We start from the raw sequence: 144,179 nt of genomic DNA on the forward strand, positions 1-144,179 counted from the left end.
GGACGTACAGATTCATGGTCACAAATCAACAGAATTTACATTTTGTGATAATAATAATAATAATAATAATTACAGTGCTTATATAGTGCCTAACACTTACTTTGTCAGAAGTCTCTAAGCGCTCTACAATAATGCAGCATAATTACACTGGCTTTAGCAGTGCAGCTGTTACGTGATAATTCATTATTGAAGGAAAAGATCATAATGGTGAAAGCAAATATTGGCATGAACGGCCTGCCATAGTTCAGTCCAACTTAAAGTCGATCTTGGTCTATATGAAACACTTCCCATGAATGATACATATCAAATGAACAAAAAGTTGTTTAAAATAAATTTTGAGAAGATCAAAGATACAAGCATTCATACATGCAGCAATCCACCATGATCTATTGAGTGCATTATTTGGCCGCCAGAGGAGAAAAGAACAAACTTGTTTATGGCAGTTCTTCCTGACGAAGGTAAAAATATAGAATGTAAGTAAAATAATGTATTGAAGATGTATATAACGATTCGACGTTTATAACGGATGATAGTGAAATAGTTATTACAAAAACAATCCTTCTTATAAAGTATAGTGATACTGTACATGAAGACCTCCCAACACAATGGAGACTATATTATGTAGTCTAATTAGGCAGATTTTCCTTATTTAAGACGGCCTACAATTTTGCAGGTTTCAATAGGAAATAATTTTTAATGGCAAAAATATATATTGTGTCAAATATAAAAATATATATTTATATATAAATAAACATATAAATATCCTTATATCATACCTCTTGAAAGCTATTGCAGGTGGAAGCTTGGTGACCATCCTTTTCATCTTAGTGGTAATCGTTGTTACCCTCATCCTATTCAGAAGGTATATATATGTATATATTTTTTTTCTTAGTTTATTATTAGTTATTATTATTAGTACACATTAACGCCACTTTACTTTCTTTTGCCCCAAATTCATCATCATTCAATATTTCTAAATTTAAGAGGAGATCAATAAAATACAGTGAACCCCTTTATCCAGGGACCAGAGTTATCTAATATAGATAAAATGTATTTCAACACAGGCACCTCTAATGATTCTTACCAGACACAAACACTTTCAATAAAAATAATTATGAAGATTCCATGCTTCGGCGGTATTTTGTTCTTCTGTAGAAATTCTTCAAATTAAATCAAGTCTACGCTCTTTATCCAAGACTTTTGAGTAAATAAAACAAACCTTTGTGCCAGTTGTCATGGATTTAACGAATCATTCCCAACTCCTTTTATATTATCCAGCAGTCTACTGGATGACTCCCCCCCCCCCCCTCCCCCCTGTAACCAAGAGTAATTAATAAAACATAACAATGTAAGAGCTGGATCAAACATGTTAAAAGTATTAATCCACCCTTTTGAAAAGTTCACTCCTATAGATCGGAGCTTCCGAATGTTGATTTAATTAACCTTGAAGTATTTACTGTGTACACTTTGTTAATGATTTTCCTACAGGCGTCGTGCGGCTAAACCTGTCCTACCCGATAATGAAAATGAAATGGATAACTATGCCACGGTTGCAAACTGCTACGAAGATAGCAAACCAGCAGACAGTTCTCCTGGCGAACCATATTATCTAACAGTTGAAGCAGACAGTACTCCTGGCGAACCATGTTGTCTAACACTTGAAGCAGACATCGATCAAAATGACGGATTTGGGATTTTTGTCATCAAAGATTCAAATGGTTGGAATGAAACTGATACCGGGGTTGGTTTCGTGGATAATGTTTTATATGGAACAAGTGATGAACAAATTCCAAAACTTGGTAATCCCACGAGCGGTGCTCCCGAAACTGATGAGGACGGTTATGAAGGTTATGAAGATAAAGAGATTGTGGTTGACAACGAGCTTTATAATGCACCATCCCGGACAACTCCAGGTTACAAGCTCGAAACGTTGGATGATAAAGGGAATGACGTTTATGAAAACCCTGATGAAAACGTATATACAGAGTTTACAGATGACGAAATATTGATCGACAACGAGCTTTACGGTGCTCCATCCCCGATAGCTCCTCGTGTTCACAAGCTCGGTGCGGTGGTTGATGAAGGAAAGGACCCCGTTTATGAAAACCCAGACGGGAACGTCTATGAAACTTATGTGGAAGAAGACGCAATGATCGACAACGAACTCTACGGTGCAGCGACCCCGCCTACTTCCCGTGCTGATAATACGAACGATCCGGTGGTTGGCGATGGGGGTGGTGAGATGTATCAAAACACCGAATTCCATTCAGTGCCAACTAACTTGATAGCGAATGAACTTTACAAAAGCGTAGATGAAATTTAATTGACTTCAGTAATTTACATTGTACATATTTTATCATTCGAACCACGATGTATTATAGGCAATATTATAATAACATAGTCCTTAATCTGTAGGCCTAGAGTGCATCAATCTTTCTAAAACAGTTTGAAAGAAAACATTGGGAAATGTTCCAAACTTCACTAATGCTAAATTATACAGATTTCAAGGGTTTGATATAATTTCCCATGAATTTGAATCTAGTAATTGAAGCGATTATATATCATTCGTTGAACAAGTGTAATTTGTAAAAAGTGTAAAAAGTGTAATTCGAAGAAGGGTCAACAATTTTTGTTTTCTGGTCCCACTATTTGGAATAGTCTACCATTAAGCATTCGTTCCTCCACCTCAGTCGCATCATTTAAGAGAAATCTAAAAACTCATTTGTTTTCTTTGTAATTGTTTTTTTAGAGTGTTATGCACTTGGAGAGCATATAATTATTCTGTTTTTATTTTAAAATGTAAAGCGCTTTGAGCATGTTTTTGTAAAGGCGCTATATAAATATTAATATGTATGTATGTATGTAATTTGAGCTGTGTACATGCACACAGTCGCCTTGCATATCATAATTATGTAAAAATCCTTCAAAGATGACATAAATTATCATTGTAGCGGTATTCATTATCATCTTATTCTATGAACCAGGGTACATGTGGTATTCTACTGTTAACTATTTATGAAATACTCGGATCAAACAGAAGGATTTCGTAATATCATTCAACTTTTAAACTCTATTTTGTACTTCAGGCATTGGGGAGGGGTTTTATGGACAGAGGAAGCAATATCAGTAAAGTATCTGGTAATGGAGGCTAACGACGCCTCTCTCTTTCTCTCTCTCTCTCTCTCTCTCTCCCTCTCTCGCACTTTCTTTCTACCTTTCTTTGAATGTAAATATTAAACAATCAAGTTATGACAACAGTCAAGTCATCTTATAGTGCTGTGATGCTGTATTTATTTAACATCATCACTTTACATTTCATTTTGTACGAAATAACAAATTGAGTCAGCGACAGTACTATTAACGATATCTTTTTTTTTATGTACAAGTTCATTTACAATATTAAAAGAGGAAAACTGGCATTTAAAAATAAATTCTGCAACAGTCAACCATGCTATAACAAAGGTAACATAATTTGACTTGAGCTCTTATCATATAAATGTAATAAAATGCAAGTAGAAACATAACCGTACGATGTTCGATGGGAATTTCATTAAGAAAAGTTGTTGTGTACATGTATATGTGACGCATAAAGAAAAGTTGTTGCAGAACATTTTACAATTCATACAAAAGATAGCAAAAAAGATTGAGAAAAGAATATATCCGACATGGCTCCATTTTCGTTCAAGTGAAATTTTCCCTGATAATTACGTTTTCTTTCTTTTTTATCAGGAGGAGAAGGAGAATAGAAGGGTCTAAAAGAAGAAATATTTTCCCTACAATGTGTTCTTTTTTTCTACATATCAATACACCATATTTTCTCACTTAATGTTTTTGTGCACAAATAAAAATTGTTAAGCTAACAAACTGACTATCATGACTGTATTATTGGCAATGCTTTCTTCATCCACTCTTTTTGTAAATGTTCAAGTACTGCATATAAGATATGAATGAGAAAGAAAAAAAAACCTAATAACTGCTCCCTTCATTTGTGACACAATTAAATAATACAGGATAACTACAAATAAATAATAAAAAGATGGATATACTGATGACAAAAATGTTCTGAACCTACTTGACACATCTGCAAGAAAAATTACAGCTTTTTGCAGTAGCCGAGAATAGGCTAAAAACTAGCGTGAGACAAAAAAATTGAAAGTACCCTGTAAAATGAATTTGGCACAATAAATATTTTATCAAATAAACCCCAGTCAAATCAACAAAACTGAAATCAGGTTGACAAAAGAAAAAGCATTCCAAGGTACTCTGTCAAAACAGGAGCCTGTATATCATAAATAAATGTATTGTTATATAGCTAAGGAGTACTGTTAAATACATGGATTGTGATTTGTCTTTCTAAGGTATGGTTTTGAGACGACCTCGTTTGTGTTGTTGGAGTTTTGGTCCCCTATTATGCACCTGGAGAATTCAATACAATGTGTCACATATGACATGTGACCTTTGACCTTTATCGATATCTTTCATCCATGAATGAAGTATCTTGCTTCGACTATGACCAATGAATATTTGGAGGAAGTATGTGATAAAGTGCATTTGACATACAAAACATATTACACAGAATGGATTAATATTATGATAGGAAAATGAAAAGTAAAAATAGACTGCAATCCTTTAGTTATTTGGTCCATTATTCATTTACATAATCAAATTTTTATTTCAAAGCCCCTCTAAAGTGTTGAGAGCCCAAACATTTGGTGGCAAAATTTCACTTAAATTGTATCATAATGTGAAAGAGAATATCATTTAAAACACATTTCTACAAGGATTTACAAAACAAATGTGTTTGAAGTCGAATATTGATGAAAGAATAAAAAATTGTTTTTTTCTGTGTACAACAGTATTTTTATGTATTCTTTTATCAATATTTGTCATAACTTTTTCTTTTTTTGGGGGGGGGGATCTTTGCAGAAGTGTGTCTTAAAGGTAATACAAAGTTTTAGTATGGGGTCATGAATTTGGTTCGAATGAACATATTGGAAGCATATGCGACCCTACAATATTCAGTGATCATTGTCGCGGTTGAAATCGAGTCTAAAGTTATGAAATTGTAAATAATAAACTCTATAATAAAAGCTATAAAACAATGTCTCTTGACTAAAATCGACCGATTAGCTATTCCTGTTTGGCAATTATATATCACAACTACATATTATGAGATTTTCATGGTCGCAGCTACCATCGTACGGCCGTAGACGTTAATTGAAATGTATATCAAAATTTAACGGGAGCACCGGTAAATTTTTATATTCAATTTTTCTCGAAAGCAGAAGTGTTCTAGGGGCTTAATTTTCTATTGCTTATATTACATCCACATGGGTATACAAATACATCAAAATTGTAAAGAATCACTATCCACCCATTTTCAAAATTTCCCAAAACTTTGTATTACCTTTAAATAACATCTTCTTTCACATTATGATACAATTTAAGTGAAATTTTGCCTTCAAATTTGTGGTCAATTTTGGACTTCCAACACTTCAGAGGGGCTATAACACTTCTCTATGGAATTCATGCACAGGATTTGGAATGAGAAAAATATACCTTCCACATCTACAAAACTAACATACTTTCTGCTGCAAAATTCACTTTAGAAAAAGACAAAAACTCCACAACTCTTTCTTTATGGCAAGGACTAGACAATAGAAATGTACCCTGCAGTACGTACCGAGAATAAAGAATTAAACCATGTTCAAGCATGACGGCTAACAACTGCCTACAAAACACTGCAGCGAATATGGAGTGTATGTCACTAATTTGGATATCATAACACACAGAAAGATCACATGCTACACAAAAGCCCTTTTGCCATGTCAAGCTCCTGTTTTTATCCCCCTCCCCTTGTAATTCATTGATAGGTTGAAGAATACCAATGAATACATTAAAGGTATTACAAAGTTTTGGTATGGGGTCATGAATTGGGTTCAAATGAACATATTGGAAGCATATACGTTCCTACAATATTCAGTGATTGTTGTCGCGGTTGAAATCGAGTCTAAAGTTAAGCAATTATAAATAATGAACTCTTTATGTTGTATAGCTCCCTCTCAAGGTCAAGATATTAATTTAGCTATGAAACAATGTTTCTTGACTAAAATCGACCGATTAGCTATTCTCGTTCGGAAATTATATACCACAACTACATACTCTGAGATTTTCATGGTCGCAGCTACCATTGTACGGCCGTAGGAGCTATTTGAAATTTATCAAAATTTACCGGGAGCACCGGTAAATATTTATATTCAATTTTTCTCGAAAGCAGAAGTGTTTTAGGGGCTAAAATTTCTGGTGTTTTTAATACATCCACAGGGGCATCCAAATTTATCAAATTGGTAAAGAATCACATTCACCCATTTTTCAAAATTTCCCAAAACTTTGTAATACCTTTAACAGATCTTTTTTGTTTTGCTGCAGATTTTTTCAAAGGCAGTTAATTGCCTCATTTGTGAGAGTGGCCACCTTAGACGGAGAGCCTTTGTAGACAGGTTCTACAACATGTATTTTGCTTAAAAAAGGAAAAACAAGGAAAGTAGAAACTGTAGACGGATGGTCTTTATAGACAGGTTCTACAACACATACTCTGCCCTACACAGAGACAATAGAGGTGACCATTATAGACAGGTAGCCTTTATAGACAGGTTGCCACTAAGACAGATTTGACTGTATTTACACTATATAGGAAAGGATTAAAATATCTCTCTCTTGTGGTCTATGAAATTCTTTGGTCACTTTCATGGCAATTTTTCTGATTTCATAATTATATGAAAAATAATAAATAAAGGGGCTGACTCTTTTAAGGGCATCGTTAAAAAACAATATGCTTTAACAAGTACAGGTAAGAACAGAATGGCTGCTTACATACACAAATATTGCATGAAGCTACAAATGATCACGTGTCTGATTTCTTTTCAACATATAATCAGGGATACAAAGCTGCTGGACGTAGTAAAGCGATAAAAATAACAAAGTGGCAGATTTATTTAGAAAAAGTGCTTTAAAAAACATAGTGCTAAGTTCTTGTAAAGAATCACATTTATCCTCAAGTACTAATAGTCATAAATTAAGGGCAATTCATTATAAATATTACTTGGAACTATGCAAGATCCTTTTGAAACTAATCAAAACTACACTGAATATGATTTGCATATGTATAAATAAAATGATGCTTATCATCCGGCAGCAAATGAAAACACAAGCTTCCTAATACAGAATTCAAAACTACATCTGATTGGCTAATGACAAGTCATGTGACCTGCCAGTGGTGCTAGAGTATATATTCTGACTATTGTAATACCGGTTATTTTCACTGGCATGGATTTGGTAGCGACCATTTTTTTCTATTAGTTAAAGGAAACCAAAACCTTCATACTAAGTTACTTTTATTGTAAAGTTTAAGATTTTTGAAAAATATCAGTGAAAATTTGATAATCGGGCAAGGAATAAGGAAATAAGAGCTTTTTGAAATTACTAGTCACTAGAGGGCGGTATTCAATTTGATGACATCATCTGTGGACAACTCTCCATGCCTTTTGTACATCGAATTTCATGTTTTTCCTTCTTTCTTGTGATTGAGATAATGTACTCCCCTGAAAGCAAGATATAGAATGCAAAATGATATTCTACTTCACATGTTATGAAGTCGGATCTAGAGCACAAATAAATACGAAGAAAACAACAAAATTGTGAAATTTTATGTACAAAAGGCATGGAGAGTTGTTCACAGATGATGTCATCAAATTGAATACCGCCCTCTAGTGACGAGTCATTTCAAAAACCTCTAACTTTCTTATTCCTTGCCCGATTTTGTTCAAATTTTCACTGATTTTATTCAAATCTTTTAAACATTACAATAAAAGTAACTTAGTATGAAGGTTTTGGTTTCCTTTAAGAATTGGATTAAAGAAAAATTTAATGCCACAAAATTTGGTATTCCAATAGACACATAACTGAAAGTGTGATTTGCCAAAGTTTCTTACCACACATTCTCATTAAAACTACATGTGCATAATAACCTGCAATGTTGACGGTTGATAAACCTTTACCAATAAGTATCCTCATCTCCATGAGTCTATTAGGGTTCAAAGGTTAATCAATCAATTTGAAGACAGGCCCAGACATGACATGGGAAACCACCTAAAACAAAAATCGCTTTGGCAAAAATTAAGTGACATGAGCATAGCGCACTTTGCATTTCTATCTCTGATAATGAACAGATGAGTAATCATTTTAGCATTGATGGATGCAACTACTCTTTCTTTCATTCTACTTGCTTGTAAAATGAGTTTCAGTTTGCTTTGGCTTATTTGAGCTGGGTTTTTGTGGCAAATTTAGAACGAGCTTTGGTAAGACCATATAGAGGTGTCAAAATGGACGTAAGATGCAAAGTTAGTGGGTGTGACCCCTGACACAGCACTAATATCCTGTGGCAAGGTTTTAATCTACATTTGCCACTCTAACCCAGGGGAGGAAAGGGGATCTGGTAGATTGACAAAAGCCTTTGCGTCAGTAATAGTCATATACCATGACGAAGACCATGTGGTAGGAATACTTCCCAAAAAGTGGAGATGGTGCACATCGCTTAGAGACGGTATTTCGTATTAAATGCTTTATAAATCCAGATAATTATTACTTACATACCCCCTTGTAAATTTTATGGTTTTTGTGCTTTTTGTAAGTCAACAATGAGAGGTGGACTGGTTGAATAAGGGCCCTTCTTGAATACTTTTAGATGTGTTATGTCTATCCTCAGTCACCATTATCTAACACACTTAACCATCAGTCAACCATCCTGGCAGACCTTAGCATGATCCACTGCATGCATGTCATGACTTTCCGGGATACGTTGGTCAAGCATTGGTCAAAACCTAAACAATTAGGCTTCTTGCATGTCTTTCCATGTCTCTGATTCCTGCAACGATATGCCAAATCCAGCCAGCTCCAACAATACTACCCAACACTGTATCAGTCCGTAATCCAGATAGAATCATCATGGTGCACTTCCGACACAAAAGGTCAGAATGTGTTGGTCAAACCCCAAACAATTTGGCTTCTTGGTCGTCTTTCCATGTCTTTAATCCCTGCTACAGAGTCCAGCTAGCTCCGACAATGCAATTCAAGACGCTGTCAGTCAACCATCCCAGAATCACTACCAAGTTCTAAATTGGTTGAGAGATCATCATCATCGTCATCATTGTCGTGGAGACTGTCTGCACCACTTGCTCCGAGGTTATCGAGAGAGGAGACTGACGATGGAGATCGTTGCCTAACACCGAGCATCGGTGACATGCTGTCCGAGGAGAGGTGTCTTACACTGTCCAAAGCAGCAGAGGCCTCGTCGTCCACTGTAGAGGTGAGAATGATAGATAAGAAATGTATTTTGAAATGTCGCCTGTCTCTTATCTAAAGTAGCATGATTTATATGAGACTTGCTCGTAGAATGAAATACCTTGGATACAGAAAACTTTCATCAGTTCGGGATAATAATAACATGTAGTTTTTATTAAGCTTCTACCAACCTTAAATTTGTTATGCAAGCATTCATCCACTCCTGTGGACTTTCTCAAGCTAAGTGATCAAAAACATTATGAAGGATCAAAAACATTATGAATCAAAAACAAATTAGACTTTTACATGGAAATGTTGCATTTTAGGTAACTGTTTTTTTCACAAGTGGATACCCGCATCCTGTTGGAGATAATTTTTTGACTTACTATTTCTCCTGTCGAGTGAGCTAGTCCCACCTGCTGTAGCCTGTGTAATGGTCGTCGTCTGACCAAGCTGAGCTAGAGACTGAGGCCAGAATCTCTGTGTAGATGGTCTGTTCTGACTCTTGGGTTTCTTGTTCTTAGTAGCTGCCTCAGGGTTACTTGCATCCAACATGGGTTGTAAGATCCGCCGCCTTGCATTGATAAACCTGAGCAGATAAATTAATTTCAAAGTACATGAAATATGCTTTCTGTGAATTAGCTGTCATGTCTTATAGATAAAGTTGAGTTCTGGTCATGCGATTGTATTGTGAAAGAAACATTGTGGAATCGATCAGAAAAGGTTGATCATCTAGCATATAAGAATTGGTGTGTACTGCAAGGTTCAGGAATCATCAAAATAATAAGAAATTTGGCCCAGTCTAGGTAAAGTTACAAGCCCTGTATACAGAAAGATGTATATGGGACTATACGAACATGTGGCATAAAAATCTGTCCCGATTTGTATGATGTTACATGCCATATTTAGAATATTAAGGCATTTGAAGAGCCATGCTTTTCAGAGAACATATTTTTTCTCTGATGTTCTTCTACACTTGCATAATACAATGATAACACTCTCAAATTATTGTTCACCTCTTCCCAGAACTCAACCTTCTCTTTAAGTATTATCATGATATCAAATATATCAGTTTCAACTGTTGGTTGTAAGAATGGAAAACTGCAGCAATACACCAGTTTACGGTTAGGGGCGCCATTTCAATTGACGAGTAAACAAGGATTTATGTGTAAATTAAGATTGCACCCATGCAAATTATGATGACATCACTGCCTGCGCACTGCGTTGTGCGCGCACATCATCATTTGCATTGGTGCAATCTTAATTTACGCATAAATACCACTGACCTCAGGTCATTGGCTTTGTTTCAAAGCCAATGACCCGGGGTCAGCCTGTCTGTGCATGCGCACTGATGTAACCGTAAACTGGTGTATTAATGTATTCATTAACTGCTAACCCCTTCTTCACTCCTAGATTACATATTCATTCATTTCCTTCAATTGTAAAGTAGATGCTACATACATAATTGTTTACTATGTATCTGATAAATAGTAACAAACTTCTTGTTCTGCTTACTAACTGATTAATAGTTATTGAGTTCCTGTCCACTCTTTATTATTGTATCGTTAACCACTTACTGACTAACTGTTCATTAATTATTGACTAACTACTTACCAGTTATTGACTTTTTACATTGTGAGATTGGTCTGAGCTGCTATCATTCTCTGCACACACACACTTACTGTTAATAACTTAGTGACTAACTGTTCATTAGTTATTGACTAAATACTTACCAGTTATTGACTTTTTACATTGTGAGATTGGTCTGAGCTGCTATCATTCTCTACAAACAGGCTTACTGCTAAGAACTTACTGACTAACTGCTCACTAGTTATTGACTAACTACTTACCAGTTATTGACTTGTAACATTGTGAGATTGGTCTGAGCTGCTATCATTCTCTTCAAACAGGCTTACTGCTAAGAACTTACTAACTGTTTATTAGTCATTGACTAACTACTTACCAGTTATTGATTTGTAACATTGTGAGATTGGTCTGAGCTGCTATCATTCTCTTCAAACAGGCTTACTGCTAAGAACTTACTAACTGTTTATTAGTCATTGACTAACTACTTACCAGTTATTGACTTGTAACATTGTGAGATTGGTCTGAGCTGCTATCATTCTCTTCAAACAGGCTTACTGCTAAGAACTTACTAACTGTTTATTAGTCATTGACTAACTACTTACCAGTTATTGACTTGTAACATTGTGAGATTGGTCTGAGCTGCTATCATTCTCTTCTCATCTTCACTAGGGTACGGATGCTGAAAGACACAAAATATCACAAGTTATTCACACTGCAATATCACAGAGATGTACATGTACACGCACCAATATCTCAGGACTTAGTCCACACATATTTGACAAATCTAACGACAATTCAACCCACTAATGTGGCAAACTGCTGCTGATCTCCGACTCCAACAGTGGAAGAAGAAAATGGACATTTGGGTCAGAATGAATTCAATATTATTTTTTTTTTTTTTTTTTTTTTTGAGGGGGGAGCATTTAATCAGAATTTGGATTACATAAAATAATGGTACTTAGTTGAGTTGACAAAGTATTCTATCCAAAGTTTAGGGAATCTTGTTACCAAACTAATGAAAGTATTTTTCCCATTCCCATACAGGTCATTGAGCTAAGCCTGGATTACTTACATGTAAGTGCACAATGCAACATGCCCAATACCCATTTTTATTGGTATAGCTAGTGGGAAGGTTGGCATCCTAAAGTAGAATACTTTAAAATGTGATCTAAATAAGAATTAAACCCTTAAAGATAAAGACCAGTTATGGTCATGCGATTGCATTGTGAAAGAAACGTTGTGGAATGGATAAGAAAGCTTGATCATCTAGCATATCAGTATTGGTGTGTACTGCAAGGTTCTGGAATCATCAAAATGATAAGAAATTTGGCCCAGTCTTGGTAAATTTACAAGCACTGTACAAAGAAAGATGTACATGGGACTACGCGACATGTGCGCGACACGTGCGTTATATCTATTAGGTCCAAATAGATATAATAATCTACCAAATATATCAATTAGTAGGCGGTTTTCTCAGCAAAATGTGTATGATCACATATTAGTCAAAACATATTCTTTCACATGATTGGTAATAAGAGTTTCCATTTCATTTTTTGAGAGGGGGGCATTTCCAAAACTAGTCTTTACCTTTAAGCTCAATGCTAAGTAAAATATTGATTTCACTCAAGTGTTAAAAATAAACACTGACCCTGGGTTGGCTAACAATCTACAATGTGATTTTTATGTTTTTTCTTGAACTATACTTTCTAGTGGCAGCGGTGGGATCTCTTAGGGTGGTTCTCTCGAAAGCAGACTAACTATAGTCCATGGTTTAATCCACCGACTAAGCATGGAATGCCAAGTGTCTATATGAATATGTTTTTTGAATAATTTAATCTGTCACTAAATTAAAATAAAATGCAATAACATAATAAATATAAAACAATAAAACTATGATATAATTATGTTATCATGGTAATTTAGGGACATATCAAATTATTCAAAAATATATTCATATGGTCACTTGGCATTCCATACTTAGTCAGTGGATTAAACCATGGACTAGAGTTAGTCCAATTTCGAGAAAGGCACCCTTATTCTTTATTTTGCTGCAAAGCTTTGTTTTGGAGGGGAGGTGGTTTTTCTTGTTTTTATTGAGGCGAGGGGCTTATCAAATAATGTGCAAGTGAGATTGAAAATGAATGAACATGGGCTTACCACTATGTGTTGAAAGAGCCACGACCTCATGACAGTAGTTGCATGCTTGGGTAGAACCCCTCGTTTTGGTTTCCTCTTGTTAAGCAGGTCATTGACCTCCGCTGCGTCTGCCATGGCAACCCTGAGATCCCCCTGGTTGAGAGAGGAGAGCATGTTATGAGCTTGCTGCTGACCTGCTGAACTTTGACCCTGGTGGGAGATACCAATCTGTGAGAGGGGGGTAGAACCATGAATGATGGGAACCACGTGTTGTTGCAGCTGATGTGGTGGAGGAGGGTCAGACTTCTTCTTGTGGTGGTGGTGGTGGTGGTGGTGGGCATTGTTGCCTGGAATGGACTACAAGAAGAAAAACACCAGGGGGGCGTTTCACAAAACTTGTCATCAGTGCCAAATAACAGTTTATGTTATAAGCTACTGAAATCCTAACTTCTGATTGGTTATCAGCAGATTTGTCACTGATTTTTGTCATTTGTCATTGAAAAAAGGCTTTGTGAAACGCCCTCCAGGGTTGCCTTAACGCTTGTTCAGATAAAGTGCGGTCAACCGCCGCAAAAGAGCCCCAGCATTTTTTCTTCCCATGTTTAAAATTGAATGGCAACTGCGGGCAACAAAGGACTTGCAAGTAGTCACTGAGCTCTCTCTGTCTTATAACATTCACAAATGTGAAGTCTACTGCACTTTGTCTCATCATGAAAACGTCCCGGTGTTGCCGCATCCTATCTGAACAAGCCTTTAGTGGTATTGGATAGCCGCTACTAGCCCAGGGAAGGGTATAGGGGATCCCCCTAATCTACTTAAGGATGCATGATGCTAATACTACAATGGACATCTCACCCAAATTATCGGGCCATTGCAGTATCCATGCTTTACATGATACTAAATTACTTTATCACTTTAAATTTCTAGAATCTACATCATTCGTCAATGATCCATGAAATACACAAACATCGTGGTTATTTTAATACTTTGATACCTGTAATGGTTCTGGTATACAGGGAACATGTTAATGGAAAAGCTACACCTCTGTAGGTTTTCTCTTTCTTCTTAGTCAAAGATCACTAGTTAGTAGTAATGCTAAATAGCTGGATATCAAAATTACTAGGAGAATACCATCACCTAGAATAATATGTCAAAGTCCCATGACATAAAGGGAAAATGTTTTCCATTGTCATACATCTGCTGCTACTACACCCGAACCTGTCTATAGTGACCGCCCAAGGGAAACACAAAATGTGGTCTTTGTAGACAGGTTCCTTTAGTACATGTTTCAATGAGAAAATATTTTCAAGGGAAACAAAAAATGTGGTCTTTGTAGACAGGTGGTCTTTATATACAAGTGGTCACTGAAGCAGGTTTGACTGCACTACTGTAAACTTACTTGAGTTAAGATTCCCTGTGGTGTGACCACACCCTGTGGTAAGACCGGTGTGTAGACGACCTGACCTGCAGAGTTGACTACTGTTGCTGCCTGATACTGGGTCATAGACAAACATAAATAATATAGAAATATTAAGCATATAATTACCGTTGGTAAAGGTGATGGGACAAACTATCACTTCCGAGGAGATCTGGAGGTAGCTATCATTCCAAAGCAAAGCTGAGGAAAGATAGTGTTTACATTCAGATCGCCGAGGAAGTGATAGTTTGTCATCGCCTGAAACCAAAAGGTGATTATATGCTTTATGTTTCACATCGGAAACATTTCACTTCTTCCATCATTTTAGAGCAACAAGTCATAAATTAACAGCTAGCAAACGGTGTACGATACGTACAGTGCATGCAGTACTTACATACGTGCATATACACAAAGTATAAAATCTTCAATGAAGTGCGTTGCACACTTGCACTGTGTAAATAGTACTACTATCTACACATGATTGCTACAAACTTTTCTTCTCCCATCAAACTATCTTTCATCACATGATTTACTTTTGACGAATCGTAGAGCAAGATTCTTAGTACCGGTATGTGGAATATAACATATTATTCTTCTGCTGATATGGTTCCACATCGCTGCACAAAAATAATGATTTTCAACAGTTATTTATTTTGAATTCTTCAAAAGAGTAGAGGCATTTTAATTTACTACATGTAGATCTATGTAGAGGAGTTGCGGTCTAGTGGATAAGTCACTTGACTTGTGGATCACTAGGTACGAGGTTCAAATCCCAGCCCTGCGCTAACATCCCTTGGCAAGACAATCTAAATTTACAAGCCCCTATTCAGATGTAAATGAATAAGTTATATGCTTCAGCACTAGATGCTTTGGTGGCTCAGCAATAAACAGGGAAATAATGTCTAAGAGCCCCTGAGTGCTATAAGAAGCAATTGTTATTGTTCTTCTTTTGGTGGGCAAGATAAGCTATTGTTATTATTCTCTCTTCTAATGATATGGTTCCACATCTGTGCACAAAAATAATGATTATCAACAGTTATTTATTTTGAATTCTTGATGCATCTTTACCACTTCATTTTGTTATGGTATATTAAAGCCCCACTGCACTACTAATAGCTACTTGCGCCCTCTATAGAGCAAACAATGCCTAATCGTGACCATTGGTCCCCCATGGTCCCCTTTTGCTTATGTTAATTAAAGCTGATTTGATGGATGAGATAACTTACTTGGTTTGCTTGTGAATGTGCTCCATGTTGTAGTATCACAGCTTGACTGTTTGGTGTTGAGGTGGGATGGTTTTGGCTGATCTAAAAAGAAGAAGAAGAAAAAAAGGTCAACATGGCAGTGCATATGATAATTGTAAATGACATATAACTGATATTTCCACGACAGGTTATTATAAGGTAGATCACTGCAGGTATAGACGATGCTAAATGCCATCACCTTTAAAGGTAATACAAAGTTTTGGTATGGTGTCATGAATTTGGTTCAAATGAACATATCACAAACATTGGAAGCGATTATTAAATATGAACGTTGTCGCGGTTGAAATTGAGTCTAAAGTGATGAAATAGTAAAAGTTGTATAGCTCCCTCTAGAGACTGATACTAATTTAGCTTTAAAACAATGTTTCTCGACTACAATCGACCACTTTGATATTCCTGTTTGAAAAATTATATATCAGAATTGCATATTCTGATTGAAATATTTGAAATTGACCGGGAGCACCGGTAAATGTTTGATTATTCAATTTCTCGAAAGCAGAAGTGTTTTAGGGACTAATACATCCTCAGGGGCAACCAAATATATATAAATCGTAAAGAATTACTATCAATCCAATGTTCAAAATTTCCCAAAACTTTGCATCACCTTTAAAATGGTGTATGATGGAATGTATACATACCTGATTATGTTCGCTAGGTGGTGGTTCTAGATCTAGAAGATCTCCATTGGTTAAGTACTGACTGTCAATGAATGTATACATACCTGATTATGTTCAATGGGTGGTGGTTCTAGATCTAGAAGATCTCCATTGGTTAAGTACTGACTGTCAATGAATGTATACATACCTGATTATGTTCGCTAGGTGGTGGTTCTAGATCTAGAAGATCTCCATTGGTTAAGTACTGACTGTCAATGAATGTATACATACCTGATTATGTTCACTGGGTGGTGGTTCTAGATCTAGAAGATCTCCATTGGTTAAGTACTGACTGTCAATGAATGTATACATACCTGATTATGTTCGCTAGGTGGTGGTTCTAGATCTAGAAGATCTCCATTGGTTAAGTACTGACTGTCGAACTGAGCGGACTCTCCCCTACAGAATCAAAGACATATAATATAGGATACATGTTAGTCTTCATTTACAGTATGCTCATGAACACAATATTTGTTTCATTTTATTTCCAACAAAATAAAATAAATTACATGGGATTACATTGTACATAGTAAAACAATGAAACTTGAAACTTGGTCAAGTGTACAACAGGCATATAAAACAGGTTGAACATGGAGGGGATTGCTGAAAAGCTAGGCTTGTAGATTGCAGCCCCCTATAACTTATAGTTGTATAACAACAATAACAATATGACTACAAGATGCACACGTTTCCTTATTCAGAAGTGTATTAAATGATTGAGTCATCTCCACTATGCAAACTATCTCTGTACTTGTTTTTCTGGCTAAAATCGATTGATTAGATTTTCTCTCTGACCATGTACCATTTTAAAATTCTGTCTCCCTTTCCTTATCTCCACCCTCTCCCCCCCCCCACCTCTCTCTGTCTCTCTTCTCTCTTCTACTTTTTTCTCTCTATTCCCTCTCCTTTCTCCTTCTTATCTGTTTTGATCTCCACCCTAGCTCTATCTTCTTTTTTCTCATACCTCTTTCTTTACTCTCTCTTTTCCCTCTTCCATTTCTCTTTCCTTTCCCTCTTCCATTTTTCTTCTTAAATTTCTTTTCATTCCCTTCTTCCTCCCATCCTTCTCTTTTTTCCTCTCTCAATCTCACCATCTCTCTCTGTCTCTCCCTTTCTTTCACTCTCTCCTTTATCACTCCACTTTACCACTTTGTCTTGATTTAGTTACCTTTCATGTCATAATAGATTCTTAGTGTGCATCTTCCTCTCTGTCTCTCTCCTCTCTCATCCACCATGAATTAACGCTGAATAAACTCTGAATGAACTTACCTTTCATCTCCCAAAAGATTTTCACTGTGCATCTCTGTCTCTCTCTCTCTCTCTCTCTAAATCTCATTCACCATAAATATACGCTAAATAATCTCTCAATAGATTGCATCTTGCTCTACCTCTCTCCTCTCCTCTCTTCTCCCCTCTCTCTCTCTCTCTCTAACTCTTATCCACCCTGAATAAACTCTGAATGAACTTACTGTTCATCTCTCAATATATTTTCACTGTGCACCTTGCTCTCCCCCCCCCCCCCCCCTCTCTCTCTCTTTCTTTCTCTTTCTCTGTCTCTCTCCTCTCTCTCTCTCTATAACTCTCTCTCTCTATAACTCTTATCCACCATGAATAAACTCTGAATGAACTTACCGTTCATCTCTCAATAGATTTTCACTGTGCACCTTGCTCTCCCCCCCCCCCCTCTCTCTCTCTCTCTCTCTTTCTTTCTCTTCCTCTGTCTCTCTCCTCTCTCTCTCTATAACTCTCTCACTCTATAACTCTTATCCACCATGAAAAAACTCTAAATGAACTTACTGTTCATCTCTCAATAGATTTTCACTGTGCATCTTGCTCTCTCCCTCTCCTCTCTCTCTCTCCCTCCCCCCCCCCCTTCCTCTCTCTCTCTCTCTCTCTCTCTCTCTCTCTCGCCCTCCCCCTCCATCTCCCCCTCCATCTCTCTCTGTGTCTCTCTCTCTGTCTCTCTCTCACTCTTATCCACCATGAATAAACATTAAATAAACACTGAATGAACTTACCGTTCATCTCTCAATAGATTTTCACTATGCATCTTGCTCCCCCTCTCTCCTCTCCCTCCCCCCCCCCCCCCCCCTCCCCCTCCCTTTCTCTCTCTCTCTCTCTCTCTCCCTCTCTCTTCTCTCCTCTCTCTTTTTCTCTCTCTCTCTGTCTGTCTCTCTCTCTCTCTATAAGAACTTACCGTTCATCTCTCAATAGATTGCATCTTGCTCTCCCCCCCCCCCCCCCCCACCCCTCTCTCTCTCTCTCTCCTCTCTCTCCCTCTCCCTCTCCCTCCCTCTCTCTCTTTCTCTCTCTGTCTCTCTCTCTCTCTCTCTCTCTCTCTCACTCTTATCCACTATGAATAAACATTGAATAAACTCTGAATGAACTTACCGTTCATCTCTCAATAGATTTTCACTGTGCATCTTGCTCTTGAGGCAAGTGATATATCTATGGCAGAAATCTTTACAAAGTTCATTGACCTTCTCTAGTTCCAAAAGGTGTATTCGTAGTACTTGGATTGCTTTGATCATCTGTATATGTTTTAAAAAGAAGAAAAGAAACAGAGATAAGAAAATAAATACATGACTGAACTCCTTGCATGCATTCTTCTATTCATGTCCTGGCATACAAGCAGAACACACGTCTTTAACTGTAAAAAAAGATTATTTAAAAGTGCACACATAACCTGGCCACACACTCAAGAAAGAAAGCATTTAAGATTACCAAGAGTCCTTTTCAGGACTCCCCAATTCTCCCCCCCCCCCCTCTCACATGGTGCAACCACAAGCCTGCTGTATAACCTGACCATCTCACAAATTAATCTATCTCTTCACACATAAAAAATTGCAGGTGATAAAAGGGCTATACCATATAGCCCCCTATGAGCAGAACTTGATTATACACTGTAATAGCTTTCTTTTTACTATACAATGTACATGTAGTTAAATAATGCCTAAGGTTTGTATTTGTGGTATTTATGGTATTTATGGCATACCAGAATATGTGCCAATGGCCAATCACGACCAACAAAAGTTTCATCCGGGCCCTGTTTCATAAAACTTGATGTCAAAAACAAGTTACAAGCTACTGTTATAAGCTACTGAAATGCATGCATCTGATTCCCTGAGAGCAGATTTGTCATAGAAATTAAGTATTTGTTATTGATAACCAGTTTTATGAAACAGGCCCCAGATCAACACGCATACTCACTAATGTATCAATCTCTGTATCTTCAATGAAGAATGTACTGCCCTCTCTCTTCAGTCTGTTGACAAACTCCTCAATGTCGACATCGAAGCTTGCTGATGTGGGTGGGTCAGGTGACTGAGTGGCCTGTTCACACTTCTCAAATAACAACGCCATCAGTGGGAACAGTGGGTGTCTAGGGGGAACGAGAAATGATTTTGTTAAAGTGACTTGATCGGTAACATTGCCTCAGATTCTGAAACAAAATCTTTGATTTAGCTCATGATGCAATCATAATTATAAACCTTTAGGTCCGTCAGGAATCCCATGACTTTTACAAGCCGATCGCCTGTCTCATTATCAAGATATTTATGGATGGAAATTAAAATTTCATTTTTCATTTTCCTAACGGTTTTTATAACACTACAGTCTATTTTGGGGGGAAATGTGTACCGTAAATCTCCATGTATAAGGCGCACTTTTTTGCCACCGAAAAAATTTGAAAGTCGGGGGTGCATCTTATACACAGGTACAGAATTTTTTTTTTTTTTTTTTTTTAGTTTTGATTTATGGCACTATGGCTGGCAATGTCTCCCAGCTCAGTAATCAGTGTGTTGACTCACCACTCGGAAACTACAACAACACTCAAATTTGTCTGTCATCTTGGTTTGAAAGTAATTTTTGTAATAGATCTCAATATGTAGTTTATAATAATAATTCCTCAATTTTTTTTTTCTATAACAATTTTTTTTTTTTTTTTTTTTTTTAGTTTCGATTTATGGCGCTATGGCTGGCAATGTCTCCCAGCTCAGTAATCAGTGTGTTGACTCACCACTCGGAAACTACAACAACACTCAAATTTGTCTGTCATCCTTGGTTTGAAAGTAATCTTTCTAATAGATCTCAATATGTAGTTTATAATAATAATTCCTCAATTTTTTTTTCTATAACAATTTTTTTTTTTCCCCCAAAAAAAATAGGGGTGCGCCTTATACATGGAGATTTACGGTACCGGTATGTTCCGGTCACTCAAAGATTTTTACTTTTTTGAGGCACTTTATGATCATTTTGAAGCACTATTTTTTTTAGGGCTTCAATATTACACCACATCAAAAACACTGATAACACCTAGTGCCATGCATCTCAGATTTAATATTGTTACGGTAAATATTGCCTTTAAAGATCCAAGGGTACCGGTAGTTGCTTTTTCTTCAGTTCTACTGAGAACTACCGTACATTGAATCCAACCTACATGTATATGTACTGTTGCAATGAATGACAGATTAGTTCATGCAGATATTGCACAATTTACTTTGCAAGTACAGTCCTGATAGTAATGTAAATTGGTTTAAAGCCTCAACAGTATTTGTATAGATTCCACTCTGATTTACTCTCTCTACTGGAGGAAACGGAGGACAACAGAGATGAACTGCATGAGTAAATGGAAACTGACAATGTACTTCAAACTTAAATTTGAAACTCAAAATGACAGAAACACAGGAATAACAATTCAAATTTGAAGCAAAGAGTGGGAAACAAAGAGACTGGAAGGGGTTGGGAAGATAATAATAATATTAAATTAATAATAATGATTATCTAAAAACAAAAAGTACCATAGTGCTCACGAAATCACAGAATATGAAGTAGAAACAGAAAACTCATAAAATAGATAAATAATAATAATAATAATGGGTTCTTATATAGCGCTCATGTCAGTCATATTATATTACTGAGGGAAGAAGACTTCTTCCCTCAGTAATCTACCCAACACCCCACTGAAGTCAATGGCTAGTAGAAACATAGACTTAACTTCGGGCCCAAGTGCTCAGTGATACATAAACCACTTTTTCTCAAAATGGAGTTATCTTCGTGTCACTGACCCCTCAAAGTCTGTTTAGATGGATTTTGAATATATTGTTGAGGAACCAGAGTGCAATTGAATGGAAACTGTCGAGATTCAGTTCATAAAACCAGCAAAGATGTATCAAAGGGAACTAAAACAGTTTTCACTTACTGATAAACAGCTCTCTTGTCTTTCTCTAGCTGGACCTGTAGCTCTTCAGCTTCCTCCGGTGTGAGGTTCCCGACTGACTCTGTGCCTGCCTTCAGGACGCTAGCAGGTACGGTACGTGTCCCTGCTGGTCGATGCTTTATCTCCGCTGCCTCCTCACTGCTTGACTGCTGCATCCTGACTGGAAGAGTGGTGACTGGCCTGGAGGTGACTGGCCTGGGTGGTGACTGGCCTGGAGGTGAAAGAAAAAGTGCAATTGTAATCAAAATGTACAGTGTATGCACTTGGAGAGCATAATAATTATTGTTTTATTTACTAATGTATAGCGCTTTGAGCCTGTTTATGTATTAAAAGGCGCTATATCAGTATCAATATGTACATTGTATGTATGTATGAATTCTTGAACTTGAACTTTATTTTCCACTTTCAAAAGATCAATATAAAAACAACATAACTTTTATACATTGAGGTACTCATTTTGAACAACATAATGAAAGTACATTCAATTCAATCCAATTCAATTCAAATGAACATTTATTTTCTCCATTCAATTTGACAATATGTTCCACCTCACTGCCCATTTATTTAAACGTAATGTCCGTGAAAATCAAGTGAGTTGATTTTGCGATCGCTCACATGAAGTATTGCTACCACCCTCTCTCTCTCTTTCGTTTACTCTCTCTCTCCTCTTCCATTTTCATTTAATTTCCTATTTGTATAAAATGTTTTATAGTTTTTTTATATTATGTTTTTTTTTATTATTATTGTATATTTTGTATATTTTGTGTATTTGTATGTGTATTGTAAGATATTTGAAATATAATTTGTTTGTGTACAGCAGGGCTCCCTTGTAAAGCAGGCCTTGCGGCTTGAATGGGACTACCTTGCTTTTTATAAAGAAAACATGAATAAATGAATAAATAAAGAAATACAAAAATATATTTGACATCTGTTCAAACATTACAATTTATACATAGGAACATAAATATATATTTAAAGAAATTGTATTAGGAAGAAGGTGCAAATCCTGATAAGCAAAGCTGGTAATGCGTACGCCCGAATACGCAAATACAAATTTCATGGCTGAAAGTAATGAAATTCTACATAATAAAAGAAAAGATAACTTCAGATACATACATGTACACGTACATTTTTTTAAATGAATGGGTTATCAAAAGTTATCATAACTTAACAGAACAATTCCATTGAGCTATACACAAACTCAAAGGCCCGAATTCACAAAGGAGGTTTGTCGACAAACCTTGGTTTTTGTACGTCATATGACGCGTTTTACGCGTTTTTTACAAACCTGGTTTGTAAAGATGTAAAGAACAAAAGGAGGTTTGGCGAAACAAAAGGAGGTTTGAGCTCAAACCTTGATCTGAGCTCAAACCTTGCTTTGTGAATTCGGGCCAAAGTGTTTTTAAATACAGTGATGTAATGAGTGTCCAGCCATTGAGGGAGCCCTTTATCTCCTATTTTTCTCTACTTGCCATTTGACTGGAGCACTTTTAAAAGCTTGTACCATAAATGTAGAGGATGGAGAAAACAGGTGTCAGTTAATAATATTCTGCCCCTATATCTTTAAACCCAATTTTTTTGGGGTGGGGGGGGGGTGGGCTTCACAGAAATGTATCAAGTATTACAAATATCTCAAGGACCACTGTGAAATACACTGGGCGTAAGCTTTGGAATTCCCTTTCTGTTCAACTTAATTCTTGTCCATCACTTAACTCTTTTAAAAGAAACCATAGAAAATATATTATTAGCTCCTACTGTCATGACTATTGGTCGACTTATTCCTTTTTTATAATGTTTGTTACACTTAGGGTGTTTGTTTATATATTCTGTTTGACTTTACTCTGTTATATTCTGTGCTTGTATATTGTCCACTTTTAAGGTTCTGCCTCGAAAGGCAAATGGCCTACGGTATGCAGTTCCTATTTGTTCTACTCTAATGTATTGTTAATATATATGTACAGGTATGCTATTGTTCATATCATTATTGTTTTTAATGGTATGTTTTCAATGGAATGTGGAAAATAAAACTTGAACTTGACCTTATATGTTTCTCTTTGTCAAATTACATATGTTAATTATTATGACCCGGGGGGTGTTTCATAAAGCTGTTCGTAAAGTTATGCATGACTTTACGAACGACTTGAATATGAAGAGCTAAATATGATTCTCAAATCCTTTTAATTGCATGAGCTAAAGTTGAAATATGCAGATATAGATTAACCTTATCATCATTAATAAAACATTTTAATGCAAAGTGTAGTTTTGGCTACAATTTAATTGAGATTATTGGAAATGTAGTCACACTTTGTTAAAATGTGAGGAAAAACTTTGGGCATCCCATTTGGCTGTTCATATGTAAGTCATTCGTAAAGACATGCATAACTTTACAAACAGCTAGCTGTATGAAACACCCCCCAGGTTAGTATTAGTTTGACCTACACATACACAAATGTATGTATATTACATGTCAACAAAGCAGTATTATGCACTTTATGTATGATATTTAATATGACAGTAATCATGATCACTTCATAATAGATATGCATGGTGCTTAGAAATGAGTAGATCCTTGGATTGTAACGGTATTGTATGGCATTGACTGTGTAGCTACCTGGGTCATGAAAAGTGCACAAAGACACCCTAGTTGCTGGTATGTGCAAATATAAATTCTAACAATAAAACTGTCAATCATAAGTATGATTCATCCTGACTCTCTCTTTCTCTTTTCTGCTCTTGATAATCTCTTTCTCTTGCTCCCTCTCCCTCTCTCTCTCTCTCTCTCTCTCTCTCTTGCTCCCTCTCTCTTTCTCTCTCTCTCTCTCTATCTCTTGCTCTCTCTCTATCTCTTGCTCTCTCTCTCTCTCTCTCTCTCTCTCTATCTCTTGCTCTCTTGCTCGCTCTTTCTCTCTCTCTCTCTCTCTCTTTCTCTCTATCTCTCTCTATCTCTTTTGTGTGATCGTCTCCCTAATTATAAATGTCTATGAAAAACAAATTAACAATGCCTTTCACAACAAAAAAACAGAAATCAATGAAATCCACTTCTGGGTTGTGTTTCTTTCAAACACCGGCAGAAATTTCGCAATTTTTATTTTATTTTCAAAATGTTGTTTCAGCTGTGTAAATGGGCCTACATTTAGGTCATAAGAACTTGTGATTTGGAAGGTTTTGGAATCATCAAAATGATAACATATTGAGTAAATCTTGCCTAATTAAATTACAAAGAAATGCACTGCATACAAGATGGGTGAGCCTACAGTATCTGGCACTACAATGGCAATCAAATTTGTTCCATTATTAATTTTTAATATTTCTTGTCATATTTCAGTTAGAAAAAGACAGCATTTCAAGATTTATTCATGTGACATTGCAATGGCAGTGAGATATTTTGAGACATTTTGAGACATTTCTTGACTTAATTTTTATTTTTGGTCTGTAGCAGAACTTAACTTGTAGGCCATCTTAATTCAAAGACCACATGAAGAGTTACTCTCCTATCAAATGTGATATTAATAGCTTTCTCTACTATCAACACTCCACTCCCCATCAAGCACACAACTCAAGACCACAAGAATGTACAAGTACTAGTACAATGTGCTGCAAATAATGAAGACTTGTTCAGCAATATTGATATTAAAGGTGCTATGTCCCATTTGCACACCAAAAATTAAAAGGTTAAATTCAAACGGCATTTGAAAGATAAAAGTAATTTAGAACTTCACTTAAAAAAGGGGGCTTGAAAATGTCTTTAAGTGGGAAAATAACGACTATTGGTTGTTGAATCGACTTAAGAGCTATAGAGCCAGTAAGTAATAGTTTGATTTTCAGACCATTGTACCGAATGGTCGTAAGTTTTATGCTGCACAAAGATTCAATCAGTTTAATTTTGGCCATTATAAGAAGTGGGTTATTGATGTAGACAAATGCTCATGTACCCTTTACAACTCATTTTATGTAGAAGAAGAAAAGCCAGTCAGTCACTCAATAGTGTCTGACAGTGAAGGCTAGCAAATAAACGGGTTTCCTTGCATAATTTGAATATTAGGAAACTGCTAACGATTACATTTCATAGATAGGACATGACATATTAATAATTAATGCAAAGTTCTAAAGAATTTGATGTTGGCTGCAAAGGAACATTGTACCTTTAAAGGTCATCTACACTGTACATGATTGTAGAAGCCTGTGATCCACCTTTTTTTCCTCGAAATTACTATAGTTGCCTATATTTTTGCACCAAATTGATTTTGGTTTTTTAAGTTTTATGTTATGAACCAGAGCAAAATAACACTGAGTTCCTATAGGAAATCTATTTATTCAGATGGTCATATCTCAGCCAATACTTAACATATTCAATTGGTTGTCGAGTTTCGATATTTGGACATTATTTTTGATGCTCTTTCAAAAATGAAGAAAAAATTAAAAAATTCCCAAAATAGATTTTTGATGACCTCACACTTCACCACTCTATACTCAAACTCTTTTAGACAGTATATTATTACAGTTCCTCTAAAAAGAAAAGACCATCCTGATCAGTCAAACATTTAAAACAAATTGAATTTTGAGTCATTCCATGTGTTGGAACAAATGTGAAAGATGAACACCACTTCATCAGAGAGACATTAGCAATTCGGCCAATTTGAAGAGCCCATACCTACAGTTGTATAGAGAACTGCAACTTCCAAAAAATCATAACCTTTTCATTTTCGTCCTATTTGTCTGATTGTTATGCTTCCTGCTAGAGAAGTTTGATATCAAACTTAGATTTGTTTAGCGTAGAACATACTGTACATGTTTTTCAGTCTATGCAAATTCTCAGCATTTATAATTCTGCAGGCGTATTCCTAGAATTGCTAAATTTCCTCACCCCTAAGTATGTAGTCTCGAAGTACAGACAGCTCTTGCGAAAAAAATCATTGCCATTAGTAGAACTTTGGTAAAGTATGACAAGATCCATAAAGTTTGTATCAATCTGATACTCCAAGCCATTCATTTACCTCTGGAAAGTTCTTAGCTAGCGCTGGCCAAACAAACAAAAAATTAAAGGCCAGCTATACAAAACTTGCATGTAGTAATTATACAGTTGTGTATCTCACTTGAGCTTTTCTCCATGCAAATTAGGGAGCTTCCTAAAAAAAAAACACTTGTTCTCAACGACTCAAGATCCAGTTGTTCTTACAGATTGAATATTAAATCATGTTGATAATATTTGGCAATCAGTCATAACACAAATTTTTGAAAAAACCTTTACCGATATAATTATGTATGCATAATAAATTACTTTTCTTTAATTTGATTTCTTTCTTTCAAGGACTTTGATTTAAAAAAAAAAAAAAAACATCTGTAGCACACAAAAGATTACAGATGAACTGGTTTAAACACCTTTATAGCGTTTTGGGGGGGAATCCTACAAAGTACTAAGTTTAGGCATAACGCAAGACACAACATGTTTTGATAAAGGGATCAATTTTAATAACAAGTAAATGAGGGGTCTGTGTTAGCAGACTATTCAGACCCAATATAAGGATGTCTGTGCAAGCATGGCCAAGGAAGAGGGGGTGTTATAAGCCAGCTAAAACAAACAACTAAACAATAGACCTGTCAATCAAAGGCAACATGACCTTTGGGTTGACCTGGCCTGTCAGTCAAGTGAGACCCAGTGCTATTAAACCACAATCAAAACACAAAATGAGATGCAAGCCTTACAAGCCTTCTGTAACAAGCATGGACCTAAAAAACAATGTAGGACTGCTGTATGATGGATACTCAACCAAAGAACCAGTTGCACCCCTCAGCAATAGTGGGGAAAAGAGGAAATACATGAGTAATAATTCAAATGAATTCCCAGACATTAGCAAAATGAGCATGGCTGGAGTGGAGATGAAAAAAAGGATCAATAAATTATGAGCATGGACCTAAAAAACAATGTAGGACTGCTGTATGATGGATACTCAACCAAAGAACCAGTTGCACCCCTCAGCAATAATGTGGAAAAGAGGAAGTCAACCCTGAGAGCTATGTGTGTATAATGATTCAAATGAATTCCCAGACATATAGCAAAATGAGTATGGCTGGTGAAGGAAAAAAAAAAGGATCAATAAATTTATGAGTATTGAATCTTGATCAAGACACAGCATAGAAGTCCTGTAGTCTCTCAATAGCAAGAAGGTGGTAAATCCGTATTAAATTATATCACTTAATTAATGCCCTTCTGTTTCCAAATGAATGATACACTAATGTAGCAATGAAAACACAAATGAGTTACAAGCCTCTGTTACAAGCATTGACCTGTTAATTATCTCACTATTGTCAAGAAGCAGTTGCACCTCTCCAATGGGGAAAAGCTAAAGCTACTGAACTATCATGATTTGAAACTTTAGCAAAATGGCTACATTATATTACTGGCTAGTAGTGAAACTGAGAGTTTTTGGATCATAATTACTTTGGCAGTCTTTGGTAGGCCATTAATAAGTTCAAAACAATTCAAACACACAGCAGTCAAGATATAGTTGTACCTCATGTATTACATCATTTTCTTCTAATCAGCTTGATGGAAAAATGATTGGCAACTAACATAACAGAGCTTTTTATCTTGGTCTATTATCAGTGTTGACTGTGGAGTATGCAAAACCAAATAGAATTCAGATGCAAGCCTTGCAACACTTTACATACACTCAATAGTCAAGACCTAAGAGTACAAGTAAAATTAGGAGTAAGCAGAATATATCCATTCAAAATACATGGGAGAAAGCAATTAAAGGGCTATCCAGCAACTCTTGGGATGAGTTCATTTGTATGAAAACTAAAACATACATGTAACTAGGGGTGCGTTCAAGCAAATTGAAGCTAGAATCACAAACATGAATCACAAATCAAAACGCTGTTACAAAACAAGGTCACTGCGAGAAAGCGTTTAAGCGAATTTCCATTAACGCTGATTCTAGCTCATTCCGAGCCCAGCCACTGCGCAGTTTGACCCAGGAAGTATAGGTCAACTTTGGCGCGCTTCTTCTTTTAGCCCAAACCAGAACAGGCCACGATAATGACGCAAAAGAATCATGATTGATATCTCTGTTCTGAAATCAATCAAATTTTAGCGACCGTGATTCTGCAGAATCATGATACGAAACGCATCCTTTTCAGTGTTTCATGCTTGTGTTTTTAAACACGTTTATTTTTACGACCGACAAAAAAATTGCTTGAACGAAACGTGTTTTAAACTATATGGGTGGTATTCTCATAAGTTAAGCCTGGACTAAGTCCAGACTAAACAAGAACTTTAGTTCACACTTCTATGGAATGCTAGTTTTCATCTTCCTCCTTCAATATTCATGACAAATATAATTTACCAAAGACTGTGTTGAAATTCAGTTCATACTCATATTATCTTTTTATTCCCATTTCAGTGCAAAATTAATTTTTTGGACACTTTTCATTGAAGGTTTAAAATAATCTGTTCAGGGTAAATTAGTTCACAACAGGCACTCCATAAAAGTGTGAACTAACTAAGCACGCCCTAACTTAGTACGCGCTACCGGAATACCACCCTATGTCTTTAAAAATTGTGATTCTAGGGTGAAAAAGTGTCGATATAACGCACCCTAGGTAAACAGAATGGCAAAATTTTGAAATAAATTGGACCAATAATGAGAGTTCTGTATGAATGTTTGAAATATTAGATCACTCAGTCTATGCAAATCTCAAATTGGTAGTTTGGTCAATGGATTGTGACATACATGGAGTCACGAATAACTCGCCCGTTTGCAGTGTACAAAGATATCGTTCATTTCTGTTTTGCTCCTCAGTGCCTTCTCGAACTCTAAGGATACTACTCAAAATATATTATGGATAGCATGATCACCCTCTGAAGAGAAAAGACCTGCGTCATATTTTAAAAAAAAGATATATTAAGTAATTATGTCACAAATGGGAAAGTTGTCTGCTACATGTACTTCATCACAGAGACATTAGCGATTCAGCCAATTTGAAGAGCCCATACCTGTAGTGATTACAACTTTCAACAATTCATTTCTTTTTCATTTCTTCTCTGATTTCATTCAAACGTTCGCCAGTCTACTTCTCTGATTTGTTTCAATCTGCTTACTTGTAGAGTAGTTTACTATCAAGGTTAGATTTTCCTGTAATGAGGGATGTAGATATTGACTTAAAAATAGCTAGAACTTAATTAGATAGGCCTTGTATTTATTTTTACACCAGCGATACATGGCAAAGATTAGTTTTAACAGAGTTCATGGTAGTGCTGTAGTCAAACGTTTAACCGTCCGGTATCCGACCGCCCATGGCGGATTCCGTTTTCAATTGGACGGTTTCGTTTTCCCGTTTTTTTTTTTTTTTTTTTTTTTTTTTTTTTTTTTTTTTTTTTTTTTTTATTATTATTTTTTTTTATTTTTTTCGATTTATGCCCCTCCACCTGGCACTATGCCTGGCAATGTTTCCCAGCTCAGTAATCGGTGTGTTGACTCACCACTCTGAAACTAGAACGAAACTCCAAATTGTCTGTCATCTTGGTTTGAAAGTAATCTTTGTAATAGATCTCAATATGTAGTTTATAATAATAATTCATCCAATTTTTACACAAGGTGTACCACAAGGTTCTATCCTAGGTCCTCTACTGTTTTTCATTTACATTAATGATCTTACACATTTTTCTAAAAACGACATTGTTACTATTATATGTGACAAGTTCACAAGTACAAATCGGCGCCTATAATTGAAAGTCCTACCCGCTTTTTCAAACGGACCTGGCTTGTCGGCAAAAAAAAAAAAAAAAAAAAAAAAAAAAAAAAAAAAAAAAAAAAAATTAAATATTATTTTAAATCGTTTAACCGAAAACCGTCCGGTTTCGACTGGCGGTTAAACGGAATTGGAGATATCCGTGATGTTACAGCACTAGTTCATGGCATAGTTATGGCAATTCATGCGTCAGGAAAGCACTTATAAAGTCCTTTTATATGAGTCAAATATAATTAACTATAGGTACTGGTTTTTGATATTTGATTTTTTTTTCTTTTTCTTTTTCATTCATTAAAACAAATGTATTATAGTTTTGTTTGTAATTAGCTTTACTACATGTATCATTTTACAAATAGCAGGAAGTATGCATGTAGTGAAGAAAAACTCTCAAAGAGTGAACACAGTAAACAGAGCTTGTAAGTTGTATTCCTTGTTTCCAAAAGAGAAATAAAAGACTTCTGTTAAACACATGAGGGTCAGGGTAAAAGAGGGTCTTTCCAGTGAGCGATAGATAAGCTACTAAACACATGTCTCATGCATTTTCCTTTCTTCTTTCTTTCATTAGAAGGTTTGAAAATAATTCAAGATCCAACAGGAGTTAAAGGAAGCTTGCTTACTAAATCTTGAGGTTGGTAGAAGCTTTTGCGATTATATTACATGTTATGATAGCCCCGTCCCCAACCGATTAAAGTTTTCTGTATGATTCAAGTTATTTCACAGATTTTCTGAAAGCTAACCATGATCTCGATCCTGACAAAATGATAAATCGTAGTCCTATGATGAGGAAAGCTCAAAAAGAACTTTGGATTAGATTTATTATTTCTAAACTTATAAATTGTTATCATTATTTTACATTATCCTAAGAAACAATAGAGAGCTACAATCTGAATCTAATTAATCTGATTGTATTTTACAGTTGTGCAGTATGTAAATACAAAATCCTACTATTGGAGCAGATTTTGGAATGGAGAATCTACAGATTTCGTAGAATCAAAAATACCTCAGAACTCAGAAGTTACAGCATACAACAAGTTTTGCAAACTTTTGGTAAAACTTCTTGAAGACTTTGTTCTGGAAGATCTATCTTATACCGAGGAGGTAAGAATTTCACAAACTGCTGTTTCTATTTTTCTCTTCAAGGTGTCAATCAAAATTCAAGTGACCTCAAGCCAGGCCTGACGTTTAAACGATTTAAAACCTGATAGGAAACAAACAGAGGTTTCCATTCATCAAGTTTATAAAAAATGATTTTCAACTAGAGAAGGGGAGAGGAAAAAAATTAAAAAAAGATTTACAAATAAGTTGTGAATTTCTGAAAATATTACTTAAGACATGTAAATTCTGCTTGAATGCGTAGGGCCTATCCAAGTGTGATTTTGACAAAGTAAATAATTTTCAGCTGATATTTCCTTATCATTGATTTCTCGCGATTTGAATGTCATCAAAATTATATCTTATATCAAGAACTTTCAATATTGTTTCACTGTAGCAGAAATACATTCCTCTAAAACATTACGGTACTTTTTTGGAAGAATTAAAATATCAAATCCACAATATCATTTTTAATGGCACAATGTTATATATTGCCAAGTAAAAAATAATCTCTGATTTCTATAGCATCCATTCTGCATAAATGGATTTATCTCAGCAAAAGTAAGCAATTCTATAATGACACTCCTCTCGACTCCAATTTTAACAAACTAAGGCCTAAAGCTTTTATATGATCCATCCCATATGAGACATCAATTCACAATTTTTTTCGCAATTCTTTAGTACTCCGAATGAAAGGTGTATTGTTTTGGTAAAATTTAAGTTCTCTCCTTTTTTCATCAACATCTAAAAGAACATCAAATAGATCAATTAGTAGGCGGTTTCTCTGCAAAATTTGTATCATCACGTATTAGTCAACTCAAAACGTATTCTTTCACATGATTGGTAATAAGAGCTTCCATTTCATTTTTTGAGAGGGGGGCATTTCCAAAACTGGTCTTTACCTTTAACAACATTGGTCATTTTGTATCACGTATTGCATCATATATAATGTGACGTTGTAGCCTTGTTAATGATGATATGACCCAAACTTTTTCTCTCTTTTCTCAATTTTATATTTTATTGTTGTTTGTGTCGACAGTGGTGGATCCAGGATTAAATGAGGAGCCTTTACGGCATGGGGTACGCTTTTGACCGTTGTGCCCCAGAAAAACTTCTTCTAGCTTCTTCGTTTGGTATTATAATGGCTATTAGTCAAGTTTGACTATTGATGCCAATTTCATCCAATCTCTTTCCCCAATCTCATTTTAATATAATATTAAGTCTATTAACCCAGTGTTATGTAACAAAACAGGAATAATATTTCAAATTAAACTACGAGCTGCACACAGTTCCAACTCATGCTGGCCCTGTCCTTTCTACGGTGCCTTCTTTATAATGAGCCCAGCGAGTTACGTTACGCCGTATCCTTCTCGGTTGATAAACTCAACCTACATGTAGGTCACTCTAGATGCTCTATGGTATCTTCCGAGGCATTTCTGAAATTCTGAATGCGTAAACTGAACATTTATGTGAATATTTCTTAGCTTTTTTCCTTCTATTGTTTTTTATTGGAAGGGGGGGGGGGCCTGTGCCTCCCACAATTGACCCCCTGGATTCGCCCCCGAAAGTAGATATGTATTTATACAATTGTATGCTTTAATCTATTACTTTCTTTGAGAAAAATCACGATATTGATTGTTAATTTATAAGTGATATTGAAACAAAATTTTATGTAGTTTAATGAGACAACATTGATGCATGCCCTAACCAGCAAATAAAATAAATGAAATGATGTCATCTGAAGTTGTACACTCTAGATCTATGCACTGTGGAAATGACGGCCTACACCATGGATTTGTGTGAATGATATTAATGATTTACTTCTTGCACAAGACATATTAATTTTATGAAGACAACATGCATTCACTCATCACACAACATTATCATTATGTGTATGCTGCCTGTGAATGATGTGATCTGAAACATATGCACAATGCCACAAGCAGTAAATCATGTTGAATTTTCCCAAACGTCCAACATTGAACATGTCGTAATTAAACCTACATCAGTACCATCCCATGTCGATACATGCTAGATACGATTCCGTGGCTAACGTAAAACTGGTATTTTGAAGGAAATTACACCAAATCTCGGTGGTCCTTCGCGACACCGCATCTCTCAAGTCGCTCACACATGCATGCACACACAGCTCAGCTACGGCCACACAACATGCAAGGCATTCGATCGGTGGATCGGTACGAACGCTCCGTGCATGGTGATAAACGAATAAATCATACAGCAACTCTGCCTTTCCACACATCAGAACACTCCCCAATACAAAAACGGGCGTTATATACGGCTGCCACTCACACACGCTCAATATTGCTATTCGCACTCACAACAAAGAAATCTCGAAAACTGCGCCTGAAATTCGTCCCGATTTCAACGAAAAATTAAATGTTAGGACTACAGCTAAAAATTGGCGAGGGTTAGGATGAATTCTAGAGGTGTATTAGCTTGATTTCGACGAGTAAATGCGCGTGAATTAAAAGTGACAGGATAAGAAAGAAATTTTGAGTGACATACCTACTATGTGTCAGTCAGGCATCAAAAGCGACCAAGTTAGATTATGGCGGCGGGGCCGCTATACAACAAGGCTATGCACTGATTGACATACGTCATAGTACTCATGCATAATGCATCAAATCCTCATGTTTAATTAATTTAGGGCGGAGTCTTGACCTTTTCACTATGTTATAGGGGTGTAGTTGTCAATGTTTATGTTTCTTTAAAGAAGATTTGTATCAAAAAATATTCAATAACATTAAATATGTATAAACATACAAAATATAGTACGTCGTATGCTTTAAAAATTACTTGAATTATATGAATAATCATAAGCAAACATTTTGTAAAAGTATTATCCCCCACTAAGTTTTCGACGAGTCGTGACGTCATAATCACCTGTGTCGGAGCAGCAGGTGAATTTCGTCGAAAGGCGCTGATGTACCACAAATTGGTCCTAATCCCAACTATACCACCAGTAGTGCAACCACGGACCTACCATGGTGCAACCATATTCACTCAGCAACATTTGTTTTCTTCAAGTGTTTATTTATTTCATTCTGATGTCATCCATTAGAAATTGATTTAAAAATAAGAACATTGGTATGTCCAATGTGAAAACTATAAATATATGTATATTTTTTTCAATAGATTTGAATTGTTATATTCTTGTACGACCGGGCAGGAGCAATATAGTTCGAGATGGAATTATATTTCATTAATTAAAAAACATTTTGTTCAAGCATTAATTCATTTCAATTTGATGTCACCCAATCAAAATATGTTAAAGAAAATCGAAAATAATTCCATGTAAAATCTATCGATTTATTTGCAATATTTTTAAATTTGTAATGTTCTGTTTAGAATAATATATACGCATTTTACAAGATCAAAAAGGGAAAAGTTGTTATCTTTTTTTTTGCGATTCCCCCCCCCCCCCAGCACTTTACAGGGGCTTTAAAGTAACTCAGCCCCCCACCTTGATTAAACATGTGTATGCCTACATCTATGAGATGAAAAAAAAATATCCTTTGCAATCGCCCCCGTGAGCAATCTGACGGAGGCGATTATGAAGCTCACGAGGGCGAATCACCCACCGCCCCCGTGTATTTTGAGCCTTGGGGGGGGGCACCAATTAATGAAAAGGGCAGTTTCTGGAGGAAAAAAGGCACCTACAAGAGAAATATCGAAGCGAAAAGATACAATTTTGTTTAGACATTGACATACCCCTTCATTGATTTCTCTATTTGTTTCTCTTCATACATCATACAAGATATTGGTTAAGCATCATACATTGAATGTGATGGTCTGGATATTCATTTGCAAGTAAGCGAAGCGAGCGAGGAAACATTTAGATTTGTGAGGTCTCAGTGCGAAGAATTACATTCGTATATAGAGGGGAAAACCCCAATCCTGATTGAGTTATAAGCACATTATAATACTGACAGACTGAAAAAGACCTGATAAGTAATATAATTATATCATCAATAAATGCGAGCGAGCCTATATAGAGAACGAACTTTGGGGAGAAAATTGCTCTAAGTCCCTTTAAATTAGGCATTAGCCTAAGGGGCAAGTTTAATGATGAGAGGAAAAGGGGACCCTCATCGAAAGGGATAAGACACTTATTAGAAAAGGAGCACATACGGTAGGGTAGTTATCAGAAGTGAAATAGGGCACTCCTTACCTGGATGAAAGACCGGGCACTTATGAAACTGGGAAATGGGCATTTGACGACGGAAAAGGGACACTCAGATTGTATAGGACCATTTTGGTAAAAAGGGGCATTAAGAAAAGGGGGTAGGTCCTTTTTTTAAAGGAAATTATCAGAGGTGAAAAGGGGCACTTATCGCCTCTGAAAAGGGACATTTACTTGAGATTAAAAAGGGCATTTATGAGAATGGATAATGGACACCTATTGCAAAGGAAAATAGGAACTTGTCGACGGGAAAAGGAGCATGTGCCAAAATAATAAAGGCACTCATCAGAGTTAAAAAGGGGAAGGGGCATTTTTACTAAGTAAAAGGGGCACTTTTCCTGTGTAAAAAGGGGCACATTGGGGGTACTTGAGAAAGTGGTCTACTATGCCCCCCCCCCCGGTCTTTTTTTATTAACATGACTATCAGAACCTGGTTCATTAAGATTGTACATGCATGTTAATTTGAATGTTGGTATAAAATCCTATTGCAATTTTCTTTTAATGGGATTGAATACATGTAGTGTGAATACAAACTAAAGACAAGAAAAGAGTACGGCCTGTATGGACCCCGGCACCCGCCCTTACTAAAACAAGTTTCCTTCAGGAAATAAAAGAAAAAAACAAGGAATAGGCCTACGAGCAAAATCGGAAAGGATATACAAGCTCCGTTTAGTAAACGGGGATCATACTCAATGATTATTACTATCCAATTTATTTTACTATTTTATCTGCTCAAAGAAAAAAAAGGGACATGCGATAAGATTTAATCGCGATCATTGCAGTTGTACGAGTTTTAAAAGGGGAAAGATCCGATTTTGTCTGTGAGCTATATGTATCTTATTATGCATCTTATTGTAATAAGGAATAACTTTACAAACTGAACTACTGGAATTTAAGATAAATTTTTGAGAAATAAAGGTTCTGTGTGTTTCCCTTAATTTTTTCAAATTATTTTTAAAATGTACCTTTCCAAGCGGATGTTATTTTCCTGAATCATAATGATACACAAACGAATGAAACGATGACCGACTTATTTTATTTTTCTCTTTCATTCACATGTTGTGCATATCATACAACACTAAATAAGCCTAATTGACAAATGAGGAAGATAATGATGAGAAAATTATTTGAAAAATAAACATTAAAATGAGTTAATTTAAGTTGGGCCCATAAAAATCCCGGATAAAAATGCCAAATGAGCCACTGTGTAGCCCGGCCCCCCCCACTCAGTGTTATTTAGGGTACGCATATGCTCGTACCCTCTTTCTGAAAGCACCCCCTATCTGAGGACTGCCAACATTTCCGAACCCCCCTTTCGCGGGCTTTTTGCGGGCTTTTCCTGCCTTGGAGACCCCCCTAAATCAGGAAAAATGCTCAATGTACCCCCCTAAATTCGGAATAATTTCTCAGGAGTCCAAAGAGATGAGAGAGAAAAAGAAAAATACCCCCTTTTTAAAGAAATCTCCGGGTGAAAAGTCAAATACACCCCTTTTTTTACAAATCTCGGGCCGGACTTTGTCGCACGAAAAGTACCCCTTTACCGGACATTTTGGCAACACGCATGCGGTCATTCCGACCTCTGAGTGGGGGGGCCGGGCTGTGTAGTTATACTTTCAACAAGCTTTTTCTGTTGCGGCTCTAGCTCCCTCTCTGTTTCACCAATGAACAGCCTTTTTCGTTGAACTCAACAGACAGCAAGGTACATGAAACGAAAATTATGTAAAAAATCAATGAAAATACGTTATTTATAGAATTGTTCACCATTTGTAAATGAAATAAGTCGGTTAAAGAACCATCGTAGACATTATTTTTATATATGGGAGTACAACTTGTGTAGATTAAGATGTATATTACGGTGTAGATTTGTTCCGAAAATGACCGGAATGCCGTTGAACGAATGGTGTGCTTGGCGTGTAGGCCTATGGCATTTGCACGTGTATTGTGTATGGTCTATGAAGGCATGTATGGCCGAATGGTGGCCATGTTACTGTAGTGTTGGCTGTGTTCAGCTGGCAGAGCAGCATAGCCTAACGCTTCATGTATGCCATGATAAAGAGAAGGGCATTAACTTGATCTCAGAAAATTTAGATTCGACTCTAAACTGAAGTGAAAGAGAAGGTTGAATTCTGGAAGAGATGAAAAATAATGTGTGACTGCATGAGCGTTTTCATTGAAAAGAAAGTCAGAGAAAAAATGTTCCCTGAAAAGTAGACTAGATCTAGACCTCTATGTCTCTTCAAATGCCTTCATAATTTGCCACATGTGCCACATGTTTGTGTAGTCCCATATACATCTTTCTGTGTACAGTGCTTGCTACTTTTACCAAGACTGGGCTAACTTTTGGCCACTAGTGCAGAAGTCTAGATCTATCCGTACTTTGCCCCAGAACTCTGGGGTGAGATACCCTACTAAAACATACCGAAAATTGTCTAAATCTTCATCAATTTTTCAAATACATGATTTTGAGTCGTTATGTTTCTTACCTGTTTCGTGCCAATTTTCTTATCTTTTTGGGGGAGTATTTTTCCTAAAAACGAAGACTTGTAATATACACTTTGTTTTTCTCACGGGATTCATGGCAAACTGATGCACAATACAATTGTATACCATACCAATGGTGGGGTGAGGGCGCGTGTGTGGTAAGTTAGCCACCCTAATGATGGATTGCTTAGATTACAGTCGCTAATTAAACACGCGCGAGCTCACCCCACCGTCGATACGGTATGCAATTGTATTGCGCAGCAGTTTGCTGTGAATCTCGTGAGAAAGTAAGCCAGTGTGCAAGGCTCCACACTAACTGTTTTGGAAGGATGGTGAGTGGAGGGGCCCTGGGGGGGGGGGGGGGTGAAGGTTTTTAACAAAGATTCTAAGTCAAACTTAAATCTAAGTTGGACTTACGAATTTTGGAGAGCCATTTGTAGCCTTGAAACAAAATATATTAAAAAGCAAAAATTAAAGTATTTTAGATTTTTCATAAGTTCCACGTAAGAACATAAAATCTTTCATAATGATAGAAAATATGATTAATTTGAATCAACATTTTATAACTTTTAAAATAACTTGTACAAAATATTTTCATAGATGCTAACGGCTTTCAATAATTGTTAAGTCTAACTTAGAAGTAATTTTAACTTCGGATCTTTGTGAAATATCCCCTGGACTTACAATATGACCGCCTAAGTGGCCCTCCTCTGTATGTTTTAATCTCAATCAAATAATTGACATTTTTTCATAGATTCCAGGCTGAGGTACATGCATGACCACAAACAATTTTAATCCAAAGCATTTTTTTGTTCTTGTTGTAAAATTTTAATTTTTGGTGCAACTCGTATCCCCGTATTGTGTTGGTGTTTGTGTAGATGCTAGGCTGAGGTAGTACATGCATGTCCTCAAAGGATCTTGATCCAAAGCAGCTTTTTTTCTCTTCTTCTTGTGAACTTTTAATTGTTGGTGTAACTTTATGATTGTATCCTTCTATAAGCCAGTTCATAGATATACAAGCTGCACATGGGCAGATGAAGGTCATTTGTACCAAAAAAGTAAAACCCACAGAGATGACTACTGGATATGCGCTCGTGAAAGTTATGCAACATTATTCATTTATGCACCAACGGTACATTCTATGATACGCAGGTGGAAGTATTCTTTTCAAGAGGGCAAACAAAAGGTATTCATGAAGCACATCTAGGACTTTGGCAGTTATTATTCTAAGATGCTCAAAGTGGAACTTCTCCATGTGTAAAAGATCTGTGGATATTTGGGGTCATTTGTACCATGTGCTAACTGTAAACTCCCTTATTGTTGGTGTTTGTTTAGATGCCAGGCGGAGGTACCACCGTAAAGGACGTTGACCAGCAGGAGTTTGTGGTGGCGCTTGGCGCCTTCTTCAAGAAGTCTGGCAAGATGAAGGTTCCTGATTGGGTCGACATCGTCAAGACTGGAACACACAAGGAACTGGGACCTGTTGATCCCGACTGGTTCTACACAAGGGCTGGTAAGTCACACACACAGAGAGGGGGGGGGGGGGGGGCTGTTCCTGAGTTTGGAAATATCGTCAAGACTAGAACACACAATGAACTGGCCCCTGTTGATCCTGACTGGTTCTACACCAAATTTGGTATTAAGCCGTACACAGTGAAGAGAAGAAACACACAGAGAAAGAGAGGGATTAAAAAATTGACTTGTGCCAGTCTGAAAGATTAGTAGAATTTCTCTCTTTACACTGAAATTTCATTACATGGTTTATTGTCCAATTGGGGATACTAGTATTGTTTCATTTTAGAATACCGTTTGATAGAATCCCATTATTAGAAGTACATTTTGCTTTCAAAATGGTGAAGTCCTCGAAAAGGTTTTTCTTCTCGAACATATATATTCATATTCACATTTGCTATTGCGGTCGTACATTTACAATCGGGATCGCGAATATAAACCACATGTGAGCTTAGTGGTTTTCATGCTGAAGTGATACAAATAAAGATTTATTTTTCATTTCAGCTTCTACTTCTCTTCACCTGTACTACCATGGTGGTGTTGGAATAAAAGATTGAACTCTTTGCCTGTAATGCCACTCAATAATCATTCTGTGTTATGTTTCATTTCAGCTTCTACCGCCCGTCACCTGTACTACCGTGGTGGTGTAGGAGTAAAAGATTGAACTCTTTGCCTGTAATGCCACTCAATAATCATTCTGTGTTATGTTTCATTTCAGCTTCTACCGCCCGTCACCTGTACTACCGTGGTGGTGTAGGAGTTAACGCTATCGCCAGGATCTACGGAGGTAAGGTCCTTCATGTCATAATCTTCAAAGCTTTCTCAGAGCTAGAGCTGCCAACCAGTGCAATTTTATCATATTTTGTACAATTTTTAGAAGTAAATACTACAATCATTGCGGCGATACGCCTTGTAGCATCCATGATGTTTAATCGATCAAACCATTTAGATCCGCCTATTTGGGAATCCATGAAAGTAGAATTGGTCTTCAATTCAGTTGATTAACCATAGTCGTTGATAAACCGTACAGGTCTGGTCTGATGCTCCGATTTGTCCCAGAATTCTGATCGTTAGCTCGTATTGTTATTCTGGAACATATCCTTCAGGGCCTTGTAGATCATCTGTCGTGTAGATGAATCGCCGATGATGTAAATAGGTGTTTCTGCTAGACATCATGATATGTTGCCAGGTAGCCATTGTGTTCAGATAAAACATTGAAGCGAATACCAAATATCGTGATAGGAATGTCTGAAAGAGTGCGGTTGTCTGATATACTGACCGGGTTGACATGGTGGTAGAGTGAGGTTCAGCCATGGATATTCGAAGAGGGATGAATTGTTCAAGCCATCCAAAATAAAATCAGATTCCATGCATTAAGTCATTATGTGTTTGTATGGTTTTTGAACGGAAAGTAATCAGTATATCTCAATGAAAACTAATGAGGCGAGTAGGACATTGGTTATAGGTTCTCTCACAGCATAAAATTGTTTTAGTACATACAGTGGAACCTCTGTTATAACAAGGTATTTTCTTGGTCCCAATGACCTCTTTATAACATGTTACCACTGTACCATAATCATTAATGACATATTTTTTCCCTACTATTGTTCCACTGTTCCAAAATCATTAATGACATTATATTTTTCCCTGTGCAGGACGTATGCGCCGTGGAACGCGCCCCAGCCATTTCCACAGTGGCTCCACCTCCGTAGCCCGTAAGGTTCTGCAGGCTCTGGAAGGCGTCCAGATCATCGAGAAGGAAGGCAACTGCGGACGTCGCATCACCAGCCAGGGACAGAGGGATCTGGACAGGATAGCAGCACAGGTCAAAGCCAAGCAGGGAAAGAAGTAGAGAGACACATGACCAACATCATGGTCACCTGACCAACTTTGTGTCATGTGATCAACAATATCAGATCACATGAACTCTTCATACCACAACCCACCCTTCCCTTGAGTCTCCAATGATGGTGCTTCAACTGTCAACGCAGTTGCCAAACGTCATCATGGAAATACTCATGACCAATAAACCAGATGTTCCTTTCGGTTTGGAATGAATGGATAACAGGATTCCGTCATCTGCCCATTAACGCTGCCCACAAATGCCGCTTACAGTCTGTTGGAGAATATATGAACAGAGAGATTTGTTGAGAATCGTCAATAAATGCAGCCATTCAGCTTCTGTAATTCCTTGTTTACCTGCCTTTTGTATTTGTTTCATATCTTGTAGTATGACATTACACCGACATATGCTGTGTCTATTACATGTGTGCAACAAAGATCTTTTGAATTTGAATACTAAACTTACACTTGGAAATTTTTAAATGTATGTAATGGGAGAAATGGCTAAGAAAGATGGAGCAAACAAATCAAGACGTAGAGAGAGACAGAGAGAGAGAGAGGGAGAGAAAGAAAAAGAGAGAGAGAGTAAGATAGGGAGATGGACAGAGTAGTGGGGAAGGGAAGCAGGAATTGGAGAGAGCATGGTCTAGGTTTGAATGAATTGGAGTGATTAAGAAAGTTGTGAATGTTTAGGGATCTCTCAATTTTTGTCTCATTGTAACATCAAATTGATTGTTTGATTAAATGTGGCATCATTCGGGAGAGCTCTTCTACTCAAAAAGATCAATGATTAGTAAATTAACATTTTCTTTCAAGTAACTTCCCTTGGGGGCTGTAATCTTAGCAGTAAAACTAAAATGCCAATAATACGCTGGTTGTTTGGTATACAGGAACAGGTGGGAGAGTTGTTAGACGTTACATAAAAAGTAGTTGTAATATAATATAGTTTAAAATGTGCAAAAGAAATGGTGGGTCAGAGACAGAGATAGTGGGAAAGGGAATGAAGGGGGAGGGGAGAGAGCGAGGTAGAAGAATAGAAGGAAAGAGTGAAAGGGGAAGAAAAACATTGGGTCAGGACAAAATCGGAAAGTGTGAGAAAGAAATAGTTGAATGAAAGAAGGGCAGCGACAGAATGAAGAAATATGAAGGAAAAGGGAGGGGGACAAGGACAACGAGTGAAGTGGTATGTTAAAGTGGAAAGATTCATTCTTTTATCCGACAAGCATGAATGCAGCCAAGTCTGTTGATTGGACTTTCTTCTCATTCACATTTCCTCCTCTTTCTCTGCCCGCCCCCTCCAATCTTTCTCTGCCTATCTCTCTCTCTCTCTCATAAAGCCTATCTGCATTACCGGTAGTTTGGCCAAGTGGTTATGATTATCTCATCAAACCAGCTCTAAGTTAACATAAGAAAAAGGGGATCATGGGGTACCAACAGGCACCGATTAGGCATTGTTTGCTACATGTATTTAGAGGGCGCAAGTAGCTATTGAAAGTGTTTACTGATCATAAAATCTCTATTTCGAGAAGATCATCTTGTATATCCGCTGTGTGTTGTAAAGAAAGACACAAACATTTTTCTTTTCTTTTAATGGTTTTTATTCAAATCCTGAAATCATTGATCAACAAGAAATTCAATCAAAAGGCTTCCATCCAAATACATCTCAATATGTACAACCTGCCTCACAACCCTACATAAAATCCAAAAACAATTGTTTCTGTATACAAGTATTCATCATAAACCATGCCTTCTGTATGCTGTCTGTTATGAGGAAAAAGGACATTAGCTATGTGAAAAAGGATATGAGGTAATGGCCCTCTTTTTCTCGGGAGATAAAATGTATACAAAAAATACTCCACATCAGTAAGGCACATATGGCTGAATGTAAATGGAATTTGAATGAAAACAATATGAAAATAACAGTTTACATTTAATTCCCTTTATGCATAATATCCAATTCAATATGAAGAAAGGTTCTAGTTACTGTTTAGGCCCAACATACTAAATTCTTTAAACTGCTGTACATATATTCATACAAAACTGACTGATACAGGGTGCTGTTAAACCAGAATTCTTTTTGCATAACATGTATGAATTGCTGGCGAATTTAGGGATTTTGAACACACTTGTTTGAACAACATGAGCTGTAGAGGGCTTTAAATCATAGTACTATCAATATTTTATAGTTATAAGAAAAATATCATCATCAAAATTGTGAAACTTGGTTTAACTAAGCCAACTATAGTACATGAAAATCCAATTTTTCATACAAATATCCTGTCAAATTTCTTACTATTTTAGTTACATGCGGAAAATAAATTCTTAGCCAAAAACTGATTATTATATATTAAACTAACTCACTAGTTCTCCAAAAGATATTGTAACAATTGAATAAAAACTAGCACTTCGTTAATTATATTCAATTACGGTACACATAAAAATATGGAATGTTATTATATCAACTGCTTATAAATGTATTGTAATGCGAATTATGGTACATTCAAATGAGTCCATAGCCTGAGGAGAAGAATTTCATGAAGAACTACATGTACTCTCAATTATAAATGAACGCAGAAAAATATCTCATATAAAATGACAAATCTTGAACATATTTACATGTTTTGTATTAATGAATTCATAAATAAGGCCTAATTCATAAAAGGTAGCAACAGTGGAAAAGGCAAAGGATTTTGGGTATATTTTGTTATTTTTATTTTTAATTTAATTTCTGTATTCATCACACATAGACCAGAGTAAAGAGCTCATTCGCACCACCAGACCAACTCCATACCGATCAATTCTAGGCCATAGGTGTCGTCTCATTTTATCGTTTGGTCTGTTGTAGGTTTGGTGCCAATCTCGTTTGTCACAACTAGTGTATAGCCCTTATATATAGCCCCCATTGATCAAAAATACAAAACTTGATTTATAACCAATGCAATACATCATTGATACTGCCACCCAACAAAATTCATTGAGAAAAATAAAGTAATATCGACCAGCAAATCTCTTATGGCAGACATAGCAGCATTGCATGAGGTCAAGGATTGAACACGAGACATACATGTATTAATCTTTCAAAGCTTTTCTAAATAATACCCTGTTTGATAATAGGAAAATGAATGACTTCATTAGAAAACAGTTCACAAAGAGCATGTTCACTGTTGTTGTAGTTGTAACATTTGCAGTACTTTGCAAAATCTACAGTTGCTAATATTACGTAAGAAATTAAAGCAAAAAATACATACATGTATTTGCATATTCTAAGCAACAGCAATGGTTGTCCAAAAAGAATACTTTTTTAGAAATTAAGGCACAGTAAAGTACAACAAATATAATGTATCTTTTTAAATACAAAATAAGTTATTTAATACAGTACATGCACAGCCAAGATAGTGACTGCGCACCGACACAAAAGCAATTCAGCTGACTCAGAAACAAAACAAACAAACATTAAGTAACATTATGAAGTCTTGGAGGGTATGTTCCCCCCCCCCCCAAACACACACATTCTTTCACCTATTCCTCTAAGATGAACACAAAGTCAGTTCTCGGTTGTATTCACCATATCTGTATGTTCACATTCACTGCCAGTATCCTTGTAAATATTCAAGATTTCAAGATTTCAAATTTATTCATGTTTCCAACAAAACATTACAAATCAATTATAAGCATTTAAAAGAAATTTTAAAAATACATGTTGGAAACAGAGGGGTCCACTAAAAAGCAATGCTTGTACAAGTGTGAACACCTCAAATGAAACTTAGGAATAATGAGTAATTAAATTAACTAATCTATAACTATAAAAAACCTACAAAATAGGGGGGGGGGGAAGGGGGAATGCCAACAGAGACGAGAAAGGGACAACACAATACTATACACGACAAAGATAGAAGAACACGGTCATAATACAAAGAGTAGACAATGACAAAAAGAAGTGAGAGATCGAGGGTACAGAACATAATACTAAAAGATGAGCTGCATGTGGGGTTGAGAAGGAAAGAGAAATTAAACAAAATACAACATATGAATGCAGCGCTCAAAATACACGGGGGCGGTGGGCGATTCGCCCCCGTGGGCTACATAATCGCCCCCGTCAGGTTGCTCACGGGGGCGATTGCAAAATTAAAAATCGCCCCCGTGGAATTATAAAATAAAGATTATCTTTTCTGTTATAACTTTAACACAATATTGAGTTTCAATTTTCAAACCTTAAACCAATGAAATGGAACTTAGATTAGCGTGCAAGATTTCTCGTTTTATTAGTATAGGCCTATTATTACCGTTTCAGCTCACAGTGCAGTGCCGCCGTCAGCAGTGGTTATAGGCCTACTTCTTCTTAGCGGTACGTGTGCACGCTGCCGCGCCATGTCTGCTGGAGCTGGAGGCGATCGCGCAAGGGCAGAAAGATGGTCATGGAGAAGTTTTTCGTTGTAAAAGCGTTAACCCGCTGAAATCTGGTGATTTCAAATGACCAGCAAATAATGAACCTCAAACAGTAAATCAATATTAGGGACTTTTAGATCTGCACGATGAGAACGTGGACTGCAACGTGTGACCCCCCCCCCCCCCCCCCCCCCCCCCCCCCCCCCCCCCCCCCCCCCCCCCCCCCCCCCCCCCGGCCCCCTTGGGCTGCCAAGTGAAAATGTGATATTAAACCGGGGGGATGCTGGAGAGGAGGACTACTAATCTATTTTATTTTTTTCAGGGGGGGGGGGGGGGGAGTGAAGCGCCGTTTTAGCATGACTTTCTTTTTAACTCTTACTTTCACCTATCTCAGATAACCCTAAGTTTTTGGTTGCTGCTTTATATGTAGTTGATAATGCATGATTAAAATAAAGAGAGAGAGAGAGGGACAGCCACCATCATTTTGCAATGGTTCATGCAGGGTTCGTGTAATGTACATTTTGAAACCATTTCTTAGCGTCTCAACCCCAAAGAAATAGCAAAACTATTTTTGAGGAAAAGCATTATACTGAATTAAATAAAGAATAATAGCTTTATATTGGATGATACTAATACTGATACGGGCTAAAGACAATGTGGTATTTGTATAGAGGTATTCCAAAGTGACATTCTGATAATCAACATTTGTTCTGGTATCATAAATGTATATACGCATAATACAACTGATCTTTATGATTTCTTAACGTGACATGGCTTCTTCTCCCCCTGCAAACAAAAAAAGAAAACAAGGTTATTTAATAAAAGGATCATGCGACAAATAATCATTGTGATTCAAATTGATGCAATGATTTTTTTGAATAAGCAATGCTTTTCACCAGAATCTTCTTTGTAAAAACGACTTTTACAAATCTCAGCCATGCAAATCTGCCACTGTGTTGTAAGATCACTTTCAGATTAGGAGAAATGTATTCTTTAATGAGTATTTTACATTGAATGGAACGTCTCAACTCAGTAAGCATGGCTGAGATTTGTAAAAGTTGTTTTTACAAAGAAGATTCGGGTGAATAGCAGTGCTTATTCAAACATATATTCGCATCAATTTGAATCACAATCATTATTCGTCGCTTAATCCCTTTTAATGACCTTGTTTGCTTTCTCGTTTGCAAGGGGAGAAGAAGATATGTCACGTTAAAGACATCATAAAGATCAGTGTTGTATGCGTATATATTATATACACAGGCCAGTAACAGCTATGTAGCTTGTAAATTTGTAAGAGTGAAAATGCTGATTGAAATGATAATGATGAAATAGCAAATAATTGAGGAGTATCATAGGTACCAATTCAATGGATATTTGTATAAAAAAGAGCCCCCGTCAGTACTAAAAGAGCCCCCGTGAGAAGGCTCACGGGGGCTCTTTTTGGGGGGAAGAGCCCCCGTGGACAAAAAATTAATTTGAGCCCTGAATACTGTTCATGCATTACTAATGATGCTTACAGTATTGCCTAATAGAAAGGAGACACCTTCCCGCAATGTCGCACATTTGTCTTTGCAATAATGTATGCATTCACATATAACATGGCGTGAGGGTGTCTACTTTCTTTCGAGCAAAACTGTAGTTGTGGTACAGGTTTTCCATATGTAGGCATGGTATGGTGGCATCACAAAGCGTGTTCATACAACGCTCAGAGCACGATGCATTCAGATATTAACGTGACTCCATCCCTATGTGAATAATCACACATCAGTGTTCCTTGTGAATCATTACAAAAGGTGCTAAGATTCTCATCATTTAGAGTACATCCGAAGAAGAAACACATAGAAGTGTGTTCAATCCAAAACGTCGCAGTAAAGAAATATACATATACATGTATCTATGGGATAATTGTCTCAAGAAACAATGATGGCATCAATTACAAAACATAACAATAATGCAAAAGATCTGTCCACATAAACAAGTAGTATCCCAGGGCTTGTAGGCATCTAAAGCCGTGGTCACAAATGCCATTTTGAAATGCTACGAACGCCGTACGAACGATTTTCAGACAATGGAAAAACAGGGAGATTCGTACAAAATTATCATTCATACGAACCTTTGTGACCGTAGCATAACTGATCAGTTGAATGACATTTCTATTACAACATTAAAGCTTTACAATCAAGGTATCCATACTAGTGGTAATCCATCTCTCTTTAGCTGCACTTCTGAAAAAATGAGTGTCACAATATTCAACCTGTGTAGAAGACTTGTCTAATTAAGTTGTGTTCACATCATAATCCAAGCTATGCTTCGGATATCGTTTCTATTGTCCAACCTCTGCAATCAAGTTTCTTTCTAGGGTACACCATCACCTTATACGCTTCAAATATTCTTTCTCTGTTATCGCATCAAACATTTAGGATGTGTCATGTGGAGTTTCATGTGCCCTTCAGATGACCGAACTGTCAAAATATCCGACCTCTCAACACTAGGCTGTCCCTTGGGTGTGTTCACATCTTGATATTAATCATCCTTCTGATATTGTTCTTTCATGATATCTGTAGGTAAGACTCTTCCTTCGGTGTATTCACATGGTGATCCCAATCACGCTTCAGATGTCGTTTCAGTCATACTAACCTCTGGATGAGTCCTTGCATGTATGTGTCGTTTCTCTCAAGACATCTGTATTGAAGCCTCTTCCTAGGGTGCGTCCATATCTCATTCTAATCATGCTTCTGATGTGGTTTCCGTCATGATATCTAACCTCTGAAGGCAAGCTGCCATCTCTGGAGCTGAACTCACCATGGCTTCAATCCTGCAACAAAACGAGGGAAATAAGAGCGAGTGTGAATCATCTCAATGAACCACAATATTACAGCATACACTTTTTGACAGTCTGTTCATATAAAAGGTAGAAACGTTGACCAACAATCAATGAGAGTGACAAGAAGCCTGCAGATTCCAGGACAACCCAACCACCCCCCCCCCCCCCTCCCTCCCTCCCTCCCGTAAAATGATCAACACGTTCATGTACAAAATCAATTTAGGACAACATTTCCACTGAGAGTGATAAGCCTAATGTAACAAGATCCCCCCCCCCCCCCCCCCCCCAGTATTTAGGGGCAGTTAGCCAGGGATGTGTTGTTTTCCTTTGTTAAACTGTAAAGCAAATCATGAATTTCTTTCAAGCTTGTTAAATAAGTGATTTTGATGAGTTTTATTTCGGGGAGGCGGGTCCGTACTGAGTCTTTGGTGCCCATGTGTCCTGGGCGCCTGGTAAGGTTAAGCCCTGATAGTATACAGTGACAGTCATCTTTCAGAAGAGATTTCAGTGAGGGTCTTACTTTGGTCTGAACTCCTACAATGTTTGTTATGTAGACCGATGGCTCCTTTCCTGAGGGCCTCTACACACATACAGCAATTAGTTTCTACCCCGTCATATCCTAATCAAAATCATGATGTTATATTTGCTTCACATTAACGGGATATTCAATTTTATACAACACCTACGTGGATTCTTGTCATTTGATTGGAGGATTGTTGGTATATATAATAGATGTTATATTGCACGGTCGTGCATTTTTGGTTATATGGTCTGTGCATTTTTGGTTATATGCAGACTGCGTACCTCTCAAGCAGGTTTGACTGTATATATAAAATCTTCAATCAAAATATATTTCAATGAGGGTCTTACTTTGGTCTGAACTCTTGCAATGTTTGTAGACTAAAGGCTCCTTTCCTAAGGGCCTCTACACAGACGCCAGCCAGTCCGAGGTAAGAGGTCGTCCTGAGACGATTATGGGCAGGGCACTCCCAGCTAAATCAACAAAAAGAGAGAGAATAAAAATGATATAAAATAAACAATGTATGAAAAGTAAACATGGTTATTTAGCCATGATGCCAGATACATTAGCACTAGATTAAAGGTAATACAAAATTTTGATATGGGGTCATGAATTCAATTCAAATGAACATATTGGAAGCATGTGCAATCCTACAATATTCAATGATCGTTGTCGCAGTTGAAATCGAGTCTAAAGTGATGAAATTGTAGATGTTAAACTCTTAATGTTGTAAAGCTCCCTCTCACGATTGATATAACTTTAGCTTCAAAACAATGTTTCTTGACTAAAATCCACCACTTTTCTATTCCTGTTTGGAAATTATACATAAGAACTGCATATTCCGAGATTATGATGGTCGCAGCTACCATTGTATGGCCGTAGGCGATTTGAAATTCAATGGGAGCATCGATAAATTAAATTTTTTAATTTTTTGAAATCATTAGCGTTTCAGAGCCCAATTTTGTCGAAGTTCTAACACAAAGTTTCACGATGGTAATGCAAATTTTTAAATTCATAATCCAATCCTGTTGAAATATTATTACCTTTAACAAAAAACTTGTGTCATAAGCCTTTTGCCCTTAACCCACACATATCCTGTTCCCTCGATGAGAGGGAGTGTCCTTAAAAGTTTGAAGTATACAGTTCAAAGAAATTACTATCATCCCTTTTAGCCAATTAAGCCTTCATTTTCCCCAAATACAGCTAATTCAAATACGGTACATGTAATTGAAAGGCAATTCTGAATCAATTTGCAAAACAAAAGAACGCAGCTCAAGTTTGATCCTATAGAAATGGAAACTCTTAGCAAGGATTAAGGATTTATCACATCCTTTAGTAATCTCTTTATTGTATGAACAGCCCTGAATAGAACTCAAAACATGACCATGCTTGCACAATTGTATTCAGTCAGGATATAATCTCAAGAGGTCCGATAAAGGTTTTTACCTCACTTTTCCAAGATAGTGTTTTGTAACTCTCATATTCATTATAGGTAAACCAAGAATGAATTAAAGTGAAACTGTAAGATGAAAGTTCCTCAAGACAAGAAATACGGTCCTTACAGACAGGTGGTCTTTACGAACAGGTTAATCAATATACATGTATTAAGAAGCACAGCTGTTCAGGGGATATTAATGTTTTTTCTTTGTATACAAGTGTGTCACTACAGATGGCTTCACTGGATTCCATCTAATCCATTAAATCATTTAATTGTACTTACACAGGGAGTTTGTGAACCTGTTGCCAGGCAACCAGCACATATCGTATTGCTGCATCCCATGCTTTACACTTCACGAAATGGCGGCCATGTTGGATGCATTCCTTCTGTATGGGGAAATGGACACAAAATATTTTTCAAAATAGATTAGCAATTTAATTCAAAAAGACAGTTCCGGGATACATGCGTGAGTAGATACATACCTGTACATGTTAGTTGTGCCAAATTGTAAAACGAACTGAGAAATAAAAACATTTAAAGAGTGCTTATAAAAAAGTTATGTATGTACATATACTTTACATGCCATGTATTAAATCATTATTTCATAGTTACATATACGGTATAATAACTCATAAAGTATAATCCAATAGCATTGCATAATTTACCATTATAACTTGACAAACCTAGTTTTAACATACACATTCAGACCTTGGGGAATCTCTTTCAAATACCTACAGAATCAATACTATGAGAAGATCCCCTGTTCCTATACTCAAGCTTAGCTGATCTTGTATGGGGGTTGACTCATACCTTGATGAATAGATCCCTAAGTCATGGCTGCTGTGTATTCTTGGAAGAGGGATTTAAAGCCTTTGTTTCACTGTTGACCATTCACTTATGACTGACCAATGACACTGGCTGGTGTGGTCAGTCAGCTTAATTACATGGTTTGGTCAATGCTCATACAAACTGGCCAATACAATGGACTCTAAGACACTTCAGCAATACATGGGACCAACACTAAATGCTTTTATCATCGTCAGCCATTATCGACCAAAGAATGGCAAAGACTGCAAACCTCTTGAACTATACACAACTCTTTGCACACAATGAGATGTACACACAGAAAGATAGAACCTACAAATAAATGCAAGCTCTGTCAGAATATTTTTAAAAAATGGGAAATGAGAAAATACCAAAACTTATTAGAATGTGAGTAGATCTACATAAAGGCTCATTTCTATATTAATATTTAACTAGTACACACAGACAGTAAAAAGTTTGATCTGAACCTGCTTCAATAAAAAGTGAGTGTGGAGCCATGCTGCTCCATGAACATGTCAGTATCAATTATCTTGGACGTGAGCGCTATACAGCTTACATAATATAGGAGAAATGTGTGCCTGACCAGTGGCAGTGCAAGAATGCACATCTAAGCATGATAAGTAAACATATGATCAAAAAGACCCCTATATTTCCACTATGTACATGTATATCATCATCCCAAAAGAACTAACCTATAAAGATGATTTATCATTTTTTTCAAAAAAGCAGTACAACACATTGTCTTTCATAGATGTTTCCAGTGGTTGAATGAATTGCAAACTGCATCAAGATGGGTTGCAGTTCTTATAAGCACTAGGTAACAATATAACAACAAACAAACAATGTATGAACATAATCCAAGAAAACAGCTTACCTTGAATTTAATGATGTGTAGTCTGACCTGTCTGTAGGAGTAAGCACCACGTGATGAGCTTAGTCTTGATCTTGGCATAGCCCTGTAGATGTTATGAAGCAGCTCACATACTTCTTCCTCACACGATGATATATCAGGCTCAGGGACCAAGTCTTGAAGATCCTACAACAGGGTATAATAATAATGATAATGGTGGGTTCTTGTATAGCACTCATATCTGTCAGACTTGACACTCTTGGCACTCCTAAATATTACCCTGGCTTTAGTAACCCTGCCATTACGGCCATCTAGCATTTCAAAGAATTAATTCCTGCAAGGTAACCATTTACATCACCTGGGTTGAGTGTGGCAAAGTTAGATCAATTTCTTGCCAAAGGACATTAGTGCCGCGGACGGCTGACCTTGTGATCCACAGTCTGGTGACGTTTCCACGTGACCAAAGAACAAAATTTTGCGGGCTTAAAAAGGAAAGGAATTATTCTCATACACTATCATACTTCGCTGTATATAGAGGAATCAGCTAATAGCTCCGTATTTCTAAAAACCTTATTATTTGGAACCTTTAAGTGTAGTGAATCATAGGCAATGGCCATTTCCACAGAAAGTTTTGTGGAAGGCATTCAGTCATTTCTGAATTAGCTGTAAATCTAATATTTCTAGTGTGAAACTTTCATAAATCTGAACCCCTGAAACAATTCTTGAAAGTTTGCTTCTCATTCAAGCCCATAGAATACTGAACGTAAGACAACTTGGGCTAAAGTAAACTTGATATAACAAAACTCAATTTCATTCTGACATCTTGTTTTATGCAAGCCAAAAACATGAAATGCCTCTTGATTCGGAACACTTGCATTTTTAACAAGCCAATTTAGTGCTTTTTATGACCCCGCCACTATATTCAAGGTATATTATTCATATGTAGGTATTATTGATTTGTAAATGTTTTTAAAGTGGAAATAAATTGAATTTAAATTTGTTAGAAATTACCTCTTCTAAGTCAGGATGTTGTTTGATTAGATCACCGATAACCGTCGCTAGCTGATCGACTGACAGCGCCCTCAACCGCTTAACAAGGTCAAGCGCAGACTCCCTCCTCTCCTTCCTTGCTTTCTTGGCTCTCCTCAACCACGACACACTCTCTTGAAGAATACTCTCCTCTGCACTGCCAAGATGACTGTAATAGTCAGATGTCTGGGTGATGTTGCGTTTCCGTGGCGATGACCTGGGTGATGACCTGCAAGGGGATGATGGGCCAGGGGTGCTGGCCAGCTGGGGCTTGAAGTCATCAAAGGTAGGTGAGACAGGGCGATCCAGGTCTACAAAAGGAATCAATAAATATATTATTAAACGTGGAAAATCAAAAGGTCACTGAAAGTAGCTTTTATTTATCACAATGACTCAAGAACTACATCTAAAGCTCCAGGTTCTAAAATTTATGGATGATTTATCAAGAAAAACAATCAAAATTTTTAATAGAAATCTTGGAAATAATGGAAAGGTCATAATCTGCTATTGAGCAACATAACAAATGATCATAAAAAGGCATTTGTCAATGATATTGATTTTGAGAAAAACTTTTGAAACCATTTTCTGTTTAACATTCACTCTCTTCCTATACTTTAATATAAATGTATACTGTATGAGCAGTTCAATATTTGCAAAAGAAATACTTTTCGTCTAAGCCTTTGAATTCTAAACCCTATGAAGAAAAAAAGAAATATATGTGTAAATCCATGTGAGATGTTGAATCATGAACATGAAATTCCCTCGTTGATAAAAGGACGGAGTGCAAAATAAAAACTAAGATCTGTAATCAGTAATTCATGGTACTCATTTAACACATAATTCAGAGTGTGTTTGAATGGAAAGACAGAAAAAAGACAAATATATAAAAAGAAAACGCAGATTAGAAGAAACATTGGACTCACTTGGATAGAGTTGAAGTCTCCTCCTGGTTCTACCAGTAGCATAGAGATATTGAACAGGAGAGCAGAACGGTCCCTCTCCTCCCATTGCAGTGATGGGGATCCGAGGGGGGCGCTCAGGGCTCATAGTGATGACGATCGAGTTACCAGATCGGGTGGTCCTTCCGATGTTAGCATTGCTGTCAACTGAAAAAAACATAAAAACAATGTATACTTCATCAAAGATGTTTTCTTCTCTCAAGCAATTAATTCAATTTTTGTCAGAAACTGAATTCTTAATGTTAGACTTCCAAAATCTTTGGTGGATAATGGGATATCTAGTCACTCTACGTAAATTTTCATCTAGTAGACCCAAAAATTACTTATTGCCCATAGACCCTATCTATAATCTAGATCCATAAATTAAGACACCATACTCCTTACCTATGGAACTCTCTTCCAGAATCTATTAAATCATGTTGCTCCCTCTACTTATGGCCAAAGTTAAAACGATGTTATTATCAATATCAGCTAGAATACTCAACATAAAATTTCTGTGTCAACTCTTCATTCCTTATCATGTCATCTCTTCACTTCATTTCAATCATTGCCATCATCATTGTGTGGAGACAGGAGAGACGGTCTTGCTTGCGCCTTCTTGCACTTGCAAAGATGGCCAGTCTATAGTGAGGACAGGATGTTAGTGATGCTAGTGTCTCTACCGTATATGGCCGTAGGTGTTTGTCACGCATCTTGCAGCGCGTTTCTGGACTCTTTCAATTGATTTTATGTTAATTAAAAGACTAATTGGCCCAACTTTGAGGGTCAAGTTATGACCTTTGAACTTTATATTTCATTAGACTATTTCTGTTCATTAATCTTTTAAAATTAAATTTTACACTGGAATGACTGAAGTCTAAATTAGACCTAACGTTAGAGTCTAACTGTTAGCCTAGAATTTTAATTCCAATAAAAGTTTTTTAGAAGTCTAGATCTACATCATGTTTAACTTGAACAATAATTCACATTCACAAGCATTCCCTTAACTTACTGCTTGAAACTGGCAGCTCTCGCAACACTTCAGGTCTTGAGTTGTTATTTAATCTTCCTGGAAACATCTTGAATTCAGCTTCTTCTTCGGCCAAGTCCGAGTCAGATTCCAGAATCTCCCCTTGCCAGCGGCCAGGCGTCCGGTCGTCCCCCCGTCGGTCGCGGTCCCGAACAACCCTGGACAGAGAAAAGCCTCGGCCTCAAACTCAAAATCAGCGGTATAGTTTACCGAGTTTTCTCGCTAAAATCCCACTCATCTAGATGGAGCCTGAATCTAGAATATTACTTATAATATGACAACAGTGACATCAGCTGAAAGTTGGTGAAAAATCCTACAGGAAAACTCTGAAGCAAGCTTTTAAGAAACAAATCTTGAACGCCGCCCTAACAAGCTCCAACAAGCTAGCCCCAAATTTATCGATCTTGGACCCATTCATTCATTCATCAACGCATATTCTCTACGCACAATACAAGGCGCGAGATCAAAGGCTTCTAGCACAGCCAGAATTTCGCGCGGGAGTGAATTTTCGCGCGGGGTTGGTCAGGATCGTAATCTAATGATGAATATGCAAATGAGATTAGTACTTGTATCCCGTCTCTGTTACTTTGAAATGAAATAGAACGGTAAATAAATGAATGTGGATACTTTGTGGTACACATACAATAGCACAAGAGTTTTTAAAGAGAACTTTTGGCCCATTTTAAGTTTGGAATAAGAAGGAAAACCGTATTTTAGAATGAGGAGTGATATATGAATATTTATAAATTTAAAGGCCGCTTGTGAATATTAATTAGGATAGGAGGCGGGGCATCGTTGCCGCGTTTATGTCGTTGTTAGGGCCTAGGTACTATATCCTTTGTACAAGTACAGTATTGAATGCAAATCGTTACTTCCAAGTTCGGCAGCTCATATGTCGAATTATAACATTAGACAATGAAAATGACAATTTATTCTCACGTCATTCACATTGGGGTTTCAGACAAGCTTACCATCAGTTTGAGTTTGTCAATTTAACAAATCGAATTAATATGAAATAACATGCACTATCGACAATAGTGAGAAAAAATATGATGATAATAATAATAATAATAATAATGATAACAAAATCGTAGTAATAATAATTATAATAAGAAGAACAATTATTAAGAAAAACGATAATAATAATGACAACGATAATTAAAAAGAAAGTAACTGGTACCAGTAAATTGTTATTTGAATGAATGAATTACTGCAAATAATCTTGATATCAATTTGATTATTGTATATAAGACAAAACAGAGAAACATAAAGTTGATCAGGGGCGGATCTAGCTTTTTGCTAAGGGGGGGGGGGGGGTTGACCAAAATAATGACGATGCGGAGCATCGTCCACGAGCCGCGAAGCGGCGAACCGATTTTTTTTGGGGGGTGTTTATTTGAACCCCGTAAGTGATGTTTTCCTGGCATCTATTAACACAATGGAGACCATAAAAAGCAGTGCATGATAACGTCTTTTTAAATCAAGTAACAGTTTAATACACAGTTATATCCAGAGTTATCATGTGTTTGGTTAAGTTACCAGATGAGTTGAATATCTTCTCACAATATTTGCACTTGAAAGGGTTTCTCTCCAGCGTGCGTTCTTTTTTCTTTCTTTTTTTCTTTTTTTCTTTCTTTCTTCCCCTTTTTTTTTTTTTTTTTTTTGGGGGGGGGGGGGGTTTAAACCCCCTAACCCCCCCCCCCGTAGATCCGCGCCTGTTGATATTTAACTCACAACATGTTTTATGCACATACCCATGATCGAGTATTCTGAGGCCCCTCCCCTACTTTTTTTGTCTATCGGGAGGGGGGGGGGGGGTACGTTACTGTTCGTGGAATGTTGCAATGGGGCCCTAGATCGCTTCAGAAAGGTCTATTATCACACAAAAAGTAAAAGTATAAACACCTGATTCTCCGCCATTCTAATAATTTGTTTTAGTTTTGTTATAAATTTTTTTTTTTAATATTTTGCTTTTGTTATTTGTTTATAATTGCTTCTTGATATTAAACAGCAACACATTTTGTAGCTTCTAAAAGGGCAAAATGTTAAAACAGATTTTAAGGGCTGAAAAATGCTGTTTTACTTCTCTCGATGGTTTGCGCCTCATTAAGGGGTGATTTTGGAAGCGTTTATTTGATTATGAGTCCATATTCTAAAGCATTAGACAGGTTAACTATTTTTCATAAACTATATTCCATAATATTCCATAAAACTGTTTATTTTACCCGATTTGAGAAATGCTTTAATGATCGAAATTGACAGCCTCCCCCACCCCATCCCCCTCCGTTGCAGGCCGGGCCACTCAACATGTTGCACGGGGCAAATAAGAGGAAGCAAACGATTTATGAAACCATACAATCCAGCATTCATTCACATTTCAAATTTATTAAAAGAGAATCCACACTCTTCAATTATTAGTAGGGCCTACATACAAATAGTAACGAAATTATTTCTAAATAAATCTTTAAAATAAATCAAGTAAATTAATCACGGTAACAATGCACAAAAATGAATTTCAAATAACTCATTCATCAAGTGAATTTAAAACATACTATAGTAGCTGCGCTCATAATGTTCTGACACTCATTATTGAAGAGCGCCATCACAACAATGGTGACCGTCACATAAAGAATAATAGTTAAATGGATTGGATTACTGGCCTTCCTTGAAAGTAAATGAAGATAAATTACCAAATACTTTATCTGATTTTTATCAATGGTCTCTTCGTAATTCTTAATCCATCGAAATGTCATTGTATGTTTATCTCTTTTTCTAAGAATATAGCTGATCAGAGACCTTTGTTTATCGGGGATGAGTGCTTAAAGGTAAAACCAGTATTGGAAACGCCCCAATTTCAAAAAAATGAAATGGAAGCTCTCATTACCAATCATGTGAAAGAATATGTTTTGACTAATACATGATGATAAAAAATTTGCCGGGAAACCGCCTACTAATTCATATATTTGGTAAATTTGTTTCTCTCATGGTCTGTGAGAGATATAGGGTAGTCCCATATACATCTTTCTGTGTATAGTGCTTGTAACTTTACGAAGAATGGGCCAAATTTCTTATCATTTTGATGATTCCAGAACCTTGCAGATGCTAGATGCTAGATGCTAGATGATCAACCTTTTCTGATCGATTCCACAACGCTTCTTTCACAATGCAATCGCATGACCATAACTGGTCTTTACCTTTAAACAGTGTACAAAAAGCAACAATTTTAGGAATAACTGTGCAGTCCGATTTGAAATGGGACAGTCATAAAATTATCTCAGACCTTTTATGCCGTGCTAATAAAAAACTTTTCATGCTTCGTATTCTCAAAACATACAGATTACCATTCTGTGATCTAGTAACAATTTACAAAGGATATATTCGCCCAATATTGGATTATGGAGTACCTGCATATCGGAAACCTCACCCAAAGTCATATCTTAAGTTTGGAACGAATCCAGAAAAGAGCATGTAGGACCATATTAGGTGATCAATATATTAATTATGACAAAGCTCTTGAAGTGTGTTCTTTGCAGACCCTGTCAGATAGACGCACACAATTATGCACTAATTTTGCTTCATCTCTTGTCAACAACCCACTTTGTAAACATTGGTTACCTGTTAACAATAATGTAAATTATTCACTGCGAAGAAGGACCAAGTATCGTCAATTTCATTGTAAAACGAACCGCTATAAATAGCTCAATTCCGTACCTAATAGACTTGTTGAATGCATGAATGAATCTTAATTGTCTACCTGTTGAATGGTCCGGAGTCTCATTGTCTGCATACATTTTAACATTTTTACATTTTTACATTTTTACATTTTTACATTTTTACATTTTTACATTTTACATTCCGCATTTTAAATTTTAAATTGTATGCTTCCATAATTACTTGTAACATCTTTTTAAAATGTACATTGAATAGTGATAAGGTTTTGTAGCAATCATGACATGGCAATTCAGATCAGTTGGTGTTCAAGTCTTTAATTCATTTGCTTATTTCTCTCCAATGTACGAAAGTCGGGAAGGAGCTTACTTGTTTTGTTGATCATTTTTTTTGAAATACCCGACACTCCTTGACACGAGAAGTCCAAGGATGAGCGAGCAGACCGTTAGCTAGTGTATGGGAGTATGAATGGTGGTGTGTATTCCATGGTACAGGAGTGAGAATAGGAGCGTGTATAGGAATGAGAGCGTGTATTGAAGAGCAAAGGGCCTGCTTGCTCATCCTTTGACCCACTCTTGTGTTACCTCACAAAATATATTTTAAACGTGACTTAATTTGCCTGTTATTGCCTTATAGTCATATTAGTTATGAACTTTATTATGGATTTTGTTATATACTGTATGTTATACTTTGTGACAATGTCAAACCACATTTGTATGTATTATAATTTATTGCCAATGTAAATTGTTCATAATTCAGCCATCTGGCTGCGAAGTGCAATCAATAAAACCTTCTCAATCTCAATCTCAATCTCAATCTAAATAATTTCGTCTCAGACGTCCAACGAAATATTGTCAATGTCAATTATGGGGCCAAAGTATAAGCATCTTATTTGAAACGGGGCGTGATAATGTTTCGAATTCTAAACTTATAAAACTTCTTTCAATATAGTAAACAAAAAAAGTATATTATTTAATGGATAACCCATGCACATATTATGTGGGATGTCCAGCCAATGATCCAGTTCTACAATATTCCTCTCGCTCTCTCTCTCTCTCTCTCTCTCTCTCGTAATGTTCTCAAACTGGACAATGCAACTGATAAATAATTCAGTCAATTAATCAATACATCAATCAATCAATTTATCAATTAGTCAATCAGTCAACCAACCAATCAATCAGACAAAGTAAACAGAGAAAGCAATTTGATTATTCAATTAGGACGGATTTGCTCGTTGTTTATGAGGAATGAGAACGTTATTTGTATTGTATATGGATCTGTCTCAAAATGTTTCAGAGGAAATTGAAAAGGAATGTAGAAGAAAACATACTACATAATGTGTGAAGGATAAGGGATCACATTTTGTTAAAATTAATTATCTGCTTTAAAGAAACAGACCCTATCTCAGATATGAGGGAAGAAACTGGGAGGTGATATTTGGGCAAAAGGAATAATGAACTCTTTCTACTCTCTCCGCCAGAGTGGGAATAAAACAATACTTCAATTAACACGATCATTAAAGACTTTTGAAAACTTTTCTCGAAGGCAGCCAAAACCCTTTTGTTTATCAAAGAAAAGTCATAGGAAGTTATGTAATGTGTCTTTGTAATGTTCGTTCAGTAGCCGATGGGAAGGGCTATGAAATTGCCAAATGTTTCTTATACATTTTTTTTAATGAAAGTCTTTTTGATCGTATTTTGACTTCATTAGATCATGATAAAACTTCTCGAATTAATCGATTGTGAACACATAATGTAACTTTGTTACCGGCTCGAATAGATTGAAACTAAAGTTTTAAAGAGAAATTTGATTTTTTTTAAATATTTTTTTTAATTGAATAATAAAAAGACCAGACATTAAAAATAACAAAATGCAGTTATGAATAACATTGCACAATGGTTAAATCATCACGGAAATGGAAAGAGACAGGGAAATGAATGGGACAGACGAAATAAAGCTTGAAATAGAAGAACAGAGAGAAAAGACACGTCTAAAACACCTCCCTGTTTGGACAAACATTGAAATATACAATAACTACATAATTGTAACCAGTGGTGAGATAATTACTTGAAACACAAATATCTTGCAAGATAGGAAATACAATTATTGAAATATCGATAAATATTTAATTTATGAGTTATACATTCATCCGGAGTTTGATAGGAACAATATCGAAAATCGAAAACATATCCGACCTCTGGCTGTATATAATTATATGCAAGAAAACAGACACACAGAACCAAAAATCGGATGTGTTTTGAGAGAGTGCATCAATGTGTATAGCTTCCTGATGTTTGGTAAAACGGCAGTTAAAACTTTCCTCCAGTTTTATACATGTACCAACAAAAAAAATCATGAAATAAATGCAAATACCAAATAAAAATAAACGATAACATTGAGAATTAAACATTAAATTCGATTTCAAATAAAAATACATGCTTTGTGTTTTCCAGCTAGCTGTACAAACATTGAAACCCCTTATTTTTTTAATTAATAAATTAAAGTTAACTGAAGATGATGAATATGGTTTGTTATTAATTTCGAATTCATCAACGTTTATTTCAAATCTGAGTTAAATGTCGGACATTGGAAGGTTCACGGAGTGGAGGTATCTCGTCGTTCTACACATTGGAACGTGATGTGTATCGGAGTTCCGTGGCAGCTGGCGGGTCATCGTCTATACTACCCTCGAAACTCAGGAAGAAGATCGCGATGTCGAGAGTCGACCGAATAAGTCCATGGTTGAGGGGAGAAGACGACGGGAAAAGCAAGAAAGAAGATCGGTCCTGCGTGCTTTATTGAGAGACGGTATACCTAGTGTTTCAAAGGCCAATTAATTATTGTTAGGAAGTGTATCCACTCAAGATTAATATTATAAGCAAGAGAAGGGGAGAGATATAGGGAGAGAGAGAGAGAGAGAGATATGGAGAGATAGGGAGAGAGAGAGAGACTGAGAGAGAGATAGGGAGAGAGGGAGAGAGAGAGAGAGAGACAGACAGAGACAGACAGAGACAGAGAGGGGTCAGGCGGAAAAAATGTATCGCCTTTTGATATGCCTATTTTGTTTGCCCCTGATATTTGATCTATTTTTAATCAGCCATCATAAAAAGGCACAAATAAATAAAAACTCCCGTCAATGATTCACCGAGCCTACGTCAGAGCTGTAATATTTATTGAGAGAGTGCATTTAATGTATTCAATATTCAGGGAACCCTTTTGTTTAGCTAGGGTGAAAGCTAAGGAGGGATACGCACCAGTAGCCACGCCCTTGTACCACCCCGTCCACTCCTGTGGTAATCCGTACCACCGCCAGCTCCGCTAACTGTACCGGTGTCATACAAACTTAATTATTTCTGTATACACGTATACAGTAGCGCTTCATTTCAGCTCGCACGCGCACCGGACTAGACTTTACAAACTTTCACCGTGCTAATTACAAGCGTCTCAAAGCAGAAAACGGATTCACAGTTCTAAAATGTCAGGGATGAGCTTGCAACCGTCATTTTAATGATAAATAGATCACCTTTTTTTTGTTTGAGGAGCTAGAGTGGATACAGTATTGACAGGGGCCAGGGGAGGAGATCACATATCACACCCAGGCATTGATCGGTCAAGTTGTGAAACTATTCGGCAGTGGATCCGTGGAACGCCCATTATTACCCGAGCCGATACCACTAACATTTCAATGCTTTAACTATTGTGTGTGGGGAGAATCGCATTGGTACTTCTCTATTATTAACGTTAATAATATTATAAGTAGAAGTCACACTCGATTCATACTTTTAAGAAGTATTTTGGAGGACATTTACATAGTTTTGCACAATTGTTTACAGCTGAAGACTGGGAAGTTGGGGCAGAATACGTGTGTGATTGCATGGAAAGAGTGATAGAGATCGAATAGGAAGGATTTATAGTTTTGTACCCAGTGCAGTGAACCAGTACCACTGTACTGTTTAGTTGAGTCTGTGAAAGGTGTCTTTGGAAAGTAGACATGACGCCTTCCCGTACTCTGAGGATATTCCTGGTGTCTGTGACAGTTTCTTTGATGTTCATCAGCATAAATGGTGAGTATTATCAAGGGTGTTGATAAGGGGGAGGGGGGGGGGGGGGTCAGGGGAACATGTGAACATGCGATCCCCCTTACTGTATTGATTAGAATCATGACAATCCTTTTTTGGTGGTGGGGGGAGGGGGGGGGGGGGGGGGGGGGGGGGGGGTCATGGAACATGCGACCCCCTTATTATATTGATTAGAATCATAACAATGCATTATATATTTGTTTTCAACATTCAAAAGTTCAAAAGTCCCTAAACTTTGGGGAATAATTAAAACTAAAAAGTAAGATGACATTGCCTATTAGAATATCCTATAGAGTTTACCCATCACTTTTAGATGATGCATTATAGTTTATAATTGATTGAAATTACCATTTTGTAACATATTATAATATTTTAAAAGTCCTTCAACTTTGGGAGATAAGAAATATTATGAAAGACTTAAATTGAATAAGGTGACCGAAATAGGGGCAATGTGACCACTTTTCCTAGCATGAGGGCACATTTTTACATTGGATAGGCCCACTCCAGCAAAGCATAGAGAGTCAATGCCAATGCATAGAGAGTCAATGCCCGTCAAGTTTCCTTTGCTGATATTGATAATGAATTAATGACTATGGGAAAAATGACCCCCTACCAAAAATTAGCATATGACAGTTTACATACACCATACGTTATGCTCATGTGTTCTTTTATAATGTATATATTGAACTGTTTGTATTTACCTTATGTGTATGTATTTGTATTGTTATTATTAATAGTGAACATAAAAATTGAATTAAATGAAATAAAAATTGAATAAAAATTTATTTCAGGCATGGACTGTGTGAACAACTCGGATTGCGAGAATGAAGGAACATGCGATGCAAACGGGAAATGTGATTGTACTACAAGCTACACTGGACCTAACTGTGGATGTAAGTACTACTTCACCCGCAGTTGATCAAATGACCATAACTTTGACATTCCAATATTTTCCTGAAACCAATAGACTCCAGTTTGATGTTTAAAATCCTATGTTTTGTAGACGTTTAATTGATGAGTTTTGTACCTAAGACATGCAGTACATGTCTCTTTTTGTACATACAAAATAGTGACATTGATAACAGCAATTTTGTTTGCAATTTAGCATAATTGCATTATCTAAAACATAGGGATAACACCGGTAGTTGTTCTTGATTTAGTACCGGTAAGCGGTATAATATTTTTTCAACTTTTTGATGCAAGGCATAATTTGAAGGGGGTTGGTGTGGGGGAGGGGGGGGGGGGGGAGGATAGAGGACATTTACTTTCTGACTATTATGCAATTATTCGTAACAAATGAATGAAAAGATTTGGTTACATTACCAAAATGGCCCATTGAAAAGCACCATAATAAGCAGCCACTTTCCTTGTTATCAATCAAACTAATACCCCTTTCAATTTCATAGTGGCCTGATTTTCATCAAATGCATCCGGACGCATCCGATGAGACGGCCACTATGAATGGTACAGACGAGTAAAAGCTGATACACTCTTAATTTCTATGTATTCTCTTGTTTTGAAATACAGTAAATTACTTAGAGAAACATATCAAAGCAATTTGATATCAAATCATAACTCCCACTATTGAAGAAACACATCTAAACCTGTTTTCACATTTCTGCTTGTACATGATATGCAATTATAGGTATACTGTATAGCACTTTTTGATGACATGCGCATACTAATTGTTATGTAACACATTACAGGTTTATATGATTTTGACAGATTTGGTATCAAAATGTGCGTAAGACACATTGTAATGTCAAAAAATGTCCCAAGTCCCTCCCCAGTACAGTAAGGCGTACAATAAAGACCAACCCACAAATCTTAAAATCTATGTTCTGTTTTTTTTGTGACCGTTTTTTTTTTCGGAAAAAAATGTTTACCGGTAATGAATAATTTTAGTATTTTATGATTGTTTTAAATGAGATATAAATGCATAAAATCATCAAATTTTCCCCGGATTCTCACTCGCCTTCTGCTCTAGTTTCAAAATCTGTGCTAGTGTAAACAAGAACGATGGATCCCTGCACTGCACCAGCTAGAATTCACCAACATTCCCTGTTTTTTTTTTTTGTGCGGCAGTTGCTGTGTCGAGGGGAAAAAAAAAAAAAAAAAAATCTGACAGACCGCCCGAGGTTCTGGCACCTAAAGGGCAATACAAAATCTTCTTTGTTTAGGCCAAATAAAAAAAAAACATGTTTAGCATCCTGTTTTTTCGAAAAATAGGAAGGAGGAGGCCCTTTTTTTTTCTTTCAAAATGGCCTCTCGGTACATTTTCCCTATTTTTCAAGATGGCAGCCGACATTTTTTTTTTTTTTTTTATTTCAATCTGAAATAGATCCATTTTAGCAGTGTTTTCATGTTTTTTTTCTTTAAAAAAAAAATTTCAATTTAAAAAAAAAAAAAATCAATTAAAAAAAAAAAAATTCAATTTTTTTTTTTTTTTTTTTTTTTTTTTTAATTTAAAAAATAAAAAAATAAAAAAATAAAAAAATAAAAAAAATAAAAAAAATAGGAGGCGGCCCCCAAAAAGAAGCGGGCGGGGACGCTAAACATGTATATATTTTTTTAATGGCCTTAGGCCTAAGGGTTAAGTTGTGACTATTCCATGCTTGTGATTGCATTTTGTCATTTTACAAGATATTCATACAACACTAAATTGTTGTCCATTTAGCCAGAATTAGGGGCATGAACTCAGATACTTTCACAGAGTCAGTCCAAACCCATGCAGAACATGTAGTCTGTGATCCCTTTGGAAATATGAAGCTACAGGTATGCTATTATCAGCTTTTAATGGGTTATCCTTACAGGGTTTAATGTTTGTTTGTTCTGCCTCACTGCCAAGAAGGTATGTGTTTGCTTGTAAGTACCTGTAAGCAACCAGGGGACTGATGGTGGCTTTAGGGTGTATTCATTGTAGACAAGACTTGGTTCTTACATCCCAGTTATGAGACCACTACTTTTACTGTACCACTAAGCCCTCGCCCACTCACAATGTAAACGCATTTATACTTGAAAAATGAAATGAAAAATCAGACCATAAGTGAATCATAACAGGGTCATGTCAGAGTTTGTTTTTCTCCTTATTATTTGTTTGACAACAAGCAATGCATTAGGAAAATGGTCCATTGAATACATAACATCTAGATGTGGTATGTACCGCGTACGCTTCGATACTGCGTCATATAAGTGGAAATGACCTTGCAAATTTTGAAACTTTTGTTGAAACCCATTGACTTGGAATCTACCAGGACCAAAAGCATACGAGAAGAACTGAATTGAATTGATGATTGTATTACGTCCATGAGGCAAAACTATTCAAACCACATAGATGCATGACCTTATTCAATTTGTATCAGGTTATGCAAACATTAACTGTAAACATCGTCTGCTTTGGTGACAATATTTCCTCTTATGTTTGGGGGTAGATTTTGAAATGAAATGTGGTTTTATTGCCAAATTTGTAAAAACTAAGTAATTACCACCGGTTCGATGAATTATGGTTTTGATGGTACTTTGTTATTATATTGTGCATTGGCAGTATCATTGCTAGTTAAAGGGCTGTAGCATGATGAGACTATGAGTCTTTCCCGTGGCCTGACTATAGGGGCCAATCGGGTATAATACCACTACGGACACGTGCAACGTACATGAAATCGAAGGGTGAGGAGAACTTTGGTCTGTTTCGCGAACGCTAGCGCACTGACCCAGTTAATCAAGTCCATTCATTTACGTGCAGTTGTCCAAAAGTAGACGTAGATGGCGTCAACCAGTATTTTCCCCTTTAAGTGTGATTCATTAAAAGTTGTGAATATCTAATACCATTGGTTGAAGTTAGATCCAGGAAAGTTTCATTGTTAAGCTTTCACAGAATGAAGACATTAATAACACGTTTCTACATGTAACATGATATCATATAAAGGAATTCTTGCTTTGCACGAGCTGACTGAACAAAAAGTGGGATTTATATAGCACTGTCCTTTAGTCATTCAACAAATTAAGAAGAATTTTGGAAGTGCTGATATAATGTATTAAGATTATTTAAAGGTACTTTTGTCTCAAGAGTTTAGTGTAAAAGCTGCACCCACATTTAGAAAGCCTACAATGTATATTGCTGTTTAATAATAAAACAATCAGGTAATTAATTGCCTATAGACAAAAGTACTCCACTTATCCTTGTTACAAGGGGCATTTACACTGTGTTCCAAACACGCCAAAAAATGCCAAACCTGAGCCTGACCGCGATGTTACCAAGGGCAACTACGCTTTACCGGCAGACATGCCAAGCCCGAAACATTCCAAAATGAAGTGTGATCTTTTGGCGTGTTTTGGCGTGTTTGGCAAGTATGAACGCTCGCAGTTGTAACATCGCGATGTTAGGTTACGTGACTTTAGGAGCGGAGCTTGCTGTCGTCCTTGAAGAAAATGATAGAACGATATATACAAAGAATAACATAAGGGAAGGAAGAAACAAATAATAACATAAGAAAACACAGAAAGAGAAGGTGATAGAAGGGAGAAACATAGAAAAACATAAGGAAAGACAGAAAGAGGAAGTGAAAGAATGATAAAAAAACAAAAAATTACATAAGGGAAGGTGATAGAAGGAAGAAACAAATAATAACATAAGAAAACACAGAAAGAGAAGGTGATGGAAGGAAAAACAAAGAATAACATAAGGAAAGAGGAAAGTTTTTGCATCGGAGTGCCGCGCATGCGCATTACCAACTAAAACACGCCAAAACATCACTGAGCTTTTCAGTCGGTGATGTTTCCGCACACGTGTAAACGGGTGCGCGAAACATCGCAACTTTTCAAAATGAGGTATTTGACAGTATAAATGCGCCTACAGGTTACTATACCAAGGCCAAGCTATGCAAATTACTCTAATGAGTCACAAAACGCCCATTTACACAGCCAAATTTGTGTTGGCAAATCCATCTGTTTTTTGTACTGCCATTTACCCTACTGTATTAGAAAAACCATTAAAAGTACCAGTAATGCAAATTTTGGGGAAATTTTGAAAATGGGATGGATAGTAATTCTTAAAAATTGAGATATATTTGGATGCCCCTGTGGATGTAATAAGCTCTAGAAAATTTAGCCCCAAAAACATGTCTGCTTTCGAGAAATTGAATAATAAAATTTTCAAATATTTCAAATAGCGCCTATAAGGCCATTCCATGGTAGCTGCGACCATGAAAATCTTAGAATACCGGTATGCAGTTGTGATTGAGGACCTTTTCTCTTTCTGTGTTTTCTTATGTTATTATTTGTTTCTTCCTTCTATCACCTTCCCTTATGTAATTTTTTGTTTTTTTATCATTCTTTCACTATTTCAGTATAATAAAGATTACCATCAATATAATACCCGTTCCCACTCTAAATTCCATTATCCATTAGCACTGAATCAGTCAACTCTTAATGCATTTAAATCTGTTGGTCCTCGAATATGGAATTCCCTCTCTTCTGATGTAACTTCCAGCAGTAATGTTACTTCCTTTAAAACCAAACTCAAACGTTCAATAATAATTACCTATGTCAAATAAACATGTAATTTCATTTCTCCTCCCTACGTTTTCTTACTTCACCTTTTCCTATTTCCCTTTGCCTGTATGTTTAGTGTTTAATGTTTTTCTTTTGTTTTTTTTTAAAATTAAGTTTGTTTTGTATCTCATGTTTATTGTATGTATATTTCTTTATGTTTTGGGTACCCCATTCATCAAGCCTTGGCTTTTAGGGGTACCCTGACCATTTAAACTGTATAATTTTCATACATGCATGATTTGTATATTGATTTTTTATTTTAAATGGATAAAAAAACGAATTGAAAAATTGATTTATAATTTCCAAAGGGAATAGCAAATTGGACGATTGTAGTCAGGAAACATTGTTTTAAAGCTAAAGTAATATCAGTCGTGAGACTGAGGGAGCTACATGTATACAACATAAAGAGTTTATTATTTACAATTTCATCACTTTTCAACCCGACATTGATCATTGAATATTGTAAAATCACATGCTTCCAATATGTTCATTTGAACCAAATTCATGACCTCATACCAAAGCTTTGTATTACCTTTAAGAAACCATTGATGTTTGATAATTCTATTTTTTTAATAATAATGGGCTCTCGTTACAATGCTGGTGTACATGTATGTGACGCAGCTTATCAAAATGTAGTGGCACGAAAAAACGCATCCGTAACGCAAAGTACATAATTGTTGAAAATCATGATTTTATCACAGTAAGTTAGAACCTCATTGTTACGAGCTGGTAAATAAATTAAAGGAATAGTTGAGTTCTGTTTTCAGACCGCAAATGCCTTCAAAGTGCATGCTTATTGCTCTTATGATCTATGACATTTCTAGTGCCCTTTTGGGACCTAAAATTGCTATGAAGGTAATTTTAGACCCCAAAATTTGTAAAATTTAGCCAATAATCATACCAATTCAGCTCTACTTTTAAAAAAATATCTTGACCCTTAATTAATTAATTAATTAATAATAACAAAACATGGGCCGGCTGGTTGTGCGTAATATAACCAACACAACAAAACCGACAAAAAATCCAACATCGGCATTGGCTGAAATACAACGTAAAAGGCGCTATTTCGTTTTTTTCAAATGTTAATTGACAAACATTACTTAGTATTATGCATTTTGCTTTTCAGATGTGTGTTATTGCGCCGCTACATTTCGCCGAGCTTTTATTACACCTGACACTCCTCCGGTCCCATTATCCCCCATTAAGCACGTCTCCTGTGACAGCGCTCTAGCATATTAAAGGTATAGACTAGTTCTGGTCATGCAATTGAATTGTGAAAGAAACCTTGTGGAACCGATCAGAAAAGGTTGATCATCTCGCATATAAGTATTGGTGTGTACTGCAAGGTTCTGGAATCTGGCCCAGTCTTGGTAAAGTTACAAGCACTGTACACACAAAGGTGTGTATATGGGACTAACCTATATCTATCCAGTCTGGAAAGATATAATGATTTACCAAATATATTAATTAGTAGACGGTTTCTTGGCAAAATTTGTATCATCACATATTAGTCAAAACATCTTTCACATGATTGGTAATAAGAGCTTCCATTTAATTTTTTGAGAGGGGGGCGTTTCAAAAACTGGTCTTTATACCTTTAAGGAACTACAGGTAATGCCCTTACCAGGCAGCAATGTACTAGAATAGCGAAGTGTGATGTCATCCTGGCCAAATTGTCAAGGTTGCTGGTGCTAAACAATGGTGTTGTGATTTGCCCTGCTCCAGCTCATGGCTTGAATGCTTTTGTGATGATCATACTCTGTAGAACCGTAACCTGGACGATGAACAAATATATGATGTTAATGCTTCAATACTCTATATACCTGGGTCGAGTGTGCAAAGGCATTTTGCTTTTTCCAATATTTGATCAAACATGCACACTTTACTTTTCAAAAACCTGCACTTGAGCACTTCTTTGATGATTGTTAGTGCACAAAATCTTTATGAAATCTATTACCCTTTAAAGTTTCAAATGTTACTGAATATTCCTATGTTACTTGACTCCTCAAGTGCTTCTAAAAAATCCCCCAAACTCGGCATATTCCCTGCCCTTGATATAATGGCTAATGATTTTTATATGTGTTCTATAATGAGAGTCATTTAACCCATTAAAAGGGAATGAGAATCACTCACCAATGGTTCAAGAGAGCATGCTTTGCTCTCATACATGATCCTTGAGAGCTAATGGAACTCTATTTCACATTAATTGGCCGGGTGGCAGATACAGGTCTTGGGTTAGGGAGAGGGTCTACATGGGGGACATGTACCCCTCATCCAAACCATATCTTTACTCAAAATCAAGTATGGAAGGAAAATGTGCCCCTACATATTGTTTTTGTGCCCCACTTTGCAAATACTCAAAATAGAAAAGAATATACTCCTAACCCTTTTAATGATTTGTGCTTTTATCTTCATGTTATGTATGTTATTCATTCAACCACTATTGTCCATGACCTGGCGTCATGTCTTCTATGTCAACAGGTGTCTGGTATTTTGCAATTCTACAGTCCTCCCTCTCTCTTTTATCTTTTCTCTCTCTATTGCAAGTCATTCCCTCTCTTCATACATGTATATACTGTAGGCTGTTAGTTTAGTTTAGTTTAATTAATACTAGTTTAGTTTAATCGAGGGCTGCAAGCAATTCAAGATGTAAAAAATGATTAATGTGCTCCTATGTATTGTCTATGTTCTATACAGTATGAGTATCATGCATGTATTGTACTTAGAAACATAAATTATATCACTATATTACATTATATTATGTTTAAAATTTGATACAGAAATCAATAATCAAATCAATAAATCAAATTAATTCTCCACATGCATTAATTGTAGGGAAGAATGTCTCCACTACCAAGAGGTAAAAATACATAAGAGTATTTAGGAATTGTGGCAACTGGCAAGAAATGACTCAAAGTATAAGATAATGTCAATAATCACCAATAAATGACCCCTTGGTTTTACATGTAATTATTTGTCTACCCGAGAAACCTGGATCCGTCACTGTAATTTGTGTCTGCTGAGAGCCAGTAGAGCATTGACTCGATTACATGTTTGTATACTGGTACCATTTGTAGAATTCAGGCTCTTAGCATGCAGATGAGGGGTTTATATGAAACAGATTATCTGCTCTTCTTTTAATCAATTGTCAGTTGTACATTGTAAAATGTTGGTAGAATAGGGAAACTCCCTTCCCATTCTCCTACATATACATTTCAATATTATTTTGTGCCTGCAAGTAATGTATTAATATATCAGTAAATCTAAATATGCAACACCCTGTTGTAGTTAATTGTCAGTCAGTTTGATAAATTTAGTTTTTTTGTATCGCTTCATTTCTGTGTTTCTCCAATTGCTTTCTAAATATCCCTCCACCCAGTTGTTAAACGGGTAACGGTAGGAAAGATTTCCTTGAATGCTGTGAGCACCAAAATCGTTAGCCTAGCAGAGCGCCTTGAGAGAGTGCCTTGAGCACCTTGCATTATTGATATGTGCACTTTAAAAATATCCAATATTCTTCTTATCATGTTTCTAACTGAAGCACATTACATTTTTTATACCCTTCTTTAGGTCCTACATCATTGATGGATGTTCAAATTCCTATTAGCCTACTAGTTATATGTAATAATAATAATAATATTGGGTTCTTGTATAGCGCTCAGACTTGACACTCCCGATTATTACCCTGGCTTAAGCAAGGCTGCCATTACGGCGCTTTAGCATTTCAAGAGATTAATTCCTGCCAGGTACCCATTATATCACCTGGGTAGAGAGTGGCAAATGTAGATCAATGTCTTGCCAAAGGGCATTAGTGCCGCGGCGGGGCTCGAACCACGGACAGTGTGATCGACTGTCCGGTGACGTATCCACTCGACCACAACACCTCTACATCTAAATGATAATTAGAAATAGGTTGTGATTTCACTGATCTGTGGTAGCAAGAACTAACACTTCTTATGACATTGTGTGAAACCTATTAATATTATCTTTTCTCTCACACTCTCTCTTTTTCACATGCGTGATCCTTGTTTCTGCGTGCCTCTCATCTGCATATCACCCAACAACCCATGACCTTTCACCTTTGACCTTTGCCAACTCCTCCATACTGATTTCTCCATTTTGACTGGGGTACCATAGCTCCAACCTCTTGTGTATTCAATGAATGTGTGAATGGTGCTACATGTGTGCCTAGTGGTATGGAATATACATGTACCTGCCGACCAGCTCACAAGGGAATCTTCTGTGAATGTAAGTTTTAAGGTCTTCACAGCATTACTAGCTATGTTCACTGTGAAATTTCAAAGTTATAAACAATGATCCACTAAGAATTATGACGAGGGTTCATACAAGACTGAAAAAAGACTGTTCAAACTTCAAAGTTAACTACAGGCCAGGAATCCATTCATTTTAAATACATGCTGGTGTAATCTCAAAGTAAATTTTACCGCACAGGCCTTCAGCCCCCCCCCCCCCACACATTATACTTTTTATCCTTACCTTTTATAGTGGTTTGTAACTTAAGTTACAAAACCATTGCCCACAAACCATTGAGTTAACCTAAAGTTTTGTAACCATGAGTGCCCCTGCACCATCCCTAACTACACGATAACTTCAAAGTTTGAAACCACAATTAACCTAATCACAAGTAAGTTGACTGTCGTGTGAATCTCACTATTGAAAGTGTTTGGTAACACCATATGGTAGCTATTTCCTATATATGCTTTTCCTTAATTCCTTGTAACACCATGTGAGCAATGTTCCTCTGATGAACACCCTTTTCTCTAGGGCTATCAGGTGTTGTTATCAAGCCTTTTAATATAGATACTTAACCACCATGGAAAGTATAAAACCTCTAGTTTTCACTTTTTTTAAAATCAAAATAATTTAATCTAATTCACTTTCCATTTTTAAATTAATGTGAATGAGTACCTGAGCAAAAGATGTCAATAAAATCATATTATAAAATGGTGAGATACCCTTAAAGGTACTATGTCCCATTTGCAGGCCAAAAAAATGAAAAAGTTAAATTCCAACTGCATTTGAAAGATAATACTACTTTAGAACTTCCCTAAAAAAGGTGGGGCTTCAAAATGTCTTCAAGTGGGAAAATAATGACTATTAGTTGTCAAATCGACTTTAGGGCTATAGAGCCCAAAAGTAATAGTCTTGATTTTCAGACAATTGTACTGAATGGTCATACGTTTTATGCTGCGCAAAGATTCAATCAGTTTAATCTTGGCCATCACAAGAAGTGTGTTATTGATGTAGACAAATGCTCATGTACCCTTTACAACTCTTTTCATGTATGTTATTACCAAAGAAGAAAAAAAAGCCATTCAGTCACTCAATAGTGTCTGACAGTGAAGTCTAGCAAGTAAACAGGTTTCCTTGCATAATTTGAATATGAGGACGCTGCAAACGTTTAAATTTCACAGATAAGACATACATGACATATTCATAATTCCTGCAAAGTTCTACAGCATTTGAGGTTGGCTACAAAAGGGACATAGTACCTTTAAAGGCAATACACAATATGACATAGAATCATATTTCACTTTCAGAATTAAAAACCTTCGGAAATAAGAGCCCTTTTTTGTTGTTGAAGTTTTCAACCTTCAGATCATCAAACCTTTAGAATGGCAAACCTTCAAAAGAAGGCGCCTCATTTCATTTAGCTGAATAACTATTCCCATCTCCACCAGTATAGTTCTCTTATTGATTCTTTGTTCATATTAAGATCTTTTCAATTAACCCTAACTGCAAAACCAAATAGTCTGTAGAGAGTGTCGATTAATTTTCAACCATAATTCTTTTTGCATGTATGGCTTTTCTTATTCCACGCACTGAATGATCCAAGCAAATTCAACAGAACTCAAAATAAAGCCCTGCCGAAGGTTACTCTCTGATATGATATTAACACCCTTCTGGCTCTCACCACTTCCTTTGATTAATGGCTTAAACTTTGAAACATTTTATTGCAGTTCTGCTAAACTACACCTCATGCGATCTAGACCCATGCCAAAATGGGGTATGCGTGGATGACTTAGATGGCAATGTATATTGTGATTGTACACCCTTCACCGAAGGAGCATTCTGCGAAAGTAAGTACCAGTAACAATCAGTAGCGTGGCTGGGGCGTGGGGGGGGGGGGGGGCTATGGGGGCATTGTGCCCCTGATTGAATGGCAGGAAAAAAAGAAAGAGAGAAAGGGGAAAGGAAGATTTAAGGTAGATACTTGGAGGAAGGGGGAGATTTTTCCTTTCTTCAAAGAAGAAGAGAGAGGTATTGTACAGGAAGCGGGAACAGAGAAGCTTATTATGAAAGTGACAATGAAATAATTGCTGCTCTTGAAAACTTGACCCTCTCATCTCAGCTGGTGATTGACCCTAATGATTAACACTATAAGTCCATTCTAACACCAAACGTTGACCCTTGCTATCATCATGTGGTTGTTCCTCATGGAGGGGGCAAATTGTCCTGGAGACAGTATAGTTAGGGAAAGGAGGGGGATGATGATGGTAAAACAGATGCTACTTGACCCAAAATCCCTATGGTCCATGTAAACATTGTCCATTCAATGTCAAATGTGTTTTCAGGAACTTCATCTTGTAATTTCACTACCGGGTATTCGATTTAGACTTAGAGGGTCTCTGTTTGTATTGAAAGAAAGAATGCATTGCACACATGATTTTAGAAAATCCATTTTGTGATTTAAAAAGTCATACATACCGTTAGCGCATTTAAGTATAAATATGTACGAACTCATCCTATGACCACAAAAAAAAAAAAAAAAAATCCAATTCATCCAACTAATCTAACTTTTACTGTGCTTTTATTCCTAGGAACCCCAAACTGTGATAATAAAAATCCATGTAGAAATGGGGGAACATGTATGAATGGAGCAACAGTAGATGATCCTTCTTCATGTGTGTGTGGTTCAGCTTGGAGAGGAGATATCTGTCAGCGTAAGTCACTTCAGTGATTCAATCACAAATTTCTTGTTTTAAAGTGTACCAAAAAAGATGGAAGTGAATGGCAAGTGAGAATGGAAAAAAAGATGGCCTTGCACAACAAATGTATCACATTAAATGTAACATTGAATGAAAGAAGTTGTAATGTGGCTTGCAAAGAAACTACCCACTCTCCAGATGGATGGGGGGGGGGGATTAAAGAATTTGTTTGAGAGATCGAGTCCCTGCACACCCCCTTTCAAAATCGCTACCGACTCTCGTACACATTTTAACTTGGCTGTTTGTTTTGTTATGTAATCCAGTTCCAACGACATGTGATTCTAGCCCCTGTCAAAATGGTGGGACCTGTATCCCTTCTGAGGGCTCTGTGACCTGTGATTGTGCAGCGATGTGGGAAGGACCTACATGTGAAGGTATTCATTTATTCATTCATTTATTTATTTATTTATTCATTTATTCATCTTTATGTCAATATTTCTTCATTGTTTTACTATGTACAATGCAATCCCATGTACTTTATTTATTTTGTTGGAAATGGAAATAAACGAAATGAAATGAAAGGTAGGAATGATGAATTAGAATGATTATCATGAGCTTATACCGCTATTATATCTCATTCTGGTCATTCAATTACATTATACAATTCTGTTAAACGTCTTTTATTTGTTGATCTATTTGTTGATCATTCAATGTATTTTCTTATTTCTTTATTCATGTTTTTAATTAAGTGGTCAATTTATTTATTTGTTCATTTATTTTTTATTTTGTTTTTTTACTTATTCATCTTTCTGTCAATATTTATTCATTTATTTACTAATTCATTATTCATTTATTTGTTCATTTATTCATCTATCTGTCAATATTTAATTTTTAATTCATTATTTTTGCATTCATTTTTTTATTTATTCATTTATTCATCTTTATGTCATTATTTCTTTATTAAATTATTTATTAATTCATTATTCATTATTTCATTTGTTCATATTCATTGATTTATTCATTCAATGATTCAAATTTATTTGTTCAAGATATATATCTGTTGCAGGACAGTATCTTGGTCCTGTATCTAAAGACATGAGTACATCAATATCATAACTGTTATAAGCCTGTCTGTTCTAGTTTGGCCAGGAGGGATTAGACCACCCAGCGAGGTCACTGACAGGTGGCTATCTCATCAACTCGGCTCTCAATTAACAGTAGAAAAAGAGAATCATGGGGGACCAACGGGCACTGCTTAGGCATTGTTTTCTATATATATATATATATATGGAGCAAGTAGCTACAAGTAGTACAGTGGGGCTTTAAACAATAGCTACATTCAATACAAAATATTAACATTCAGAAGAATCGAGGTATGGAAAATGTTATGATGAATAAAAACTAGAATGCATTACTGTTATGTATTGCTAATTATTTTATTCAAATTTTCAATTATTTATATAATATAATTTCTGCTATTTATTGCTGTTGAAACTGTGAAATGCTCTCGAGAATTCATTAGAATACTCTATATAAAAATGATTCTTGAAAGTATTTTTGTAGTGAATTGAATTGAGATGGTTTATTATGTATTAGCTCAAGAGCTGATACATATAGGGTGTTGTTTGTTTGACAATTTGAAGAGGATTAGTCATATCATATGTTAATTTTTTTTTTTACTCAGTGGTGGGTGGTTGACGGAAAAAAAAATCTCTTTTTTGTAAGTGCTTACTATCACCTCTGATTATACCTAAGATTCATATTTATTGAAAATAAGGATTACATGTAAGTAAAGAAGTAAAAACTTCTACATATTAAAGTGTACTTATCGTGTAATTTATTTTCCATTTGAAAAGCAGATTACGAAAATGATTGACAAATCATTAGAACAAAAAATAATGGTGGGTGGATCATGGAAGGCACAAAGTATTGGCTCCTGTGTTAAAGCCTCTATTGGAATGAAAAAATATATTAGTCAAAGAGTTTAACATGGATGCTTTAAAGGTACTATGTCCCATTTGCAGGCCCCAAAAATGAAAGGTTAAATTCCAGCGGCATTTGAAAGATACTTATTTAGAACTTCCCTAAAAAAAAGGGGGGGGGGGTGCTCGAAAATGTCTGTAAGTGGGAAGATAACGACTATTAGTTGTCAAATCGACTTAAGAGCTATAGAGCCAGTAAGTAAAAGTCTGATTTTCAGACCGTTGTACCGAATGGTCGTACGTTTTATGCTGCGCAAAGATTCAATCAGTTTAATGTTGGCCATAAAAGAAGTGGGTTATTGATGGAGACAAATGCTCATGTACCCTTTATGGCTCATTTTATGGATGTTATTACCAAAGAAGAAAAAAAGCCAGTCAGTCACTTAATAGTGTCTGACAGTGAAATCTAGCAAGTAAATGGGTTTCCTTGCATAATTTGAATATTAGAGAGGACATACATGACATATTCATAATTCATGCAAAGCTCTATAGAATTTGACGTTGGCTGCAAAAGGGACATAGTATCAGACCTGCATAGTATCTTTTAACAGAAAATTCAAAGATCAGAATTAAGAGAAATATCATATAAATCTTACACATAAACCTATAACATTAGGGGCAGGAATGGAGGGAAGGGTAGGAAACATACTCTATGACTGTGTTTCTTTACTTCAAGGAGACGTTGTGTTTATAGTCATTTAAATTGTCTCACCGTCATACTATTCATTTGTTTGTTGATAATTCCAGACATTGGATCCATAATCAATCTTAATGACAATATCAAAGTTAAAAATACATGTATGGGAATATCTAAATCAAAGTAAAACTTCTGGGTAATTTGGTATCATGTTAAATCATATCTATTACAATGATCAAACATTTAATAACAAATTTGATAAAATAGTGCTACTAAAATGGATCTTATTACTGTGTTAATACCAGGTTTTTCATGACATCATGTGACACACAAAAAACTGTAGTGTTCTCATTTAGTAGTACAGGGTGTCCCTGAAAAAAAGAAACCCAATTTTACAGATAAATATAAAAAGAATACTTATTTTGGGTTTTCCGCGTACAACATATGTTGTATTTTTCATCAATATTCGATTTCGAATTTATTTGTTTTGAAAATCCTTGCAGAAATGTGTCTTAAATGACATCCTCTTTTACATAATGATATAATTTAAGTGAAATTTTGCCATCAAATTTTTGGGGCTCCCAACACTTTAGAGGGGCTTTAAACTGGCATTAACTGTATAAATGTGTTGTATGTGATCTTTTGTTTTCATGTTATTTAACCCCCCCCCCTCCTCCAGCTAACTCCTCCTGCTTTGAATGTGCATCTGAATATGATTGTGTTATCGATGAATGGGTTTGCGATGGAGACAAAGATTGTAATAACGGAGAAGATGAATTATACTGCACAAGTAAGTTGTTTAATGTCACAATAGTATCATGAACATTGAATGTTGCATCACTCTTTTGCTCAATGTGGCAAGACTATCATGTAGAAGGTCACAGCTCACTTATTTTGAACGTTGCAACTCTCTTGTTTTGATGCTACAACACTCTTATGTTTAAAGATGGCAACATTACTTGGGCTGAATATGGTATCAAGTTAAATCATATCTATCTATTACAATTATCAAACATTTAAAAAAGAAATTAGATTAAAAAGTGCTACTAAAATGGAACTTATTACTGTATTAATACCAGGTTTTTCATGACATCATGTGACACAAAAAACTTAAGTTTTCTCATCAAGAAGTACAGGGTGTCCCTGAAAAAAGGAAACCCAAGTTTACAGATAAATATTTAAAGAATACTTAATTTAGGTTTTCCGTGTACAACAAATGTTGTATTTTTTTTTATCAATATTTGACTTCAAATTTATTTGTTTTGAAAATCCTCTCAGAAATGTGTCTTAAATGACATCCTCTTTCACATTATGATACAATTTAAGTGAAAATTTGCCATCAAATTTTTGGGGCTCCCAACACTTTAGAGGGGCTTTAAACTGGCATTAACTGTATTAATGTGTTTTATGTGATCTTTTGTTTTCATCTTATTAACCCCCCCCCCCTCCAGCTAACTATAACTCCTCCTGCTTTGAATGTGCATCTGAATATGAATGTGTTAATGATCCAAGCTGGGTTTGCGATGGAGACAATGATTGTAATAACGGAGAAGATGAATTATACTGCACAAGTAAGTTGTTTAATGTCACAATAGTATCATGAACTTTGAATGTTGCATCACTCTTTTGCTCAATGTGGCAACACTACTATGTAGAAGGTCACAGCTCACTTATTTTGAACGTTGCAACTCTCTTGTTTTGATGCTGCAACAATCTTATGTAAAAGATGGCAACATTACTTAGGTTGAATATTACAACACTTTTCAGTAGCAGATGGCAACATTCTTAGGTTGAATGTTGCTTCACTCATATTATGTAAAAGATTGTAGCTTGCTTAATTTTTAATGTTGGAACTCTTTTTTTTCTTCAACGCTGCAAGATGTACTCTTAGGTTGAATATTGCAATATTCATCTGTTAAATGGTGCGACATTTATGTTGAAGATGGCAACATTTTGTTGAGTGTTTCAACACTCTTATGTTTACGGTCATAACACTCCTGGTTTCAAGTTTGCAACATAGAATGCAGCAAAATTATATATTGACTACCAAAACAATAGTAATTCATTGGGACATGTATGTACTTCATGTTTTTGCATGCATGCACTAGTGACTCTTGATTATTCTGGCATTAACTGTATAAAGGCATTGTATGTGATTAAAAAAACAACAACATTATTCCATGCAGCAACCCCCCCCCCCCCAGCAAACTGCTCCTGCTTTGAATGTGCATCTAAATATAAATGTGTTTATGATCCATACTGGGTTTGCGATGGTGACAATGATGATTGCGTCAACTGAGAGGATGAGTTATACTGCACAAGTAAGACTGAAGTGGTTTAATGTCACAAATTTAATATCTCGATAATCTCAAATTATTTCTAATGTAATTTCTATAAATGGAAAGCTCAATTCCTGTGCTTTCATATGGCAACAAAATCATGATCAAGAAGGCACGCATAACTAATACCAGACAGCCCGATATGGGAAAGTACAAAATAAATCAAACATCACAAACACAAAACAAACCAAAAAGAATCAAATAGAAACTGAATTCACTTTTGGAATTCTGTGATTGATGATATCACATGAAAGTTGATATTTTTGATTAAGGATAAATATATGAATGTCTTGGCAAGTAAAATGGATGATAATTTTGTTTGAGATAATGCTGTAACAATTTTGGCAAGAAATTATGATATTAAGAGTGCATAAATATGCGAATTTGTTGTCTATTGATCTCCTCTACTCAATTGTGTGGGTTAATTAATGGAACTGGATAATGTTAAAGGATTTAGAAATGGATTATTTCTTTTTATAATAATAATAATATAGAGTATTTGCAATGCGCCAACTCCACATGACTAATGTGTTTGAGGCGCATGGAGAAGAAAAACTATAAGTACACACAAATACAAAAAAAAAATGAACAACAGCAATGTGAAAGTAAATCTAAATCTACTGGAAAGCCGCTTTGAACAAATCACTTTTGAGGGCATGTTTAAAGCAATCTAAACTTACAATATAATGAATATTATGTTAGTTATGTTATAATTGTTTTTGTTTTTTTTTAGTTCTTTTTTTAATTTTAAACATAATAAATATTATACCCATCCTTTTATTCCTGTCTTGTTTTGTTATTTTCTTCTTGTTTTTCGCTTATGTTTACCTTAATGTTTTGTTTGTGTTATTTTATCGGTTTTACAGTTTTACTTGTATGCTTGTTGTCGTTCTAGTTGAATATCTGCAATTAACTGTCTTATTGTTTGTGTGTTTTGTACATAAATTTGTTAGAAGTTTAGTTGTTGTAACTGCATATACATATTCATTGCCTTACTTCTTGCATTTGCAACGTTTTACATATTATTGTATAATTCACTGTATATTTATTGTTATTTTTATGTTTGTGCATCCCTCTGAAAATCAGCTGTGCTGAAAGGGCCATCCACCCTCTGAGAGGAAATAAATAAATAAATGAATAATGAATAATGAATGCAAATGACCAATTCCCCATGGTGTAATGACATTTCAGCTTACAATGTTTTCATGGTGTTTTGTCACTTGCTAGGGCATGCAATTAAACTAAATGGTAATTACTGCAATATTGCTTCTCATTGATGGCCTCCATTATCCGGTTACCATGGAAACTAGGTGTAATTGCCGGACATAACCATGCTATTCACCTCCAGTAGTAAATAGAATGCTATTAACCTAATTCCTCTTGTAAATCATTCGCCTAGCTGCACTGTGATTTGTGTTTGCTGTGTAATAATTAATGGTAAAGCCTAACCTGATGTCAGGTTAGTTTTAGTGACAGCAAAGAATTGAGAGATAGAGATGGGTTAAAGTTGGAGCATCTCTTGAATGGGTTGTTGTTATTTAAGTAGTAGCAGTAGAAGAAGTAGAGGTAGAAATAGTAGTAGAAATAGAAGTAGAAACAGTAGTAGTAGTAGTAGCAGTAGTAGTAGAAATAGAAGTAGAAACTGTAGTAGTAGTAGTAGTAGTTGTAGTAGAAGTAGTTGTATGATTAGAATAATAATTAGCATTATAATGATAATTATAGTATATTAATAATAATGGTAATACTAATAATAACAGAAATGATAATGATAATTATGATAATCATCATCATCATCATCATCATCAATTCATCATTGTTTCTTTTCTCTCCTGTCCACTCTAAACTCTCTATGTTTACCTACTTTATGGAGGCATAAATATACAGGGTTCACTCATTCTGTACCAGGTGTGGAGAGGCTTTATTCTTTCATTAACTCAACGCAATAACAACAGTGGGCGCTACACACATTGTAACCATCATCATCATCATTATTCAGTTATCCTACCAAATATTTCTCATATCATATGAGGATGTGATTTAAATCAATTAAAATGTTTTTGACATATTTTGATCACCTTCCAGCGCCCATAACAACCTGTAGCACTGGTGGCTGTTTCAATGGAGGTACCTGTGCTAATGGGATATGTCAATGCACTGAATTCTACACTGGAGAGTTCTGTGAAGATGGTAAGTAGAGGAGATTTACAAATGTAGGATGCTTTGCAAAATGTAGACGCTCAAAAAGAAATGCCCGGAACGCTAACAGCATAATTGTTGCAAATCATTATTTCATGCCACGGAGATTTCACCATATTCATATTCTGCTTGCATGGTTTATATCATCTGTTTTGAGCAAGAAAATCATATTCTTTCTTGATGGGGCTTAATGATAGCTAAACCTTCATACAGGTACATTTGTATTAAAAAAGAACCTTTACTTGACAAACGCTAGCCATTATGAATTTTGCATTCTGAACATATGTATTGACCCCCCCCCCTTTTTTTGTTTATGCTTGTCAGAGATTTCTTTATGAAAAAAAGTATCCATATTTTGGTAACCTTTTCTTTTGGCATGTCAGAGATTGTTTTGAGTTAAAATGTACCTGAAAAAGTAACAATTTTTATTTCACCTGTTATTCAGTTTGTCCTAATTGCCTTTTTCGACAGACAGATAGTATGGAAGGCCTATTGTTATACATGTACTTGCTCCAAAACGAAGAAAGTCATTCTAAGAGATACATTTGGAATACTTGATATTCTAATCTGTTTGTATGTTCCTACAAAGGGAAAGTTGTCTGCCACTTCTTCACAGTAACATAACGATTTGGCACATTCAAAATTCAATATTTTATTGTGATAAAAACTTTCAAATATTGATAATTTTCTCATTATTTGTCTGATTTCTTCAAACTTCTCTGATATTTCTTCCTTCCTTCAGAGCAACTTAATATTACTTTAAAGGCCTATGCCCATAGGAAAGAAATGAGCCTGCCGCAGACAGTCATCTTTTTCACATGCAAATTAGTTTTGCCGCAGACTTGCCGCAGACTTGCCGCATACTCTTTCAGTATGATGAAGAGTCTGCAGCAGGTCTGCCGCAGACTTGCCGCATACTCTTTCAGTATGATGAAGAGTCTGCGGCAGGTCTGCCGCAGACTTGCCGCAGACTTGCCGCATACTCTTTCAGTATGATGAAGAGTCTGCGGCAGGTCTGCCGCAGACTTGCCGCAGACTTGCCGCATACTCTTTCAGTATGATGAAGAGTCTGCGGCAGGTCTGCCGCAGACTTGCCGCAGACTTGCCGCATACTCTTTCAGTATGATGAAGAGTCTGCGGCAGGTCTGCCGCAGACTTGCTGCAGACCTGCCGCATACTCTTTCAGTATGATGAAGAGTCTGCTGCAGACCTGCCGCAGACTCTTCATCATGAATATTCATATCTCATATAGACCTGCTGCAGACCTGCCGCATACTCTTTCATATCCAGTACGTGGCAATAAAGTATGCATGTAGAAGAACCAGTGATAAACTGATTGATACTTCATAATCGATATTGGCAATATCGATATTACCAATTAGGTAATACCAATATATATTGATATTACCAATTAGGTATATTCTATTCTCAATTGTATTAACTTCATCACATAGATCATTTGAAGTGTATTCAAGAGTAACATTTAAAGTGACACAGGCTCGTACACATATATATATACTAAATATGTATATTGTTTCTTGGTTAGTAATCAATATATCTATGGCTAAAACGTGAATGTAATTGTAACATGATCAGACAAAATAATCTATTGGTTAATAATGGCAAAAGGAAAAAAGAAATTACAAAAATGATGTGCATTGTCTTAATTTGCTCAACAAATCATGATAAATGTATTTTTCTGTCACACGTGTAAAGTAATAATGAATATGCATGAGATGATTGGTTTCAATTGGCCCTATTAGACTTTAATGGGATTTCAATTGGACCAATCTGCCCCATTAGACTTTAAAAGGTTTTCAATTGGTTTCAATTGGACCAATTGAAGTCCAACTTCAGGCCAATTGGGGTCCCATTAAAGTCTAATGGGGCATAGGCCAATGGGGCCAATGGGCCCAATTGGTCCAATAGGGACAATTTGGACCAATTGAAACCATCTGAAGTCCTATTAAAGTCCCTTGAAACCTGTTAAAACCTATTGAGACCAATTGAAACCAATTGAAAATTCAATTGGTGTTCAATTGGTTTCAATTGGATTTTCGTCATGGGTAGTTACAACAAAAAAGTGAGTTAGTGGGGCTGAAGATAAGATCACATATGGCACAACAAAAAAGTTTGAAACAGTCCGTTAATTTCTCAGTCTCCTCTTATGTAATAAATTCCTCTTATGGTACCAGTTGAACTTGAAGCGAATTGTTTGGTTTGACAGAAGCTAAAAAGACAATTAACAGTGCTAATTAACACAGGAATTTACAAGATCATGGGCTCAGCCTGCATGGTACTGCATGTCCTACAAAATGGCCGCCTATAGCCTTGCTTCAGACTGTATAATTTCCTACTTTTCTGTGGCAGACCTGCCGCAGACTGTTCCTGTGGCGTACTGGTATGCGGCAAGTCTGGAGCAAAGTTTCGCCCTGCCGCAGATCTGCCGCAGACTGTTCCTGTGGCATACTAGTATGCGGCAAGTCTGGAGCAAAGTTTCATCCTGCCGCAGATCTGCCACAGACTGTTCCTGTGGCATACTAGTATGCGGCAAGTCTGCAGCAAAATTTCATCCTGCCGCAGATCTGCCGCAGACTGTTCCTGTGGCATACTAGTATGCGGCAAGTCTGGAGCAAAGTTTCATCCTGCCGCAGATCTGCCGCAGATCTGCCGCAGACTGTTCCTGTGGCATACTAGTATGCGGCAAGTCTGCAGCAAAATTTCATCCTGCCGCAGATCTGCCGCAGACTGTTCCTGTGGCATACTGGTATGCGGCAAGTCTGCAGCAAAATTTCTTTCTGCCGCATACTTCGGCATACTCTTTGCCGCAGACTTTTAGTCTGCGGCAGGTCTGCAGCATACTTTTCACTTTCCTATGGGTGGTCATGCGATTGCATTGTGAAAAAAACGTAGTGGAATTGATCACAAAAGGTTGATCATCTATCATATAAGTATTGGTGTGTACTGCAAGGTTCTGGAATCATCAAAATGATAAGAAATTTGGCCCAGTCTTGGTAAAGTTATAAGCACTGTACACAAAAAGATGTATATGGGACTACACAAACATGTCAGATATCTATCCAGTCCAGATAGATATGATAATTTACCAAATATATCAATTAGTAGGCGATTTCCAGGCAAAATTTGTATCATCACATAATACTAGTAGTCAAAAAATATTCTTTCACATGGTTGGTAATACAAGCTTCCATTTCATTTTTTGAGAAGGGGGCGTTTCCAAAACTGGTCTTTAGCTTGAAGTAAAACTGTAAACTATGTCAACAGTATTACTATTTGGTACTTCTTGCTGAAAAGTTTCATGTATTCATAATAATAACACATGGATATGCAGGGCTCTCACTGAAACCTCTAGAAACCAGTAAAATAACATGACTTTAATATCATTCCATGGTACGTATCTTTAAATACACAATACACAAAATTTTGCTTCAAAGATTTGTGTGTATACAGCTAATTTCTATGCACCCCCTATGCTTTTCTATTAACATGTCTGCTGGGTAGTTGATGATGTCCTGTGAAACCTTGAGCTGAATTTCATTAGAAATAGCTGAGTTTTGAGCATGGATTTAATAGATTCAAGAGATGTACATTACGTTTCATTACAAATATTTCATACTTCTGTGTAGTTGACAATATATTCTTGTTGTGTTTAACTAGGCATCCTTTCTGATATTCACTTTAAAAGATCTACCGGTATGGGAAATACCTTTTGTTGCTGTGAGAAGATGAAATTGTGAACTTTCATGTTACGTAATTGAGTGCATTTAAATTCTCTGTTGGGTCGATCATATGAAGCACTGTTAAGAAGGTGTATAATTAATTTAACATTGGATTTCTCCTTTATAAAAAACAGATATTAATAACATGTGTGGATCCGATTTCTGTCTCAACGGTGGGATTTGTATAGAGGGAACTACTGCGTACTGCAATTGTCGTGAAGGTTTCTCTGGCGATTTCTGTGAGATTGGTAAGGCAATACAGGGTGTCTAAAAAAAATAAGCAGAGTTTAATTAGTAAGATTCCTCAAAATACGATATCAGGCAAAATAAAAAATGATTTATCCGTGAATAGGACATGCTATAAGGAACCAGGCTGAAGCCTCTTCGAGAAAACCACGGCATTATTTTAACCATAATGATGCACGCATGCGCATAGCTAGAGGGGGCGGTGGGGGCAGTGGCCCCCCCCCCCCCAAAAAAAAAAGAGAAAGAAGGAAGGAAGAGGACGTAGGAAGAAAAAGGATTGAGAGTCGAGAAGGGTACATCGAATCGTCTTCTTTCTGTAATAATTTAATGAAACATCAAAGCTTCCGAACACAGGTAAGGATTTAAAGTCAAGAACGGTACAACCAATTGTCTTCTTTCTCTAATAATTTATGAAACCTCAAAGCTTCCGCGCAGGGGAAACTGAATTCAGACAAGGATTTAGAGTCGAGAACGGTACAACGATTCGTCTTCTTTCTCTAATAATTTAATGAAACATCAAAGCTTCCGCGCCTCGCAAAGGAGGGGGGGGGAACTGAATTCAGACAAGGATTTAGAGTCGAGAATGGTACAACGATTCGTCTTCTTTCTCTAATAATTTAATTCTCCCCCCCCCCCCCCCCGCCCTCCCTGCACCCACTCACCTAGGGAGCGCGCTCTGTAAGCGAAATCGCGTGCTCACTATTGCCCCCTCCCCCCTAAGATAAAATCCTGGCTACGCGCTTGGATGCACGTGTAATACACTTTGCATTTCTGTATACAGAGCTATTAAAATGGATATATGTATCACCATTGTAGTGAGCAGTTGTCATTAAAGGGATTGGGTAACTTTGTCTCAGATTCTGAAACAAAATGCTGGATTTAGCTCATGCTGCAATGATTATTATAAACCTTTAAATCATTTTTGAGCATTTTGAGCATGGATTTAATAGATTTATGAGTTGTACATTACGTTTCATTACATATATTTCGTACTTCTGTGTAGTTGACAATATATGCTTCTTGTGTTTATCTAGGCATCCTTTCTGATGTTCACTTTAAAAGTTCTATGGGAAATACCTTTTGTTGCTTTTGTGAGAAGATGAAATTATGAACTTTCATGGAACGTAATAGAGTGCATTTAAACTCTTTGTTGGGTCAAATGACGCATTGTATCAAAGAAGGTGTATAATTAATCTAACATTGGATTTCTCCTTTATAATAAACAGATATTAATAACATGTGTGGATCGGATGTCTGTCTCAATGGTGGGATTTGTATAGAGGGAACTACTGCGTACTGCAATTGTCGTGAAGGTTTCTCTGGGCAGTTCTGTGAGATTGGTAAGGCGAGTACCGAAGCTGTGACATCATAAAAATCTATTTTTAGAATTCCTCAATTTTTTCTTCATTTTCCAAAAGAGCATCAAAATAAATGTCCGAATGATGAAAACCAATTGAATATGTTAAGTATGGGCTGAGATATGACCATCTGAATAAAAAGATCTTCAATAAGAAGTCAGTGTTATATTGGTCTTGCTCGTAATGTTATGAACCAAAGCAATATAACACTGAGTTCCTATAGGAAATCTATTTATTCAGATGGTCATATCTCAGCCAATACTTAACATATTCAATTGGTTTTCGACATTCAGACATTATTTTTATGCTCTTTCGGAAAATGAAGAAAAAATTGAGAAATTCCCAAAATACATTTTTGATGACTTCACACTTCACCACTCTATACCAGATGTCCAAACAAAATGCAAGCAGAGTTTAATAGGCGAGATTCCTAAAAATACCATATCAAGCACAATAAAAATGATTTATCTGTGAATAGGACATCCTACATGTATAAGGAACCATGCTGATGCCTCTTTGAGAAAACCTTATGGCGTTATTTTAACTATAATGATGCATGTGTAATACACTTCGCATTTCTGTATCTTATGATACAGAGCTATTGAATCTTGGATATTTGTAGATAATTTGTCGATAATGATAATAACAATAATAATGATAGTATTAAATATAATGATAATGTTGACAATACAAATAATAATAATGCATCATAATTGATGTAGCTGTGCCTGATGATTCTAGGATAACTGAGAAAGATTTACAATACCTGAGAAGAGAACTTGGAAGGCTGTGCAATATCAAGACATTTGTAGTCCTAGCCGTGGTGGTTTGTGCATTAGACATGATTACAAGCAATCTTCTTAAACATCTGAAGACAATTGCGGTTACCACAAAGATAGAACTTAATTTCTGCAGAAAGCAGCTCAGTTTGGTACCGCAAGACTCTTACAAAAAGTACTTTAGGCCTAAGACTACAGAATGTAATTTGCTCTCTGTATTCCAATGAGATAGAACCAGCATAGATCAAGCTGAGTTACTGATGAAATAATAATATTGGTAATAATAGACATTGGTTGGTTGGTTGGTTGGTTTTATTTCCCATATAAAAATTCAAATACATACAAGAATACAATTTACAAATATAATACAAATCAAGAATTAAAAACAGCTACTATTAATGAGATTATACTATAGTAATACTAATAATACTACTGATAAAACATAATAATAATGGTAAAGATAATAATGATAACGTTCTATACAGTATTAGTATCATGTATTGTACTTTGAAACATTTATTATATCACACAGATGGACATTATGTATGTTTAAAAATATGTATGTTTGAAATATGATATAGAAATCAATAAATCATATCAAATCAAATAAATGGTGATAATACCTACTACCGGGTAATGGTAATAAGAAACCATATATCTTTTTGCCTTTCATTCATAATGAACAGATATTAGAATGTGTAGTTCAGGTGTTTGTCTGAATGATGGGACCTGTATAGATTCAGGAACTACTGCGTACTGCTTGTGTTCTCAAGATTTCACTGGTGAATTCTGTGAAACTGGTAAGATCATAGCAAACCTGTGAAATGTTTGCTTATTGTTGCCTGAGATGTAATATTTGTTATTGGCATATATATGGACCTCGTGGTAGATTAACTTTGTGCTAAAGAAGTTTAATATTCAATAAAGTATATACTAGTACTATTATTTGGTCTACTTCACCTGTTAATACTGGGAGTTATATCAAACTAATTTATTCCTGCTGATATAAGTAATGGTGATGGGGAGGTGTTCTTTATTATAAAGGTCGATTTGAAAATCAAACCCCCTTTAAAAGACTTACTGGTAACAATAATATCGAAGGAGAAGTACTTTTTGATCAATGGTTCTGTTTAATAGATATCCTGTGGTCTACTTCTCTCTTTTTGTACTATTGCTACTAAGGATTCATTAATTATACTTTCACCTCCTTTGTCTTATCCCAAGGAAACAAATCTATGTGATACCCTATAAAGCCATACTGTAGAAGAAGCACTACCACAAAATTCCGTGAAGCGCCATCTCCAGTCAGCTGTAACAGTATCGTCCCATAAATCGTTGCTTCCGTAGCAGCGCTGTTGATTGATTGATTGATTTTTATTCGACTAGCTTCCAACATACAACAATATACAATAATAACAGATACAAAATAAGTCAGCTTGAACAGGATAACCCACGAAAGCTTGAGAGCTTATTTCCAGTGGGGTCCCTCTGTTGGGCCTCTGCGAAATAGAAATTAGGTATTGGTTCAAGCACTGTTGGCAAGTTGACTATTAGATGGGGCAGTGCAACAAGCAGGACACTGGGGCAGAAAGTTTATCAGTTCAGTATTGCTTTAAGTTTCCTGCACAGTACTCTGACATTTGTTCCTGGTGACAATTGCTCCAGGCTTTATTTTTATCAAAACTTTATGTTAAGGGTTGCAATTGTGTTTTCTATTAGTTTTATATATATGTAGGGGTAGGGATAGGTATAGTGTCGGGTCCAGGGTTGAAGTTAGGAATTTGGTTTGTGTCTGAAACTAATACGGAGCAATTTTCCAACGAGCTAGTTTTGTACAATATCCTAGACAGGGGTCCTCCATTAAAAGTCCATGGCGAGGGACGTACTGATTGCCTCTGTAGCGTACCCTGTGCTTGTCTTCATATGGCTGATTGGGACATTCAGGTGTGCCACTTCACTGATGTTACCCCTTCTTGTTCATGATGAATGCAGTGGCTTCTAAAGTCTTCTATACACAGGGCCACCATTTAACATACTATATGCTAAGGACAAATTGTTTGCCTCTTAAAACCTAGCCTGCATTTCTCGAAGATTTGCTGTCATGCATCTAGCTCTTTCTTGTTTCACTTAAGTCTCCACATGGATCAACCATTGTGCTTGTGCTAAAACATCTAGTTGCTGCTAATAATGCTGGCTAATCGTGCTTTAGAACACTTTATTTTTAGTTAGAAAATGTTCTTTTTTTTCCTTCAGTATTTACTAACCTTTATAAAATATTTTCAGGAATATTTCTTGTTTTATCTATCGTAATGGATATGTATTTGTGGTGCAGGAAGATCTGTGTAGTAAACAGAAGACTAGTCATATCATGAGCATCAATCAGCAAAGTAAATGTGACAATACTTCTTGAGATTCATAATAGATGATGAAAAATCCCCTTGATTTGATTAGATGTATCTTTCCTTATATACGGTAGATAGAACTACAGTGTGAGTCAAAAAAAAAGTTTACACCTAGAAAATTGCTAATTATTTTTTAAAAAAATTGTCTATAAACAGTAAATTATTCTATATCTTATAAAAGAGTGTTTTATCCCAAATCATCTAGTATCATTTTTTTGTGTGGTAAGTGTTCACGCTTGAATGTAAAGGAGGCATTGTTTGTGAGAGTGTAAAAATCGACTTGCGCAAAAGTTTCTTACCGGTATGTGATGCTTGTTCCATTCAACTTTCAATAATTCACGCTAAGCCTTGTTGATCAGGTGGTAATGCCTTTCATTTATGACCGTGTTAAAGGTGTGGGAGGGGGCAGGTTATGTACCATTTAAAGACCAGAAAAAGGCACAGAAAACAAAAATTGTGCGAGCCATTGTTTTCCAGGCACAATTTTGTTATACATTATATTTTAATATTTTACAAAATTAATACATTTAATTGAATTTATTTGAAATTTTTCCTTTATTGAAGAAATTGCATTACCGGTATTCATCTCTTTACAGAAGGTTTATTTAAAGCTCATATTTTGAATACCATATAGAACCCCTATACAAGATCTCATGATATTGAAAGGGAAGTACGTCTTGGTGAATGGTTTCGTTTAATCAATAACCTGTGGTTTACCTCTCTTTTTGCTTCTTTACTATTGATACTACATATTCATAATAACAAAACCACTCCCTTTGTTTCATACCAGTGATACAAATTTATGTGATTATGCACTGTTGGCAAGTTGACCATGAGGGGGCGCTGTGCAACTAACAATACGCTAGGTTAGAAAGTTCGTCAGTCAGTATCGCTTTAATCTCAACATTTTACACCTGTATAACAAAGTAAATGTATTTATTATACTAATACTCTTCATCTGGTTGTTTCACACTAGAATCTGCATGTTTTGATAGACCCTGCAGGAATGGAGGAAGTTGCGTTTCCATACCTTCTTCTTCCACCTCTGCCCCTACTTCTACTCCTGGTTCATATTACTGTGAATGTCCCAGCGGCTACAGTGGTGAAAATTGTACTAGTAAGTATCTATGTAAGTAGGCCCAATAGCTCAGTCGGTAGAGCAGTGGTCTCGTAATCCGGTGACCTGGGTTCGAAACCAAGACAATGCGCTTAGGTAGTGCCCTTTGGTAAGGCATTAATCTTTTGTTGTATCTCCCAGAGATAACACAGCGCTAATATTGTTGTAAGTTGGTATTCTTAACATCATTTTATCCCTGTGTTATCTCTTGAAGGACCGCCTCTATCTTATCTTTTACCACTGTTGACACGCCCATTTGCATGGACCCTACCAATCAAAATCTGTTGTATATAAGCATGATAAGTAGGTCAACCAATAGAAATACTTTATGCCATATCTGAAGATGCGCCTAGCGCATAATAATCTTGGGCGTAATTAGTTATTTGAGCGCTTATTACGCGTGTCATCATATGCGCTGTGGCATGTGGATCATGAAGACAAATCACGCTTTCACTATATTGCTTAAGATGAGAGCACTAAAAACCGTCATATCCTAGCAAGTAATTTCTTAGAAAGTTCTCGTCTGTGATGTTTCCAGTCAACACACAATCGTCTTCTAACTCGTCTATTGGCATGAAGTTGGTTCTGGGCAAGAAATATTGCCGCCATTATATCATCTCGAAAGATACAACGATCCCCTACCTGTTGTAAATATTGTTGTAAATACCATGCAAGATAAGATAAGATAAAAGATACAACAATTTTCAGAATACCAATTATCTTGTCATATTATCTCTAGTGCACATATGCAAATGAGGATTAAGTGCCATTTTATTACTAATGAGCACAATTACAAGCGCACAAAAGTTTGAACGCAGGCGCGACCAAACAGATGAGAGAAAAGTTACAACAAAAGATACAACAAAAGTTACAACAGTGTTCAGAATACCAACTTATCTTATCTCCAAAGATACAACAATATTAGAGATAACACAGGGTTCAGAATACCGCCCCATAACCCTTGGAGAGGACCTAAAGCCGTCGGCCGTCTGGTTGCTTACTTACAAGCATTTATGCTTTCTTAACAGTCGGGTAAAATAACCATCACATATCACATCACATAATGACATCACATAATGTAACTCACTGTGGTCTCACTTCATATTCAAAGGGGTAACAAGTGATCATTAGCAGAGTCGATTATGACCCCCTTTTTACAAACATCTTCCACAAATATATGACCCCTTTAAACATAAAGAGCAAGTACAAAATGGCCTAGCTGTTATAGGATGTAACAGCTGTGGATACAAGTATAAATCTTATTTTTCAATCAATAGTTTGAAGAAAGATGTAATGTAAATTAAACTTGGTGTAAATGACATGTAATCTGAATACCTAATAGACTAACATGCCCTGAAGTAGAATCAGATTACCTTAGAAATAGCTAAGAATTAACAAATACATCTGTAAGTTGAATTTTAGGGATCATATATGTTCCTGATTTCTCTTTTTCTTCACAAATATTCAGCTTATTTCATTTTTTGGGCCTACATCGCTTTTAGAACAGTTCTGTAGAAATGCAAATATTATTAATATTGTGTTTTGTACATTGCAGTGATAACGCCCTGTATTCCGAGTCCATGTTTGAACAGTGGGGTATGTACACCACAGAATGGGATGCCTTCATATACATGTGATTGTGCAAGTGGTTTCACAGGACGTGAATGTGAGAGTAAGTATAAACTATTGATAAACTGGAGCTCTGGGCCCTGTTGCACAAAACTTACCATTGATGGTAACTTTGCCATCAATGGTAACAACCATGGAAACCAGGCTTGATTTTTGATTGGCTGTTTAGCCCTGTTACCATGGTAGTTGCCATTGACAGTGAAGTTATCATCAAGGGTAAGGTTTATGCAACAGGGCCCTGGTCGTTATGTCTGTTATTTGTGATGACTTTTTCTTGACATGTGGAAAATAAACTTGAAAATTAAACTAGTTATTAGTAGCGACATTTTACTTTTAATCAGATCATTGGATGAGGAACAACACTGAAACGATAGTTATCATTGTTTTTCAGATCAAACAGGAATGTCCCAAACGCAATTGAATTACGTTTTGACAGAATATTTTGTATTATTTTCAGATCAAATGGCGGCAATGGCCGAAAAACAAACTCAAAGAAATAGCAGTGAGGAAACACATTTATTGGCTTTTTTGCGCTAAAATGTGATTGGGCATAACAACAAATCTTGTTTTTAGAAGAAAAAAAATTCATAATGCAAAGATAGATATCCAAGCTTTTAAATTTAGAATTGAGCGTTTACACCATCAGGCAGGTTCGTGCTGACTACTGTATGAAGATTTGTTGATGATTAAATGATTTTTCTTTTTGTACAAAGCATTTATTTCAAAATAAGAATAAGTTCATCAAAATTCATTGTGCATCCATCTTAGATCATGCAAAGTTGTCTTAGAGTATAGTAATTTTAGTTACTCAGAGTTAGTTTGAAAAAACAGCACATGAGATATGAAACTGAGGAAATGCTTTTACATTGTCACTGTACTGTTCATCAACCTTATCTAAACTACCCCTTCCTACTCTACCCATAAAAGGGATCCGGGCTAACTCGGACCAGGGGACAACTCGGCCCAGCTGCAAACACGGCCATTTTTTGTCATCTTACCCTAACTCTAACCCTAACCCTAACCCTAACCCTAAACCTAAACATGCAAAAACTGACTGTTTTGTATCTGGGCCGAGTTGTCCCCTGATCCGAGTTAGCCCGACTCCCCAAAAAAGACATGGCTTCTTCAGATGCATGAAGATTAGGGACGACCCTTCAGCCTAGTCCACTGCCTGGACTGTTCAAGTTTTGCAGTCAAATCAGCTGAGAAAATCAGACACCCTCAATGCTGAAACAAAGACAGTCCTCTCATTCTTTCTCTTGATTTGTGTATTTTGGGGATCGCATGAATAGTGGTGACTTCACGCACTGTGTGGAACTTAAGGAAAGGGGGGGGGGGACAGAATCTAGACTACCTTCAGCCCACAATGAGACCTGATTGATTGTGACCAATAATTTGCACACATATACACGATTATATAAAATTACAAATGAATTGTCAGTCTCTTGTAAAAATACCAGTTTAGTCAAAATAATTTCTGCACATTATTTGTATAAGTACACATTTTTGTTTAAACAAAGTAATGATGATTGTGTTACATATTGATGTTAAACTTATTAACAATTTACCTGAAAAAAGTAATCAATACATTCCATTTAAATTTTCATGAATTCCATTGTGTTACTAGCTATTAAGATATTGTGTTATTTTTGTTATTGTTTTTTCTTTGTTCTAAAAGTTTCCATCCTTAAGTTTTCTAGTTGATCAATATTCAGATAAAATAGATGGTATTTAAAGAGAAAAATTACATTTTCTAAATGAATGAGAAAATAACACACTTCCATTTGTTTTGTTCACAAAACCTAGAAGTTCTCCATTTGGAGGGCTCACATCAAGTTTTGCAACATTTTGAGGGGGGGGGGGGGGGGCTGGTGGCCCTCTCCCAATCGCATATGCTCAGATGTGCCTGATTGATGAAACTTGTTGAAAGGCCTGATTTATGTTTTTAAAAAACCTCAAAGTAGTTGCAAGCTTGTAGTAAGCCTTATAGATAAAGGAAGCTATAGTCAAATACAGGCAGTAGTTTACTGCGATGCATTTAAAAAAAATATATATAAATAAATAGATTAGAGAAAACCACACTTTCAAAAACTCAGTTATTGTTAAATGGCTGTGCTCACTCATCCATGAATGGTACGGGGGAGGCTTCTAAGGGCCCCCCCCCCCCATATGATCTTGGCCGCTGATCGGTCAATTGTCGTGAAAATTTGCATGCATGTCAAGCGAAATGTATAGATTAGATTTTTGTTGTTGAAAAATTCACTCATTTGCATATTTATTGTAATTTATGCAAATAAAGTAATACAATTCACACTTTTACTATTAAATCATATATTCTTCATATCTAAACATTAGTTTTCACTACATATATTCTTTAGTAGACCATTTAAGATAATAATACAACAACAAAAAATGGAAGAGCCAGGTTATTCCTTATGTTTTCTATTGATTTGATAATTTCTTATATATTTCTGTTTTTTTAATTTAGATATTTTATTGTTTTTGTTGTTTTATTTAAATTCAAACTGTAATTTAACTATTTTGAGTGATTTTCGGGCTTACATGCAAAGACTCAAGGTTACGTGACTTTGTAACGGTAGGTCAGATTTTCGAAAAATTTATTTCAAAAGATGCACAAGACTCTAGAGAAAAAAGTCCTCAAATTTCAGCACTAGATTCTTTGGCATTAAAAAATAATCGTGACAAATGTAGGGGGGGGGGCTTTAAATTCCCCCTGCAACTAGATAGGGTTAAAGAAGATTAATTTATGTTTATATATGAAAGATAAGTTTATATTTACTATGAATAGTGTCCACTTAATTTTTGTTGAGTGTATATTACATGTAGATACAATATGAAAATTTGAGTAGCATTAGTAGCACTGAAAGGGGAATATGGTTATGCCATGTTAATGGTGAACCTTTTTTCATGAAACTCTTCAGATACGCAGAACCCTCCGATGAATAATGCTCTATCACAAACAACCATTGGAATCATCGCCGGGTCGGTAGCAGCGGTGGTCATCGTGGTCATCATCATCATCGCTATCGCATGCTGCTGTTGTCGTAAGAAGCGAGACGATGACAAGGATGGCCTCACAGGTCTGGAAATGGGAGCTAATCAACGAGGGGTAAGAACCACTGCCCTCTGTTGATTATTTGTGGTTATATAAATTCCTTATACACCACACAAAACAATCTCCCTGTACCCAAGTGTACTTTTCATATCAAGGGATATACCAAAGGCTGCAAGCTTATGTATCGGTAACTGTTTCCTGTGCAAGATTAAAATACACTGGTGTTTAAAGGGTTTTTATGAAGCTAATAAAGGCTGGAAATGGGTAGTTTTGCGATTTGCAATGCATTTGTGTTGCACAAATTTAGGTAATCCTTCCATCAATTAGTGCCTAGAGTGCTTAAAGGCAAAAAAAGCAACAGAAAAGTTCATGTAACATCATGATTTTGCACTGTTCTTGAATCGGATCAATTCATTTTCATCTTGATTCATAGACATATGTCATTAATAACCTACCGGAAAGAGATCTCATGATCCAGATGATTTCACTTAGTCCCACATGCATTGTTTTCATGTACAGAGACATCATGATTACGTTCCATCGCCAACCAAGACTCTCATGCCTGCCATTCCCAATCTAAGGATCTCCACGATGAGGGACGCGACCAAGATGGAGTTTCCTCGTAATCGATTGACGCTCTTTAACAAGCTTGGAAGCGGATCGTTTGCCGATGTCTACAAGGCGGAGGCCGTGGGGATTATAACCAAGGAGGAGAAGACTATAGTAGCTGTGAAAAGATTAAAAGGTATTTACAGTATCTTTTAAAGAAACGTTGAGGAATCAATCAGAAAAGGTTGATCATCTAGCATATAAGTATTGGTGTGTACTGCAAGGTTCTGGAATCATCAAAATGATAAGAAATTTGGCCCAGTCTTGGTAAAGTTACAAGCACTGTACACGTACAGAAAGATGTATATGGGACTATGCAACATGTGCGCGACACGTGCGTGACCCGTGCGCGATATCTATCAGGTCCAAATAGATATAATAATTTACCAAATATATCAATTAGTAGGTGGTTTCTCTGCAAAAATTTGTATCATCACATAGTAGTCAAAACAGATTCTTTCACAAGATTGGTAAAAAGAGCTTCCATTTCATTTTGTGAGAGGGGGGCGTTTCCAAAACTGATCTTTACTTTTAACTTTGTAAATATCCTCTGGTGCCTATTGTTTCATGCGAAAACAATTGTAATACAAACCTTAGGACATTGTATTCTTTTAAGAAGGCAGTTAAAACTATGTTATTGTCTAAGTATTGATCCTGTCGTGTGTAATTTTACTGTATTCATGTTCGTGTGTACATTGACTGTATATTCAACAATGATGTGTAATCGTCCATGACCTAGCATCGTTTATCCATTCATGAATGAACCTGCATTCAATCAGCAGATGTATGAGATTTATTGTATTATTACCAACGCTCCTTTCCTTTTCTTCTCTGCAAGTCACACTCTTTTTTATTTATATGTTTATTGTTGTATTTAATTTGAGGGCTGCGGGCACATCAAGCTACTTTGCTTATTTCTGTAGCCCTCCTGCATCTAATGTATGTTAATTATGCATTCAGTATATTTGTTTAATTTCGTTTATTATATTGTATCAAACCATATTATGTTCATGAAAATGTATGATGAAAAAAAGAAGAAAGATGCAGAAACCAATAAATAAAAAATGCATGTGCGTCAAACGACAGAAAACATGCAGAAAGTTAAAGAAGCTAGCAATTATTAAATTGTTCATTGATTAATGCCTGCACAATGTGTCTGCTGATAATATTGAGTTATCTCCACAGAGGATCATATTGTGATCCGACAAATGCTCTAGAGACAATTGCAGTTGGTCTTTACACGCAGGTTTCCTGTAACACATGTTTCAATGAGAAACAGGGTTTAAGGAAAACAAGAAATATTGTGCTCACAGGTCTGTACTTCATTTTTCTTGTTTCCTTATAGAAACTGCAACCGAGAATGATAAGAGTGATCTGTCTAAGGAGTTAAGCCTCTACATGTATCTTGATCCCCATCCTAACATTGTCAATATCCTTGGATGCTGTACAGATTCTGGTAAGATTCATTGCATTTGTTTCGTCAGAGTAGAGTTGTTGTGGTCAAGCTGATAGGTCTGGGGCTGTGAAATACAAGTTTCAGGGTTCAAAACCCAGAAACAGCACTTAAAGTGCAAGTTCAATTAAAAAAATAACTTACTTTCTTATTAGTTATCTGATTTTGCTGAAACTTTTTTTGATTGGTTTTCCTGATTTTTCTGCTTCTATTGAAAGTAAATTATTTTTGGAGTGGACTTGCCCTTTAAGTCCCTTGTTAAGATATTCACCTTCATTTACTGCACTTGACTCAGGCAAGGTGAATGGGTACCTGGCAGGAATTGATTCTTTAAAATGCTAAAGTGCCATAAAAGCAGCCATGCTTGTTACTTGATTTCTTACTATGTTTATTATATCTAATTTGATAGGAAGCTGTCCAGGCAAAACCTTTTCTTGGTTTTTTTTTTTACAGCTGTGCCTTATTCTGTTTTGTATTAATAACCGATTGGTAACCGATTAGGCATTGTTTGTTATATAGAGGGTGCAAGTAGCTACAAGTAGTGCAGTGGGCCTTTAATATAGCACCATATCCTTGCAGTTACAACATGATGTACACCTCCCTATACATATGTTAGGGTCACTTAACAGTATTATATCCCTACAATAAGACCAGTTTAGCCGTAATAATACATTTTATCTAGCTTAATAAATGGCACTTCAGAATTATCTTTAACTTCTCAACAGGTGAAATTGTCTTCACAAAAGTGAGTAGCTAACTTTTAAACAACAGATGGGAAAGACATTAAGTTCATACGTCTTCTTGTTTCCAGTCATTACGTGTTTTAATAAATGTTGTATTTGTTGGCCGCTATTCTTCTTTGATTGTATATGTATTCTTTACTCTTTTCACACTCATTATTATCTGAGGGGTCCAAAATTTACAAGCTCTGCTTTTTAGTGGATCTCTACATTTTCCTCAAAATATTAATGCAATTGAATTTATAATTCAATTTTTGCTTCCTCAAATGTATAAAACTACTGTTAAGATTTGTTTATTACAAATGTAACTATGTTTTGTAGACATTTTACATTGTATTCGTTAGTTTGTATTGTATTTTGTTGGAAATGAAAAAAATAAAAATGAAATGAAATGAATATACTACCTTTGTGTCTTGTTTCTGTAGATCCCTGGTACATCATCATGGAATACCTACCTAATAATAACCTGCAGGGCTACTTGAGACAGATCAGGACCGGAGAATCTATGACTGCTGATTATAGGAATGTCAAGAAACAGAAAGACATACCACCCAATGATCTTCTTACCTTTGGTGTTCAGATTGCCAGGGGAATGGAGTACCTGGCCTCCAGACAAGTGAGTCTTCAGCGATTATAATCACTTACTATTTTTGTTCAGTGTATTCAAGTTTGTCATCTCCCGTAAATGGGATGATAATACATATAATGATAACATTTAATATTTGTAAGGTGCCTAGGCCACTTAACATAAAAAACAGGTACCTAAGGCGCACTAGTGCAAAAGATGAAAATACATAAAACCTTCGTAGAGAAAGAACACTATATCAGTAGGATACAACATACACAAAATAAAGAGAACAATTATAGGCTAATTAAATCAAACATGAACATTTTAGAACTAATTTTTAACACCTTCACTGATCTCCTATTTGTAATCCCTTGAGGGAGAGAACTCCATAGCAATCATAAGCATTTACATAACATACTGATACATGTACATGTATTATAATAGACTTAAAAGACCCCAAAATGGTTCATTTGTTTCTTCTTCTCCCATAGAAGTTTCCCACTGTCACTTGAAGACTTTAAGAACTTTGGCATATTTGTCCAATTTGTTATCCAAAAGCTTCAAGTGGTGGTACAGCACATGCTCAGAAAATGTTGCCCTGACTTTATTTAATCAGATAAAGGAGTGGGTTACATTACCATACCTTTATGTTACCCAAGTACCCAAGTACTTATATTCAGAATTTTGCTCAATGCTTTGATCATGGACAACAAACATGTCATGAGGCTGAGGGGATGGCGAAAATAAAATAACATTTCCTTAGTCTTTTTGACGTTAAGAACTAGGTGGTGCCAATCGCACCAGTTTACAAATTAATCAACTTCTCTAAAATATGGGCTGATATCTCCTTGAAGGAAACCAGTTATAACATCTATGTTAGCTTTATGTATACTATGAGGTATAGGGTTCAAGGTTAAGTTTAGAAATAGGTTAGTGAGACATGAGGTGGCACAAAAAGATGCATTAGGAACACAAAATGAATAATAGTTGAAAATCACAATTTATCATTATTCTACTTTTGTTACACCATGTCCAGGAGAGAGGGGACCTAGGTGTATGGTAGGATGATGAAAACATTTGTGTTAGTCAATGCCGTATTCCCTAAAGGTGACCATATGGTAGGAATAAATCCGATGACCAGGGTAATAATATCTGTAAAGCACTTAGAGATTGTATTTTGTATTAAGTATGATATAGAACCAGGGGAGTGTTTCACAAAGACTAAGATCGACTTAAGTTGGACTTGAACTATAGCAGGCCGTTCATGCCTCTAGTTCCTCTAACCATTCCTGGTATTGATTTCTCAAGGGACGTACAAATAATCCTGGTCACAAATCTACATGTACAATTTACTATTTTTGATAATTCATTATAGAAGGAAAAAATATTATCTAACGATCATAATTGAGAGGCGAATGGTGAGAGCAACCAGTGGCATGAATGGCCTGCCATAGTTCAAGTCCAACTTAAGTTGATTAGTCTTTCTGAAACACCCCCTGATTATTTTACTTTTTATTATTGTAGTGTATCCATCGTGATCTAGCTGCTCGTAACATTCTGCTTGGCGAGGGTTATGTGTGTAAGGTGTCAGACTTTGGTTTGGCACGAGACCTGGAGGACGGACAGACGTACGAGATGAAATCACAGGTCAGTTAAAGGTCTCGTTTATACATGATGCACTAAGGGTGCGTTCAAGCAATTCTTTGAAGCTAGAATCACAAACATGAATCACAAATCAAAACGTCGTAAAAAACATGGTTACTGCGGGTGAGCATTCAAGCGATTTTTCATCAACGCTGATTCTCGTTGATTTCAAGCCCAGCCACTGCTCATCACACTGTGCAATTTGACCCAGGAAGTATAGGTCAACTTCGCTGCGTGCTTTCTGAATTTCTTTACATTCGACTGTCGGCCAAACCAGAAGCAGGCCACGTCAATGACGTTATAGAATCATGATTGAGATCTCCGTTCGTTCAATCGATTTTTAGCGACCGTGCTTCTGCAGAATCACCATACAAAACGCATGTTTTCAGCGTTTCATGTTTGCGTTTTTAAACACATTTATTTTATGACCGCCAAGAAATCGCTTGAAATCGCTTGAATGCAACAGTGTTTTAAAATAAACGTCTTTGTAAACCGCCTTTCCGGCTAGGGTAAAAAAAAAAGTGTCCCTTGAACGCATCACTACCGCATAAAAGAAGGATAAGATTAATTCTACATGAAAGCTATGTGGGGTCAAAAAGTAGTATTACTAATAGATTTTATTGGATAACTTGTTTAGCACAGGGCTAATCTGCACAAGGTCCATAAAATCAAGTAGCACTTGTATGTCATTTTATTTTGTATTCTTTGTAAGGTAGTTCAATTACTGCATTTGATGTGATAAAGGCTTGATAAGTAGAAGGAAGGTTATGCTACGGTCACATTTAATATAATTTTGTACGAATCTCCGTTTTTCCATTGTCTTCCCGAATTTCCATTGTCTAAAAATCGTTCATATGGCGTTCGTAGCAGTTCGTAATAGCATTTGTGACCGAGGCTTAACTCATATAATTGTATATACCGGTAGTAGAGATGATGCCCCGTGAGAAACTCAGTAGATTAAATATTATTTCATCTTTATCTTATCTAAACCTATACCATATTCATCTTTATTTTATCTTATTTTAACATATTATATCTTAACATATCTTGTCTTATCCTTTTTTTTTATCATATCTATTCTTTCTTATCTTATCTTATCTGTTCGTATTTATTTTTTCTGATCTTATCTTAATATCTTATCCGATCTTGTCTTATCTTATCTGTTCTTATCTTATCGGATCTCGTCTTATCTGATGTTATCTGATCTTTTCTGATCTGACCTTACCTTACCTTGTCTTGTCTCTTATTCTATTCTTTGATATTTTATCTTATCTCTTGTTATTATTATATAAACATTATTTTGTTACTTTATTCTTATCTTACCTGATCCTATCTTATCTTTTGTTATCTGTGTATAGGGTCGTGTTCCTGTCCGCTGGATGTCCCCTGAGTCATTGCTTCATAACACATACACCTCACAGAGCGATGTTTGGTCATTCGCTATTCTTATATGGGAGATTGTCACATTAGGTAAGTGTAGATGCATCCAAGTCCCATGAGGCTTTGTGGATTTTGGCCTGTCCATTTCACATGATAGGTGGTACACCCACCGTATTGCCAATTCTGAGAATAGACCAGTTCACGGTTAGCACATTACTGCAATGACCCGGAATATCCACAGATCTTCAAAACATGAAGAGGTCCCACTTTGTACATTTTGAAAAAATCATTCCTACAGCGATGGAGGTGCTATATAAATAGCCTTTGTTTCCCCTTTTCAAAGAATACTCCCACCTGTGTATCACGGAGTGCCCTGCTTTTGCATGAATTAATAATGATTACATAACTTCCATGAACACGTATCCAGTATTTTGTTTCCGTGTATTTCAAGATTGTTCTGCAATGACCTGTATCTGCTCATGCTCAGACTGCAACCGTGAACTGGATAATTAAGCAAGGGAGTGCCTCTACCTAGTAGAGTCAAAGCTGTCTATATCTTGGTTGAATTGAATAGCGACCGCCTAATGGAAACACAACAAGTGGTCTTTGTAGATAGGTGGTCTTTGTTGACAGGTTCCTTTAGTACATGTTTTGATGAGAAACCAATTTCAAAAGAAACAATGGACTTTGTCTTTGTAGACAGGTGGTCACTAAAGCAGGTTTGACGGTAGTATTTGTATATGTAGGACATTAATGTTTCTTATACCCTAAGTATTTTTTTCTAATTTCCTCCATCTCACGCAGGATCGCATCCCTACCCCGGTATGTCCTCCAAACAGGTCGTCAAGGAGATCTCAGCTGGATACAGGTTACCCAAACCAGAGCACTGCAGTCAAGACATGTAAGCATATTCAAACGCTGGTTGCTTTCTTCGCTTCTTTTTCACTGTATACATGGATCTGCCCCAGAGTACAATATTAATTTGTTGATGCCTTATAATCCTCCCAGACGCTAATAAGGTCATCCGATTCTCAATTGCTTGTTGTTCCGAAAACTAAGAAATCATGGGGGGATCGGTCATTTGCACACGCTGGACCTCACCTATGGAATCAATCGCCACAACATATTTGTTATATTTCAAGTGTAGATTGCTTTAAACATGCCCTCAAAACTCATTTGTTCAAAGCAGCTTTCCAGTAGATTAGATTTACTTTCACATTGTTGTGTGTATTCACATTTTGTGTGTATTTTTGTGTACTTATAGTTTTTTCTTCTCCATGCGCCTCAAACACATTATTCATGTGGAGTTGGCGCATTAAAAATACTCTATATTATTATTCATGCAAGGTCACTCATTTGCTACTCAAGCAATTTTTCACAAAAAATTAGGTGCTAATTCACAGGTCGGCTTTGTGCAACAGAATGAATTATAGCCATGTTCTCTTGACATATGATACTCATTTTGATTTTTTGCTAATTTTACTTGTTGATAGTTATCTATTAATGTACTTATTTTTGCCTTTTATGACCAGATATAATCTGATGAAGGAATGTTGGGCGTATGAAGCTGAAGAAAGACCGACCTTCAGCCAGGTCAAGGTCAGACTAGAGAACATGTTGGCTGATGCTCAGGTATGTCACTCATCTGATCACCCCTCAACACCAAGTTTGTTCTGTATGTTAAAAGTTCCATGTCTTAATTCTATTTTTAAAATATGCGCTTCGTTATATAATTTTAGTCTGTAAAGAGACTTTGCGAGTTTGAAGTATGCACTCTCAATTGATATAAAAGCGAGTCGTTAGTGGATTCCTTGAAACATCACTATATGCTCGCATAAAAATAGTACCCCGTGGAATGGAAATTTGTTCAATCTCGTTCTCTTCACTCACTTGCAACATTTAGAAACAGCTTAATTCTAGGCAACCAGATGCCCTATAATATCCTTATATTTGTATATCTAGGTGAACGAATATATGATTTCTATATCCATGTATATTCAGCGACGAGTTGCGGGCATATATTGTTTTATATTTTATCTCATGTGTTGATTACATAACAAAATAAAAGATGTACCACATTACAAATTTCTTCTTTTTTTTGCTCGCACTCTCTCAAAGTTAAGAGACAAATGTATCTGGCTCTTGATGAGTGCGAGAGTGATGCAAAATTAATCTTCTGTGATGATTTGGGGATTGGAGTAAAGTGAAACTTTATATTTCTTGAAAGAGGGCCGTGACTTTAAAAAGGTTGAAAACACTATATTTATTTGACTGCATTTGATTGCCTTTGGTTCCATGCGTAATTATTTTTGATTGCATTTGAGTACAAGGTTATCTGGTATTATATTCCACATACTAAGAATCTTGCTCTACGATTGGTCAAAAGTAAATCACGTGATGAAAGATAATTCGCCCATTATTGATGGGAGAAGCAAAAAGTTTGTTACACTGTGTAGATAGTACTACTATCTTTCAACGCACTTTCACTGAAGATAGAGGTACTATCTACACAGTGCATCCTACTTTCACTGAAGATTATCCAAAAGCGCACTAAAACAGGCATAATTAAGCGCGCATTATATACCAATGAGCTCAATTAACCAAAACACATGCGTGCACCGTACCCTCAAGGGGTTGGTTTTAACTTAAACTTTTTTGGTGAGAATTTGGGCCTAGGTGTCTTTTAAGTAGATGCATACACGTCCTTTTCTTTCAGTAGTTAAATTGTTTTGGATGTGGAATATAAAGCAAATAATCACCTTTTGGTTTCAGGCGATGGCAAACTATCACTTCCTCGTCGATCAGAATGTATACGCTATCTTTCCTCAGCTTCGCTTTGGAAAGATAGCTACATCCAGATCGCCTCGGAAGTGATAGTTTGTCCCATCACCTTCACCAACGGTAATTATTTGCATAAAGGTAATACAAAGTTTTGGTATGGGGTCATTAATTGGTTCAAATGAACATATTGGAAGCATATGCGATCTGACAATATTCAGTGATCGTTGTCGCGATTGAAATCGAGTCTAAAGTTATGAAATTGTAAATAATAAAGTCTTCATGTTGTATAGCTCCCTCTCAAGGTCAAGATATTAATTAAGCTATAAAACGATGTTTCTTGACTAAAATCGACCGATTAGTTATTCTTGTTTGGAAATTATATATCACAACTATATATTCTGAGATTTTCATGGTCGCAGCTACCATTGTACGGCCGTAGGTGCTATTTGAAATTTATCAAAATTTACCAGGAGCACCGGTAAATTTCTATATTCAATTTTTCTCGAAAGCAGAAGTGTTTTAGGGGCTAAATTTTCTAGTGCTTATAATACATCCACAGGGGCATCCAAATCTATCAAAGTTGTAAAGAATCACTATCCATCCAATTTTCAAAATTTCCCAAAACTTTGTATTACCTTTCATGTCAGAGCTTAATAATGATTGACTATCTTTATTCGATTGCATTTGATTGCATTTGAATGCAGGATGAAAACTCTTTTGATGATTACATTTGATTGGATTAAGATAACTATTTATTTGATTTGTAGGTTGATCAATATATTTTTTTGACTGCATTTGGTTCCATGCGCAATTATTTTTGATTGCATTTGAGTACAAGGTTATCTGGTAATGTCAGATCTCAATAATGATTCACTATCTTTATTTGATTGCATTTGATTTCAGGGTTATCTGGTCATGTCAGATTTCAACGATGATAACTATCTGTACCTGGAACCAGATGCGCACACAGGAGATGAATTAGACAACGAAGGTTTCTCCCACTTGGAATGAATGCATACACCCCTATATCTGAAATATGATAGTCCAGAAGGTAGTGGAATGATAACTATTTGGAACATTCCAAAGTTGGAAAATAGGGTAGCCTACCTAATTATTCAAGATGATAACATTATTTTTATATGCTTTTTATGTGCTTAGGTGTAAACTTTGTGTTATTTATATAGTAGGCATAAGAAGTGCACATGTACAGTTAGCAACTTAAAAGGGCAGAAACTCAACTTTCTAGAAATGTGAATTTTTCTTCGAAATTCAGATACCGCCCGCCAAATGGCTTTTTGGTTTCCTTCCTTCAAATTGCTTTTAATCACTCATGCGTGAAATATGCATCACGTGAGTAGCATCACATAAAAGAGGAGACTCTAAGCTTTCCAAATATGTATCATTCATTAATTTTAGTTGTGATTAAGTTATGATAGAACATCGATACTTCTCGGTTTCGTTTTTTCTGGGACGCACTGTATATGCATGTTTCCCCAAATCAAAGGAAAAACTAAATAATTTTCCCCGACCATCTTTGACAATAATAATAATGATTGTAATAATAAGGATATATTGACTGCTTTGAGAGGCATAGTGGTTTCTATAGGGTCAAGGGAAACTCACAACCTGCTATGACCCCAAGGCGCTTGCGCCGCGGGGTCATAGCAGGTTGTGAGTTTCCCGAGACCCTATAGAAACAACTATGCCTCGAATATTAAAAGCAGTCAATATATATTTTATATACGGAAAAAAAGGAAAACGTTGACTCACCCATTTAGGTTTCCATCTCTTTGAAGTCATGAATATTAACACCAACAATAACTTGTGTACAGTATGAAATCCAACAAGCTGTGCTCCAGTAGAACAGGGAATACCAAACACGTTTACACGAACAGTAACTTTTGTACAGGATGATATCACCAACAAGCTGTGCTCCAGTAGAACAGTAGAACATGAACAGTAACTTTATAAATTCACAAATTCGCAACATATTTACACAGACTGTGCGTCTAGTCTACTTGTTGTAGATGTTTACAACACAGTTTTGTATGTTAAAAAACCCCAGTATTTTGCGATCGAGACTAGTACACAAAATGGCGATCGGTCGTCTGCGCTGCGTGGATTGGTAGATTCGTCGCCTGAATGCAGCGACCAAAATCGAATTGCACTCAAACACCGTTAACGGTATTGCGCATCGGTCATCGCACAAAAGAAACTTATACGGTAACACGTAAACCAAAATGGGGATCGCAGCAAAATGACGTCACGTTTCACAGCCATGGAAAAAGTGCTATGAAAAATGGATATAAACCGGTAGAGCCGGGAAAAATGACTATGAATTTCAATTAGCGGGCATGGTTAAGAACATGACTGCATTTTCAACCAATCAGAAGACAGGATTAGTAAAGAATCTTAAAATGAGGTATATAATAACAGTTACATTCATATAGCACTTGATAATGTTACTAGTGTTTCAGGCTCTGTACTATTATTACCTCTCAATACTTGCAATACGTACATACACTGTGATAAAAGATGAGTTCTCAGGGATGAGATTCCTCCGCCGATCATATTTCAGTCGATTTCAGGTCCGTCTTGTTTTTTGTTTTTTTCTAACCCTAACCCTAACCCTAACCCTAACCCTAACCCTAAACCTTACAATGTAAGGGGGCACTGCCCTCTTGACACCCGGACTCCCATTTAATCAATCTCATTTTTGGGAATTTATCTGTCTCATCTCTGAGTTCAACTGAGATAATTTTCTATGTTAAAATTCTAATTTTGAATCATCCCTTTAATTTGAATAAGTAATTACCTCATTTTAAATGTTCGTAGGTTATGGATCATCATCGTCATCTTTTACTGTACTAAATAGAGTAGAAATTGAATTTTATCACACAGGGTACATAGTACTGAAAATATATATTTTTGTATAAAGGTTATGAAGTACCGGTAGGTCAATCCTGTATTTGTATTGAAGTGTTTGAGATTGAATTGAAGTTGAAAAAAGCTTTATGTAGTTAAGCAGTATTAATGCACTGTATTTGTTTTTTATTCATACAGTAAGTGTTGTGTAGATCATGTAGGAAATGATTTGGCTGTGGAGGCATATCTTGAAAAAAATTCAAATATTGAGATCAAATTGTAAAAAACTTGGGTATTATAGAGGAAAATAATTAACTTTTCATTAAGTTAGTAAAAAGAAAGCTATGCTTTTAATTCAGGTGATAGCGTCTTTATATGCACATGTAGTTTCTTGATGTGACTGCCTTTTACTGTGCTTCCGTTTTGTTTCAGTTGTTATTATCTACCGTTATGTTATTTGTGGGGATTTGATATATCTCTAACAATGTTCTAAACTATGTTTAATACCGTGTCTTTCAAATGAATTGCCCGTTCAAACATGTTTGACGCGCACCACAAAACCAACAAAAAGTCGCAAAGTGTAGTTTTCAGTTAAAGCTCAATCCAGGTGTATTTTGTCAGAATCAACCAATGTTAGTTTTTAGCATTCCCTGAAAGAGTATACTTTTTCCTATGAAATTTCAAAATTTTGAAGTGTAAAAAGTAGTATTATAGCAGTATGTTGTAGACCTTTGTTTTTCTGATTTTGAGTTTGTTGTAGTAGTTTCGATTTATTTACGACCCTTGCTACTGGTCTCATTTTGATCTCCAATAACTTTTAAACAGAATAAGCTGTGATTGCTTAAATAATGAACAGGATATGATTAGTTAGTGTATAAAGTTTTAGGGCAATCTGATTTTACTTCATAATTCTCATTCGAGAATATACGTGATACTCTTCCCTCTAATTATTCATAAAATAACGATCAAACTTTGAACGTAAGTCCTCGTTTAATCCTACTACTATCCCTTTACAGAAATTTCTTTAGAGTTTTATCCTCTTTTTCTCACTTTGCTGGTCAGAGTGCTTAAATAGAATACAGACTTTAAACACCTTTCCTCTAAAGCAACATTCTATGGGACTAGACATTCTTCTTATTTTTATTTGAGTTGGGAAAGTCCACCTGTAATGAGTGATATGTCATTTTAAAGCTGAGAATCTCCTCTTTCATAATTGTACCAAAACAAAAAAGTATTTTCTGGTGACTTTTTGGTTGTTTTGTGGTGCCGGGTCACATAGGTGATGTTACATGACCTAATGCCTCTCTGAATCAAGAGAAGATAAATTATATTTCAGAAATGTTTTATGAAGTGTAAGCTTATCATTGTATAAGTATAAATATGTATTCAGAAGATTTATATGCCTGACATGACATGTAGGAGACTCGTGTATTCAACAGTGCAAAACTATACCTTTTATTCCAACAGTACTAGAGGATTTTGTTACAAAGTTGACCGAATTGTTATCACAAGAGGGCAATATTGCAGTTTATTGCACATTATTTTCAATGATAAAAGAGTTTGTACTGTTATTGTGTACTTTAACTATGAAACATGGTACTTTACAGAAGATAGCCAAGTGGATGGGATAGCAGGGGTGTGGGTGATTTTAATAATAGTTGGAGGGGTGGCTTTGTTTATGGATGATAGTTAGACACTTTGTGTAAAAAGGGATAATTTTAGGGAATTTGAAAAAAATATATTGTATTTTTTTTTTGGGGGGGGGGGTGGGAATGGTTATGTTTTTTGAAAGAGCTAGACATTTCAACAAAAATGTTGTCATATTTCCATGATTTTTACAAACTTATGAATGTGTAAGTATTGAGCTACCGGTATGTGAAAAAAAAGAGTTGTTTTTATAAATTTTTTATTCAACTAGCCCATGGAAAGATATATATAAAGCGTACCTCGTCATGTTTTCATGCAAAAAGGGGTCGTATTTTGTGCAAAAGGTTCTTGAAACTATGCAAATTAGGCAGTAAATTTCAACTCTGCTACCAAATATGTGTGACACCTTTTTAATATTAAGAGACACCACTCAAGAGTTAGTCCAGTTTGATCTATTTGAGGTAAAGTTTTTATGGATATTTATTCTGTATTGTGCTGATTTTTTTATATTTGTGTGTTTAGATAATCTCTTTTGACCACAGTTAAAAAGTAGTAGGCCTACCTCAAGAAATCTTTGCTTTTAACAGCAGATTAGTATATGGCATATGGAACTTTAGGATAACATTTTGGTATAGGCCTACTAAAAGTATATGTAATTAAAGGGAAATTTATGCAGGTATATAGTTACACCAGAAAGGGAATTGGTCACTTTAACAGATCTTTGCCTCTTTTGACAAAGTAATGATAAAATATGTATGTCTTACATTACACATGTGAGGAAATCACAAAGGAAGGTGTAATGATTGGTTTGTTTTCTGTAAATACTTGATATTCAAAAGACTTATTTAATGTAATGTAATAACTCATAATATATAGAGCCTTCATTCATTATGTTTTCAAATTTGTATGTTTTATCAACTCTCTGTGTACATATTTGTTGTTTTCTAAGTTCCAACATATGATGCTTATATTATATTTTTACTTTGTGACGTTGGCTTCAATGCTTATAGTTAATATGATTGCCAGTGCTTCAATATATAAATTTAAGAGAAATTTCAACAGTCTCTAATAAAACTGACAGTCCTTTTCAGATCAGGACTCCCAAATCCTCCCCTCTCTCACATGGTGCAACCGCAAGCCTACTGCATAGCCTCTGATTAATTTCTGAAATTGCAGGTTTCATCCTGGTTATCGTGATCTTAAGAACCTTTATTAGATATCAACCTCAAACTTGGGGATAGTATGTATCAGCATATATGAAGACAGTCTCACAGTCGTTAAGTAGGTAAAGGTCACAAAGGTTATTTACTGAATTTAATCATATACTTTTGTTATGATTGTGATATGTCACAACTAATCCATCCAATTCCAATACCGAATTCATTCTTCAAAATGTTTCACAAGTAGAGAAATGTTTTCACTCCATAAGAGTGGATTTCACTATGTTAAAGTGGAAATCCACTTCCACAAGGAAGTATTCCATGACTCCTAAAACATTGATTGCCACTCAAAAATGATTTCGAGAGCAGAACGAGCAACCCAGCACTGTTTTTTAAATTGTAGCTTTCAAAAGAATCGACAATCTAAATACATGTACTGATTACTCTTCCCGATTCGCTCTCTAAGACACGTTATATTTTTCAATTAAAAGAGATGTGATGATATTATTATAATGCATATAAAGAGCGTAGGAGATAATAAAACATATTTTGAAAGATTTGGAGGTATTTGATTTTCTTTTCTTTTCTTCAGCATTCATGTAAGTACACAGTATTTCGATAACAATCTATGTATGTTTCTGACAATGAATCATAAATAAGCAAATATATATAACAATTGTTATTTTCAAAAACGAAATGAAAAACTGTCATAAATACTAAATTGAACCACTCCCCTTTCAACTTTTGTATGTGTGTGTTTTAGAGGAATCCCCCCCCCCACCTTCAATTTTTGTTTAAAAAATAAAATAAAATAAAATTTGTGGACCTTACCCCCCCCCCCCCCCCCCAACGAAATATAATATCGATCGGCCAAATTTTTAAATTTTGGGACACAAAAAAAAAATGTGCTCTTACCCCACCGCACCCCCGTATTCAGCAGCTGGCTTAGCCTATAATCCAGTGGCGGATCCAGGGGGGGGGGGGGCCCGGGGGGCCCGGGCCCCCCCCCCCCCTTGAGAAAAAAATCATGTAAAATCACGTCATTTTTACCTTTTTGGGGGGTTGGGCCCCCCCCCCCCCCCCTGGCGCTCAAGGGGGGGGGGGGTGCAAATTGAAATTTTTTTTGAGGATCAAAAAAAAAAAAAATGTGCTCACTACCCCCCCCCTGAGCGAATTTTTGGCCGGCGCGTTTTTCAAATTTTCGGGAGCACAAAAATTTAAAAAAAAAAAACCCTAAGTACGAAAAACTGCCACGGATTCATGGTCGATAATATAAAAAACAACGACTAAAGCTAGACCAGTGATTATAGGCGGTGAGCCGCTTCGCGACTCACGGTTCGTAGTCTCGCCGTATCAGACGTTCTGCTTAAGGTTAGTCTAGCAGCAAAGAAACAATCTCGGCACTCCGCCTAGATTATAGGCTATAGCTGGCTGAGTCGTTGAGAAATTTTCTGGCCGATTAAAAAATGTTAACCCTATGCTGTCCTCGGGGTGCTCTAACACACACTCCTATCCAGTAGCTAACCTCACAACGGAATAAAGTAATCTTGAAGACGATTGAGTTGAAAGGTTGTACTCTAGTCTTTATTCAAGCCTTACTTCGGCATAACGTCTTGAATGTGGTAAAACTGTAAAATACAATGAATGATAACATCGCATCAATTATACATGTAAAAGATCATAATAGAACAAACTATGTTCTCAACAGTCCAACTAGGCAGATTCAGACTTATGAATCAATCATAATCCAAACAGGTAAGTACATAAAATACTAACGTACATTTACTTTAATAGGTGAATCCCTTTATGTTCAAAGTTTCTACCAGATGCACCTTAAAATCACAACAAACAATAGATTCTCAGTTTCAAGATTTATGGAATAATGCTCAAGTTATAATGAGAATTACTGCAACAATATTTAGTAATGACTGTACCTATACAAAACCTGACCATTTTAGAGGTCTGCAAACGGCTTGCCATACTTAGGAACAAAGCATTGTATATCATACAACATTCTTACAAAGGCAGTTTCCCAGTCTAAAATTATGTAGACTTATATCCTGTCCTTACATGTCTATTCAACAAAATGAACTTACAGACTTGTGCACTTCCAAGCTATCTATCTGACGTAATCGGATTGTAACCCATGAATCTCTGTCGCTTGTCTCCTATAACTGCAAACATAATTTGATAGATTGCAAATAGATATAGGCATCACCACTAGAAACAGATAATGGAAAAGCTGTGCTCATAACTTCAGGTTTCAGCAAAATTAAATAATCCTTTCAATCATTAGAACCGGAACTGTTAGAAAAGCCCTCTAATTGACTGACACAACAATATAAGAATATTCATTCAATACTATAACACAAACTTTAACTAGCAAAGGTAATTTTGACTATAATAGCTAAACTTCCAAATATCTGACGATGTTTCCCAGAATACAAAACATGCTGTAATTTATGTAGACATAGTGTACCGTACAGTGTATGCTGTAGCTGTCAGAACTACTCAATCACGCTTATGACCATTTGCACACAAAACGTATCGAATTCTGTCCAGACTATTGATTATGATAAAAATAAGAGCATTGAACTTACACGAAATCATCAGGCAGTAGACCTCGATCCTAAACCTTCAAGAACCAGTTTAAACATGATATAATAACCATACTTTAAGAAACTTTACGAAACTTGTGGCTTGAGAAAATAGGATAGTTCGCTCAAAAGGAGCGCCATTGTTTCTGACTATGGAAAGCCAAGTGAACAGATTATATTTAATCGCGTGCAGCACACTCCCCCCAACGTCCAATAGACGTTAAAACTGACAGAGCAATAATTGCTAAAATATCACCGCCCATAAACTGTAAAATTGTACAAGATTTTCCACAAATAACTTAAGTCCAAGCATGCCAAGATTGGAGTGAGAACAGGTATCTATTCCGCCTCGACCAACAAAATCAACTCATGAATCGGTCTGCAAAAGGTTTTTCCAGTCGAGGGCAGACGAACTTGCACTTGACGAACCAAACCATCATCTCCAGGACTAACACTCTCAATGATGCCCAAAGGCCAAAGGTTTCTTTTGACCTCCTTGTCTCTCAACAACACTATGTCACCTTTCTTGACATTCCTTTCCGTGCTTATCCATTTGCGCCTCTGCTGAAGACTTTGCAGGTAGCGCAGTCTCCACTGTTTCCAAAACCGGTCGGCTAGAATTTGCACTCTTTTCCATTGAGCCTTGTACATGTTACGGGTGCAATCTTCGACAAGTACCTCTTCTATGCTCCCATGCTTCTGAGTCAAAAGCATAGATGGTGAGAGGAAGGAAGTGTCTTCTGGATCAGAGCTCAATGGGACGAGAGGTCGAGCATTGACAATAGCCATAGCTTCCATCATGAAGGTGGCCAAAGTCTCGTGTGTAAGGTCCCTCTGTTTTGCCTCGAGTAAGATACCATTAAGAATTCCCTTGAACAAACCAATCATTCTCTCCCAGACTCCTCCCATGTGAGGGGCATGGGGAGGATTTAGCTTCCATTCGGTGTCGTTCCTCTCCAGATAAGTATGAAACACCTTGTCGTTCAACACTCCCACAAAGTTTGATCCTCTATCGGACCAAAAAGTCTCAACCTTGCCTCGTACAGCCATAAATCGTCGAAGTGCGTTGATGCATGACGAAGTGCTCATTTCCTCAAGAACTTCGATATGAATAGCCCTAGAAGTGAGACAGGAGAATATCATTCCCCACCTCTTGCTTTGAGCAGCACCTCCTCTGGTCTTTCTGGTGACCACTTCCCAAGGCCCGAAACAGTCTACGCCAACCTGTGAAAAAGGAGGTCCAGCCTTCAGACGCTCCTGGGGAAGATCAGCCATGCGTTGGAGCGCGGTCTTACCTCTGAGTTTACGGCAGTTCACACAACGATGGATAACAGACGATATAACTCTCTTGCCCCCAGTTATCCAAAAGCCCGCGTCCCGCAAAGCACCTTCTGTCAACTGTCTGCCAGAATGCCCATTATTGTGATAGTGTAGTACAAGAAGTTTGGCAATGTGACTCTTTCCTGGTATCAGCACCGGATGCTTCATCACCACTGGAAGCGAGGACTTCCTCAAGCGCCCACCAACGCATATCAAACCGTCTTGATTCAGGATGGGTGATAAGTCCCGGATAGTGGAGTTAGAGGGTAGAGGCACACCCTCTCTGAGACATTCATATTCTTCGTGAAAGAACTGCTCCTGTACTTCCTTCACTATCATTGTCTTGACACGACGTACGAGCTCTACGTCTGTAGCACCACAAACGTGCCAGCCATGGCACCGACCGTTGCCGCTCCTAGAGCTGAACGAACAAGCAATGTGTACAAGTAGACCGAAAGCTCTAACTAGGCTGTTCCATGTTGAGAACTTTTCAAACCGTGAAACAAGTCTTCGCAACTCCAAATTGGTTTTTGTGACCTGGATTTTCACATCATGTCTTATTTCTTCATCTCGGTCGGGATCTACCAGTGGGAATTCCGATACAGGATCCTCTACTTCTTGAGTAGCTGGCTTCTGCGGACCAATAAGCCATGGAGAGTCTTTCAGAGACCGAGCTGAAACCGGACGGGTACCAAAGTCAGCAGGGTTATTGGATGTAGGCACATACCTCCATTGTGAGGGTTGGGAGAAACTAAGAACCTTGTGAACCCGGTTCGCTATATAGGTATGGAATCTTCTGACTGTGTTATTCAAATACCCAAGAACAATCCTACTGTCGGAGTGAAAAACCACAGTCGAAGCCTGAATATTCAACTCTCTACACACAATTCTGGCTATTTCTGTTCCTAAGACTGCAGCGCAGAGCTCCAGTCTTGGTATGGTGTGACCTAATCTTGGAGCTAGCTTCGACTTTCCAAAGACAAAACTCGCACTGGGTTTCTCTTGGTCCACATCTATCAAGTATGCGACGGCAGCAACCGCGACTTCGGATGCATCACAATAGACATTCAAGACACCATTCTCTAGGCAGATGGGGTAGTTGCGAGGAACTGACACTGATTGCAGCTCAGATAGCCCAGAGGTCCAAGACTCCCAGACGGACTTGTACATTTCAGGGAGCTTGTCATCCCAATCCACCTGGTGAGTAGTCATTTCTCTGAACAGGACTCTTGCTTGTACCATGACCGGGGCAAGGAAACCCAGAGGATCAAACACGCCATTGATCATAGACAGAACTCCTCGTTTTGTGTAGGGTCTTGCCGCTAACTCGATTTGGAAAATGAAGGTGTCGTCCTTCAAATTCCACTGAACACCCAAACTCCTTTGTGTAGGGGCCCCATCACTCAGCGTGAGGTTCCTAATATCCTTCTGAACCTCCTCTGGCTCAAAGGCATCGAGTACTACTTGAGAGTTGGATGCAATTTTGTGCAGGCGAATACCAGCTTTCTCCTTTAGCTTGGCTCGTGTTCGTTCCATGAGTGAAACAGCTGTGTTGCTGTCATCACATGCAGCGAGTCCATCATCCACATAGAAATTGTTGTGAACAAAGTCCCTAACGTCTGGTTCAGCGTCACTGGTTAGGTCCCTCAGACCATAATTCGCTACAGCTGGAGATGGAGTGTTGCCAAACACATGCTTCAGCATACGATACTCCGTGAGGGGTTTGGCAAAATCATTGTCTTCGTGCCAGAAGAATCTGAGAAAATTCCTGTGTTCTTCGGATACTGAAAAACAGTAGAACATCGACTCAATGTCCCCGCAGACTGCAACCGGTCCTTGCCGAAACCTCATCAACACCCCAACCAAATCGTTGGTAAGGTCTGGACCTTTCAACAGAACCTTGTTCAAAGAGTGTCCCATGAACTCCGCCGAAGAATCAAAGACGCCTCTGATTTTGTCTTTCTTTCTTGGGTGATACACCCCAAACATTGGCAGGTACCAGCACTCTTCGTTTTCTTGCAGAGAGGGAGCCACCTCCGCGTGGCCTTCAGATAAGACCTTTGCCATGAATGTGGTCATGTGCTCTCTTTTGAGGTGATTCTTTTCCATGCTCGCTTTGAGAATCTGCGCTCTTTTGAAAGCTTGTTGACGATTGTTAGGCAGACGATCTCTCGGCTGCTTGAAGGGCAACGGAGCTGTCCATTTTCCATTCTTTAGGCCTGCCTCTTCCACCATAAGATCTACAAACCGTTGCTCCTCTATAGCCAGACTCATGGTATCGTCCTCATTGTCAAACAAGTGTTTCATTTGGAACTCATTTGGACAGGGTTCCAGGTATGTAGGCCGTCCTGTAGAGAGCACCCGAGTACGCAACAGGGAAATCCTATTCGAGTGCTTGTCACTCCGATGAATCCCTTGAAGGCATACGTCACCAATGATAACCCAGCCAAGCTTCAGCCTTTGTGCGAACGGCGAGTTAGGAGGCCCAATCCTTTGATCTAGGACATGGTGTGCTTCCATCACGTCCCTTCCTATCAAAAGAGTTGCTGTGCATTCATGATCAATCTCTGGAATCTCAATGCCTTTTAGATGATCATATGCTTGAACTATCTCAGGTGTTGGAATATCATCTTTGAAATCAGGGATGTAAGCACACTCAGTGACCGTTGGCAAACTCAAACAGACAGTGCCATTTAGATCCTCTACCACAAATTCATCAGCATACCTTCCTTGAGCTGACACTTCTCCACTGCAAGTGCGTAGAGTGTAACTTACCCTACCATAGTCAATATCAAACTTGTCTAAAAGTTGCGATGTAGCTATGGTCTTGTTGCTTTGATCATCTATGATGGCGTACGTCTTGACAACCTTCTGATCCCTCTTTGACCTGACGAAGACAGGAACAATCTTCGCACAAGATCTGCTACCGATGCATCTTGTACCCTGCACTTTGGAGCATGCATTGGTAATTTGGGATGGAGGGGTGTCTACAGCTTTCTGCGAACTCTTTGGTGAGTCATTGCGATACTCATAGTGTAGAATTGTTTGGTGGCGTTGGCTACCACACGAGTCGCATTTAACCTCAGCTTTACACTCTCGTGCTGCGTGTCCTGGAAAACAGCACCTATAACAAAGTTGGTATTGTTTGAGGACAGTCTTCTTGTCAGGAACTGTTTTCGCAAGAAATGCCTTGCACTCTAAGATTGAGTGATTCTTCTTGTGAATGGGGCAAAAGACCTTTGATGCTGTAGAACTAACAGTCTTTACATCCGTAGCTCTGACACTGACCATTCTTCTTGTAACATCCTGTTGCTTTGTGTCACGAGGCATTATGAAGCTAGGGTCATTCCGAATCTTTGCCTGATAGCGGACAAACTCGCTGAAGACCTTGAAAGGCGGGAAGGTCACATGGTTCCTCTCCTTGTACCGAGAGCCCTCCATTACCCATCTCTCTTGGAGGCTATGTGGCAGCTTCTGGACCAATCCATGTAACCCTCTTGCCGAGTCCAAATGCAACAACCCTGGGAAATTTCCATTATCTTTGGCATACTCAATCTCTAAGAGCAAATGACCATACTGCTCTAGCTTTTCATAGTCCTTTTGTGTTAGTTTGGGAAAGTCTTCAATCCTTTGATGAAGATCCTGTTCAATTGCCTCTGGGGACCCATACTTCCTGTCTAAGAGTTCCCACATTCTATCAAGACCAATCTTTGGCTTATCAACATGTATGTCATAGATAGCTGAGACCAACTGGGAAGACTCCTTGCCCAACCACCTAATTATCAAATCCATCTCTTGAAAGGGCTTCAACTTAAGCTCTGTGGTTACTTGTTTGAGAGAGGCTTTCCAAGACCTGTAACTAAATGCATGATCATTAAATTTTCTCAAGCCACTAGTTATCAATTCTTTCTTCAGCAACATGTTACTTAAATCAGAAATTCCAACTACAGTTTCTACATGTGAAGGAGTAGTAAGAACTACATTAGAGGCATTATCTACAACCTTTGATCCCTTTTGACCATTTTCCATTTCAAGAGGCAGAGGGGAGCAAGTAGGAACAACATTAGGGGATGTATTACATTCTGTTTGCATTTCACCTTCTTGATCCATTACCATTTCTTCGGGATGTTGGGAGGAAATAGGGTGTGTCTTGTGGGAGATTTTGTTAATATTTGCTTGAACATTACCATCTACATTCTTAATTGCATCACAAGATAACAAAAATTCTTCCACACGTTCCCTAGAGTCCTTTTGTGGAAGAACTAAATCCACACTCTTCACAGACTCCCCGAAGTCTTCAAGTCCTTCTTCAAAAACCGAGACTTGTACTTCGGCCATAGCAGCATCTCTTTCTGCTCCCAATACAAAAAGCTCGGCATCCTGAGCAGCCCTTTGTTTCTGTAGTTCGGCTTCTTTACGTGCGAACTCTAACCTTACCTTACTTGCCTCAGCGTTGGCACGGGCACGCAGTGCCTCTGAGACAACAGAAGAATGTTTACTAGATTGAGACCGTCGCGAAGCCACGCTTTTGGTCTCGTAATTGGCACTTTGGGTAGAGGGTGAAGGCGTCTCGCTAGAGTCCTTTTCTTGAAGCGGATGTTCCGATGTCGTTGACATGATGGGTCCTTGCGTAGTCTGGTTGAAGTCGTTTAAGTCTTTTTACTATGCTGTCCTCGGGGTGCTCTAACACACACTCCTATCCAGTAGCTAACCTCACAACGGAATAAAGTAATCTTGAAGACGATTGAGTTGAAAGGTTGTACTCTAGTCTTTATTCAAGCCTTACTTCGGCATAACGTCTTGAATGTGGTAAAACTGTAAAATACAATGAATGATAACATCGCATCAATTATACATGTAAAAGATCATAATAGAACAAACTATGTTCTCAACAGTCCAACTAGGCAGATTCAGACTTATGAATCAATCATAATCCAAACAGGTAAGTACATAAAATACTAACGTACATTTACTTTAATAGGTGAATCCCTTTATGTTCAAAGTTTCTACCAGATGCACCTTAAAATCACAACAAACAATAGATTCTCAGTTTCAAGATTTATGGAATAATGCTCAAGTTATAATGAGAATTACTGCAACAATATTTAGTAATGACTGTACCTATACAAAACCTGACCATTTTAGAGGTCTGCAAACGGCTTGCCATACTTAGGAACAAAGCATTGTATATCATACAACATTCTTACAAAGGCAGTTTCCCAGTCTAAAATTATGTAGACTTATATCCTGTCCTTACATGTCTATTCAACAAAATGAACTTACAGACTTGTGCACTTCCAAGCTATCTATCTGACGTAATCGGATTGTAACCCATGAATCTCTGTCGCTTGTCTCCTATAACTGCAAACATAATTTGATAGATTGCAAATAGATATAGGCATCACCACTAGAAACAGATAATGGAAAAGCTGTGCTCATAACTTCAGGTTTCAGCAAAATTAAATAATCCTTTCAATCATTAGAACCGGAACTGTTAGAAAAGCCCTCTAATTGACTGACACAACAATATAAGAATATTCATTCAATACTATAACACAAACTTTAACTAGCAAAGGTAATTTTGACTATAATAGCTAAACTTCCAAATATCTGACGATGTTTCCCAGAATACAAAACATGCTGTAATTTATGTAGACATAGTGTACCGTACAGTGTATGCTGTAGCTGTCAGAACTACTCAATCACGCTTATGACCATTTGCACACAAAACGTATCGAATTCTGTCCAGACTATTGATTATGATAAAAATAAGAGCATTGAACTTACACGAAATCATCAGGCAGTAGACCTCGATCCTAAACCTTCAAGAACCAGTTTAAACATGATATAATAACCATACTTTAAGAAACTTTACGAAACTTGTGGCTTGAGAAAATAGGATAGTTCGCTCAAAAGGAGCGCCATTGTTTCTGACTATGGAAAGCCAAGTGAACAGATTATATTTAATCGCGTGCAGCACAAAGGGTCAACAGTTCACTAACACTATAACAAAATTGCATAACTTTTATCAACAGAATCAACATTTGATTCAATTACATAAAATACAAAGATATAATATATAAGGCATTTTGCCTAGGAAATGACTTTTTCGTGAAAATGGCTTAACAGTTGTGTAAAAAAAATATGCGCGCGCCGGCCGGACTGGTGAGCAATTCGTTGATAGCGCCATCTTCGGCGGCTTTAATCAAGTGTGTAGGGAAATATAAAGAACTGTGCAGATTCTGGACTACTGATACAGGTGGGCCAGAAACAAAGGAATTGTAACCGGAAGCGTAACATTGTCAGGTCAAATGCTTGTTAACGCACTGTATCTTGCGTTGTAAATGGCACCATTGTTTGTGAATGCATTTTAAACCTACACACATAAAGAGGAAATGAAAAGTTAATGTGAGGAACAATTTTAATGAATGCCTGAATGATGAAGTGAGAACTAAGAAAGGAGCGTATGCGCTTGCGCGTAATCACAAGTTTCCTGCTCTGTACTCTCTTGTGCATCCGATGAATACAACCTCTCCAAGCACCCCCTCATAAAGGCACGTTTACACCAGGCGAAGTTAACCCCTAGAACCACACATAGCTGCATTACTATCCTGGCTGTGTATTAAAAGCTGTGCTATTGATTTTCAACATTTCAAACACCACTGTACAAAACTCAACCGATTTCACTCACAATCAGTACTTTAGTGACAATTAATGACACCTAAATAGGCAGCAAAATACAATTTTTTGAATTTTCCGATGATAGAAAGAATAATTTAAACATTCAAATTGTGAGTCTACTGTCAAACTTTTCGATCAGCTGCATCGGCATAATTGTGTTCATTTGTGTGTTGTGAGTGTTTTAACTATTCATGTATTCAAATGCTGCCTATTAACACGTGGTGCAATGCTAAAGGTCAATACGCATTAGCATTGACTCGCTGTGCTTTGCTGGAGTGCATAGAACCAACCTCGTCAAAAATAAAGACCATTAGAATGAGAACAAAAAAGGAACTTGGCGCATTACAAGGTTCCTAAAACGTACTCGATCGCCTGTGTACTTGTGTGTATTAAGATAAAGTAATGTGAAACGCAGTTCATTTATTTTATTTCCGGTCGTGTCACTTTACATTCAAACGTGTAATACATGATTGTTCGCGGAGCCAAAAATACTAGCCGAACATCGAGATTATTTTCCTCAAAATAAAACAACATTTCCATATAAAACAGGTGCATAATGGAATCTAGATACACATGTATAAACCTATTGGGCTTATCGAGTACATAGTCACATATTAGTCTACTTTCGAAAAACAGGTGTTGGGAACATCATCACATATAATGAGCCGTCTTTTCGTAAACTTCCTTGGTCATGAAAAAGACAAACACCTAGCTGTTAACGTTGGTAGAAGCCTAAATTATATGTTATAAACACCCTAACCAAAGCCTTGAAGTTATGTATACAAACGAAATTAATCTATATATGAATCTGCGGACATTCACCCAAATTGCATCTTTCAACGCGAAACTTCTAATCATACCATGAGTACTCAATATCATAATAGGGACTTTTAGATTTGCACAATGACAACGTGGATTGCTACAATGGACGTCCTTTTAATGCACTGCCTTTAATGGACGTCTCACGTATCAGTCCACGCAGATCTAAAAGTCCCTATTGAAGAGATATCAACGGTGTTACATTTTACCGATGCCGTTTTGAGACGGTTTATCTTATAACGTGTGGACTACCATTACGACAGATGTGAACGACCCCATTCGGCCTATCTATCATCGGAACGGAAAGTCCCTCTTAAACGATTAAGACTGTGTGACTCGCTGCTGGTACACTGAAGGCATTACGTAGGAGTCGCGCGCCGTGACAAGTTGAAACAAATAGTCGTGTGTGTTGGAGATTGCTATAAGAACCGTTTGGAAATATAATTTGGGAATATCTCTTTCGTACAAATGGGTAAGTCTGTTTTGTGTTCCTGTCTTAATTAAACTGTGGATTGTATAAGAACATCAATTCGTATGTTACTTGAATTGGCAAGAATTCAAACCATGCCTAAGACGAAGCCAAGAGATTTGTTAATAACTTAGAAGGTTAAGGGTGAGGCAACTTGTCGTACAGACAAAATAAAGAGGCCCTGAAGACTAGTCATTCACAACATTCACCAACTCTGCTGTTTATAAGATTCAATACCTCTAGATGTGATAATTCTACCAATATTTAAATTTTGAAATATTTTGTTTGTTTTCCATTTTGTATATCCAAATTAACGTACGGGCAAAATAACAGTTAACAACTTCATTATTCATATCCTTACCAAGTTGTGTACTTGTTTCAGTTTGTGCAAAGTTGATTTTCCCGATTTATCTTAAATGAGAATGTGTCATATTAAAGCTTACATCTAAAGATATTTAACAAAGGTCCTAATTCAACCAGTCCACATTTTATTCTTAAGATAAGAAAACATCAGATTTATAAGGGGTATGAAGTCCAATAAGTGCATGACAATAGTAAAGCAATACATAAATGCCCAGGGGTCTCAGTCATGTAGCAATACTCCTAAATAAGTCTGAGCATTTTGAATTGCGATAGGGATTACCATATAATTTGTTGACAATATAAAATAAATCAGATTGCGCTTTTGATGTAAAATTCACAATGTAAACACGTATTACAATACGGAAGCAATAACATCAACCTGTACACCTCCAAATGGGTTTAATATTCAGCTATCATAAGTTCGGTCGTAAACAAGCAAGCCCTCATCTACAAACACATGCTGGTACGCGAAATATAGGGGCTTCTTCATGTGTTTGTAGATTAGGGACTTTTAGATTTACACGACGAGAACGTGGACTGCAACGCGTGACATCCTTTTAAGGCAATATGACGTACTTTTAAGGCACTGCCGGGCACTACCAGTGCCTTAAAAGGAAGTCACATTGCCTTAAAAGGATGTCACACCTAGTAGTCCACGATCTCGTCGTGCAAATCTAAAAGTCCCTATTAGCAAGCTGACATAACCGAAAGTTATAAACAATCCGCTTCCCGACCAGGTTTTAATTCGGAGTCGAGGTCTAGAAAAATACCCCTAAACGCGGACAGCAGGATTTAAAAATTGATGTTTTTAAACCCCTTATTAGCGCGGCACCGCGCGGACCGCGTCCAAACTATAAAAACACCCCTTTATACTTGTTTTCCCTGGTGACGCATACTTACAGCATTTTTGATACAAATGATGCGTTTTAATGGGTTCGAAATTAAGGAAATAAGAAGACATACCTATTTTCATAAGCTATGCATGTTCTATTGTGCACGTTTTTACTGATGATGAAGGGTTGATAACACAGTGCTGTGTCTATTTAATATACACCTCTTCGTGAGCTGTTATTGTTATCGTCATTTAAATCATAACCATATGTAGGTCAATTGACCATATGGAGGGCTTTATGATTTATTAGTCGTGCATCATAAATATGTGAGGATGATATTATACTCGTTAATTGTTAGGTAGAACAAACCCTAACGTTTGTCCTATCTAGCAACAACTAATATGCAGGTAAACAATTTGAAATCTGACTATTGAAATACAATTATTCTTAACAGGTTGATGAAATAATTTGCAACATGGCACTTAACAAAAATGTATGCATTACGGAGATGGTCTTGTATAATCCAGGGGCGGCGATCCCGGGGGCGGGGGGGGGGGGGTTAAAGAGAGGGGAACACGTCCGCCTCATTTTGTTTAGGGGGGATCGTCTCCCCCCTAAAAAGTTGAAAAAAGTGCTCCCCAAAAATGTATAGCAAATACTGAATAAAGACTGCAACACACTTTTAGGCACTGGAGGGCCCAAGAGTGCAGCGTTTAGACAAATAAAAAATGCAAAAATCTTCTCACTCGGGAGCTACGCTCCCTCACAAAATATCCTTCAAAATGTACAAGTAAATACCGAGAAAATTGATGTGAAAAAAGTATATTGCTTGTTTTTATACTATAGTTTTGCTAAGGAATGTAATTTTTGTAATACAACACAACTTCACAAATCTGTGGGGGTAGTCACTTCCGTCACCTTCACCCCTCTAATTCACTAAGCTTCCTTGCACTTCCGAACGGATGGGGGGGGGGGGGGTGGGGGGCATTGGGGGCAGTTGTCCCCAAATGAAATTCAAACCTGGTTTATTTCTAATTCGATACAAGTGATTTACAAATGTCATGTCGTTGAATGCCATGATTTTCCCCAGAACTTTCGGGGATCTGCCCCCTGGACCCCACCATGAGACCTAAGGCGGCCCCTTAGGCGGCTCATCTAATCGTAATTTAATGCATAAAACCCCCGAGCGACAGGGGGCTCTGCCCCCTGGACCCCAATCCAATAAGTGACCTGCATGCTAGTGTCACAAATAAGGTATCAAATTATGCTCTTCTGACCGTAATTAAATGCCTAAAACCCCCGAGCTTTCGGGGCTCCGCTTTGCTTTGCTTTGCTCTACCTGATCGGAAATACTTTAGCCCCCCCCCCCCACACTTTGAATCACGTTCCCAGGGCCTGCATAACATGTAAGAATGGTGGTGATGCGATATTTTAATTTTTTTTTTACCCCAAACGTTTTTGCTCATTATGCCACTACTCCGTCGTCCCTCGCATTTCGTCCCCCCCCCCCCCGGTCATGATAACAAATCGCTGTCCCTGGTATGATTACTAGTACGCTGAGCAATTACACCACCGGTAAAGGAAAAGCCAACCTAAGTTAATAGACAACTACTTTAAAACAAGCAGGAAAAAAAGCAGACTGGTGAAAGTTCGCATGAAATTGGACAAAAAAGGTATGCAATAATTGTTTAAACACAAAAATACTAGAATGTCAATTTTTCAAAATGAATGACTCGTGTTCTTTTTTAGTAGTGCCCAAGACGAAGAAGGCACTTGGGAGAAAAGCAGATATTAATTCTATTTTTGTATTCGACAAACCGGAGCGTTGTCAACGAATAAATACGTCACAGTAACCAAATTGCCAATTTGAGAATCGCCAATTTGAGAATCGCCAATTTGAGAATCGCATAGATTTAGTGATCTCATAATTAAAACATTCATAACTCTCTTATTATGGGGCCGAATTATGCCTTATTTATTTTCTTTCACACAGATGAACTTTTTTGCAAAGGGTGGATTGTCCCTAAAGAAACACATGTAAACTAACAAATTCAAATTGTACGCATACTTATTATTCAAAGGTTGTTCTTGGCAACATGAAAGCCTGCCCAAGGCTAGCACTAACATAGCAACAAATAATGTATGCTGACTGAATGAATTCGTCACCAGGAAATATACATCCATAAATCTTCATATATTAGTAAACCGGTCTATTTTAGTATTGACGGACAAAGAAAGAGGACAAAATATACAGTTCCTCATTCTACCCTCAACAATTGCTGTGGTAGACAAAGGAACATCCCTTCACTGCTATTTTGTAAAAATGTGTAGAACAGTTGAATATGCATGTGACACCTGTTCTACACATCTTTACATAATAGCAGTGAAGGGATGTTCCTTTGTCTACCACAGCAATTTTTGAGGGTAGAATGAGGAACTGTATATTTTGTCCTCCTTCTTTGTCCGTCATGTTCATATAGTATACTAGTACTAAGTGCAAGAAAGGGGGTAATGCCATTTAACAAAGAGTTCATATTTGGACCTCGGTATTAAATTTTTTAGTTTTTACTGGGTATTTTCTCTAGAAACTAAAGACGACGGCCAACTATCGATTCCCTGTTAATATATTACAAAATATATATGCATGCCTGGCCCCCAATACTATTTTTCTCTAAAAACTAAAGACGACGGCCAACTATCGATTCCCTGTTAATATATTACAAAATATATATGCATGCCTGGCCCCCAATACTATTTTTCTCTAGAAACTAAAGACGACGGCCAACTATCGATTCCCTGTTAATACATTACAAAATATATATGCATGCCTGGCCCCCAATACTATTTTTCTCTTGAAACTAAAGGCAATCAACTGACCTTGTTAATATAATACAATCTGTTTGCATTTTTTACCATCGATATTCAACATTCATCTATACTGGCTGTTTTCTCTTGATACCCAAAGCAAAAAATTGTATAGATTTATCTGTTTGTATATAACACATTTTATACAGTGGGTGTATGCATAATTAATGGAATTTGTTTACATACTCTGGCAGGTGTTTTCTCCGGTAAAGGCGGTAAGTCTGTGAAATTCTCTGTTTTAACGAATACTTTTCCATAGGAAGTAGGCCTACATAATTATGCGTACAGATGTTGAATGGGAAAGCAAAGGAGACCTGAATATATGACAAGCCATGTATAGAAGTGTAAATGTGTCGAGGTGTCATAGTCGAGTGGCAATTGACTTGAAAAACAAATTAAAGGGCGTGGGTTCGATCTCAGACCCGGCACTAAACTTCTGTGGCAAGTCATTAATCTACATTTGCCAGTCCATTGCAAGAAGATAAATGGGGACCTGTTTGGATGACCAAAGTCTGTTCGTCAGCAACTGCCATATGCCCTTACAGTGACCATGATAGGGATACTCCCCATGAAATGGAGATTCCTTTATTGATACTCTACTTTGTTAAATGTTTATCTAATTGTCAAAGGGAAGGAAGGAATTTCAATAACCCTTTTTGTTTGTTTGTTTGCTTGTTTGCTTTACCTGTATTCTAAGAAAGGATGTGTATGTTTGTAAGCAGGGGCGGCGATTTCCTTTCATGACCGGTGTGGGGAGGGGGGGGGGGGGGATGCGAGGGATGAGGGACCAGTGGCGTAATGATCAAACATGTTTGGGGGGGGAGACAAAATTCCGCATCACCCCCACTCTTTCATGTTACATGCAAGCCCCGTAGGACGTTTTTCAAAGTGTGTGTGTGTGTGTGTGTGGGGGGGGCTACAGTATTTAAGATCAGTTACAGCAAAGTGAGCGTAAATTGGCGTGGGGTCCAAGGACAAAGCCCCGGCGGGGGTCAAGGGTCGTAGCCCCATGAAGCTCAGGGGGTTTAGGCATTAAATTACGATCAGATGAGAAACCAGGGGCCGCCTTAGGACCCTTGGTGGGGTCCAGGGGCAGAGCTCCCGGAAGCTCCTGGAAAACCATGCCATTTCAGCAACATTTGTAAATCACTGGTATCGAATTTGAAATAAACAAAGTTTCAATTTTATTAGGGGGCAGCTGCCCCCTCCCTCACCCCGCCCCATCAGAGGGAGCAAAGTGAACGAGAGGGGTGAAGATGACGGAAGTGACTACCCCCTCACAGGTTTTTGAAGTTTTGTTATATTACAAATTACATTCCTTAGCAAAACTATAGTATAAAAATAAGCAATATACTTTTTCATACTTCACTTTTCTACAATTTTTATCTGAACACTTTGAAGGATATTATGCGAGGGAGCGAAACTCCTGAGCAAGAAGATTTTTTGCATTCTTAAACACTGCACTCTTGGGCCCTCCAGAGCTTAAAAGTTGGTTGCAGTCTGTGGTCAGTATTTGCTATACACTTTTTTTTGCACTTTTTCAAATTGTCGGGGGGGGGGGGGACGATCCCCTATAAAAAAAAATTGAGGAGGGTGGGGGGAGGACCCAGTTATGCTAGGGAACTGATCAGGGGTGAACGTGATTAAACTAAAGCGAGGCATGTAGGGTATCATATTGTGCAGGATATAATATTTCCCTTTTGAAGAATTTATGCTGGTATATCAGAGCGGAAATGCTCTTATCTCTCATAATAAATATGTTATCATATTTTATTCTTAAGCTTTATCTTAACTCCACTCTTTAGGTTGCATGTAAAGACAAAAGAGAAAATGAAGGCCACACAACAGATCAATTTTATATCAATTAATGAGGAAATAATGAACTGTTTGTATTAAGAGGTTCCCTAAAATATCTGCTCTTCCTAAAACAGGCAACAACATCACTTACCACCTAATTTTATCATACACAGAAATGAGTATTAAATTTAAACATGGTCTTCAACTTCGGAAACACGATATAACCATATCAAATCGAGAGTCGAATCGGATTTTAATATATGAGCTATTAAAGGAAGTGATTCATGATAAATGAAAAGTAAGAGTTAGTTGAGGCAGCATTAGTATTAAAGGAGGGAGGGGGCACATGTCCTACTTCAACGGAAAATGCAAAATCGTGAGCCATGTTAGTAATACAAGGGGTGGAACAGGGGATTATTTTATATTATCTTCTCCTCACCTTCCTCATTTCCTTACTTTGTTTCTTATGTCCTTCTTCCCCCTTTATAGCCTTTCAATTGGGGGCAAGGGGAAGGGGGGGGGGGAATTAGTATACGTGCCACATGTGCCCCCGTAGAAACATCGCTAGTAAGAGTAAAATGACTAACATGATTATGAAGAAGTATGATGCATTCATCATAAACACCGATGTACTAAAAATCCACCGGAATTCATTTAATTGGATTAAGGAGTATTTAAGTGCCAGACACGGGACATGGCTGTTTATTCATGTCCTCTTAATTGAACTATTGTCCAATAAGTGTTATGAACAACTATTCTGCACGAATACAACATTTAAAGCCTCTTATTACCGCTTTTTTTTTTTTTTTGCAATCACATAATATCACACCGATGCTGAGGTTAATTTCTCTTAAGTTCTAAAAATAACAATAATCACTTTTGGCATGAGCTGAGATTCCGGAAATGAGAAAATCATTTTATTTTATTTCTTCTTCTTCTTCTTCCTCTTCTTCTTGTTATTAGTACGCCGTTGCGCATACAGTTGTAATATATTTTCTCCATGAATCTTTAGATTAATCAGTGCAGCTCTGAGAAAATATGAACTATATATATTTATAATGAATCAATTTGTCAAGGTAATTTCATGAATATAGATAAAGGAAAAAAATGATTACGTACTTCATAGCCGAAATGGATTATTGTTATTACTATTATTTCATTATGATTGGTATTATTACCATCAATATCATCATCATTGTCATCATTATCATCATTATCATCGTCATCATTTTCATCATCATCATTATCATCATCATTATCATCATCATCACAATCATCATCATCATCACAATCATTATCATAATCATCATCATTATCATCATCATCATCATTACAATCATCATCATCATCACAATCATTATCATAATCATCATCATCATCATCATCATCATAATCATCATCACAATCATCACAATCATCATCATCATCACAATCATCATCACAATCATCTTCATCATCACAATCATTATCATTTTCATAATCATCATCATTATCATCATCATCATCACAATCATTATCATCATCATAATCATCATCACAATCATCACAATCATCATCATCATCACAATCATCATCACAAACATATCATCATTATCATCATCATCATCATCATCACCATCATCATCACAATCGTTATCATCATAATCATTATCATCATCATCATCATCACCATCACAATCATCATCATCATTATCAATAAATAAATAATTTTATATAGTGTGACACTTTTAGCACTGAATGCCTTTCTCGTCACCCTTCCATTGATTGCCGATAGGGACCTTTAGATTTGCGTGGACTGATACGTGTGACGTCCATGCAAGGCAGTGCATTAAAAGGACGTCGACCGTAGCAATCCACATTGTCTTCGTGCAAATCTAAAAGTCCCTATTATTAGCGATAGAAGACCAAAACCAGTCGATCATAATCCACTTTTTACTAATTAAGAAGAGTATCGTCATGAACAGTATACGACAATTATTTCAGTGGCAATGTGTGCATGACACGTGAGTTTGGATGAGGGAACGTGTGCGTTTAAATAGTGCAGCTTGGAGCGTACGAAACCTTAATTCTTGAATGTCTACACTAAATATAGATGACAGTGGTTCAAGTAGTGGTCATATTGACTCACAATCCTATTTATATTTTTGCACTGCTTCAGATTGTATCCGCCTGTAATATAGAAGCGGATACACTAAGGCCCGAATTCACAAAGCAAGGTTTGAGCTCAGACCAAGGTTTGAGGTCAAACCTCCTTTTGTTTCGCCAAACCTCCTTTTGTTCTTTACAAACCAGGTTTGTAAAAAACGCGTAAAACGCGTTATATGACGTACGAAAACCAAGGTTTGTCGACAAACCTCCTTTGTGAATTCGGGCCAGAGTGTCTAGTTGGTTCTTATCTTACGTAATCAAAGTTATAGAAAAGTATAGGAACGAAAGCGACGGCATGATACATAGGGTGTTTTACAGCTATCTAAGAACATGTAGGATGTTATAATGGCATTATGTTCGAAAGTTGAAGCGAACTGACGAGAAATGTTCTTTTCCATAATGTAATCAAATATTATGCACAATTAATTCTTTGTTAAATGCTTCTTTACAAATTATATTGTCCACCTGTTACGAATCATGTATGTCGAAGTCGGATTGCGAATTGTATACATTACATGTTGCTAGGTTCGACAAGCTATAATGCGTCTCCTACCTTGCACATATAAATGTATGCAATAATTTGTAAAATGGCAGTTAACGAAGATCTAAGCATTATATTTGATTACATTACGACAATGGTCTAGTATAAAGTGTCCTTGCCTCAACAAAGTATGATCAACATTGTTACAAACCACTCAAAGCTTGCCGAAAAGTAAAACTATGAGGGCGTACCCAAAATTAAATGTGCGTGCCGGCCGGCCCCTGGATCCTCTCGTGCACGTGAGTCATGTAGTCCGGCTTGTGAGATTATGGAGAGTTTGCGGTGACACTTGCACTAGCCCGGAAACATGTGACAAGTCAGACTAAAAGGCCTTTTAGGGGCTAGATTATGATAGGGGCACAATAAGGAGGGGGCATTATTCTATATGTGCTTTGTGTCTACTAACGGTTTGACATATTGGGTTTGCCAGGCCTTCCCCCTCCCAAGCTTCCCCCCTCCCATCCCCTGTTGAATCCAAATGGAGAGGAATGCGCCCCCTACATTTCTCAGATTCTCCGACGAATACTTCATGAGGCTCTCCTAGGCAAACAAAATAATTATGACACTACTAAAAAAAAGCCAGTCAGTCACTCAATAGTGTCTGACAGTGAAGTCTAGCAAGTAAACGGGTTTCCTTGCATAATTTGAATATGAGGACACTGCTAACGTTTAAATTTCACAGATAGGACATACATAACATATTCATAGTTCCTGCAAAGTTCTACAGCATTTGAGGTTGGCTGCAATAGGGACATAGTACCTTTAATACTACTAATATTACTACCACTACCTTACTATTACCTACTACTATTACTACTTGTATTACTACTATACTACTACTACTACTACTACTACTACTACTACTACTACTACTATTACTAGGATACTACTGCTTCTACTACTATTACTACTACTTCTACTACTACTACACTACTACTACTACTACTACTACTACTACTACTTATATTACTACTTCTACTACTACTACTACTACTGCTACTACTACTACTACTACCTTTACTACTACTACTACTACTGCTGCTGCTCCCAGTACTACTACTATAATTAACACATTATTTTGCTTATTTTCTCTCTTCAGCTGCTTTTTGGAATGCGAGACGAGTCTGGTTCGTCGTTATATCACTGTCTATGCTGTCGATCTTCATGTTCACTCTACTATCAGAGACAGGGGCTCGTTATGGCGTGCCTAGATACGTCACTCATCTTACTAATAAGGTAAATACACCATCGCAACGACTTTCGAGAAATAAACTCAAAGGCTCGTTTAATACCCCACTACATACATCTTCTCGTTGGCCGTACACGGCTTCGCTACAAGGACACGATCGTATGGCAAGCCGTTTTATCATTTAAACATATTTCTTGATATCAAGAAATCAATTCTTGATATCAAGAAATGAATTCTTGATATCAAGAATTCAATTCTTGATATCAAGAACTCAATTCTTGATATCAAGAATTCAATTCTTGATATCAAGAAACCGAATTCGTGATATCAAGAAATCGAATTCGTGATATCAAGAAATAAATTCTTGATATCACGAATTGTTATAGTGAATGATTACGAACGCAAAGGTATTGCACGAATTCATACTGAGCGCGCCGTTTTAACATTTATTCCTATATCCTGCATGCCTGACCGGTCCTGTGTGGGTTGGCGAAAGTCAATGTGTCGCGAGAATTCAACTAATGCAAGAATACATGCTGCCAGTCTGTGCAAGCCGGTGCAGTGTGGGTTGTCGAAAGTCAATGTATCGCGAGAATTCAACTAATGCAAGCTAGAATACAGTCTGCAGTGCATTTAACGTCTCTGTGATATATATTATGTAACAGAATCACCCCCGTTTGTTCATGGAACAGCCCAGGGTCCAGTGGGGTGTTTGTTTAGGGTAATTTACATAGACTCGCCTTGTACATCTCAAGCTAGGGATGCATGCCACATCCTTTACAGTGCAGTGCAGACCGAAATAAAACTAGAGTCTAGATGATCATCTAGACCTAGATCTACACAGAAAAGGAGTTAGCAACCAAATTTGGAATTGTGTGAAAGTTTTGAGGATCTTTCATTGTTAACCCTAGACTATTCATCTATTTAGAACCGGGATATTTAACAGTTGGTAAGTCGAAGTCATTGCTTGTTCATATACATATAGATTCTTGTGTAGGCTAATGAATTTAGGTTAGATCTAACGTTAGATTCTATTTCTAGGTCTAGATTATGGCGCTAGTGTAGCAAGGTATCCAAAATATAGCCTACTAAAACAGACCTCAAATTTTAGACCCCAAATTTCGTGTTTATCATTATCTCTAGGGTTAGGGTTAGGGTTAGGGTTAGGGTTAGGGTTAGGGTTAGGGTTAGGGTTAGGGTTAGGGTTAGGGTTAGGGTTAGGGGTCTGAAATTTGGGGTCTGTTTTAGTAGGCTATATTTTGGATACCTTGCTACACTAGCGCCTAGATTATTTCTAAAAAAAAATATGGCCAACAATTTCGCAACGATTCAGCCAGCCGCTGAATAAGCAGGGGGGGGGGGGGGGGAGGGGGTAGTCCAGAATCTGGCCTATAGTCTAGGCCTAGACCTATATTTAATTTTGATCTCCACCACGTACACCAAGGCTACCTCTCCTCTACTTACTTGCTACCAGCCGATGATGGCGTGATCATTATATTACGGAGACATAGGTCTACTGTGTATGATCGAATCTCTTTGTACTTTTTGTAGGGTCTATTAGTACGACGCGAGCTGGGCTGGTGAGCATAATTATGAGTTTGTTGATAACACCATCTTCGACGGCTTGAAAGTAGACCCTAGACCTAGACCTAGATTTATGTAGATCTAGGGAAATTATAAAGGACCGCGTAGATTCTGGACTAGGGGGGGGGGGGGATAACGGGACATTTTATTTTTTTTGTCCCGAAATTTGAAAATTTGACCGATGGACATTTCGTTTCGTTGGGGGGGGGGGGGGTTTAATTTTTTTTATTAAAAACAAAAACAAAACAAACTAAATCTCAAGGGGGGTGGGGGGGTTTTCAACAAAAAACATACACATAAAAAAAACTCAAGGGGGGTGTAACCCCAAAACCCAACCCCACCCTGCGTACGCGCCTGGTATGGGGTCATGAATCTGGTTGGATCAGGAGTCGGGTGAACTTGGCCTCGCTGTAAAACGGTCATTTTTTGCAGGTTTAGGGTTAGGTTTACTTTAGGTTTAGGGTTTATAGGGTTAGGGGACTGTTTTTACAGCGAGGCCGAGTTCGCCCGAAGGCAGAGTTAGCCCGGATTCCTGGTTCTAATGCACATAGGTCTAGCCTAGACTATTTTATTTACAGCAAATGCGATTTTAGTTTTTACAATATTCAATGATCGTTGTCGCGGTTGCAATCGACAATCGAGTCTAGACCTAGATCTATAGCTATACTAGTAGACCCTAATGGGTAAAGTGATGAAATTGTGAATAATTTACTCTTCACTGATATTACTTTTGCTTTAAAACAATTATGTCTCTTGACTACAATCGACAGATTTGCTATTCCCCTATATGGTTAAGTTTTAGAATTGTTAATATAATTTTGAAAGTATACATTCCTTTTCCATGAAACTTGAACATAATAGTTTTCAAGTATCTTCTTCTTCTTAGTTGATCCTCCACTATTTTGGAGATTCCTGGAGTCCAAATAAAGTAAATGTAATATCACCAATCATGTGATTACTCCTTTAGATGACAAAGTCAAGGTCAAATTTAATTTCAGGTTTGCAAACTTAGACTTTGTTGTGGCGTCAACATCAAGATTTTGAATTTTTAGCATAATTTCAAAAGTGGTTGTTCAAATTCCATCAAACTTGTACCCAAGGGTAATCAAGTATCACAAATCATACAACTCAAATTCCAGGTCACAAAGTAAAGGTCATTTTAGATCAGTAGATTTGGATTATGTTTTTCACAACTTTAATACAAGAATTAATAAATCAATTTTGTTATTTGTTATATTTCATGACAGTATTAATCTTGATACAAATAATAGTAAATAATTCTTCTGATGGTTCTTAGTCAATATTCACTTCAAAATGCTGATTATATTCAGAGGATTTCATTTTGGGGGGCCTGTTAATGGGCCACCCTGCCTATAAATAATGTCCCAACCTCAATTTTTCATCATATCGAAATGGGTAATGCAGGCGAGACCGCCGAGAATGCTTCCCTTGTTATGGTATAAAATCTATCTCCTTTTTTATTTTTACCAACAAGTGCAGGGTTTTGCTATAGCCAGTTATATACTTATCCAAAAGCTTGCAGAAATATGAACATTGTTTTCCACAATTCTTTTATTGGGATAACACATGCAGGGCTCGACACTCGCACTGGGGCCATTGAAATTGCACTTTGAACCAGCAAAAAAGGCAAAAATGTCATATTTTGGTGGCCCAATCAGGCAAGTAGATTTTCAACTTGACATTGACAAAGTTTGAAAAATCTTGTTTTCTTCCAAGTCATGCTTCATCTATAATCACTGGTTTGTTCAGAGTAGGAGAAGAAATGATTTCACTGGACTGACCAGGCCACTGACAAAAAAGGTAAGTGTGGAGCCCTACATACAGTATGCAATAAAGAATGGTCTTGTATAACTTTTAATTACATTTTTCATGTTCTTTCATTTTCAGTTTCAATGGATCTACTGTTCTGACAACGGACACATTCCACTTTTGTGTCATGGCAGAAATGATACCCGACAGTGCCCTTGTCAGACTTGATAGAACCTTCAGAGATGTTGAAAGGTTGATTACGAGCGACAGTAACTATGCACTAGCCCGAGAACAGCTACGTGCAATCAATGTTAACCTGGAAAGAATTTCGAATATTCTTTCATTGGAAATGTACAATTCCCTGAAAGGCTGTGCCCAGCGTCTGCTTAATTTGTGTAATGACGGTCAAGCTGCAGAAGCAAGGGATGCCACTACAAGGAACGACCAACAAGCTGTGGACTTAGAAGAGCCTGAAGGTGGGACTCGGCAACCAGAAGTGGGAGACCCACATACTTCTACTAGACCTTCACAGAGTTCTCGCTTCACTGCCCCAAGGACAAACTCAGGTGAGAAAGAAAGCCCAAATGGTTTGAATGAATGTTAGTTAGTGTTAGTATGTCGTTATTATAAACTAACAGTATTTACCCAGGGCTCCACACTTGCCTATTTTATCAGTTGCCTGGTTTGGCCAGTGAAATGATTACTTCCCTTTTTCTGGTGGCCGGCCCACCTGGCCCAAAAGTGTGTATTTCAAGAGTGAACTTTTTACTCTATCACTTTCTTGATCAAACATATCCTGACTCTACCATCACGTCCAAGCTTAAATGGTAGAAAGAAATTCAAACGGATCATGCAGGATGCCTGATTTTATTAAGATAGCAGCCAACAAGAGGGCACTCTAGCAGCACTCTTTTGACACAACAGGAAAATGTAACCTTTTCCCCACAACAAAATTTAAAGTGAACTCCCCCTCCCCATCTATTTCAGTATAGAAAATTCTACCTTGTTGCTTATTTGTAGACTTGTAGATTTTTAAAATAAGGTCAGAGTTCAGTCTCTCTCTTGGGATTGGAGGACAAAACAGAGTATCATTTTGATTCTGAATGAAAGTCCTTAAACTTAAAGCTAAAGACGAGCATGAACATTTTTGGATTTCTTTGCATAGATGTATTTTTTAGTGTTTTGGGAGTTGACTTTCATTGCATCCTATTCGATTATTTTCTAGGCAAAAGAGGACGGCCCAAAGTAGAATTGACAAGAGAACAGCTCATTACTTTCCAAAAGAGCGGCTACACTGTCAAGAGAATGGCTACACATTTCAACTGTTCCTCTTCATTAGTCTACAAGAGGCTCCATGCTAATGGGCTGAAAGTGAGAGACAAGTACTTGACAATGAGTGACGAAGAGTTGAAAACTATCATCGCAGATCTGCATGAAAAGTTTCCCAACACTGGGTCAGAGGTGAACTTTTTAATATGTAGTTGTACATACACAATCATTTTGAATCTAACTGATGGCATTAGGGCTCATATTCATGCAGTTGGGAACTTAATTTTGGCCTAAAAATGGTAGGATAATGTGCAAAATTAGCATATTCTGAGCAAGTTCACTTTTTACATACAAAATTGGATTTCTGCATAAATTTTGATTATTAATTGATATCAATTAGAAATGTATTATTTTACAAAAAAATAACAATACAATTTTCTAATTTTTCTACAAGCTATCTGTGTGTCAACTTGTGCATTCATTAGCTGAGATATAGTCAAAATAACCCTGCTTTATTACGGTAAATGCAAATATGATACTATACACGTAAATATGTTTATGGTACACTGTAATGTTGTGCTGTGAATTCTGAATTTTACAAAATTACACTATGGGAGATGTTTATGAGTTAAATGAAATAATATAATGTTAAAGGGTAGATTAGTATTGGTCACGCAGCTGCGGAGGTCCTCGTGTAGTTCTAAATGTTCTGTTTACAAAGTGTATATTTCCAAGTATTTTGTTTTCATTTTGTATGAAGATGATGTCTGGACTTCTTCATGCACATGGTCACACTGTGCAGAGGACAAGAGTACGGAAGCTGTTAGCTGAAGTTGATCCACCTTCAGCTGCTGAAAGATGGGGAAATGGAGTTTCAAGGAGAGTCTACAAGGTTGCTTCACCAAATAGCCTATGGCATATGGATGGACACATGAAACTTATCAGGTATTTGTGTTTTTTATGTCTCATGGACCATTATCCAACCATTTAATCCTCAAATTAAATAGTTGCAGGGATTATAATGAACATAATGAGGTCTTGTGTTTTCTACAGTATGTAAAAATTAAATTTCCGTAGAGTGGTAAAGTCTGACGACATCAAAAATTTATTTTTTAGAATTTTCAAATTTTAATTTCATTTTCTGAAAGAGCATAAATTAAAGAATAATGTCCAAATGCTGAAAAATCAACCAAATATGGAAGAAAAAAAAAGGGAATGGAATTAGTGCTATACTGCTCTAGTTCATTAAGTTATGAACCAGAGTAACTTAACACTGATTTGGAAATTATTTTGCTTCCACAACGAAATAGCCAAAGCCATTATGTTTTCAAGTTGTCGATCTGTCGTACGAAGAACCAAATGATGGTTTCTCACCAAACTTGGGTCATGTACAATGTACATGTATGTATCGTGGACTGCCAATGAACTGATTAGATTTTTGGGGTCATAAGATCAAAGGTCACAGGACCCAATGTTCTAAATGTACTTGTAATCTCAAGAACTGAATATCAGATTTTAATCAAACTTGACTACTGGGCTCCTGAGTTATTGTAGCTGCAGATTTTTAGGTCAAGGTCACAGGAATCATTGTTAAAAAATAGCATGTAATTGCAATACCTCAAGAAATTCTCGAAATAGGCCTGCCTATCTTGGGGAGCTAATCTAATTATAAGATTTGTGGTCATTGGGTAAAAGTTCAAGTTCATGGCTCATGAACAGTTTCTTTCTTTTTTTTTTTTTTAACAGATTTTTTTCTTCTTCCCTCTTTTACCCTGATTCTACCGATTTCCCCGTTATTTTCTCTAATCTTCCCTGTTTTGCCCAATTTTTTCCCAAATTTTCTTACTCGAAAGGGGGGAATGTTGTTAGATGCCATTTTTCCCCCGCGAATCCTCTTCTCTATTTTTTACTCAAGGGGGGCGTGGTTGAGGGGAAAACAAAAAACCTATTTTTTTTTTAGTGCTCACTATCACCCCTGCATCTAGTATTTACAGATTACCATCAAAATTGAGTTTTAGGATGTGCATGTTAATTTTGGCTTTATACAGGTGTATATAAATCGCGCAACAGCGGATGTAGTCTAGTTGTTTTGCTCTTTGAGAAAATGAAGCTTAAATTGAGAGATTCTAAAAATAGATTTGTATGACGTCACAGATTCAGTACTACATGAAATTTTTACACAAATCACAAAATTGAGTAGTTTTCAAGCCGTCATTCACTGAATTTTTTTTTGTTCTTAAAATTTTTGTTTAATGGCTGCGGCAATACCTGCGCAGAATCATCATCCGTAATGTCGAGGGTGTGGATCATCAAATATGTGACGACCGGATATACCGTTCTAAAGTCACATGACCTTTTGTAAGTGAACTTTGGCCCGAAAATTTTGTGATTTGTGTACAAATCCTATGGAAATTGATTTTTTGTGTGTGTGTGTAGAATGCACAAATCCTTTATTTTTTATTCTAATCACTGCAATAATTAAATTTTTTGCTAAAAATGATCGGATAATGGTTAATAAATTATTCCATTAGAAAAACAATAACAGATATAAGTTTTAAAAAGTTTGGGGAAAATCGTAAGACAAACTTCAATATTGCCCTGATTACTATCATGAATTCTGGTAATATATTTCTTTCATTTATTTGTTGTTCACTTTATATTATTTCCATTGTATTATTTGTTCTGACAAAAACAGGTGGGGTCTGGTAACCAATGGTTGCATCGATGGGTTCTCAAGGTTAGTCACCTTTCTGAAGTGCTCACCAAAAAACAGTGCCAAAACTGTATTGGAACTTTTTCTAAAAGCAACCCAGATGTATGCAATGCCTGCTCGGGTCAGATCTGATCACGGCCATGAAAACGTCCTTGTGGCATTGTTCATGAACTTGACATTTGGAAATGAAAGAGCAAGCCATATCACCGGAGAATCCGTTCACAATGTGAGGATAGAGAGACTGTGGCGAGATGTGTACAAGGATGTAATTGCATACTATTACAACAAGTTCTATGCACTGGAGGATGAGGGTTTGTTGGACCCTAGTGATGATGTTCACAGATTCAGTTTGCATGCTGTATATCTAGAGCCCATCAATGAGCGACTATCCATATTTCAGCATGCATGGAATCACCATCGAGTGCGTACAGAGAAACACCGCACACCTGAGCAGATATGGCGTGATGGCATGTTGGAAAGCAGCTTGGACAACACCGCTGTTAGCAGAGTTTTTGAGACGGAAACCTTGTGGGAGGATGTTGTGGAAGCCATGCTAAGGAGGTACCATCTGTCTGATCTTCCAGATGACAATGAACCACCGGATGATGACACTTCCAATATAAGCTCAAGACTGTCCAATATAAGCTCAAGACTGTCTCAAATGCAGAAAGAGGAGCTTGATCTCATTCTTGCGGGCAATGGTGGATTAAGAGATAAGTTCAGGGCTTATTCTGAGAAAGTTGCTGAATATTTGCAGTTGTAATGGGCAAGAAACTATTGGCTGTGCTCGGGAGATGTAGTAAATTGAATCTCATAGTGCACAGCTAAAAAGTTGGAAATAACGATGTAGAAATTGGCAAACTTTCACAAACAAGTTGTTATAATATTATGTGACAACCAAATGAGAACACCTGTGAGTATGCAATTACAAGTACTCCTCAGTGTGTGATTGCAAATAATGCTAGTGCTTTGGTACACATACTTTATTTATGCTTCGTTTTTTTTAAAGGGGCTGATATACACAGGCGCTTAGAATAGGCAGACTAAGAGGCATTATTGGTGAAAATTTGATCAAGATCATCAAGACTACAGGGAGATATACAGATACAGTAGGTTTGCGGGTGCACCATGTGTGAGAGAGAGGTTTGAGGAGTCCTGAGTACAGGGAGATATGCTTATTTAAACCATTGGTAATGAGTGATAGCTAAAAAAAAAAACGCAGCCCAATGCATCATCATTGACAAGCAGCTCCCATGACTTAAGTACATCAAAATGCACTTGTTTCTAATGTTATTTGTTAAAAATTGCTCTTTTCTCATTTTCACAAATTTTTAGAAAAATACAGGGCCCACATCACTCTGTGATAATTCCCCCATTCAGTGCAGCACAAGCACTGAACATCAAACATATATACAACTTTATATACCTCACTTTAGAAATCTAGCCATCTGATTGGTCGTATTAGAGTCGTGATTTCAAGTCATGCCCCACTCACAGGGAATAGTAATAGCCCACAGGGAATGGTTATGAATACTTTGTTAATTTGTTAATGATTTTAAAAGGTGTTCAGACTTTTGTTGCTGACATTATGTGGAAATATCCTCACACGCTCTAAACGGCTTATAATTGCACATGTATACATGCATGAAATCTTGTAATCATACAGCAGACCTGTAACAGCTCTATGATGCGCTCTGTTTCCGAGTGATGCATGGCTGCTTCAAATATGTATAAATTCAAAGATATTATTATTATACCCCGCCAAACGAAGTTTGAAAGGGGGTATATAGGAAATCAGCGTACAGTCAGTCAGTCGGTCCGTTTCAAAAAGTTTGTGGATCACACTACTTTCACAGTTTTTTAGCAATTTTGATGACATTTGGTACACTTTATGTTTTTGAGGGTGTTCAAGAAACTTTTTTTGTGAATGATAGATAAGGTGTTGTCATGGTAACCACAATTTTGCAAAGATATGTAAGTCTTCTGGAGCAAACTGCTTCCACAGTTTTTGAGCAATTTTGATGAATCTTGGTACACCTAATGTTGTGAAGGTGAAGGTGTGCAAGTCATTTTGTTTTTGTCATGTAGATAAGGTGTTGCCATGGTAACCAAATGACAAGGTTCCCATGTTATCTTGTTCATACGATTACAAGATATTTTTAGAACTGCTAGCATTTAACATTTTGTGAATTTTTGACAAAATTACTATACTTGAACAGACTAAACAAATCACTGCCTCTTTGCTCGTGTATGTATAAAACAAAGAACAAGGATGGTTGAGAGACGTGATTTTTTTTACATTTAAAGTATGGATGGTTATTACATGACTTTATGTTAACAATTTCAACATGATTGGTTGCGATATGATGATTCAAATAAACACATTTATTGGTATAAATAATGAATATTGGATCAAGGACTTTTCTTTACTTCTGTTTCATCTAAAATTTCATTTGGGTGTCATATTTATCCTTGGTAAATAATTGGAAATTGTTTAAATGATCTTTAAGATCCCCCAACTCTACACAGATCATTAGCTCCCAAAGATTATACAGACACCCACATGATATTTCTTATATCATTCAACCGTTTTTCAGGATATTGTAAGAATGAAAATGGGACCCCACCCCCTTAACATAATGCCTCCTGCCCCTGTTGGTAGTCATACAAACATTCAGAGCTACACAATTTAAGTGCCTGGATAACCGTGAAAGTCATTATGGTTATGACATTTGGCATGAACGCTAGAAAATGTCTCAATAGATCGTCATGAATATGGTAACTTGCCGATTGGTCTACAGCCATTTGGTCTATTTAAACATACTTTTGGGGGCATGTGATTAGGGTAAGGGTAAGGGATGTTTTGAGTTGGGAATTTTGATTTGGTAACATTGTTCAGATGAGAGAAAATGGTGCTAAGGTAGTGACTTCAATGCTAGATGCACAATTAAAGATAATCTGAAAGTATAAGTGAAAACGGACCATTATGAACAATAAAAATTGGGAAAAACTTATCTGATCGATTCCTTAATTCTCCCAACTATATTATTACAATTTAATTACATTTTAGCTAAATGTATATCGTAACAAAGCTATGAATTGGCTCTATATTATCATTCCAGACATTTAAGTGTTGAAAGATTTTTAAAATCCTGTCTTATGTCTTATTTTCATAGAAAAACGGTTGGGAGAATTTACAGTTAGAAGGTGTTGACCAGTGATGCCTGCAAAGAAAACCGTAAATATCTCTGTGATTTGAGAATTTTTTCAGGATTTTTTGCATGG

General features: G+C 36.8%; 7 protein-coding genes across 11 annotated transcripts in view; 4 read left to right on the forward strand and 3 right to left on the reverse strand.

Annotated features, from left to right (window-relative positions):
- Nucleotides 1-2,763, forward strand: part of LOC105436629 — a 2,995-nt gene extending 232 nt beyond the window's left edge. Inside the window, exons 2-3 of the mRNA XM_030978945.1 lie at nucleotides 787-862; nucleotides 1,489-2,763. Coding sequence (XP_030834805.1) covers nucleotides 1,532-2,323 — 792 coding nt within the window. The 5' untranslated portion in view covers nucleotides 787-862; nucleotides 1,489-1,531 and the 3' untranslated portion in view covers nucleotides 2,324-2,763. The remainder of the gene's footprint in view (nucleotides 1-786; nucleotides 863-1,488) is intronic.
- A 5,143-nt stretch (nucleotides 2,764-7,906) lies between these two features.
- LOC591795 (homeobox protein PKNOX2) lies at nucleotides 7,907-21,794 on the reverse strand. 5 transcript variants are annotated; one of them, XM_030977471.1, is made up of 11 exons: nucleotides 21,601-21,794; nucleotides 19,611-19,782; nucleotides 18,792-18,931; nucleotides 16,783-16,799; nucleotides 16,632-16,699; nucleotides 15,706-15,786; nucleotides 14,462-14,557; nucleotides 13,084-13,419; nucleotides 11,529-11,605; nucleotides 9,726-9,928; nucleotides 7,907-9,356 (listed from the first exon to the last, which is right to left on the reverse strand). In XM_030977471.1, exons 1-11 carry the CDS (start codon nucleotides 21,771-21,773, stop codon nucleotides 9,139-9,141), a joined length of 1,581 nt encoding a protein of 526 aa, XP_030833331.1. In that variant the 5' UTR covers nucleotides 21,774-21,794; the 3' UTR covers nucleotides 7,907-9,138. The 5 variants fall into 5 exon arrangements, with proteins under 5 accessions (XP_030833331.1, XP_030833330.1, XP_030833333.1 ...); XM_030977470.1 differs by having other exon boundaries at nucleotides 16,632-16,672; nucleotides 16,756-16,799; XM_030977473.1 differs by lacking the exon at nucleotides 16,632-16,699 and having other exon boundaries at nucleotides 13,084-13,215; nucleotides 16,715-16,799.
- A 15,480-nt stretch (nucleotides 21,795-37,274) lies between these two features.
- LOC578158 (40S ribosomal protein S19) lies at nucleotides 37,275-41,845 on the forward strand. Its single transcript, XM_011662374.2, has 4 exons — nucleotides 37,275-37,364; nucleotides 39,482-39,659; nucleotides 40,377-40,445; nucleotides 41,314-41,845. Exons 2-4 carry the CDS (start codon nucleotides 39,482-39,484, stop codon nucleotides 41,508-41,510), a joined length of 444 nt encoding a protein of 147 aa, XP_011660676.1. The 5' UTR covers nucleotides 37,275-37,364; the 3' UTR covers nucleotides 41,511-41,845.
- A 6,219-nt stretch (nucleotides 41,846-48,064) lies between these two features.
- On the reverse strand, nucleotides 48,065-55,819 carry LOC588120 (tethering factor for nuclear proteasome STS1). The gene is made up of 7 exons (XM_011662373.2): nucleotides 55,323-55,819; nucleotides 54,296-54,478; nucleotides 53,355-53,683; nucleotides 52,368-52,529; nucleotides 50,951-51,054; nucleotides 49,581-49,703; nucleotides 48,065-48,701 (listed from the first exon to the last, which is right to left on the reverse strand). Exons 1-7 carry the CDS (start codon nucleotides 55,387-55,389, stop codon nucleotides 48,614-48,616), a joined length of 1,056 nt encoding a protein of 351 aa, XP_011660675.2. The 5' UTR covers nucleotides 55,390-55,819; the 3' UTR covers nucleotides 48,065-48,613.
- Nucleotides 55,820-62,054: 6,235 nt separating this feature from the next.
- On the forward strand, nucleotides 62,055-107,583 carry LOC589823 (fibropellin-1). Its single transcript, XM_030977577.1, has 23 exons — nucleotides 62,055-63,073; nucleotides 63,880-63,981; nucleotides 72,776-72,886; nucleotides 74,620-74,739; nucleotides 75,481-75,603; nucleotides 75,912-76,022; nucleotides 78,887-78,997; nucleotides 79,659-79,778; nucleotides 82,629-82,733; nucleotides 86,617-86,730; nucleotides 87,955-88,068; nucleotides 89,552-89,665; nucleotides 92,244-92,384; nucleotides 93,940-94,056; nucleotides 96,956-97,143; nucleotides 97,609-97,834; nucleotides 99,044-99,204; nucleotides 100,283-100,507; nucleotides 101,984-102,106; nucleotides 103,462-103,573; nucleotides 104,288-104,384; nucleotides 105,016-105,115; nucleotides 107,168-107,583. The coding sequence occupies exons 1-23, from the start codon at nucleotides 63,001-63,003 to the stop codon at nucleotides 107,273-107,275; spliced, it is 2,916 nt and encodes a 971-aa protein (XP_030833437.1). The 5' UTR covers nucleotides 62,055-63,000; the 3' UTR covers nucleotides 107,276-107,583.
- Nucleotides 107,584-113,498: 5,915 nt separating this feature from the next.
- On the reverse strand, nucleotides 113,499-120,470 carry LOC115918415. Its single transcript, XM_030977578.1, has 2 exons — nucleotides 114,537-120,470; nucleotides 113,499-114,110 (listed from the first exon to the last, which is right to left on the reverse strand). Exon 1 carries the CDS (start codon nucleotides 120,468-120,470, stop codon nucleotides 114,873-114,875), a length of 5,598 nt encoding a protein of 1,865 aa, XP_030833438.1. The 3' UTR covers nucleotides 113,499-114,110; nucleotides 114,537-114,872.
- Nucleotides 120,471-137,045: 16,575 nt separating this feature from the next.
- On the forward strand, nucleotides 137,046-143,299 carry LOC105437615. The gene is made up of 4 exons (XM_030977474.1): nucleotides 137,046-137,478; nucleotides 138,138-138,373; nucleotides 138,942-139,126; nucleotides 140,877-143,299. Exons 1-4 carry the CDS (start codon nucleotides 137,100-137,102, stop codon nucleotides 141,655-141,657), a joined length of 1,581 nt encoding a protein of 526 aa, XP_030833334.1. The 5' UTR covers nucleotides 137,046-137,099; the 3' UTR covers nucleotides 141,658-143,299.
- The last annotated feature ends 880 nt before the right edge of the window (nucleotides 143,300-144,179 follow it).

The sequence above is a fragment of the Strongylocentrotus purpuratus genome, unplaced genomic scaffold, assembly GCF_000002235.5.
Source record: "Strongylocentrotus purpuratus isolate Spur 01 unplaced genomic scaffold, Spur_5.0 spur5_scaffold_1, whole genome shotgun sequence".
Classification (NCBI taxonomy): Eukaryota; Metazoa; Echinodermata; class Echinoidea; order Camarodonta; family Strongylocentrotidae; genus Strongylocentrotus; species Strongylocentrotus purpuratus.

Excerpts from the sequence above, each read along its gene's own strand:
- LOC591795 (XM_030977471.1), bottom strand. The coding sequence starts at position 21,773 with ATGCAGCAGTCAAGCAGTGAGGAGGCAGCGGAGATAAAGCATCGACCA. Across the intron at positions 18,932-19,610 it reads ATACAGAGATTGATACATTA|ATGATCAAAGCAATCCAAGT; the intron begins GTGAGTATGCGT and ends AAACATATACAG. Across the intron at positions 9,929-11,528 it reads ATGTTACAAGTCAATAACTG|GTTTATCAATGCAAGGCGGC; the intron begins GTAAGTAGTTAG and ends TTATCTGCTCAG.
- LOC589823 (XM_030977577.1), top strand. The coding sequence starts at position 63,001 with ATGACGCCTTCCCGTACTCTGAGGATATTCCTGGTGTCTGTGACAGTT. Across the intron at positions 99,205-100,282 it reads TAGAGTTGTTGTGGTCAAGC|ATGAATATACTACCTTTGTG; the intron begins TGATAGGTCTGG and ends AAATGAAATGAA. Across the intron at positions 105,116-107,167 it reads ACATGTTGGCTGATGCTCAG|GGTTATCTGGTCATGTCAGA; the intron begins GTATGTCACTCA and ends ATTTGATTTCAG.
- LOC105437615 (XM_030977474.1), top strand. The coding sequence starts at position 137,100 with ATGGCAGAAATGATACCCGACAGTGCCCTTGTCAGACTTGATAGAACC. Across the intron at positions 137,479-138,137 it reads TGCCCCAAGGACAAACTCAG|GCAAAAGAGGACGGCCCAAA; the intron begins GTGAGAAAGAAA and ends ATTATTTTCTAG. Across the intron at positions 138,374-138,941 it reads TTCCCAACACTGGGTCAGAG|ATGATGTCTGGACTTCTTCA; the intron begins GTGAACTTTTTA and ends TTTTGTATGAAG.
- LOC578158 (XM_011662374.2), top strand. The coding sequence starts at position 39,482 with ATGCCAGGCGGAGGTACCACCGTAAAGGACGTTGACCAGCAGGAGTTT. Across the intron at positions 39,660-40,376 it reads CTGGTTCTACACAAGGGCTG|CTTCTACCGCCCGTCACCTG; the intron begins GTAAGTCACACA and ends GTTTCATTTCAG. Across the intron at positions 40,446-41,313 it reads TATCGCCAGGATCTACGGAG|GACGTATGCGCCGTGGAACG; the intron begins GTAAGGTCCTTC and ends TTCCCTGTGCAG.
- LOC588120 (XM_011662373.2), bottom strand. The coding sequence starts at position 55,389 with ATGTTTCCAGGAAGATTAAATAACAACTCAAGACCTGAAGTGTTGCGA. Across the intron at positions 52,530-53,354 it reads AACATCCTGACTTAGAAGAG|GATCTTCAAGACTTGGTCCC; the intron begins GTAATTTCTAAC and ends ACCCTGTTGTAG. Across the intron at positions 51,055-52,367 it reads TACACATCATTAAATTCAAG|AAGGAATGCATCCAACATGG; the intron begins GTAAGCTGTTTT and ends TTCCCCATACAG.
- LOC115918415 (XM_030977578.1), bottom strand. The coding sequence starts at position 120,470 with ATGTCAACGACATCGGAACATCCGCTTCAAGAAAAGGACTCTAGCGAG.